At 41.8% G+C, this 144,179-nt stretch overlaps 2 protein-coding genes across 9 annotated transcripts in view; both read right to left on the bottom strand.

The window, feature by feature from the left end:
* LOC117401677 (6-phosphofructo-2-kinase/fructose-2,6-bisphosphatase-like) overlaps positions 1-44,335 on the bottom strand; it is a 52,933-nt gene extending 8,598 nt beyond the window's left edge. The window contains exons 1-13 of one of the 3 annotated variants that reach the window (XM_059017218.1): positions 43,848-44,335; positions 22,620-22,745; positions 20,499-20,595; positions 18,414-18,480; positions 17,364-17,438; positions 16,838-16,894; positions 11,415-11,536; positions 10,246-10,453; positions 8,870-9,016; positions 7,923-8,027; positions 5,789-5,918; positions 4,420-4,482; positions 3,343-3,407 (exon numbers count right to left, since the gene is read on the bottom strand). In XM_059017218.1, the coding sequence (XP_058873201.1) occupies positions 3,343-3,407; positions 4,420-4,482; positions 5,789-5,918; positions 7,923-8,027; positions 8,870-9,016; positions 10,246-10,453; positions 11,415-11,536; positions 16,838-16,894; positions 17,364-17,438; positions 18,414-18,480; positions 20,499-20,595; positions 22,620-22,745; positions 43,848-43,899 (1,314 nt within the window). In that variant the 5' untranslated portion in view covers positions 43,900-44,335. The other 2 variants (XM_034002471.3, XM_059017219.1) reach the window with 2 other exon arrangements.
* Positions 44,336-55,041: 10,706 nt separating this feature from the next.
* On the bottom strand, positions 55,042-127,731 carry atp2b3b (ATPase plasma membrane Ca2+ transporting 3b). 6 transcript variants are annotated; one of them, XM_059017107.1, is made up of 23 exons: positions 127,404-127,731; positions 113,129-114,646; positions 102,566-102,763; positions 101,672-101,929; positions 101,385-101,510; positions 97,029-97,163; positions 92,001-92,042; positions 90,504-90,668; positions 87,657-87,871; positions 87,076-87,318; positions 82,348-82,589; positions 78,945-79,179; positions 78,551-78,730; positions 78,378-78,465; positions 78,072-78,178; positions 71,608-71,799; positions 71,217-71,430; positions 70,672-70,883; positions 70,026-70,133; positions 67,630-67,812; positions 62,191-62,350; positions 58,570-58,587; positions 57,174-57,341 (listed from the first exon to the last, which is right to left on the bottom strand). In XM_059017107.1, the coding sequence occupies exons 2-23, from the start codon at positions 113,343-113,345 to the stop codon at positions 57,316-57,318; spliced, it is 3,564 nt and encodes a 1,187-aa protein (XP_058873090.1). In that variant the 5' UTR covers positions 113,346-114,646; positions 127,404-127,731; the 3' UTR covers positions 57,174-57,315. The 6 variants fall into 6 exon arrangements, with proteins under 6 accessions (XP_033858345.3, XP_033858341.3, XP_033858342.3 ...); XM_034002454.3 differs by lacking the exon at positions 58,570-58,587 and having other exon boundaries at positions 55,042-57,341; positions 62,264-62,350; XM_059017108.1 differs by lacking the exon at positions 92,001-92,042.
* Positions 127,732-144,179: the final 16,448 nt, after the last annotated feature.

The following is a 144,179-nucleotide window of genomic DNA, read 5'->3' as shown; positions in this document are numbered from 1 at the left end:
TACTGTAGCACACACCTCTGTGTTTACTCAGCGGGTAGCGGGAATGGCAGGATACTTTAACCTGAATTTTACATGCCTCTTTAGATTCCCTCCTGTCCTCTCCCGAGTTCCTACATGTTTTCTTAAGGGCGGCTTGCTACACAGGAATGTGGGGGTGTCTTTATTGGAGTGCACTCAGGTGAAAGGTTTGCACAGTAGGTCTATTTGAACTGGCAGAATTGTTCTAAAGAGTGCAGTAGTGTTACCTTCAGGGTTGGAGCCTGCCTTCCTAGGTCCTTTAGTTTGGGAGTTCTGGTTGGTGGAGGGCTGGCAAGGGGTACTGCTCGGGGGTGGCAGTACAGGGGGGCATCTCTGGGGAGAGGGATATGGATTTGACCAGACATGGGGGGGGGGGGGGGGGGCAGGATAGCATACAGGGAGATCAGAGAGGATGGTTGGGGGGAGGGAAGAGAGAGATGGAGGAGAAAGGGTAACATACAGGAAGATCAGAGAGGATGGGGAGATGGGGGAGAAGTATGTACAGAGAAAAAGGAAGTATGCAGTGAGCAGAGTGAAAGGGAGAAGAAACTGGCAAAAAAGAAAGTACAAGGAAAATAAAGATACAAGTGCAAGAGTGAGGCGAGAGATACAGTACAAGATGAAACAAGACATACGGGTATATGTGAGTGAGAAGAGTGCAACACAAAAGGGAAAGAGGAGAGAAAAGGCAGTGAAGCGAGAGGAGGATGGAACAGAGATTGAGACTGAAGGACAAATTCAGGGGGAGATGAAGGAAAGAAAGAAGAGGGAGAGAGAGAAATGCACAATGAATAAGGGCCCAAGGGAAACTGAAGCAGACACAGTCAGAAGACGACGCACAAAGAGGAAGTAGTTTCACAAGGCACTTGAAGTGCTTTTTTAATATAGTTTTTGTGATAGTTCCGAGTGGTTCTGGATTCAGCGAAAGTTTTTACCTGACGTTGAGCTTTTCAGGAGAACCTCAAGAGACAGAACAACCTTTCCCATTCCATTCCAATCACAAGACAATGGAACCTTTCAATCCTGCCAGCCCCGCCTACTCTCTCTGTCTAGATCAACAAAGAGATTCTGCTACAATATCTTCACTATAAATGCAGGTTAGGTGTGAAATGAAAGGTCATTGTGGTACGTGAAAGGAATGAGGTAGGCAGTTCATTACTGACAAGCTCAAGGCAGATTCAGAGAAATTGTAAAAATTCAATATTGGCACAACAAAACCCAGAATCACCATAAAATAGGAAGAGAGATTCAAATGGTGTGAAGGTACTTACTCTTAAAAGAGAATGGGGGCTGAAGCACTGGGCTGAACAATGAAATAAACAAAACAAAAACAGGCTCTGAACTTGATGGGCTGATCAGACTCACGAGCCTGTTCTCCTGGGCCACCAGCACCACCACCACTAATTATTTATTTTTATTTGTTTATTTAGCAGACGCCTTTATCCAAAGCGACTTACAGAGACTAGGGTGTGTGAACTATGCATCAGCTGCAGAGTCTCTTACAACTACGTCTCACCCGAAAGACGGAGCACAAGGAGGTGAAGTGACTTGCTCAGGGTCACACAGTGAGTCAGTGGCTGAGGTGGGATTTGAACCGGGGACCTCCTGGTTACATGCCCTTTTCTTTAACCACTGGACCACACAGCACCACTAACACAGGATGAAGTGCTGTCCATTCTCTAAGACTGATCCGTCTTCCAAGCACATACAATCGTATTTTCATACTAGCAAGGTGCAGTATAAAAACATGCCTAACAGTAGTTTTGGATAAAAAGAACATAAATAAATAAGAACATTTACAAACGAGAGGAGGCCATTCAGCCCAGCTACTCTCGTCCCGTTCCTAGCAGCTTATTGATCTCAAAACTTTGTCAAGCCGGGTTAAAAGAGCCCAGTGATTCAGCATCAACAATCACAACTAGGTAACCCATTCCATCCCACACACCACTGTGTGTGAAGACATGTCTCTACTTAATCTCCACTTAATTCCCTACTGTGTCCTCTGGTCATGGTTTCTGTGCTGCACTTAAAAGTATTGTTTAGGGTTAACTGTCAAGATTTTAAAGACTTCAGCTCATGAGTTTGTTTGCTGCAAGTACACAAGGTCTCAGAAAGCACAGCAACGACCAGGATCCTTCTTGAAGAAGTGAAGGCAAAGTTTCAAATTGCAATAATTATTATGAAACAGGACTTTCTGAAAATCAGTTAAGGACTTCTAAGAACCAAACCCTATTTGGAAAAGGCTGTTATACCTACAAAGGCTAAAACCGTTAGAACTTGAATTACTACCTTGTATGGAGAGTGCACCACAGACCCCTACCAGTAAAAGACTATATAAACCTAGCCAAAAACAGCACAGTGCTCTCAAACTTCAAAAGCACAACGGTGCTGCTCCTTGACTGAAGGAAACTACAAAGCAGGCCTCAGCTGCAGATGCTATACAGGGGAGGTGGTGACAGCCTGAGACCAGGACCATGGTGTTAGGGACAGAGAGACCGTGACAGGGGGAGACATATCCCTGCCGTGTATCATAAAAGGACTGCTTGGACAAACACGTAGAAAGCTACTGCTTACAAAGGAGCCAAAAGACTGTGTTGGACCACAGTTGCGTTTGAAGAATTAAAAACAAAGACTGCGTTGATTCATTGGGGATTGAAAATCATCACAGAGAGGACTTCATAGAACATTTCAATATGTAAAATCTATGTTACATTCTCCACATGACACATAACTAGAACCATTGAATTATAGTTACATAACCATTGAAGATTAACTTAATGAACCTTGATAAGAAACTGAAAAGTTAACCTCTGGGGTTATATGTACACAAAGAGCTTTTCAGTAAACGTGCCATCTATAGACAAGTATATTTAGATAGGTTAGATTGAAGGTTTGATACTATTGGTTAACTCAGATACATAGTATAAGCTTAAGATTTATTTATGACTAAGATTTCTGCTCTTTCATATTTCTGTATTCAGTAAACTGCTGCTATTAATTAAACTTTCCTTGTGTCTAGTGTGGGTGTTCATAGCAAGTCCTTGATCTCTCCAAACTTAAATAATACTTCAGACTGGAAACTATTTAACTTTTCCTACATGTGGTCCACCCGTGTATTATACAACCTCACTAGAACACAAGCATTGAGCACCACGAAACTGCGCTCTCTCTTACTATAACAGCCACACTCAGGGCATGGGACTCGTTTCTGCAGTATAGAGGCAGCACACTGAGTTCTTGTCTTAATGTTTAAAAAACACCCATATTCTTTCATTTTCTTAGTTCCAGGACCTGTGTTTTCTTTAAATCAAAGCTGTCGCTTACCACTGGTTTATCTCTATGGGTATTTACAGCTTCAATGTTGAGGAATATGGACTCCACCTTACAACCTGCAAGTGAGAGAGAGAGTGAGACGCATTACACCTTTATCAATCTCACCATTTACTGCACATGCTTCAACTAGCTATTAATTTAATTTTCCTTGTCAGGGTATGAATACTTTTGAATGAGCATTTCTGTAGTTTTGCAAAAAAATTGCTGAAATAAATAATTGTAGAAATCTATTTCTTGTAACTTTTTTTCCTCATCCACAAAAGCAAAACTTTTGCAATAAAATATTTGTCCTATAATTCTTTGTTTTCGAGAAATTTCTAGAAATTATAAATTTCCATTGTGGTATATAAACTTTTGACTACAACTGTATATATATATTAAAAATATAATTTCACCAAGGATATAAATAAAATATTGCAAGCTTCATTAAAATGACATTTCTCCATGACCTGTTACAGGCAGTGGAATAAAATTAACAAACGCTGATTCAGTTTCCAAAACAGAGAACTAGTTCCCAAGATGCAGCCTTAGAAGAAGAAGAATAACTTGTGTCACTTGTGTAACAAGCCGCAGTGAGTCAGGGCAGGGTAATCACCTATAGATAATGACTGCTGTGGAGTATATTCACACAATTATTAACAAGCAATAGTTTCTGTGCACAAATGGGTTTTTAGGTTACATCTGGATCGCTTCATTATTATTATTATTTATTTCTTAGCAGACGCCCTTATCCAGGGTGACTTACAATTGTTACAAGATATGACATTATTTTTACATACAGTTACCCATTTATACAGTTGGGTTTTTACTGGAGCAATCTAGGTAAAGTACCTTGCTCAAGGGTACAGCAGCAGTGTCCCCCACCTGGGATTGAACCCACAACCCTCCGGTCAAGAGTCCAGAGCCCTAACCACTACTCCACACTGCTTAAATCGTAGGTTGCCATTATGACACTTCATGAGGTTTATAATATGCAAAATAGGCATTTGAAACAAGTGTTTACCTGAGCGAGCATTTCTGAATACATAGTCAACAGGGCCTCTTATTAGGAACCAGGAGATCTCTTACCGTAAGCCACTGGGGTGAGTTTCAGCACACTGTGAAGTGGGCAATTAAGATAAGGAAGCTCTTCTGAAAAGAAAAAACAAATAGAATGAACACCTGGAGTAGACTGCAGGATAGACACATGACAATGCAGGGGGGCATTCGGATGAAGCTTTCCGAATGATATCTATGGAATCAGTAGCAGCCTCTGCTTCCGACGGGATGTTAGTAGACTTGTGCTGGGAGAGTTCCCAAGGTTACCAGGTGAGGCTGCTCCACTACCTCATTCATGCAGGGCTTTGGATATTTAAGAATACAATTCTATCTGAGTGATTTGGGACCAGCTGGTTCAATACAGTAATGCATTGTGTTCGAACTGAACTCTGACACATACATTGAGTCTAATGCAGACAGGCTAAAAGAATTGAATCTATTCCGTCTTGAACAAATAAGACTATGCGGTGATCTGATTCAAGCATTCAAAATCCTAAAAGGTATAGACAATGTCGACCCAGGGGACCTGAAAAAAGAAACAAGGACCAGGGGTCACAAATGGAGATTAGATAAAGGGGCATTCAGAACAGAAAATAGGAGGCACTTTTTTACACAGAGAATTGAGGGTCTGGAACCAACTCCCCAGTAATGTTGTTGAAGCTGACACCCTGGGATCCTTGAAGAAGCTGCTTGATGAGATTCTGGGATCAATAAGCTACTAACAACCAAACGAGCAGATGGGCCGAATGGCCTCCTCTCGTTTGAAAACTTGGGCAGGCTTGTTTACAAGCTTGTAATGAGTTTGGATTCGCAAGTGGTAGTTTGGATTTTAAAAACAACTTACAATTTTAGAAAAATATGGCTTTTTTTTGCCAGTTCTTTTCTGTTTTCTAAAACAATGATTTTTTTTAAAACATAGTATAACGTTAGATCAATATACATTAAACCAGACAACAAACACTAAACCCCTTTTGTACCGCATTTAATTTTTAAGCTTCCATAAATAAATATCTATTGATTGGCCCACCAAATAAGTATTGATTGGTAAGAAATAATAAAAAAGACCAAAAACAATGTAAGTTATTTTATACACAGTTTATTTTAGTTTACTATGTCATTGTAGTTATAACTTGTTGTAATCCTAATTTGTAGAATTGCACCGACTGTAAACTGAACTGCATTTACATATTAAGCTTGCATTGTAACACTGTGCTGCCCTGAACACCTGCAAGTCTCCTTGGATAAAGGCGTCTGCCAAATAAATGAATAATATTAACAGTATTAACAACATTGCTGTGACATGCTCCTCGGTAATAATCAAACTCCCTCACTCAAATAATGCACATTATTACCTTGTAACACAACCCAGCAATGCCAGTGTCCTCTCATGTTAAAATACCTGCAGTCTTGTCCAGGAAGTAGGCCAGCAGACACCTCATGACGGCCTGATGGCAGATCACCAGAACATTTTCCTGGCGCTCCAGCTCCATTATCACAGGCTCCAGCCTCTGCACCAAGTCCTCATACGACTGAAATACATAACCTCTGTCATTATGCTGCACTGCTGAGAACCACAGCCAAATACTGCATTACAGTGCTTTGGTTTGTAATCACTTTCACTGCTTTTCTTTGTATAGCATGGGTGCAGTAATTTACTATGGTGTTTTACACACACCGATGTACCGCGCATTGTTCATTTATAATGCCCTGATGTTAATAAAGCAACTACAATGGAGTATAAAGACTCCCTCTGAATTTTTTTTTTGATGGACCTTTGAAACCAATTCAATTGGATATGACAGGCTCTACTGTTGTTTATGTATTTGTCTTGTAGAAGTGCAGTAAATGTTTATTTATTTATTGTGTTCAATTGTAGTCTCTTACTGTCTGGAACATTTCACCTGGTTACAAAAGCAAATGCGAAAGGAGTAATTTCAGTCATGTTTCAAGATTTGCGACTTAATTATCTTAATTAACATTATACAGTAGGCTACATCATACAACAGTTCATAGCTCCTGAAGACTAACTTGCAAGAGAAAGCTATTTTACCCCATTAAAGTCTTCATGATAAGTAGTAAATTGAGTAATGTGTGTCTCAGTGATTTGTCTCAGTGATGCGCTCCCTGCCGCTTTGTTAATTAATTTTCTGCCTTCTGTTACAATCTGGTGGCAGGACTAATGAAGTGCAGCTGATTTAATGCTGGTCAGAAAAAACAGGATTGCATAGCGGTGACATTTGTGCTCTCGCTTCATGTGAACAGCTGGCTGTGGCAACCACTGCACCCTCACCACTCTCTGTGAAAAGAATCCTGCCCTTTGTCCCAAGGCTGTCTCCACTTATATTATCAACCATGTCCTCTGGACCTGGTTTCTGTGCTGAGCTTAGGGTGGGGTTCATTTTCTGAGTTTCCTCGACCGGCATCACTCCTTCCTCAAAGCCTGGTCTGCTCTTTGCTTTTTACTGTGTGTACCAGAACTGAACACGATCTCACTAGTGTGTAAACGCTCTGGGGTCCGCCCCATTTTAAAAATCCATCTGGCGACATGGCCCTTTAAACCTTTTTACTTAGGCACTGTAAGACACAGCCCTGTGGTGGGGCACCGTTCGAAAGAGGAGACTCTGGGCTTCAAAACAAGGTCCTATTCGTGTATTTCCAGCATTGGACTATGTCAGGAGAGAGACGTGAATGCAAGTGTTTTGCAATGTTACTGCTGCACTGACCTACCTCGGTGCAGTAAACAAACATTTTCAAACTAAATCTTTACAAAACAAGAGAAATGGCGACATCGAAGGCGCAAGGACCTATTTTCCGATACATATATATTTGTTTTTCGTGTTTGTGGATCAGACGCAAATCTTCTGTTAGTGTTAGGTTGCCATGGTTGCCACCTTGCAGGGCTTTGAAGCCACAATGAATAGCTCCATCTTGAACCACATGATCATGGTTCCTGGAATGAATAATTTGAATTTGTTTTTGTTTTGTTTTTATTTTGCACATTTTTCAGTGTTCAGTTTTTTTTTTTTTGGTTGCTTTTGGTCCTTTTGTATATATGGCCATAATTCCTTTATTTATTATCCAATTAGTTAAAAAAAAAATGTCCATGTTCCCTACATGTTGAAGTTTCATTGTACACTGTCAGATTTGAGCTGGCCATGCTATAATATATTTTATAATCAATAAATAATGTTGTTTTTTTTCTGTGGTTCTGTTATCTGCACTAAACAGGGTGAGTCTCAGACTATTTCACTTTCTTATGGAAGCCCAGTGTGTGTACATTCATTTCATGCATGACGTACCTGGAACCTTTATAGAAAAAAAACAAACAAGCGAAAATAGCTTGGACCCTGTAACCTATTCCAAGTACAACACCAGACAGCATTTCATTACAAATAAAAACCAGAACATGAGCTTCTTTCAAAAGTGGATGTGTGAGACTTCCATTCCCAGTAAGAATTCTGACCAGCAAGACGCATGGCTCTATAGCTGGACCCCAGTGCAGTTCAGTCTGCGTCTCATCCTGGCTCACGTACCTCTCCCTTCGGGTAGCGGTAACGGTACTTGTCCTGGTCTCTCAGAGCAAACTCTTCAGGGTAATGCTGCTGGATCTCCTCGTACATCATCTCTTCACACACACCCTGAGAGCCAGAGAGAGAGGCCATTAACAGCCCTGAAAATCACATGATATATTTAACGGAGGAATCTCACAACATCATAAGCTGTACATTAGACTTGTTACACCTCCACCTTCTGTTCTGAATTAAAAGAAGATATACAGGAGACTGGTGGTATACACAATTCTATCTAGATATAAATTTCCCACACAAACCTTACAGTTACAAAAACATAAGAACATTTCAGAACAAGAGGAGGCCTAGAATCTGATTGATCTTAAAACTGTCATGTTGGAGCTTGAAGGATCCCATTGATTGATTCAACTACATAACCCATTCCACACCCTGCCCTCCCTGAATAACACTGGGGATTATTAACCATCCTGTCCTGTTCTACACAAAACACAGACAAGCACTGAATGGTTTTCTTTGAAGGGCATATTGTCAGTCAACTGACATAAAAATGTATAATTTTATGTCACTCACTCACTCCTCACTGCATCAATCTCATTGAGAATGAGCTGAGCCCCGCACTCACTGCATCAATCTCATTGAGAATGAGCTGAGCCCCGCACTCACTGCATCAATCTCATTGAGAATGAGCTGAGCCCCGCACTCACTGCATCAATCTCATTGAGAATGAGCTGAGCCCCGCACTCACTGCATCAATCTCATTGAGAATGAGCTGAGCCCTGCACTCACTGCATCAATCTCATTGAGAATGAGCTGAGCCCCGCACTCACTGCATCAATCTCATTGAGAATGAGCTGAGCCCCGCACTCACTGCATCAATCTCATTGAGAATGAGCTGAGCCCCGCACTCACTGCATCAATCTCATTGAGATTGAGCTGAGCCCCGCACTCACTGCATCAATCTCATTGAGTGCTTTCCACTGCTCGTATGGGACCCCCAGGGCCTCCGCAGTCTGGATCGTCCTCTTCATGTGACTGGTCCACACCTTCAGCTCCTTGATGGACTGCTCCTGGATGAAACCAGCCAGTGCACTGGCAAACTGAGAGGAGAGACAGGGAGGGAGAACAAGGTTTAGAGGAGTTCAAAACAATGGACTAGATTTATCGTTTTAGGAGTGGTTTACCATACCAATTTAATTTTACACAGTCCTTTGTGTGCAAGCATCCCAGAGTAAAAAGCAAGCCAAAACAGCTCCAAAGTGCTCGCTAGTGAAAAGGCCAAATCAAAGAGATATGTTTCTAGCTTAGATTTAAAAATACTGACAGACTCAGCATTCCAGATAAAACCTGGAAGTGAGTTCCGGAGTGAAGGAGCTCGAACACTAAAAGCCCTCGCATGCAGGTTTGCAATGGAGTTCTTGGAATTACCAACAGACCATCACTGGCAGATCTCACAGTATGAGCCGGTTTGTAGGAAATAAGTAACTCACGCAGACAGGCAGGGCCAGAACCAAGACTAGCCTTGTAAGTGAGGAGCAGCATTTTACAATCAATACAATATTTCATGGGAAGCCAACTTTAAAACCTCAGGACATTTCAAGAACATACCTCTTTCAGACCCCTGCAAAGAGTAAATATTCAAATTCTAGAGTTAAATCACAGGAAAGACAATATTAAACTTCTAATAAATGGGATAAAAAAACAGCTCTGATCATTTTGAAACCATTTAATACTGTTTCAGCAAAACTGCACAACTGGGGCTAAGCATAAATGTATAAGAAACTCCACTAATGCATTCCAGTGCATCTCACCCTGTCTACAGATCTATGCACAGAACACTAAAGAACAATTAGAACACTAAAAGAACAATTAGAACACTAAAGAACAATTAGCCTTAGAGGTAGGTTCCTAAGACCAATTCTATAAGCAGAAAGGATTACACCTGTTCAGTTTTCAAGAAATCTACAACATTAACTGCAATCATTCTGTGTGACAATACGTTTTGAGTCCCATCCCCATTAATCAGATTTATAATAAGTTGGTTTTTGTTTTCCAGTTTTTTTATTATTTTGAATGACCTCTTAATTGAACAGTAAGGGTACAGGCTCTATTAGGATAACTCAACTCACACTTCATGAACAATTAAAAGCAAAGAGAGCCATCAGCAGCATGGAGAAGCAGATCACACACCCTACAGACAAGCACCTCTGCATCCTGAATCTGCTCTCTAGCGGGGACGATGTCTTTAATGAAGTGTGGGTTGGGCGTTTTTTGAGAAGAGGGCCTTCAAATGAGCTGGAGCTTTCACTGTCCCTGGTGTTTCACTCACCTTGCTCCCGTGCCTGGAGAGCCCAGAGTCGCCTCCAATGCGCCCCACCACATTGAGCTCGCTCTCTCCGTGCCGGCACAGGTAGATGGAGCGCGGGGTCACATGGATGTTCATCAGGTAGTACACGATGCGGCTCTGGATGTGGTCCAGCACGTGGTTCACCAGGTAGCGGCTGCCCACGTTGAAAATCTTAATGTAGGACAGGCTCCTGACGGGGGAGGGGGGTAAAGAAACAAAGCAGTGATGAGATATTTCCAGTGAAATTGTATTTTGAGTGAGCAAGACTCTGGTGCAAGACCCAACTGAGATCAATCAGCTACTAGGAACCGGAAGAACTCAGATGGGCTGGATGGCCTCTCATTCGTAAATGTTCTTATAAAATACATCATTCCATAGCTCTGTGCGTTAATCAGACTGCAGACTTTGGTTTTAGTCTTGGCTGCTAGGATGGGACCCCGTTGGCTGTCTGTTTTCACTAAATTGAGATTCATTGATTATTCGGGGGGGGGGGGGCATCAATGTTGACTTGAGATTTATTGATTACTCTGGGGTTGGGCAGAGTGTCAATGTTGATTGACATTCATTGATCATTCTGGGGGTGGGGGCAGCGTCAATGTTGATTGAGATTAACTGATAATTCTAGGGTGGGGGAGCATTAATGTTGAAGTGCTTTGATTTAAGTTTTTAAGCCGCTGGGTCTATCACTGAATAAAAACTTTTATTTATGTTCTAACATTTGTATATTAATGGTTGCCACTGCAACTGTACTTCCGCCCATATGGATTAATTATTATTATTATTATTATTATTTATTTCTTAGCAGACGCCCTTATCCAGGGTGACTTACAATCATAAGCAAATACATTTCAAGTATTACAGTACAAGTAATAATACAATTAAGAGCAATTCCCAATTACCCGATGTACGGTTATTCGACCAAAAGTTTCTGAGGTTAACTGTCACTTTACTGTTTGACTAGATGACTTCTCAGTGCTACGTCTTGTCTGAATCCTAGCTCTGAACTCCTATTGCCCTTGAAGTCAGTCACACAGTTCCACTTCTGCTATCATTGCTACGAATGTCCTCTTAGAGCTCAGTTATATCTCTGCTGTAACCACGGTTACCCGTCTCGCTCGGTGAGTTATATCTCTTATGTAACCCCCAGTTACCTGTCTCGCTCGTCGTCCAGCGGGAGGTAGTTGGTTTTATAACACTCGATTCTCTTGAGGAAGTCTTCCAGGGCTTCCTCCCTGTCACAGTCTTCATAGTCAGGGCTCGTCAGCTTCACTTGCTTTATAGAAACACAGTGCATTGAGAGAATACAATGACATTCAAATACTCTTAACGTTAGGTTATTATCATGACTCTGGTTCCCTGAAATAGAAATGTATCCATTACATAACGGGTTAACTTTGCTTACCTGAAAATTGTGAGACTTACCAACACTGTCGCGCAGTGACCAGCAACGTCATCACGCCAGTCTCCGCCCCTCCTGGAAGAGACTAAACTCCGTGAAGACGGTTGAACAGCGCCAGTCAATTTTTTTCTTCTTCAGCCTGCTGCGTGTAACGTGACCGAAGATTGTAATGGAGACATTTCTATTTCAGAGAACCAGAGTTATGATAAACCTAACGTTCCCTTTCAAGTACAAAATGCATCCTGTATCCATTACATAATGGGTAATTATACCCAAGCCATCGCAAAGTACATTACTTGCAGAACGACTTAGGCTGCCACAATATAGATTGTTTATTTATTTTTTTGGTTGAACCCCCCCACCAATTCCACCGGTTGGTTGACGTGGAAGGTAGAAATACATCTGGGCAAGAAAGCTTTCGAAAAGGCTTGCATCTCACTCACACGCTTGGCGGATGTGATGGCAAGCAAAAATGCTGTCTTAAAATACAGATGCTTCAGCTCAGCTGATGCAGGGGCTTAAAGAGCGGCTTTATGAGTGCATTAAGCACTACGATCAGCCACCACTGAGGAACACTATCCTTAACACTAGAACCGCCAGATTTTCAAACTACCTAGAACCGCCACGTGGGTCATTTTGACCCATACATTTTTAAACTGCTTCGTTATTAAAATGAAAGACATACTATCGGATACAACTCAAAAGTTTTATCATGTCTAACATTTGTATCGCAAAAACACTGTATTTAAATAGAAAATAAACATAAAAGGCTTTATTTTCAAAATGAGCACATATACGCACGACTAAAACAGTGAAAAAATATAATAAAATATACATTTCAAAAGAAACAGGTATGTACGTATGTACAAAAGTCCCCTGGGTCGCATGCTGTCTCTCAACTGAGCGACTCGTGAGAGCAGAGCAGAACTTGCAAAAAGAGCTCTCCTTCATAGCTTGAGATACATGCTCAATCCCCAGGCAGGACAAAGTGTATGCCGGTCCTCTGGAGGGATATGTTTGTATTGCACTGCGAGCACTGGTGCAGCCCCAGGAAAGATTAGCAGAAACTGGCTCAGTCGTAATGCAGTAATTGTTTTGTAATTATTATTATTTTTTTGATAGGGTACCCACACCTCGGTACCAGTGTAATGTACGGGCCGGTGCTGCTGGTGCAGCCACGGCTCGATGCGGTGCATGGGCTGGTGCGGTACCAGGGTAATGAGGCAGCTGCGACCCGGTGCGGCGCATGGGGTCGGTGCAGAGCTCGGGCTGGCAACTGCGGTGGTAGCAGCCGGGGCTAAAAGCAACCAAAAAGACCACTGGCAACAACAACAGGAGTGCCGCAGAACAGCCTATATGTGCCTTCTTGATAGCCAGAGCTAAACAGCCTTCAAAGCATGGTGTTAAAAAGCTGCCCACCACTGCGGCATGAACACAGAGACAAGCTCTCCGATTGGAAGGCTCCTGCCAACAAATCGGTTGGTGTAGCCGACCAGCTGAGCACCAGAGTGTTCGTACAGGAGCGTAAGACAGCAAACACAATCCGGTTCCAGAAAATGCTGCTAGCTGAAAAATCAGCAACTCATGTAGCATCTGGAAAAGAAATACAACGGAGAAAGCGACACACAATCAGTTCCTACCATGATACAAATAATCCAGTAAAAACAGACACTGCACAATAAAATAAAATATATACAGGTAGTGGACAAAAAAATGGAAACACCAATGTAAAGTAAAGGGGCGTTGGGCCACCATGGTATCCCGCTCTGTGGAGTTCTCGGTGGAGCGTTTTTGATGAAACTGGTTGAAATTTGCAGTCATTTGATCTGTAGTTGCTCGCCTGTTTTCCCTTGCACTTCGAATTAATGCACGGATATCACGATCCTGGAGTATGCGCTTCCGCTCACTGTTGCCTTCTGCTGATGATGTCTTTCCCTCGGAGTTCCATGTCGACACACCGTTGCTCGTGAAACATCAGCAAGTTGAGCTGTCTTGGTCACTGAAGCTCCTGCCAAACACGCCCCAACAATCACCCCTCTTTCAAAGTCACGGAGGTCTCCTCTTGCAGCCATGCTATCCATAATTAGAACATAAGAAAGTTTACAAATGAGATGAGGCTATTCGGCCCATCTTACTCATTTGGTTGTTAGTAGCTTATTGATCCCAGAATCTCATCAAGCAGCTTCGTGAAGGATCCCAGGGTGTCAGCTTCAACAACATTACTGGGGAGTTGGTTCCAGACCCTCACAATTCTCTGTGTAAAAAAATGCCTCCTATTTTTTGTTCTGAATGCCCCTTTATCTAATCTCCATTTGTGACCCCTGGTCCTTGTTTCTTTTTTCAGGTCGAAAAAGTCCCCTGGGTCAATATCTTTTAGAATTCTGAATGCCTGAATCAGATCACTTGCAGAGCGACTTAGGCTGCCACAATATAGCACCTTGTTGGCCTTTTTTTATAGCTTCCCCATATTGTCTAGATGAAGACATTTCTGAGTCAACATAAACTCCTAGGTCTTTTTCATAGATTCCTTCTTCAATTTCAGTATCTCCCATATGATATTTATAATGCACATTTTTATTGCCTGCATGCAGAAGCTTACACTTTTCTCTATTAAATGTCATTTGCCATGTGTCTGCCCAGTACTGAATGCTGTCTAGATCATTTGGAATGACCTTTGCTGCTGCAACAGTGTTTGCCACTCCTCCTATTTTTGTGTCGTCTGCAAATTTAACAAGTTTGCTTACTATACCAGAATCTAAATCATTAATGTATATTAGGAATAGCAGGTTATAGGCAATCAGGCCTGTCCAGCATTTTTATACATGACCCTAAGCATGCTGGGAAGTGAGGCCATGGCTGGCTTACTCAACGAGCAAAAAAGCAGAATTTTGCTTTTGCTGGAAAATCTTCCTGTCTAATACAGTCTAATAAAATTTACTCTTGCATCAGATGGTACACAAGATTGGAAAACTGTGCCTATAATTTAGACTAAATACCAACACGGCTATTGATGATGAAAACCAATGGATTATTAAAGCACAAATGTAGCACTGGCAAAATGTTTAGCTTCCCCACATTGTCTAGATGAAGACAATTCTAAGTCACCATAAACTCCTTTTATTGCCTGCGTGCAGTACCTTACACTTTTCTCTATTAAATGTCATTTGCCATGTGTCTGCCCAGTTCTGAATGCTGTCTAGATCATCTTGAATGACCTTTGTTGCTGCAATGGTGTTTTCCACTTTTTGTGTGGTCTGCAAATTTAACAAGTTTGCTTACTATACCAGAATCTAAGTCATTAATGTAGATTAGGAATAGCAGAGACCTAATACTGATCCCTGTGGTACCCCACTGGTTACCTCGCTCCATTTTGAGATTTCCCATCTAATCAGTACTTTCTGTTTTCTACATGTTAACCACTCCCTAATCCATGTGCATGCATTTCCTTGAATCCCTGCTGCGGTCTGTTTGAGAATTAATCTTTTATGCGGGACTTTGTTAAAAGCTTTCTGGAAATCTAAATAAACCTTGTTGTATGCTTTGCAATTATCCACTGTCAATGTTGCATCCTCAAAAAAATCAAGGAGGTTAGTTAGACATGATCTCACTTTTTCTAAAACCATTCTGACCAGGATACTGTTACCACATAAGTAATTTTCCATGTTATTATTATTATTTGTTTATTTAGCAGACGCCTTTATCCAAGGCAACTTACAGAGACTAGGGTGTGTGAACTATGCATCAGCAGCAGAGTCACTTTTAACTACATCTCACAAGGAGGTTAAGTGACTTGCTCAGGGTCACACAATGAGTCAGTGGCTGAGGTGAGATTTGAACTGGGGACCTTCTTGTTACAAGCCCTTTTCTTTAACCACTGGACCACCTATGGATCTAATTATATTTTCCACAAGTTTACATATAATAGAAGTCAGGCTTATTGGTCTGTAGTTAGTTGGTTTGGTTTTGTCTCCCTTTTTGTGGATCGGTATTATGTTTGCAATTCTCCAGTCTGTTGGTACAACCCCTGTGTCAAGAGACTGTTGCATGATCTTGGTTAGCAGTTTGTAAATAACTTCTTTCATTTCTTTGAGTACTATTGGGATGATCTCATCTGGCCCAGGGGAATTGTTTATTTTGAGAGCTCCTAGTCCCTTTAACACTTCTGCCATTGGCCTCTTGATAGCCTCTCTGATCAGTCTCCTTCTTGCTCGGTCATCCAGTTTGGAGGGACGGCCTGATCTAGGCAGGGTCTTGGTGGTGCCATACACCCTCCACTTATTAATAATCGTCCTGACCGTGCTCCAAGGGATATTCAAGTACTTTGATATTTTTTTATACCCATCCCCTGATCTGTGCCTTTGAACAACTTTTGTTGTTGAGCAGAAAAAACATACAGGAACTGCTGAATTTATCCTGAAATCATGTGGATCACTACAATTTAACACAGGTGGAGGCCACTTAACTTGGTGTGTGATTCTGAACAGTTCACGTGACTCTGCCAGCAATGGCAGCGCATGGAGTACATACAACACAGTGTACGAAAACATTGGTGGGATCTACAATCCCTGAACTAATCTTGTCTGTTTAATAATAAACTAATGTTGCTGAAGAGCTTGATCATGGTGGATAAACGGTTAGGACTGATATGTGACGGGCAGATACGCAATGGATTACTGTACTGTGCGTTTAGGAGTGTTTTGTTAGAAACTTTTCTTTGTTCCTGTGTTTTTTTTTAATGATTTATGAAAAGTGTGCAAAAGTGCTACACTGCAGTTCTTTTGTCTGGGTCATTTGGGCGCAAACCAGCCTTGACCTGGGAGGGGGGGCTTTAACACAATAAGTAAATAAATAAAACCATATCAGTGCCCCTTTGTACTTAATCAACAAGGTATGTCAGTTACACACATATCCACACCGAGTAAATACATTACACTTTACAGATGTTGATAAAACAGCTTCTTAGAAACACTATGCATAGTTTCATTAATTTACACACCCAAGATATAGCATTAAATAGCTCAACCGACCAGTTGTCAATACTAGAAAAGGACTACTTCTTATATCAGATGTGGAACAGATGTAAAATACTGATGCTTCAAGCACTTGCCTTGTTTAGTTTCACCACAAGGCACAGGAATAACATACATACAGAACCTTCTGGTGCAACGTGCTTACCGTTATATTTGCAGCAATAATGTCTGGATCGTCACAAATGGACTCCACGAAAAACACCTGAAATATGAAAGAATGAAAGAATAGTGAGGTCTCTAGTGAACAAGCTCATGTTAAAATAACTCGATTATTTTATGTGCTGATTTTAACAGTATTTATACCTTTGTAGACAGTGCAGAAGGACGAAAATGTAAATATCAGGGGTACAACGACTACTAATGTAAAACTGCTTGGGTTTTTAAAAACTATTTATTAATGTTCTAAAATGCCAACATTTGATCTACCGGCGGCTGATCTAAAGGCTGACAATATAAGACGCACACCTTTTCTAATGCAGACCCCTTTCCCATGTATTTTTACAGCACAGTATTTGAGGTCGTGAAAAAGAGACAATCTCTCGGTGGGATTAATACAGAGTTATGGTAACAGCTTTTTGAGCCACCAGTAAACTTTAAACGTTAACTATACAGAAACATTGAACAACTGTTCAACAATTGTACTGTTCCACCCCAGTGCTGTGCCCTTTTACCTTGTAGCCGTTTTCTTTGGCAAAGCTGAGGATCATCTCCCTGCGGTCTCTTGTAGTGTTGGTGGCATCAAAAACCTGTGGGATTCAAATTAGATAAAGAATTTAGAACATTCAAAGCAAATCTTGCAATGCTGTACAGAAGAACATTTAGGCTCATCTGGCTCCTAGCAGCTGATTGATCTCAAAATTCCCTTAAAAGACCCTGATTCTACCTCAACAACATGGCTAGGTAACCCATTTTATACTACAGGAATGCATCTATAGGTCTGGTTCTTACAACCCTATCCTGATGACTTGTATCATTTTGCTATGCAATTAATCCAGTTGCTAAAGAAACACATGCTTTAGCAAATATGCATTTTCATTTTAAAACACAATACCTGGTACTACACTAGGTTACAAAACTCTGTTGCAAGCCATAGTTTTAGACTGTCCTGCACTTCCTTGGTCACCTGGAAGGTGAAATTGTCCCCACCCCTTTTCCTGTCAATAACCACTCAGCTGCTTCCCTTTTTGACTGATGCTTCCAGCTAGTCATGCTTTGAGCCAGAAGACACTGCTGGGGTGAAATAGCCAAGAAAGTAAATCGGTAACACACTTCCTTGAAGGCAAAGCAAACAAACTGGGAACTTAGTGTAGTACCCGATGTCTTGTCTGCTACAACGTGTGCTTCTTTAAAAACTGGACATTTAGACCTATGTAGCTGGTAAGAATTATTTTGTAAATTGCAGTTTCTTTAACCAGACCTCAAATGACATAGCTTGAGTGTCTATGTGCTAATTGAACATGTGTGAATTGATTTGTATTTTCACTGTACTTCCTTCTATCAAAAACTAGCCCTTGTAGTCTTTTCAAACCCATCAAGAGCACTGAATGGGATACAGTCATACTGGGCAGCTGCTCATTGCACAGCTCTGCTCTACACTGTGTGACAGCAATGAGTCCTCAACAAGGTCATATTATAGAAATATTTGGGCAATAGGTTATTACAGGGCTCAGTCCCCCCTATTAAATAAAGTAAGGGTCCCGTATTTACTGCTGCACACTTACCGCAACTTGTCCTTGCTCCTGTGTGAGGTAGGCACTGACATCATGGAGTGCTGTGACAGCACACGCCCTGCAAATACGAAGTCAAATCATCTGGAGGACATTTTTAAAAGTAGTCATTCCAAGATAAAAAAAATCTGGTCACTTTTAATAAACACTGCACAAAAGCACTTGAAACTGTTTTTAAAATACTGTTGTTATTTCTAGGAATATGAGTGTGCAAATTTGAAAAATTCACATGTTATATATCAAGTACTACACTAGGTTAAAGAAATTAGAAGATTACCTGTAGTATGGTTTCTTCGTAGGATGATGAACTCCACACACAAAGTGAACTCCCGGTCTCCATGTTGCTTGTGTCAGGAGAACAAACCGATCTCTTACCCAGAGATCATTGATATAATCATTTTTTAGCGCCAAAGTCAGTGTCCCTCCTCCATAAAACCAGAGTTCATCGTGTGTGCAGTTCATCAGACGGAGTAAGAATCTCTGTTTGCAAGCCATGCTTTTACACTGTCTCGCACTTCCTAGGTCATTTCAGATGGAGAGTGAAATTGTAACCAGCTGTTTCACATAATGGCTGACATGCTTTCAGCCAGTAACATGCTTTGACCCCAAAGACACCACTGGGTGAAATGACCCAGGAAGAAAAGCAGTAACAGACTTCCTGGACTGAGCTATGAAGATAGGCTGAAAGAACCGATTCTGCCTCGAATATTGAAGAAGGAGGGGGGACTGAAGTCTTTAAACTCTTGAAGGAGTTGACAGAGTTAACCCTTAGTCAATACTTTATATAGGACAGCACAGAAACAAGGACCAGAGGGCAGAGGGAAGGAGACACTTGTTCACACAGAGTGGTGAGGGTATGGAATGGGTTACCTAGTCATGTTGTTCAGGCAGAATCACTGAGATTCTTTAGACCCAACTTGAGAGAGTTCTATGATCAATCAGCTACAAGGAACAGGGTGAGGGCTGATGGATGAATTGTCTGCCCTCGTTTGTAAATGTTCTCGTGTTTCTTATCCACATGCAGTCTTCATTAAACTCATGTAGTACCAGATGGCATGACAGGTAACATGTATGGAATTATTTTGGTAGGTATAACCACTTTCATAGTTCAAATCAGCCAGAAACTCTAAAAACGTACATTAAACACATTTGTTTTCCTAAAATATTTTCTATTTATAAATTAAACTTTATTTAGCACAGATCTGATGGCTGAAACTGGCTAAATAAGATACCTAACAGTGCAATTCTAAAATTCCAAGACTGGGTACAGTACTAGCTTCTACCCCTTACACCAACAACTCTAATTGTATAATCCACAGCCTGGTGTTGTTTCTAAGTATGTAATGTGGGCATCATATGAAATCCTCCCCTGACAAACAGAAGCAGAGATGTATGTGTGTGACAGGGGGAGTCCTGTCGCTGGTTCTTGAGTGCATGTGTGCCTTTATGGAAGCAGCTGAGATGCGTTTCTAAGCAACTAATTGAGCAGGTGGGCTCGCACGGTGCCGAGTTGATTGGGAGGTCCTGATTGGCTGGGGGTGTGCCAGGGGAGCCAGCATGCAGCTCAAAAAGGGTCTGCGTCATAGCTCGAGGCTACTGCACGGCCACAGCCCTACAGACGGGCGCTGAGCCAAAGCTTGCTGTGTTGACATCAAGGAGGAGCGCGTCTGCTCCATGGCGAAACTCTTCACTCCAAGACGGTGCTCGTGAAGGCACTGCCCAGCCGAGGCCGTTTGAAGAGGCTGGAGTCGCCGTAAGGATGCCGGGACTCCGGGAGCCCAGAAGTAGGTCAGTTTAGGAGATGATGATCCCAAACAGTGTAGAGAGGGTATGCGTAGTGCAGTAGGCTCCTGGAGCAGGACGTTCCTTTCAGTGGGACTAGCACTCGCCTTGTGTGTAAACTTTTATTTTTGGCTTTCTTTTCTTTATTAAAGCCGGTGCTAGGATTACCATTGTTGGTACCCTATTGTTGGTGCCTGTGTTGTTATTAAATCTGCGGGCCTGTGCTCTGTGTCTGCCTCAGTATTATTCAGCGACAACTCACGATGTAATGTCGCCCTGTTACAGTGTGGCACTCACTTGCGTATCTTCATAGCCTCCTCATTGTCAGGTCTGAAGAACTCAAAGTTCTTGTAGCTTTTCACAGCATCCCGCCGATACTGGCCCACATTAAACACTGGAACACACCACAACACAGAGCGCTATTAAACAACCACTTGAAGAGTTTAGTTATACTACAATACATGGGGAACCATCATTTTTCTATAAACTTCTGTTTTACAGTCTTATTAACCACCCAGCTGTTTATCCCACGATTTCCACGTGCAGGCTCTTATATGTGCATCTGCAAAGTTTAACACGTCTTTTTAACGTGCTTCAATGAAAAAAATAAGAAATCTGTATTGTAAAAGTGTATGCAGTTTTGTTTTTTACTGGCAGGTGGCAGCAGTCCCTAAGAAATGTGCTTGACAGACCGGGTCATCTGTATACACACAGCTGAGAGTGAAAAATGGATGCCTGTGTATCTACAGCGAATAAAACGAGGAGATTTCTTGTAAGGAAGCCTTGTGAGGTTTGGTACTGGTCAAAACGAACTATTTATTTATTGTACCTACACTTAAGATAATTCATATAACAGCGCCATACACCTGTGCCTGAAACTGGGGAAGATACTGTATAGGATGTGATTGAAAATTTGCGATGCAAGTTTTCTGATGTTTATGTGCTAGATAAAGACGTTAGCATTGATGAGGGTTTGAAGTGTGTCTGCTTTGAAATCTATCACACAAAAAATAGTTTCTAAAAAGGTCACATGCCTGCACAAGTATTATAATGTTATTATAATGCTGCCATTGTAAAAACATATGTTATTTATATTTATATAATGCTGCCACTGGAAAAAAAATGATGTTATGTTGTGATCTATAGTATAATGCTACAATTGTAAACACATTGTTGTTATTTTGTTAGTTAAGTTATATTGAAATACTGTATTTCCGTTTTTCATAATCACAATAAAAAAACGTGTATTTAAAAAATATAGCAAAAACTGTTTTGGAAACTGTCCAAATTGCTTATTTGAGGGCTAAGAATGAAAAATCTGCAATAAAAATAAATAAAATAAAAATTAACATGAAAATTGCCCAAATCAGTGGCCAGCTGGGTGGTTAAACACATAGTGGTGTGTCAGCCATGCATAATAAGATTAGGTGGTGGCATGATAGGTGTGTATAATTTATTTCTTAGCAGATGCCCTTATCCAGGGCGACTTACAATTGTTACAAGATATCACATTATACATATATCACATTATTTTATTTCTTTTACATACAATTACCCATTTATACAGTTGGGTTTTTACTGGAGCAATCTAGGTAAAGTACCTTGCTCAAGGGTACAGCAGCAGTGTCCCTCACCTGGGATTGAACCCACGACCCTCCGGTCAAGAGTCCAGAGTCCTAACCACTACTCCACACTGCTGCCCCTAATTATAATACTGCCTGTGTAAAATAAGGTTGATAATAAAACTGATAACCTCAATTTTTAAAAACAAACTCCACCAACAGCACATGAACACAACAAAACACAGTCAATACCAAAACAAAAAACAATGACCTGCAGATTTAAAAGTTTTATCCACAGAGGACAGGGAGACATTTGAGCAGAACGATGCAAAAACAATTGGGTCTCAATCAGCAACTAGAGGCAGGCAGAGATGGGCCGAATGGACTCCTCTCTTTCGTAAATGTTCTTATGTTCTAAAACAGGGGTTGGCCAGCCCCGGTCCTGGAGAGCCACAGGGTCTTCTGGTTTTTGTTCCACCCAAGTTCTCAACTGCTTAAATTCAACCAATTCTTTTCTTAATTGGTCAACACTAACATTTTGTCCTGGTCTTTAACCATTGTTGATTTAAAGATACCCAGAAAACTTGCAGGACTGTGGCTCTCCAGGACCAGGGTTGGCCAGCCCTCTTTTAAAATAATAAGTTTGGTCCCGTTTTGATAAGTTGAAATATCAGGTGATGTTTTGCAGGTTGCTCATCGTTAAAACCTTAAGAAAGACATCTGGTCACTGGCTCATTCAGAGACACAATGAAACAAAGAGGCAATGAAAGGGTTAAACTACACAGAAAGGGCAGGAAGATTCCAGGAGCAATGCTGACTGAAGATAGTTTTCATTAGAAGCTCATCTGAAGTGTACCTTTGGTGGGCACCCCAATCCAGTTGAGGTAACGGGTCAGTTTCTTGGAGATGTAGGTCTTTCCTCTCGCTGGTAGACCCACCATTACAATCACCGTCGGGGAGTTTGTAAACTGGGGCACCGAGGCTGCAATGGCAAAAACATTCATTCAGATTACACTCTGATTTCCAATCTGTTGTAGTGCCGCATGTATTTTTTTTTATAAATACTTTTCAAATCAGAAACAAAAGATACAATGGTAAAAACGTTTTTTTAGACTGTGTAAATTAAACTGAAGTGTAGCACCAATTATGGGATAAGAAAATGCACATAGGCACTCGCCCTCCTGCAACAGAACCAATGCCAGCAGATAACACTTTTTTACAATTGTTTCTACAGTGCAATCACTCGGAGTGCTGCTGCTCTCATTCTGGGTTTATGACCCATCTTATCAGATGCCCTGGGAAAGTGCTTCGAAAAGCTCACTTTTATAAAATAGCTTTCTTATCTTAGTGGGTTTTAATGTAACTTTAAAATTCTCGCCTTTGTATTATGTTTATACTGTTATTTGTTATGTTATTTAAATGGTCTGTCTGTGGCAGTTGTATGTGCGACATGCTATACAAATGTATTGTGGTTTGTTCTTTTTTTCTGCAATGTACTGTACAGTGCTGTGATACTTTTGTATAAAAAGCGCTCTATAAATGCAATAATAAACTTAATCAACTGAGCAAGACTTTCCATTTCCCAGAGTGGATCCCCAGGTATTGTTCAAATAATCCTGCAGTAAAGACTGGCACCACTCTGTTTAAAAAGAGCAACCAGGGGACCTGGAAGCCATCACCAAAATGAGGATACGCAACATAGGAGCGCCAGCGACTTAGATAGGAAAACAGTTCACAGAAGCGTCCCGGATCATATGAACACATCAACAGAGCTGAGAACTACTCCGAATGATCACAGAGCTCATACGAGGGAAGAGTGGCCATACGAACACATCAACAGAGCTGAGAACTACTCCGAATGATCACAGAGCTCATACGAGGGAAGAATGGCCATACAAACACATCAACCGAGCTGAGAACTACTCCGAATGATCACAGATCCCATACGAGGGAAGAGTGGCCATACGAACACATCAACAGAGCTGAGAACTACTCCGAATGATCACAGATCTCATACGAGGGAAGAGTGGCCATACAAACACATCAACAGAGCTGAGAACTACTCCGAATGATCACAGAGCTCATACGAGGGAAGAGTGGCCATACAAACACATCAACAGAGCTGAGAACTACTCCGAATGATCACAGAGCTCATACGAGGGAAGAGTGGCCATACAAACACATCAACAGAGCTGAGAACTACTCCGAATGATCACAGATCTCATACGAGGGAAGAGTGGCCATACAAACACATCAACAGAGCTGAGAACTACTCCGAATGATCACAGAGCTCATACGAGGGAAGAGTGGCCATACGAACACATCAACAGAGCTGAGAACTACTCCGAATGATCACAGAGCTCATACGAGGGAAGAGTGGCCATACAAACACATCAACAGAGCTGAGAACTACTCCGAATGATCACAGATCTCATACGAGGGAAGAGTGGCCATACAAACACATCAACAGAGCTGAGAACTACTCCGAATGATCACAGAGCTCATACGAGGGAAGAGTAAGCTAGTTAATGGGGATCTCACTCTCAAGATAAACCGGTACAAATGGAAAAGGACGTTCAAAGTCTTCACGCTGAGTGTACTTTGCTCTGTATTGCATTGCTTTCATTACATGTACACCCTGTATCTGCTTGTCTATCTTTGTGTTACTATAGGTCATTTTCAGATTTATAAAAATGTTTCTGTTTGATTGATACCAGGTTAATTACAGTACAGTTTATGACCCTATACAATTTGTATACTCTAAGATTTACAATGTTTCTAATAATATATCATTTGTAATAGACTGAAAGTGATCTCATGGAATGTAAAAGGATTTAATAACCCAATCAAACGCCATAACATTCTTACTTGAATAGGAAGTGGCAAATTAAAGAAAGGATGGGTGGGCACAGCACTGCATTCTTCATATACTTCATCATTTTTTAATTATTAAAAAACTGAATATTAAAATAATTGATAGAAAATTAGATAAAGAAGGTAGATTCTTGGACGTTCATGCTGCATTGAAGGGTGTTATAGCTAGTGTGTATGCTCCTAATACAGTACAATAATATTGGCATTAATTTATTAACTAATTGGATTAATCTTCTTTAACAGTAGGGATGACTAACTCCTCCATAGATAACTTCACTGATAAAACTACAGAAAACCACAGAATTTCAAAAACTCATCTCAAACCTAATCACTTTGTGGAACAATTTAATTTAGCATTCTCATCATCAAATATCTCATCATGTCACATTATCTATTCACTGCTTTAATATGTCAGTATTAAAACTCAGTAGATGGAGATTCCACAATCCCTAATTAATGATTCACAATTTATTGAGAATATTAATAATGATAGAAATAAATTCCTTGAAATAAATAATACTGGGTCATTCCATGCCAACTCAACCACTGCTGTTGCCTGTCCGTCTCAGATTTTCCTAGAAAAATTCACCTGGGGGTTTACATGCTGAGTTCAGAAAAGATAGCCACTATTTTTTTTTTTAATTTCTCCTTCGACCTGTGACCTTGCAAAGGTCAACTTTAGGGCTGGGACGATAGTGTTTTTTTTTTTACTATTGATGCATCGTTTTCATAAAGACCTGATGCATCGTTTTCATAAAGACCTGATGCATCGTTTTCATAAAGACCTGATGCATCGATGCATCATTTTTTCATAATGCAAAAGAAATATTCCTTGCTATTGATTCTTTACCTTCGAAGAAATCTCCAGGACAAATACGAATATTAAGTTATAATCACAAAGCACTGTTCAATATAAAATAATCCACAGTGCTTACTTCACTCCTTGTAAACTCTATACATGTAGCTTGATACAAAGTTATGATTTACACACCTAATCTGGTATCGTACTCAAGTTAATAGATTCTTGTCTGATGTTTTCTTTCACAGTGACCAAATATGTAGTATTAATATCCCTCTTCCCCCAATCTGTCAGCATTTAGGAGATATTAGTGATATTTCTCGTTCACGCTCAGAGATTAAACTACTTCTCACTCTTTTAGTATTAGCTGAAAAAGCAATCCTTTGTACTTGGAAAAATACCGACCCTACCCCACTTGCACACTTAAGTTGTAGCTTCTTTCCTTTGCTGTCTTCCACAACAAAATCCCTGTGGTCACGGGCACATTCTTCAGGGGGTTTTGTGTGTAGGCATTTTTGTACATTTCGCCACAATTCTCTTTTAAATCCACATCTTAAGTGTAAGCCTCCATTCCTGATTGTAATCTCATTTTAAATCTTGCAAGCTTAGTCTCCAATAGAAATGTAGGAATGTGCTGACTCAGTAGTAGTTCAGAACGAATCAATGACAGATACAAGTCAGGAAGGCAGGGCATTGCCCAGCAGCACTGGGAAATGTATTATTATTTTTGTAGTAGGTTTTATTTTTTAATGGGAAAAGGGTAAAGTCAACGTGGATTGATTAACCATTTCCAGTGTTTTCCGGTGTTTATTGGCTATCCACCGATTTCATTTTTTTTGTATCAGGGGTGTTTTATCAGGTTTTATCAGTTAAAACCGAAAATCAGAAGCCCTAGATATAATGTAACTATTTACTGCAATCTTTAGATGAGAGATCGCAATGTATTCTGGGTCATCAAGATTATTTAAGTATTTATTTATCTACTTATTTATTTTTATTCTTTGTGCATTGTGTATGATAGAATGGTTAATTTACTATACCGTTTTAAATATGTACTTTTGCAATAACCAGTGTTGTCTTTGGAGGGGACTGTTATGTGTCTTTGTTATTATACATTTCAGGCCTGCTTTTCATCACAGGTCGTGTAGGTTGTGTTAACAGAGTTATGTCTTGGGTCTAATTGAGATCATGAACTAACACTGGTCTCCACAGAGTGGCAATCAATACCCCCCATTGTAGACTAGCAATCTCGCAACAGGAAGGGAAACTGTTTCAATAAACAACTCTCACAAAGCTTCCCATTGATTGACTGTTGAAGTGGAAGAATCACATACAGTATAAGACTATTAAAACCTTAAGAAACTGAAAAGCCAAAGCACTTGTCACTTAATAGCTATAATAGAGGTGCATCATTGATTGTATGTGGAGATGACCAATAATCTTGACTTTGTGTTGCACACTCATCTTCTCCTGTGATCATGACTTTGAATGTATCCCTCACCAAGCACATGGCCAATGCAACGCACCCTGTTGTGTGACACCCTCAGGGCATGAAATAACCGACAGCACCGGCAGCAATTGCATCAGTGCCCAAGCTGCTTGCCGCAATGCCTCTCAAATTAAAAAAAAATACTTCAAAAAGGTGCCTGTAAGCCCGGTCATCATTGCTGTCAGTGTCCCTCAGCACCAGCACATCTGATCCACAACCCGTTCACAAACCTGCTCAGCGTGAGCTGACCCGTTCAATTGAATTCTGTCTAATGTCATCAGGGTTGTGAGATTTCTGACAGAAAAATAGCGACCTTGTTCTTCAAAACAAGCCCAAACAAGCCCAAAACAATCGCAACCCATGTTAGAGTATGGGCGACTCTCAAATTCCAACCCGCGACTCTCAAATTCCAAACTGTGACTCTCAAATTCCAACCCGCGACTCTCAAATTCCAACCCGCGACTCTCAAATTCCAAACTGTGAGACTCTCAACTTCCAACCTGCGACTCTCAAATTCAAACCCGCGACTCTCAAATTCCAACCTGCGACTCTCAAATTCCAAAACCGCGACTATAAGCTACTAACAACCAAACGAGCAAGCTGGGCTGAATGGCCTCCTCTCGTTTGTAAACTTTCTTATGTTCTTATGTTCTTAATACTTAAAAATGCAACGGTGCAATATACATTCTAATTCCTTTCATGTCTTCAGTGCATCAATTGCTAATTTATATCGACATTTGAATGACCGTTGCTGTTTTGTAATTCGGTGTTATTCCACCTAAAACACCAACACTAAAAATGAAAACACAGTAGGTAGATAATTATTAGTTTTGCTCAAATTCTTACAAAAAAAACTGGTTTAGACATGGTTCAAGTAGCAGCTCCCTGCGTTATGAAACGAGTAGGAGAGATAACATCATAGTGAACGAAATACAACCTTGAGAAGTACATTGATTTCTGTTTTCATTTATTTTTGTGTAATACATTCTCACTACCTTACGTAGTTCTGCTTTTTAACTAGTAAAACATGTGCTTTCATAAAAGGGGTTATATGTGTTTGCTTATTATTATTATTATTATTTATTTCTTAGCAGACGCCCTTATCCAGGGCGACTTACAATTGTTACAAGATATCACATTATACATTATTTCATATTATACAGATATCACATTATTTTTACATACAATTACCCATTTATACAGTTGGGTTTTTACTGGAGTAATCTAGGAAAAGTACCTTGCTCAAGGGTACAACAGCAGTGTCCCCCACTGGGGATTGAACCCACGACCCTCCAGTCAAGAGTCCAGAGCCCTAATCACTACTCCACACTGCTGCTTAAAAACAGCATACCTTTTTTTTTTCTTGAATCGAGTGTCCAGCAATGCACCATAACAAAACTGTAAATCCTTTGCAAATGTAAATTTCAAGAACTGTGAAACTATATGAAGTCTCTCAAAAGTAAACATCTAACATTATGTACATCCAGCTGTTTGATCATTTTTTTCCAAACCCACATTGTTTGCACAAGTTGTACAGGTTATAGCACTTAGAAAACTACAGTTGCAAAGAGGCTGCAGACCGAACAACTGACATCGCTTATTTGTGCTGTTGTATTCACTAAGGCTGTATTTTTTCACAGTGAGCATGGATTTCACTTTTTCCATAAATTAGAACCAGTGCCGTGTAATAATAATAATAATAATAATAATATCCAATCATCTGTGAAAAGAATACTATTTTAAACATTTAAAAATGCATTGATTAAACGTTCGCTTCACCAGCAGACAACCTGTTACATGAAAGCCAGTTGAACTTGCTTACCCTAAATTATGAAACACATGGCATAGAGGGTTTAAAAAAAGCTTTAATTACAGGACACAGGACACAGACAAGCACTATATTTAGCCCTTGGTGACTGGCGAACCGAGTTCAGTAAAAATACCATGAATATTTATTTTTTGCCAAATTACCCTTTGTATTTTTTCATTATAAAAGTTTGTTGTTTTTAAATTTGATTTTTTATACCACTTTATTTTTACATTGGAAAGTGATCTATATTTTATTTTTGTAATAATTAGTGTGTGAATCACTCAGAAAACATTGATTTATGTTTGTTTGAATTCAAATGTCATCAACATAATAGGCTCTCTGTTTTTCTTTTTTGTTGTTTTATGAGTGAGTATGAAATCGCCTTGGTGCCCTTGGGTTGGATTTATGTTTTGCCTTTTTGCCCCCTAGAACTGCCTTGGTGCCCCTGAATTTTCAGACCCAATGAAGGCAACACTGCCTTGCCCTTCATGACCTTAACTTCATGCCCTGCACCCTGCACACCACACAGCCATGCCTTTACCAGGAGAGACCCTCTGGGACCCCTGCACTCCCCAGACTGTGTGTCTCCCCCTGCACACCACACAGCCGTGCCTTTACCAGGAGAGACCCTCTGGGACCCCTGCACTCCCCAGACTGTGTGACACCCTGCACAGCACACGGCCGTGCCTTTACCAGGAGAGACCCTCTGGGACCCCTGCATTCCCCAGACTGTGTGACTCCCCCTGCACACCACACAGCCGTGCCTTTACCAGGAGAGACCCTCTGGGACCCCTGCACTCCCCAGACTGTGTGACACCCTGCACAGCACACGGCCGTGCCTTTACCAGGAGAGACCCTCTGGGACCCCTGCATTCCCCAGACTGTGTGACTCCCCCTGCACACCACACAGCCGTGCCTTTACCAGGAGAGACCCTCTGGGACCCCTGCGCTCCTCTGACTGTGTGTCTCCCCCTGCACACCACACAGCCGTGCCTTTACCAGGAGAGACCCTCTGGGACCCCTGCGCTCCTCTGACTGTGTGATTCCCCCTGCACACCACACAGCAGTGCCTTTACCAGGAGAGACCCTCTGGGACCCCTGCGCTCCTCTGACTCTGTGTCTCCCCCTGCACACCACACAGCCGTGTCTTTACCAGGAGAGACCCTCTGGGACCCCTGCACTCCCCAGACTGTGTGACTCCCCCTGCACACCACACAGCAGTGCCTTTACCAGGAGAGACCCTCTGGGACCCCTGCACTCCCCAGACTGTGTGACTCCCCCTGCACACCACACAGCAGTGCCTTTACCAGGAGAGACCCTCTGGGACCCCTGCACTCCCCAGACTGTGTGACTCCCCCTGCACACCACACAGCAGTGCCTTTACCAGGAGAGACCCTCTGGGACCCCTGCACTCCCCAGACTGTGTGACTCCCCCTGCACACCACACAGCAGTGCCTTTACCAGGAGAGACCCTCTGGGAAGCAGTATCTTAATCTGCTGCTGCATAAAGTTAAATAAAACGGAATACAAATAAACCCTTCATATATTTAGGCCACATCCAAACTATGGTTTGAACAACAACAATGATCAGGATATTATCGTGATTTTAATAGTGTGGCCTCCAAATTATCATTTAGTTTTTTTTACTAAAAAGCTAAGTTTTCACAAAACGTCATTATCTTCAAACCCAATACAGACCTCATGGAACATGGCTAATACATTATTATTCTTCCTTTGATCCAAGCCTGAACCACTTCAACATCAATAGTGCCTTGCAATCCTCAAGCAGCACAGCTTAACAGGGTGAATAACCTTCTGGCTATTTATACTGCAGTGCTTGCTTATCCAACAGAAACTGCAACTCTGTACTCTGATGAAAAGATAAGGTTTCCTAATCATTGCATATATATTATTCAAACCTAATGCTTCCTCTCCAACAGAATATCTATACTCAGGATGTTGGATTCAGTTTAATTTCCTACACTTTTAAACCTTAGGATTAACCATGTACCCACTAAATGCTGGGAAACCAATAAAAAAAGCCACCTGAGAATCCCTCCGCAGTCACTATTATACAATCTACTATAATGTGGATGACACTACACAGCAATGCATTTCTGTGTGCATGGAAAAGAAATATAAAATAATACCCTTACACTGCACACCCCCTACTGTATTAACACTGCACACCCCCTACTGTATTAACACTGCACACCCCCTACTGTATTAACAGTGCACCCCCTACTGTATTAACACTGCACACCCCCTACTGTATTAACACTGCACACCCCCTACTGTATTAACACTGCACACCCCCTACTGTATTAACACTGCACACCCCCTACTGTATTAACACTGCACACCCCCTACTGTATTAACACTGCACACCCCCTACTGTATTAACACTGCACCCCCTACTGTATTAACACTGCACACCCCCTACTGTATTAACACTGCACACCCCTACTGTATTAACACTGCACACCCCCTACTGTATTAACACTGCACACCCTACCGTATTAACACTGCACACCCCCTACCGTATTAACACTGCACACACCCTACTGTATTAACACTGCACACCCCCTACTGTATTAACACTGCACACCCCCTACTGTATTAACACTGCACACCCCCTACCGTATTAACACTGCACACCCCCTACTGTATTAACACTGCACACCCTACTGTATTAACACTGCACACCCCCTACTGTATTAACACTGCACACCCCCTACTGTATTAACACTGCACACCCCCTACTGTATTAACACTGCACACCCTACCGTATTAACACTGCACACCCCCTACCGTATTAACACTGCACACACCCTACTGTATTAACACTGCACACCCCCTACTGTATTAACACTGCACACCCCCTACTGTATTAACACTGCACACCCCCTACCGTATTAACACTGCACACCCCCTACTGTATTAACACTGCACACCCCCTACTGTATTAATACTGCACACCCCCTACTGTATTAATACTGCACACCACCTACTGTATTAACACTGCACACCCCCTACTGTATTAACACTGCACACCCCCTACTGTATTAACACTGCACACCCTACCGTATTAACACTGCACACCCCCTACTGTATTAACACTGCACACACCCTACTGTATTAACACTGCACACACCCTACTGTATTAACACTGCACACCCTACCGTATTAACACTGCACACCCCCTACTGTATTAACACTGCACACACCCTACTGTATTAACACTGCACACACCCTACTGTATTAACACTGCACACACCCTACTGTATTAACACTGCACACCCTCTACTGTATTAACACTGCACACCCTACTGTATTAACACTGCACACCCTACTGTATTAACACTGCACACCCTACTGTATTAACACTGCACACACCCTACTGTATTAACACTGCACACCCCCTACTGTATTAACACTGCACACCCCCTACTGTATTAACACTGCACACCCCCTACTGTATTAACACTGCACACCCCCTACTGTATTAACACTGCACACGCCCTACTGTATTAACACTGCACACCCCCTACTGTATTAACACTGCACACACCCTACTGTATTAACACTGCACACCCCCTACTGTATTAACACTGCACACCCCCTACTGTATTAACACTGCACACCCTACTGTATTAACACTGCACACCCCCTACTGTATTAACACTGCACACCCCCTACTGTATTAACACTGCACACACCCTACTGTATTAACACTGCACACCCTACTGTATTAACACTGCACACACCCTACTGTATTAACACTGCACACCCTACTGTATTAACACTGCACACCCTACTGTATTAACACAGCACACACCCTACTGACCACACTAGCTAATGCATGCAATGACCAATGTCACAAAAATTAAACAAGACACAATTGGGACTAACTTCAAACCCCATTTTTAAATCTGCTAGCTTAGCACATTTTATATCCCAAGGAGTTTCAAAGTGGGTTTTATGGTCACAAATCTTATGAATAACAATGCATATAATTTTCAATTGGTATTCATTTGGAGTTAATTAAAATGTGAAAATTCAATTAAATGTAACTTGAAAATATGAGATATAAAATCTATTGCAGTCATTATTTTAAAGTGGTACCCCAAACCATACTCTGGAATAAGTGCCACTACAACTCTGGCCAAAAGTTTTGCACCACCCTAAACTCATTTTGCTTCATAAAGTCGAATGTTGCGTTAACATATTGAGTTACATACCGCTTTGAAATACTGTACTGCTACTATGGCTTCTGGCAGACTTTTGCAATATAATTGTGTAGTTTCTTTGATTACATGAGGTTAAATAAAAGTTCTAAATTATGTTCACGTTTTTTTTTTTTTTTTAATTATGTCTTAATCCTAAAATTCCATAGCTCTAATATTGTAAAGATCCAATGTGCACTGGGGCTTATTGAGAACAGTTTTTACCTGGCCCATTTATTTTACATTTCATATCTTCTACGGCTGATCATTTAGAGACATCAGTAACATGAAACAGTACCATGTTATGTATCCATTGTAAGTACATGTAAAAATGTAAGTTTGACATACAGGAATATGCTTTCAATACCCCCAGATTATGATGCACTCAATAACTATGAGCTAAAGAAGGTTAGCAAGTTGCATCACAATTGGACAAGCGGTTCTAAATTAAAATATAAGTCTGACACAGAGACCGTCAGACAGACAGCCTCCATACCCCCCAGACTGTGACACTTGTGACACTTTGTGCAAAGTTCATAACAAACAGGCAAGTAGATCCGATATGCAAAACTCTAAATGAAATCTAGAATGACAAGCAGCTCCATACACCCTGAGATTCTGGTACATTCAGTTTAGGTTTGATACATTCATTACTGGTAAAGTAGCTCTTCAACACCCCTCAAGGACAGGCATCCTATCAGGGGAGAATAAGGACCCTGTGAAATGAATCCTTGAATGCCAGGGGTACTTCAGGATGAGGGAGCTACTCAATAGATCGCTGACTCTGCCATTCCGGTCATTAAAAGCTAATTGAAGTCCCAGGAGTTACTCACACCCCCTGCGTCTCAGCACCTGGGTGCTCATTCCAGGCACCCAGATCTTCTGTAGAGGCGTCTGGGTCAGCTCAGCCTTCTCTTGTGACATCGTGGCTTTGAACGTATCCATCAACAAACTTCAGAAATGCCTGACTGTCCCAGCAGCTGCCAAACTCCGTCTGTCTTTTATTACTCGACAGATCTGAAACTAGACTCCAGAAGCCACTGGTTGCAAATCTGACAAAACTCACAGGGCAGTTACTGACAGTGGTGCAGCATGAGTGAACCTTGCATCCCAATCACCAGACATGTGGAGTCCTCACTTGGCAGCCTTCACTTGCACGTGCTCGCAATACCTGCTCCCACATGCGCTGTGCAGGACATGAACTCAACAAACTTTCACAGATCGTGATTAGCATTAATCATTGAATACTTCAGTGTACTTAAGGTACAGTTGCTAATATGGGTCTGTTCTTTTCCCCCCTTGTGGGGACTTGTTTTACGTTTATGTGTCTGTTTTGTTTTTTAACCATATTTGGAGGTTCGTGATTCAAACATGTTGGTTTGTACCAGCTGAAACTACAGAAGCACCAGTGACACCTGAGTAACTCCTACCTAAACAATACATAATCTTAATAGAAATCGGCAATGTAACAGAAGATATTAACACAAGTCATTAACTTCATTTAAAGTTAAGCAGACCGCGAAGCATCCTCTGGAAATTCTAGGTCTGCCCCCCCATTCACATTTGCGGTTTAAGGCGCCTTTGTGTGTTCACATTTATGGAACGATAGCCTGCACTCAGAATGGAAGAGCTCCCAGGATATACAGTAATGCTTGATTTGTAGCAGATGTTTCTTATTAATATATATATTTTTTTCAATGCAGCACAGTATCAATTTTATCGTATATATATATATATATATATATATATATATATATATATATATTATTGAATATTTTGACATAATGTTATGTTGTGTAGCATTCACAGGTATAGATATTTATTTTCGTAATGGATACTTCACTCAGATTGAAAATGACTACAGATTGTACATACAATGACAGCAGTGTGGAGTAGTGGTTAGGGCTCTGGACTCTTGACCGGAGGGTTGTGGGTTCAATCCCCAGTGGGGGACACTGCTGTTGTGCCCTTGAGCAAGGTACTTTACCTAGATTGCTCCAGTAAAAACCCCACTGTATAAATGGGTAATTGTATGTAAAAATAATGTGATATCTGTATAATGTGAAATAATGTATAATGTGATATCTTGTAACAATTGTAAGTCGCCCTGGATAAGGGCGTCTGCTAAGAAATAAATAATAATAATAATGACTGACATTCACAAGACAAGCTCACGACTGACCACCAAACCCTACTGCTCCCTCCTGAGGGAAGGCATGGCATTACATAACCCCCAGCCACGCCTACTCTTAACAGGATTAATTATTCAATAACTGGTTACACCTGGAATCATTTTATATGAAAATAAACTATAATTTAACATTCATTTCATTTACAATAAGCATTCATATATTTTACATTACACATGTTTCTTCTCATTTATACGCATTTGTGTAACCTGCATGAATACCGTCTTTGTCTACAAACACGATTGTTAACTATTCTATTGCTTACTCATTATTACTGTCATTGTTATTCTCTAGTCCCCAACCATTCCAAGTAAAGACTGAATATTAGCATTACCCCTTCTCTTGGTAGATTACTGAACATAACAAAACCCTTGTCCCACATATATAGCTACGGCAACTTCATTGCCCTAATCTAAATACAGCAATACACTGTCATATATCAAATGCTCATAAACATGCACAATACATAATAAACCATGTCTCTAACACCAGTAGAACATTAACAATAATAATCACAATAACAAGCTTGTGCTACATGAAACGATTATTAATGTAATCTATCTGTCTATTGTTGCTTTGATTAATCAATTATTCAGATAAATACCACACATCACTCTAGCATGCTGAACCGTTTAACAGGTTTGTATGCACCCAGTGCAGTATATATCTCCAAATGATTGCACTTCCTTTGCGTTTCAATTTCAGCAACAAAAAATACTCTAAAAGAAAGTATTAAATAAAATAACAGAACTGTGCTGCATACAGAGCAAGTCACTGTGCAAGTGTTTCCATCTGGAGGAAGGGAAAAAATCCTGTCCCTTTGACTTTCTTTGCTTCGCTCCTTTTGGAGGAAAACCTGGTCCATTGGAACCTGGATTCTGAGACCTGGAGTCTGAGTCTTTCGTTTTCAGGTTTGAGGACAAACTAAGACCTCACGTCCACCATTTCATATCTATGGTTTACGATAATATATAATATAGATAGCAATTAAACCATATTTTGTGTTTTATTTTATTGACTGTAAAGGTTATGTATTTAATCACACGCTGCTCAATGTAATGTAAAGCATCCAGAGATGATCAATAACAAAAGCAAGAAAGGTATCAACATACCAATAAAAAACACACAAATATATTGTTGTTTTTATTCTGAATCGCAAAACGAAAATCGCCATGTGGCCTGGGGGGAAATCTGCCAAGACAGCGGCAGACTGGCTTACAAATTGAATGCAGGTGGCACACACAGCACAGGTTTTCTGATGCAGGTTTGAAGGGAGAGGGAGTGTGTGGGGAGAGGGAATAACCTGATGGAGGAGGAACAGATTTTGATCTTATTGTAGAAAACTGGAGAAGTGGGCACATGAAATATAAAAAAGAAAAAGAAAACTATATAAAGGAATACTAATCCCACCGTCTCTGCATTCACTATCTTTATATATTTTTTCTTTTTCTAGTTATTTTAGCTCTGGGAATATCTTGACACTTCAGCATTCAGCTTTTCCACATTTACTCTCTTTCTTAAAACTGTGTGTTTGTGTGTGTATTGGGGGAAGGGCTCACATCACCTCTTGCTTCTGCGTGCTCACTGTCTGTTAAAAAATCACCTGCACGTGGCTGTGTGAACAAGGCTGAAGCACGCTCTGTCTTTTAATTGATGAATCAATGATCTTACTATTTGTGGATGAGAAGAGTGTTTTATGTTATTTATTTCTTAGCTGATGCCCTTATCCAGGGCGACTTACAATTGTTACAAGATACCACATTATACATTACACAGATATCAGCAATCTAGGTAAAGTACCTTTCTCAAGGGTACAACAGCAGTGTCCCCCACCTGGGATTGAACCCACAACCCTCCGGTCAAGAGTCCAGAGCCCTAACCACTACTCCACACTGCTACCCTGTGTGTGTGTAAAAGCAAGCAGCTGAAAGAAATGATCGATATTTTAATGTAAAGACCCACACTTCTGTAGCTATGTATATTATTGCGTGCAAAATAACCAATGGTGGCTGAATATGCCAAGTCGTCAGCATTATTGATCATTACTGAGATCCACAATCCTGCAGTTTTTACATAAATCTCTTAGTTACTAAATAACAGGAAGAAAATGCAATTGTGACAAATTAAGCTTAATTATGAATGCACTGCAGCTCGTATATTATGTGAAAGAAACAACCTGAATGTTGACCCGCTGGATTTTCTTTTTTTAAATTTAATATTTTATAATTAAAAGTTGTCTGATGTAGAAATAATTACAATTCAATACTGATCCACTGCCATCTTGCCTAGCAGAGCATTCTCCTTTCTATTTACATTTAACTTTCGCACGCGTGGGAGTATGGGAGTGTCTTCTGAGCTATGTAACCAAATTGGTCACGTGATACAAAAAGGCAGCCCTAAGTCTGCTTTGCATTCATATATATATGTAAAGGCTGGCTCTTGTCCTGGATTCCTGCCTTTTCTATTTTGGAGCGTTCACATATAAGAAAAGATGGCCCTGGGAAAGAGTTACACTGGCAACACTTGTATACAGCAAGATGTTGTTGCTATGTGACTGACTAACCTAGCTACAACTCAGACTGGCAGACTTTCACAGCATACAGTATTGAAAAGAAAGTCTCTTGGATTGCCAAAATCCAACAGCAGTCTATAATACTAATAAATACCAAACTTGATTTCATAGTGGCTGGTTTTATAGACCCTGGTTAGTTTTCCTAAGGTAAAGTCCAAGCAAGATTAGTCCTAATCAGGGTCTGTGAACCTTTTAATACAGGTTACTGGATGGCAGACATTTGGGTAACTTTGTACCATCTGGATAAGAGAATAATCTTGTGACTTTTGCTAGCAGCCAAAGACGCATTTGTAAACGTACTGTAGTAACAAAAGCATTGTTTGTTGTTCTAAGACGTGAGGGCTTAATGGGTTAATCAGACTAGTTGTGTGAGGAGGCACAGACATTCTTGTAATCTCTCTTATCAGCACAGGGCAGTCAGGGAGTCTCTCTCAGTTCTCAACACAGCATGTAGCTTTTAACCCTGGACAGCAGGGAGTTTTCTGAGGCACCAACCCCCGTTCCTCCAGGAAAACCTCATGCTGCTCGGGATAAGAATCTACAGAGAGGGGCATTTTGCCTACAAGGTGTTTTGTTTTTTTTACTATGAAAGTTGTTTCACCTTTCATGGAACTACAATAGGGTACAGTTGTAGTATTTTCCCTCATTGAGTTTGATCCATGTGTACTGAATCTATGTAGATCTACTTGTGCAATTTTGCTATTTTTACTACTTTGGTTCCATTTTTGAATGTGCAGTCTTTAAACCGCTTCAGTCTTCAGTGTGTTATTTAGCATTATGAGATATGTTAAATATTAAAAGGTGATCATGCTTGAAGATGGTGCTCACGTTAAAAAAAAAAAACACTGTGAGGGTGCTCTTGAGTGTGCAACTATGGGGGATGAACAACTTATTTAACCAGTTTGGAGCAGGTTTGGCAGGATAGTTTAATGAAAAGTCAAGTATTCTTTGTCAGACAGTGATTAGAACAGTAAACAGGATCCTAATCTAGGTGAAGTACAATACGCTCTACTTCAGTTCTATGTTTACTGGCTTTTTGTATAAATAATTTTATCAATTGCTGATAAAGACAAAAAAGAATAGTTTTAGCAATTGCGGTTGAATAGTGCGATTGTTAGATTCCTAACCCTTTTGCAGCCTCCATGGGCTATGTTCGATTACCCTAGTGGTCTTTGGGTAGTGCCATCGGCCATGGTTAAGGATACGATTCACGGTGGTCACCCGTGAATTTTGCCATGTTTTCACTCAGCATGAAAACAGGAAGTGAGCAGTACACGTCTGTGAAAGTTAAAGCGGTTAGAAAACGTCAAATAAAAGATGAATACTTACACAGAACTACAAATAAAAGGTATTATATGCTAGAAACTAATAGCAGTGTGGAGTAGTGGTTAAGGCTCTGGACTTCTGACCAGAGGGTCGTGGGTTCAATCCCTTGTGGGGGACGCTGCTGTACCCTTGAGCAAGGTACTTTACCTAGATTGCTCCAGTAAAAACCCAACTGTATAAATGGGTAATTGTATGTAAAAATAATGTGATATCTTGTAACAATTGTAAGTCGCCCTGGATAAGGGCGTCTGCTAAGAAATAAATAATAATAATAGAGTGGCTTCAAAGTATTTTGATTAATTCAGGGGCAAACAGAATTTATGCGAATAAAATAAAATAAAAACTGTTGTAAAAAAAATCGCAAGGCTTAATAACATTATTTAATATGCAACTTTTTACACACAAAACAGATGGCACAAGACAGCTACCGTATTTCAGTTTGAGAATCAAAGCCCCTCATTGGCTGAACAGGTTAACCGGTAACAAGGAGGAACACCGATCTCCCTGATGTGGAAGGGGTGGGAACGGGCGGGGCGGATGGGATTGATTGACAGTTTGCAAGTGCATGCATCGAACAGATAAAAAGCACATCGAATGACAAAGTGCACACCGAATGGATAAAAGGCACACTGAATGGTTAAAACTCATATTTAATGTTTGATGCTAGTTTTTAACATTCGACTGTTGCATTTAACATTCAATACTTGCATTAAATATTCAATGTTGAATTTATTATTTGATGTTAATTTAACATTTCATACATGAATTTAATATGTAATGCTAGTATTTATTATTTGATGCTAAAATTCAATATTCTTAAATTTAACATTTAATGAGTTGTCATTCATTATTTACTTTCACCTCCCGTAAGTGCCTTACCTACCTGCCTTGCGCACTCTATAGTTCTCATTCTGCCTGCAGCTGGGTTCCCACCTTGTCTGCAAGTTGTGAAGAGGAAGAAAGCCTTTCAATAGGAGCCGTACTTGCAAACTGGCTGCAAACCACTGCACTATATGGAACTGCCAAGGCTATAATATTAATATTACTGAGTGACCCTCCCCCCCGTTCTGCAAAACATTAGAGAATGTGTGCTGATCGGCCAAGCTTGTGTCCTTTACCAAATGTCAGCTCAAATATTCCCAGGCAAAGCTCCTGGTCATCTGATCTGTTAAACGTTAACCTTTATGGACACTGGCTACATTATCACAATCTCCAGGGTTAGGGTTTATAGAGCCTTTTTGCCTTTGTAGCAGTGGATTACTTTGAAAAACAAGTATGCTGTATATGCTGTACACCACGACTGTATAGAAAATTTATTTTGTAAATCTCCATAATCTACATCTGCAATAAGAGCCATCAGTATCATAATGTAGATCTCCATAATCTACATCTGCAATAAATCTGAATGCATAAACAAATCCTGTGATTCTGATGCTCCCCTTGTAAAAGTTTATTACAGTAAATTGGCATGAATGTAATGTGCATTTAGCAATGCTTACCGTGGTTTGTCATGTTTCTAAAGATACTTTACCATACCTCACTGGGCTTTACAATGTTTGTAAATGATTTACCAGTTTCACTATGTTTTGGGGATGCAAGTCAGATCGGTTGTGTTTTTTTTTTTTTTTTTATGAGAGAGAGAGACATTAAACATTTTGTATTTATTATTTTCCTGGTACCACATTGTTGCCGTGGTAAGAGGCAAACCACATCTGAGTAGAACTGCAGCTCGTGAAAATGATTTCAATCAATATGCTGATAGAATGCAACAAAAAAAGCAAGCAGACAAATTAAACTATTTCAGTGCATACACAGAGAATCGTGGAGTCTGGAACCAACTCCCCAGTAATGCTGTTGAAGCCGACACCCTGGGATCCTTCAAGAAGCTGCTTGATGAGATTCTGGGATCAATCAGCTACTAACAACCAAACGAGCAAGACGGGCCGAATGGGGCCTCCTCTCGTTTGTAAACTTTCTTATGTTCTAAAATGAAGCAGTCTTAATAAAATAAACTGCTCTACTCTCATTTAAACAACTTCCAGATATTTGTCTGCATAATCCCTTTCGCTTCTTTTCCAGTTTGACAGTGTTTCAGGATCTCAACTAACATGTATTTCGCTGTTTTAGTCAGTTTACGATTGTTTCGTTTTTTATTAGATCTACACAGAGTAATAACAGAAGCAACACTCTACTTTTTTCTTTCTTTTTAACTCAAACTTCCACTTCAGCTTTTCACTTCTTAGTATGCGGTTTAGGTTCAGGTGTGCAGGCCCAGTGTTTGCCTATGTCTGCTAGTACTAGCACCAGCACCTTCCATCAACAAACCTCTACACCCAGATGAACTATAGCCCCTTTCACACTGTCATGCGGGTCCGCTACAGAATTTCACACTGCTTTTTGAAGAAGGCAGGTCAACCTGGGTGTCAGAAGCAACTACACAGTGTGCGTGTGCAATGCCTTGGCAGCAGCAACATCCACATGACCACCCTTTCATCTGTTCAGCTTCTCTGCATTGAATTGTCAACCCAAATGATGATTAGCGCAAATGTTTCTTCAACCTTGCTGCAAACTGGCTCATAATGTGTCTCAAGCAACAGAAATATGGCTAACAGAACAAACAGAAATGTTGCTTATGGAAATGAAACCTTCACGCAGACGTGGCTGTTTGTTATTTTGTCCGCTTACAAACACCCATCATGCATTTTGTCTCGCTCGACCCGGGTCAAAGCATGTCGACCCACATCCTAAGGTGGGTCGCTGCCGACCCGGCTAGACCCAGGTACGTCGTTTCAGGTACCCAGGTACGGGCAGGATTGTGACCCGGGTAGGAGCACCAGTGTGAAAGGCGTTATGAAGCAGGTGAGTCTTGTCATAACGTTTCATTTACGTTACTATATTAAAATTATTAAGGGATGTTAATATGAATAGTCTACAAGCAGAAAAAATGCGTGATGAGAGCTTGAGAATGCCGCAGGATTGGTGCTGAGAATGCAGACGCTTTTTCATTGCACAAAATCATTTTCGGTTTCGGTTCGGCATGGGATTGTATGCATGTTGGTTTCAGATCAGTTTCGGTTTGGGAAAATCATAAGCGTTATTACACTTTGCTATCCATTTACCAAGGTAAACTTATATAAGTGCAGCAGTGTGGAGTAGTGGTTAGGTCTCTGGACTCTTGACCCTCCGGTCGTGGGTTCAATCCCAGGTGGGGGATATTGCTGCTGTACCCTTCAGCAAGGTACTTTACCTAGATTGCTTCAGTAAAAACCAAACTGTATAAATGGGTAATTGTATGTAAAAATAATATGATATCTTGTAACAATTGTAAGTTGCCCTGGATAAGGGTGTCGGCTAAGAAATTAATAATAATAAGGGTACAATGCCCTTTCTAAGCAGTTGGTAGACAGTGCCTCCTTAAATACCCCCTACTGTTAATTCAATTTTTTGCTTAACAGGACTCAATTAAAAACCAGGTCTAGTCAATAGCTTTAATCAGTGGCTGATCTATATACAACATTAATTTAAATGATCAATATGAACTGCTCCTATGTCTACAGACAAAAACAGCACGGTGCCTGTGGAACAAAGCACTTACCCCAGTTATCTTTTTGGAAAGTGGAGAAACACGCGTTAATTAAAAAAATAATAATCATTGTACAACCTCAAGGTCTCTTTTTTTGTGACAGAAATGCGATTGTCTCCTTTAAAAAATAGGAGTTACTTTTATACTATCCCATACTGTAATAGTACAAGTATACTGTAGGGATCGATTCATTTAGGAATAAAATAACACAAGCTCTGTCTTTCTTTAAATCTGTCCCGGGCGGGAACTGTTTTTTTTTCAAAGACCATGACCAATGAAAGCACAGACACACACTGCCACGCACAGACACATACCGACACGCACGCAGCTGGTCTAGAGTAGTTCTCTCTTTATAAATGCAGCAGAATCTTAACCTAATAACAAATATGAAAAACAAATATGAACGCAAAAAATACATCGGCACAGTATTGTTGTAGAATCTTGTAACAACTGTAAGTCGCCCTGGATAAGGGCGTCTGCTAAGAAATAAATAATAATAATAATAATAATAATAATAATAATAATAATAATAATAATAATAATAATAATAATAAAATGTGTTTAGAATGTAAACGGTGTTTTTCAGAGAAAGCATATTATACTTTGTTTACCTCAATGTACCTGCTGAATACATACTGGGTTAGAGTCTATTTTAATATTCTAATCACTATTAACGATCGAAATTGACGTAGCCCTCATACTGCTGCAGCAACAACATTATAAATCAGCCTACTTCTTAAACACAAACTGGACCCCATATTTCCCCCAAATCGTGTTTTAAACACATACTGATTTTTTTTTCTTCATTATTGTATTATATGTTGTTGTTTTCTATACTTTACTAAATATTTTAAATAGGCGGTGTAACCCTTACATAACCCCCCCGCCCCGCATCATGTATGCGGACAGCACTTAAACAAGCGTGGCTGCTCAAATCTGACTTTACCGAGGAGTCTGTTGCAACCGGGTTCACCACTTGCACATATTCATCACAAGGTGACATTTTAACAACAGCGCAATGTGAAACACATGCAAACCAAGAAAAAATTAATGACGCAGCTGCTTCACTGCTACAATTTAGCTTCCCTTTTTTCTACTAACCCCGTTGGTTGAACAGTTAAATAATATTAGGTATTATAAATCGGGATTAATAATAATAATAATAATAATAATAATAATAATAATAATAATAATAATAATAATAATAGCCACTTACCTTGTGGTCGGTAACACAGTGGTGTTGTTATTGCGTTGCCTGGTACAGCCATTGTTTAAAGCTTATAACCCCGAGCTGACCGCGGAGAGATTTGAATTCATAGCCCGTGTAATGTGTGCCTATAAGACCCTTGGTACAGCTCGTGTTCCCTTCTTCGTGCGATAGAGACTGCGCGGTGAGGCTTCGGAAGCCACGCGTTTAATGTGCAGGCAGCAGCAGCAGCGTGTTCCCCTGCTTCAGAGACTTCCAGTTAACCTGGTCTCCTGTCTGGAAAACTTGTGCGAGAAGTCTCCACAGCCAAAGTACAAAAAGATAATGAGGTTTGCTTAGACTCGTGCAATACCCCATATGTTTCTCTTGATATGGTATTTGTATTCATTCATTTTATTTGTGCAACGACTACACCTCATTTCTTGAGACGACTACATGTCGTCACAATACAACGTCCCGCCTCTTCATTTCAAAGCAAGCAATAATAAAAGACAGAGGATCTCTGGTGCAGAGTCTCCAGTGACCCCCTCCCCTCTGCCCCCCTCCCCCCCCCGTTTACTGACACACCCGACCGCTCTCTCACAAACACACCCATCGATCAATACAGACCTGTCTGTACCAGCCGCCCCCCCCCCCCCCTCCGCTGTCTTGGCCGTGTTGTCGTCGTGCTGGGGGAGTAGAGAGGGGCGGTTAAAGCAAATCTCATTAAACACGTTTGCCTTCATAAATGTTTACAGAAAACAAACTTATAGGCAAACAAATGCCACAAAGGATCCATTAACAGCACCCGAGGCGTAACTCTGGTTTCAAAAGTCTGAGTGGGTGTGGGTGTGGAATAAGTAATATATTACTTTAGACTATATTTGAAATCCTTAGCGTCAGTAGCGTATTAAAAACAGAAACAGTAACCCACATTCAGGGCTTAAAATTAACCGGAGCTGTCCGGAGCTGAACTCCGGTAAATATGTCTGCACCTTGACTTCAGCCTGAGGCTTAAGTAGTGGAAACAATACAACATACAACTTTACTGTCAATTATGAACATGTATTTTCACGAGGACTGTAGCAATGTATTTTCATGGGCAATTATTACAAGTTAAAATATTTACGTACAGTATACGGAGAGCAGCATAACAGGAGCGCCACTTCTGTATCTAGGTTTACAAGTCTCACGAAAAAAAAAAAAAAAAAAAAAAAAAAAAAGTGGCACTGGCTTTCAAAAAAATCCATGAAGTGCTTTTATAAACGGCCCGCCAAAAGCCCGTCAGTCTTTAAAAATGTACAGCAAACATACTTAGAAATTCCTAAAAATGTACACAAGCTAAATTTTTGCTCAGCAGTTGCTCAAAATAGGAAGAGATTGAAGTATTAATTTATCTGTAGATTGTAACACCTGAACATCACATTTTATTCTGCGCTTGTTTATAACGTTTACCAGTAAAAATGTCACATTCGAAATTTAAGAGGATTTCGACGATGAAGCAAAAAAAAAGTTCCAACAACAGTGGACTGAAAATTATTTCTTTGTGGGATATCAGGGTAAAGCCGTGTGCTCGATTTGTCAGGAAGCGGTTGCTGTTTTCAACTGTAACCTGCAAAGGCATGTTTGTACATGAAAGTACCTACGAGTGGTACAGTGGCCAGAGCAGAACTGACAAAGTTAAGGAATTAAAAGCAAAACTCATTTTCAGAGGGCATACAATTCGAGAAAATGCAACACGTGCCAGCTATGCAGCCAAGCACTCAAAGTCGTTTTCTGAAGGAGAATTTGTCAGGAAATGTTTTGATGGTGTATGTCAGATAATCTGCCCAGGAAAAGCCAACGTATTTGATCAAAATCCTTTGTCGAGACACAATTCAGCGCAGAATTGAAGATCTGTCTAGTATCTACAGTACAGACCTACAGAGTAAATTTCGTGAAAAAGCTACCGCATTCTTAATTGCTTTATAGGAGAGTACAGATGCAGGACACGGTGCAACGCATGCTTTTTTGTCAGTGGCATATCGGAAGACTTTAAAATTACAAAGGAACTTGTAAATCTTGCCAGTATGCATGGCAGAGTTAAGGGGTTGGATATTTTTAAGGAACTAACTAAAACGTTTGAGGATTGTGGTTACAGTGCAATGGTAGGTTCACACAATGAGCTCGTTGCTCAGGAAAAAATTAAGTGACCAACATACTCTGATGCACAATCACTGGATCATACATCAAGAGGCACGATGTGCAAAAGTTGTTTTTTGGTTCTGGACATGTTTTTTTACTGCCAACAAGTTTAATTTAAATAGAGTTGTTTTTTTAATGTTTTTTCGATGTTGGATACACACACTTTTTATGGAGCTTCAGGAGAAATGGTACCTTGTAAAATCGACTATGAATGCTTTTGTATGCTATTAAAATAAATAACATTTTAGTGCTAACTTACAGTCCTCCTTTATGCTTTTATGTTTAACATTGTTTGTCTTTAAGTGGATCTATATGGTACGCGCTTTGAATAACAAACCGAGGTTAAAATATGACTTAAAATATTGGAAGTAAAATATATAAAAAATGATTAAATTTATGGCCGTTTATTTATTTATTTATAAATCTTTAGTCGTCGCCAATTATTTTTACCCCGGTTTTCACCCCAATTTAGCATGCCCAATTATTATCTGTATCCCCGGCTCACCGCTCGCAACCCCCCCGCCGACTCGGGAAACGGAGGCTGAAACGTGCTCCTTCCAAGCCGTCATTTTTCGCACTGCAGATCCACAGCAACGCCACCAGACCTATAGTGCCGGAGGACAACACAGATCTGGCGGCTCCGCTGCAGAGCCACAGGCGCCCTATCGGCCACAGGGGTCGCTGATGCGCGGTGAGCCGTGGATTCCCCTGCCGACCTAAGCCCTCCCTACCCGGGCAGCGCTCAGCCAATTGTGCGCCGCCCCCTAGGAACTCTCGGTCACGGTCAGCTGTGACATAGCCTGGATTCGAACCTGCGATCTCCAGGCTATAGGGCACATCCTGCGAGGAGCGCCTTTACTGGATGCGCCACTCGGGAGCCCCATTTATGGCCGTTTAAACGGTTAAACGACCGGATGAACAATGGGTTTAAACGTGTAGTCAAATGTAGATTTACAGCCCTAAATGTAATCAATCAACATTGCTTGATAACATTCAATCATGTGATCTATATGCAAGTTGTCAGAACTATGAATCAGAGTGTGAATCATCTGACACTGATCCTGGAGCTCACGATGAAGGTCTGATAAATTGGGCCGTTCAATTTGCCATTAATCTAGATGCACTGTCTGCATTGCTGTCTTATTTCACCCAACTCTGCCAAAGGATGCCAGGACCTTAATTAAAACAAAGACAGCAAGTGGGGTCCAAACAATAATCCTCTGGCAATACACCCCTGGTGTAAAGCTCGGCAGGAAAATAATAATAATGATTTGTAAACAAAACAAATAATAACATGTTATCCGCTCCCACAATACTACGAACACAAATCACCAGTCCGGGTGCGTGCAGTATTGCTCGAGGTGGGTGATAACAAATAACAGTGACTGTGGTGTTGTTGTTCCGGGTAGTGCTGGCCCAAGGCGACAGCTCCGGAGACGTGTTAGCCGTCTAGTAAATTTACAAAACAAAAGACAATTACTAACATTGCTACAAACAAACAAAACACTCACAAATACTTTTTACTTTTTGGGAACTCTCCCGGTCCTTCCAGTTCTGTGTGTCTCTGAACCCAAGCGAAGGAACCGATTACAAGTCTCTGTCCCCTTTTATGCTGTCACGCATGACCCCTTGGTAAACTAATGCAGGTGCCTTTACAATCAGCGGCTGCTACATTGTTTACCTTCCGGGTCAATATGGGCAGCAGTGTGGAGTAGTGGTTAGGGCTCTGGACTCTTGACCGGAGGGTCGTGGGTTCAATCCCATGTTCTGGGTTCTGCTGTACCCTTGAGCAAGGTACTTTACCTAGATTGCTCCAGTAAAAACCCAACTGTATAAATGGGTAATTGTATGTAAAAAATAAAGTAATATCTTGTAACAATTGTAAGTCACCCTGGATAAGGGTGTCTGCTAACAAATAAATAATAATACGTTCTTGCAACAGAGACTCGCCTTCTTCCAGACTGGCCAACTCCCCGACCCGGGAAAGAACTGTCAGTCCAGCCCTTCAAAAGAACTCTGTCCTTGCTGCTTAGCGCCCTCACAGGCCAGGAGGGAGATTTACAATCAGAACTCATTATATTTCCATCACAGAGGCGTTTATTGTTTTTTTGGGTCAAAGGATCACTAAATACAGACTTCCAGCATTTGTTGTACAGACACTATCCACCAGATTAATTAGCCTGAGAAATTGCATTCCAATGGAATTTTCAAGACGACCAAGGGGGCTGAATGAGCTGGATGGGTGGAAAGCCACAGAGTTGAGTCAGTTTCTTCTTTATACAGGACCTGTAGTTCTCTCAGAAATACTAAGTCCAGCTTTGCACCACAATTATTTGCTTTTCTTTGTCAGAATTCATGTACTTGCGAGTCCAAACTTATATATGAATTACTGCAGCTATGCACACCAATTGCTTGTATGCTCTATATGGAAATGAATTTCTTGTTTACATTGTTCACAGCCTCACCCATTTAGCAGCAGGTGTTAGAAATCATGGACCTTAAGATTTATTTTCGGCCTTTCCATATGAAAATTTTCTTGGCAGACTTAAGAAACTAGTGAGGAAACCACACATCCCATTGCCACAGGTTGTACGTCGCTTGTCTGAAGGAAACCTTGGTTGCAATATGCCAAAAAGCAGTCCTAGAGGATGTAGAAAGGAACATTCAAATGGGCCTGTGTCAAATGAGTATTCAAACTGCACACAAAGAAATAATACTGGACACCTGTTGCCTGAGGGTGACTCAGCCAGACAGTTGCATTTGTACTGGCAACAATGTCTGATTAATACAAAACATCACTGTTTGCGATTCAGCTGAATTCATTGTAATAGAGAGGTTTCTGCCCAAAACATCCCTGCTTGATTACCCACTGGATTCTAAGGTGTTGAACGTTTACACAGTAGCCGACCCTTGTGGTGAACTGGAGTGTGTGTTTGTTTTGCTGCCATTCCAGTACTTCATTGTGATTCTTGACTGATACTGTCTTCATGTATAGCCTGCAAACAAATAAGTATTGTAAGTGCAATATCGTAATTAACAGTAATAGAAACAAACATTTACACAAATATTTAACAATAATATAAATAATAGCACAGCACACATTTATACATATTTACACCCCGTCACAATGCCATAATAGAAAAACACTCTTCATGCTGTTTTAAAAATCACTACAGTTTAAAGACAATTATATAAATAGAAAAAAAAAATTGAGCCTGGTTTGCGTTCTAACTATAAGTGTACTTTAAGCATGTGTGGCAATGTGCCCCGCCCCTGTGTGCAATTGTGTGTTATGTGTTATATGTTGTATGTTGCGTGCGTGTGTTAATGTTGGTGTATAGTCATTGGTACACGGGATATAAACGGGTCTGTGTTTCACGTAATTTAAAAAGTGTAGATTTGTATTTAGGCACGAGGAGGGCACAAATCACTTCACGTGCTGGTTAAATGTAATATGTGAGCACGGGGTTGCACAGAATTAATTCACGTGCTGGGATTCAAGTGAATAATTAGTAATTGAATCCCAGCACAACAGTATAAATAGGCACATTTTTAGTCACTCGTGGTTAGGTGTTCGGTGAGTGGAGAACGGGAGAAGGAGAAGGAGAAGGAGAAGGAGAAGGAGAAGGAGAAGGAGAAGGAGAAGGAGAAAGTAGAAGAAAGCGTAAAGATAAGTGTTTTCACTCACCGTGTTTGTTCGTCCCTGTTTGTTAGTGTCTGTCCGTTTTGTTTGTCTTTTTATTTTGGCGTGTAGTGCCGTGTCCCGTGTTTTTGTGTTTAAAACCTTTTATTTTCTGTTTATTAAATGCTGAGCGCGATCACGCGCCCAGCTTATACCAAACCACATCTCTCTGTTTATTTATTTCCTGCATCTGGTCTGACGCCACCCACTCTGGCCGTCTTTGTGACAGCATGTTATATTTGTACTTAATATAAATTGCAAAACTGCTATGTTGTAGTGTAGATGCATAGGATATTTACATAATGAAACCAGTAAAATACCACAACTTATATCATTGTAATAAAGATGTCTGTTTATTAACAGTAAAGTGCAGTATTCTCACTTCAAAACATAAACTTACGGTTTACACCAAGATGTACAAGTATTAAACCGACATACAATGAAATTAAAAACATCTTGCATGTATATTAAGGTGCCTGAAGATATGTTTGTCTTTTTTTAATATAAATGGTTTTTTTTGTTTTTTTTTAGATTTTGATCAAAAAAAAAATCTTTAGTACAAGTTACAACTAACTGAATCTTGAAATGTTACATTTTTAGAGTCCTACAGCAAAGCTTTGAGAAAACTGCCTTATGCAGAACAGTCTGACCTACAAACAGATGGTGAAAATGATGAGCCACCCACAAGCGCAAGAGACAGTAAGTACTTTGTCAGTTTAGTTTTCATAATAGTGCAGGCATTAAACTATACACAGATCCCATTTTAATGTTAATAGGTAGAATACCAGTACTTAAAAAATACAATGACTGTTATCACAGTAAATGAAAACAAAACGGTCATGGATTTTAATGAAATGTATTATCAGGACTATACTGATACTTGACATAGACACCTCCTGAGATTCAAATGCTAGTCACATGTTAATCACATGATTGCTGGTTATGCAACCCACTGGACAGTCATAACTAGTGGTCTGGGAAGGAAATGTAACTTCTGCCCAATACATCAACATTCTCCAAGAAGATGAATTATTGATAACTAGAAAGTGGACAGACTTTTAACATGTTAATGTTATCTTTTAGATAAAAATTATTATTATATAATAGTTTTTTTTCTTAAACAAAATGATTTATTTATTTTTATATAAATGAATAAAATACACACACACCCCTGCACTTCAATAATGCAGGGGTAGACAAAACCAACAAAAACACAAAGGGATTTTTATTTTTTTTAATTGTTTCCAAAACAAAATGTATTTATTTATTTTAAATAAAATACACACACACACCCCTGCACACCCCGGCAGACAAACAAACAAAGGTTTTTTGTTTTTTTTCCCCCTTAAAAGAGGAAGTCAAAATAAATCAAAGTTTAAAACAAAATAGTTTTAAACTTTAAAAAATAAAAATGAAACAAACGGGCAAACAAAGGAGCACATGGCCTGTGCTCCCTGCCTGCCCTTCCCCCACTCTGCACACAGCAGAGATGGGGGATTTTAAACACAAAACGATTTTTAACTAAAAACCAAAAACAGTTGTTCACATAAAAATAATTTTCCTAAGTACAGAAAAATAAAAGCTTTAAAGTAAAATTAACAAATTAATATAATAAGTGTTTTAAAAATAAAAATAAAATGAAAAATCTCTCCTGCACTTGCTTATAAACACAAGTGCAGGGAGAGAAAGGAAAAACTAAAAAAGTGTTTGATTTAAAAGATAAAAGAACCAAATCAAAATGTTTTTAACAAAAAAGGTGCACTACTACTTTAGATAAATGAAAATGTAAAAAGATTTAGAAAATAAAAAGTTTAAATATCTGTTTTTTATAGTTTTAAGTGTTCACTGAGGAGCTCCACAAAAGTGCGACCTCTCAGTAGCAGTCGTAGTAGTTGTAGTATTGTTTTAATAGTGATCAGTTGTGCTGGGTTACCAATTTGTACAAGTACAAGAATTGATGTGAATGAGAATACATTTACACGACTGTTAAATATTTTCTTTAATTAATAGGCATCATTTTTAAGTACCACGGGTGGGCTAGGAGGATTTTAAAGAGGACACTAGACACAGATTTAGCAAAACTATTGAACTAAAAGGGAAAGGGTCAAAAGAGTGCCTTCAGCAAACTTGAATTCAAAAATGTGTTCCGTAAGTATCTACATTTAAGTTTACATTTGTAGTACAATAGATTTAATTTTTTTTAAGAAACATAACTGTTTAAAGGATGGTCTAGTGTATTTACCATAAATTTCAGAGGGCTGGGTTTGCAAAGTTTGGAAAAGGTTCTAAACTCAGATACATTTTTTGACCCACAAATACCTATATATAAAAACATATGTTATGTCTATTTTTTGTTGTTGTTGTTATTAGAAAAACCTATAAATTTTATGTTTTTTTAAACAATTCATATGCATATTTCTAATTTCTGTAGGATCAGTGAGGAAAAATGCACTAGCAGCTAATGCAACTGATGCTGCAATTGAAGAGAACATCAAATCTTTGCTGAAATATGCTGCTGATAGAGATGGAGGGAGAAAACAAAGGCAGAGGCAGTAAGGTCAAGACTTAAAACTCAAATATCTTGTCTTTCACTCTGGCTATTGTTATTTCAATACGTAGTAGTTTGTCAATTAAAAAAACAGAAGTATAAACCTACACAGCTATATCCTAAAAAAATGTAGCTTTATATGTTTACATTAAAACCAAACTAATCGTCTAAAACATATGACTCTTGTTCGTATAACTGTATATACTATAACCTCCTCAGTTGAGTATCCTCCCGTTCGATTTGTGGTCTGAGGCAGTTAAGTCAAAGGTCAGTTTCGATATTCTGAAGTTACCCATCCAGTCCTTCTCAGTAAAAACTTTTTGTGCAATATTCTCCCACCATTCTGGTGAACGCTCAAAAACTAGGGAATTATAAGGACAACTTTCCAATATATATACTGGCTATTGGGTGTAAAATACGGTTGCTTCTGAGTGTAAATGTGTATTGTTATATGGTGATGGGTGTGATTGTTATTTGTGTTGTATAGTGTACGTTTGTATTGGTATTGTTTGTTTGAACAAGCTGCAAATGCGCAATCACACATTTTAGGACACCACAAACAAGTACATTACAATAATCAATTCTACATGAAACAAAGGCATGCATGGTCTCTAGGCATCGGATACAGAATCAGACCTTTATATTCCTTGTGCTTCTTCCTCTCCTCTGACCTCTATTTCATCCCTTTCTATCACTCTTTCGCCACTCCTTTCTGCTAAAAACCTAGGTACGACCCTTGACCCCCTGTCTACCATAACACGCACTTGCCACTTTTTTTCTCAACATGTACCGAATTCGTCTTTTTATCACAATCCCACCTGTAATTATCTCTACATAGATCACTGCTTCTCTCTATGTACTTGGACGAGGCGGGGGAAATGGATCTGGAAGTTCTTGAGCCCCTCACTCTTACTAATCTCTGTTCATACCATCGAACTGCACTTTCCCTGTCATCTACATATTATTCTCTATACCCCTCCCCCCACCCCGGTTCCAGTGCTTACTTTCATGACTTTTCTTCCTCTCTTCTATCACAACCGCTAATCCTAACTTTATTTTAGGCATTTTATCATTCAGCTCGACTGATTCTGATGGCTTCCTCGATTCTTATGTCTCTACCCTCTCGCCCCAACAAGCTGGCTGCCGACTGGACCTAATTATCTCCGGAAACTGCTTTCTTCCTTCCCTACTGGCATCACCGCCTCCCCCGTTCACTTTTTCATCTCCTACGTTCTCACCCATCCTTTCTGCTGGGTCTGAATCCCTCTCCTCCATTCTAATTCTCCTTCTTTTGACTGCTCTGGCTTTCTTCCTTTCAGGTTTTGTGGCGTGGCTCTCTCTTATCGTCACCCCCTCAAGGATCTGACCTGGAATACCTTCTCTACACCCATTCGCTATAGACTCTTATCTCCTCTTTTGGCTTCTGCTATCACCTCTACGCTGATTATGTCCAGATCTTCATCTCCTTTCCCTCTTTTGAGCAAATCTCCTTCCCGCATCTCAGAACGCCTCTCTCCACTATCTCCTTGGAAGCATTGGAATGGAATGGAAGCATTCTTGGAATGGAAGCACCTTGGAATGGAAGCATTCTCAACACTCAAACTCCTAAATCTGACTTTACATTCCTTCTGCTTCTTCCCTCCTCTAACCTCTATTGCAGTATCCTCTTGCTCCATCCCCTTCTGTGAACCTAAGGTGCTTGCTTGCTGGTCTCCCCGCTTTAGCTCATTCAAAATTCTGCTCATCATTTTTTCTCCCAGCCTCTCTGCTCTGTTAGCAGTCAACTGTTTTTGCATACCACTCTCTCTACCAAACCGCCCCCCTCCTACCTTCAATCCCTTGTTCTCCTTACATCCGGGCTCGCTCTTTCTCTCCAGCCTCTCTGGTGGTTACCAATATTTGTGCTAATATTTCCTTTTTGTCCTGTAACACCTATATGTTGCCATGGATAAGTCTGCTAAATGATCATTAATAATGTGTTTCGCTCTGTATGTGAGTTACATGTTTAGAACTTTTGTATTCTTTTGTCACTTTATAGTGTAAGGGTATTAAGTAATAATAGTGCATCTAAATACATTTAGTTATTCTACATATCTAATATTTGTTTACTTTTATAAATACAACATAGTTTTCAAATGGATCTATTTGTACTGTGTATGTCCGAATCTGAAAAAGCGTTTTTTTCAGATCTAAAAGTGATTAAAAATTAAGTTTATAAAGCCATTCTTTACCTGCAATTGTGAGAGTTTAAAATCCCCTTCTCACTGCCACCCCAACACTGTGTAAAGGTTTGAGTATCCATTTCCTCCTCATACTCTCAACTAGGCTCCTCATAATGTTCTCACTGTGGTCCCATCTATCTACCTCATACCATTGCCCTGCATTATAATACAGATCCACTGTCTCTCTCTGACTGCCATTGGAGATAATTTAGTATGTTGTGGTCCCATTCTACCAGCCTCACCCCATTGAACGCCCTATGCGCCTCAGTATATTATTATCATTTGTTTATTTAGCAGACGCCTTTATACAAGGCGACTTACAGAGACTAGGGTGTGTGAACTATGCATCAGCTGCAGAGTCACTTACAACTACGTCTCACCCGAAAGACGGAGCACAAGGAGGTTAAGTGACTTGCTCAGGGTCACACAGTGAGTCAATGGCTGAGGTGGGATTTGAACCGGGGACCTCCTGGTTACAAGCCCTTTTCTTTAAGCACTGGACCACACAGCCTAACACAAAAACCGTTGTAAAAGTTAGATTTTTTCATGCAAGCAGTTGCAGAAAGAAACACAACACAAGCGACACCATACCTTTTCAAAGTTGTTATTGTAGCATACTTTGATTTTTTTTTTTTATACAGACAAAAAGCATATAGTAAGTTTGAGAATTCCCCTCTAGATCTATGGGTAAGAGTTACATCGTTCATATATATAGATACAGTTATTCTTAGTCAACAGGCAAGTAAATTTAATATTTAATAATTTGAACATTTTTATACATTTCTAATACTTTATTGTTTTTATTCTTTATAGCGTTTAATACAGTGAAATATCAGTGGTGCGTTTTTCAATCGCCACGCACCTCTCAGAAAAAAGAAAATGTACAAGCCTTAAAGATTCTTACAAAAAGAAAACAGAGGATGCGACATTGAAAAGGAATATATTCTACTTTTTATAAAATACATGAAAACAATGCCCATGGCGTATGTGCAATGCCAAGGCCATTCTTTATACTGAGATTCTCTAAATACATGATATATTTTCACATTGTGTTTATCGTTCATCCCCTTTGGTGACGTTATCTACATTACTGGATGATAAGAAGCTTGAAATGGAGTATTACACAAGTGTAGTACTAAATACATATTTTTTGTCTTATTTAAAATATGTTTGTGGGGGATCTTTATTTTTTAAAATATTTTTTTCAGACAGAAAAACACATGAAACCTTTTTGAAAAGCTAACAAACAAGGAGGCCTTTTGCCGTACTCTTCTTAGTATGTTTTTATACTGGAAATATTCTTCTACGGGTGAAACGACGCAGAGAGTTATTTACACGCTTCTATTACTATACAGACACACGAGGACAACAGGGAACACAGCGGCTGGGCTGACATGAAACAGCCGATAGATTTCCTTCTCATTGGATTGATTGCTTTTTCCAAACGTGCTCGTCCACAAGATCTAAGTTGTGTTTCAATGCTAGTTTTTAAATGTTAAAAAACTGAATCTAACAGCCCTGGAACACAAGCAGAGAGCCCTGGCTTGGCAATACGAATAGGCAGATTGATATGCGAGAGGTATTGCTCACAGTCCGCTCTGTGATTGTTTTTATAGCTGTTTCTAAATCTGCCACATGAAATATCCCACAGGTTTGTGGCTCGGTTATTAATTAATACATAAAAAAAGCAACGTTAGACAATTTAAAACAGATCCAATCAAAATGAGAATTGTTTTTCGTGACAAACACACAGAGACGCACCAAAATAAATAAATAAATAAATAAAATCGCATTAAGAGTCATAATAGAAATAATAATACCGTAATACTACATAAACATTAACAAGAAAATGCCCCCATCATCCTGTTCAAATATCACACTCTCCTGTCAAACATCTTAAGGTTTTCAACATGTTTCCGTGGACTGGAATTACTTTGGCAAAGCTCGGCTACTCTTGTGAAACATGAGCGGGAGCCCGATAGAGGCATTCGGGAACATAAAATGATCTCCTCAGACCCAGCTCTACCGTGCAGTCCTGCTAGTGCTTCCACTTGACTGCCATTAGGAATTTCTTGCCATTTAAAAAAAAATCTTTATGACATATATATTTCAGCACAATTAACTTTGTCAGTCCTTATATGACTGGTGAAACCAATAAAAAGGCCTGAATTTGATAGCCAGAGAAAGAGAGGGGAGAAGGGAGAGTTAGATGACCAATGACCGATTACATGAGACACATTAAGCATCAAGTATACCACCCTCATCGATGCCCTGGCTCGATCATGTCCAGCTCCTCCCTATTAGTCCATTAGAACCTATAAGTCTCTGTTTGGTGAGTCTCTGTTATAGTTTTGTGTCTCATTCTTTGGTGGATGTTGTCAATCTTTCCCTTTGCTTGATATAGAGGCATTGTCTGTTTGCTGGGTGATGCAGAGACACAGGAGAGTGAGAGACTGCCCGGGTGATGCACAGACAGGGAGCATAAGAGTGTCTGGGGGATGCAGAGACACGGGGAGAGTGCTAGAGGGAGCCAGTATGTTTTGTTCTGGCTGTTATAGTGAAGTCTCCACACTATGAAGGGGGCTGGCGGGGCTGGAGGCCCCAGTGTGTGTAGAAGGCGTGAGATAGATGCCGCTGTCGATGGCGTTGTTGTTCTTGTTGGGTGAGGAGGGGGTGAGGGGTGGCAGGGGGGGCCGGTGCTGGTTGTGCTTGACTGACAGCTCCGACTCTTCCTCCAGGTCCGTGTCGTCAATCAGGGGGATGTTGTGGATGAAATCGTTCAGAAGGAACTCCTGGGGGTGCGACATGAAGTTGTGGATGGAGTTCCGTGGGTCTGGCTTCTTCTCGACCTCGTACGCGGAGCTACGGAACGCTCTCACCACCCGGATCTGGGAGGGGAGAGGGGAAGGCGTGATGGGGGAGAGAGGAGTGGGATGGGGAGAGAGGAGTGGGATGGTTGGATAAAGGGAGACGAGTGGTGGAAAAGTAGGGTTAAGAAGAGAGGAGAGCGACAAAGGGTATGGGAGAGGACGAGAGGGAGAGAGAGGGAGATATTTAGCACGCTTGTGAGTTTCTTGTGTTCCCAGTAAACACGTATAAACAGGACTCAGGAGAACTGCAATAAACAAAGCAAAAAACTAAGCGGAGTCCCAGCGGGGTCTATGAACTCGAGTCACGTGAACATTGTCACATAGAGGACACAGTGAGGCTGACGCTACTATGAAGGCGTGAGCCCCACAATGCTCAACTTCACTTTATTAGTCTTTGAATTTCTGGATAGAATGTGTATTCACAGAGTGACGGGATTCACAATGCGTAGTCACACGTTTGCGTACGCGGCTGAATTTCAAATTCAAATTTCATTTCATTTCCTACACTTTTTCTTATAGAAGAGCTTCACAGGACAATATACGTTGCATCTCAAAACATCAAGCTAACAATCGAATTCGTAGTCAAATTATATTTGGAAGATACACTAAGGTTATTGCAGCTTTATCCTTCAGGTCCTTTTAAGAAAGGAATACAAGTAAAAAAAAAAAAACAAAAAAAACCATTAGACTGATATCAGTTAAAAAAAGAGACACACAAACAGACACCACAATTCAATGATTAATATACCAAAAACAATAGCTATGTATATTGAGAAAGAGGGCATATATACATACATAAAAGAATCGTGTGAGTTGGAATCTGCAACAAAAAAGTACTAAAAAGAGCAAAAGCACAGAGCACAGGCAAAGGACTGAAAACAGTACGAGGAAGAAAAAGAAAGAGCTATCTTAATTCCAGGCGTTGAATCGGCATGCCGAAAAACAAATAAAAAAATACATTCATGGAAAAAAATAATGATTGCGAAATAGAAGCTTCAAAGCACACGGGTCTGTAAGATGGGACATGAAATATGAAATATTTGTTCTTCTAATGGAACTATAGAGGAGGTAAATTTGCAGTTGTCTAATGTCTCTCTTTCCCCAGGTGGCTTGAATCCTGCAGGCCCACTCATGCAATTTCATTTTCAGGTGCATCCATTTAGTTTTCATGTGAGCGCCATGTTTAATACCCGTCTCAATGATGAACAGCATATTGACACCGAGGTTATTTAAAGATGGCACTTACATAACAGTTCAGTTGAACCTAAAAAAAAAAAAAAAAATCACTTTTGAAAAAAATGGTTTTAAGAATTCCACATGCGTTTGAGAGATGGAGAAAGCGTGAGAGAAGAGGAGTTTTTTTGCTAACTTCTCATTTTGTCATATGTACATGCTGTAAAGAAAAGGCATTCCTTCACACTGCTGTTTCACAAGCAAAAAAAGAAAATCAGAGAAATAACCAAGCGCCTCCACTTATTTGTTTTTCCACTCAGCTCTCCAAAGAAAGCGTTGTGCGTTTTCAAAGTTCTGTATTTTTTAAAATGTAACTGTTGTAAACATTCGAGTATATTGCCCATTGCTTTGGTAATGAGGGGTTTGGGGGTTTGGGGTGTTGTTGCCAAATTGCTTCACGCCTCCTTCCATGCCTTTTTTAACAGCTTGATGGAAAAACAAAAGCTTTTTATATAATGACACAGAAGTAAGCGAGGAGAGAGAGGACAAGGGAGGAGGTAAATGAAGAGAGTTTTGTGATGATGGTAGGAACAAAGCATGTTAGGCCACCTGGGGAAGAGGAATTCGTCATGTTAGCATGTTAGGACTCTCACAGGGAGAGTGTCCTAGGCTGTGAGGAGGTCTGGAACATCACAATAGTTTGAAACGCAGCACTGCTATCGATTATTACAAAACAGCTTCAAATGGCATGCTCTTCGCTGAGACGGGTTCCTATTGCAATTCCTCAAATCCACTAATCGCTTGAGTTTCCTGAGTAGGAAGACCACCTCATAACCAATTTTCACAGACTCGATTTGTTTCTATTCACAAAACCATGAAGCCAACTTCATTATTAAGACAACCCCTGCATTCAGCAGTAAGGCCTCCATCATCAATACACTCAAGTAAAGAGATTTTAGCTGATTTAGCCTGTAGCTCCTGAACTCGTCAAAGAACCTGAACACAGAAAAAACAGACACATCATATGAAGAGAAAGATGGTAGTAACGAAACACTAGGACGTGTCATTTGAAGCTGTCAGTTTTTCCCAGTGCCAATTCACGCCAAGCCAGCCCGATGCAGGCAGCTGTGTTAATCATTGAAACTCACCAGAGCAGACAGGTGTGTTAATCAATGCAAGCTCAACAGAGCAGACAGGTGTGTTAATCAATGCAAGCTCAACAGAGCAGACAGGTGTGTTAATCATTGAAACTCACCAGAGCAGACAGGTGTGTTAATCAATGCAAGCTCAACAGAGCAGACAGGTGTGTTAATCATTGAAACTCACAAGAGCAGACAGGTGTGTTAATCAATGCAAGCTCAACAGAGCAGACATGTGTGTTAATCAATGCAAGCTCAACAGAGCAGACAGGTGTGTTAATCAACGCAAGCTCAACAGAGCAGACAGGTGTGTTAATCAACGCAAGCTCAACAGAGCAGACAGGTGTGTTAATCAATGCAAGCTCAACAGAGCAGACAGGTGTGTTAATCAATGCAAGCTCAACAGAGCAGACAGGTGTGTTAATCAATGCAAGCTCAACAGAGCAGACAGGTGTGTTAATCAATGCAAGCTCAACAGAGCAGACAGGTGTGTTAATCAATGCAAGCTCAACAGAGCAGACAGGTGTGTTAATCAATGCAAGCTCAACAGAGCAGACAGGTGTGTTAATCAACGCAAGCTCAACAGAGCAGACAGGTGTGTTAATCAATGCAAGCTCAACAGAGTGTGGAGCGATAACAATGCAAGTGAACCGACAGCCCTAACCAAATCATGTATGTATGTATGTATATATATATATATATATATATATATATATATATGAATATAACACTATTAAATGCAATGTAATATAATTAAAATAAAAACAAATAATAATAATAATAATACCCTACTATTATTATAATGACAAACAAACAAACAAACAAACAAAAACAAAACAGACAGAGGGCAAGTTTAAAGTTCAGCAGAATCGGATTGTAAAAGAGCCCTACTCTCCTCCCCCTGCTTCCCTCCCACCACCTCCCCGACACAATAACACGCTTCACAAAAACAAAGGGAACATTCTCTGCACAGTAAAGAACACCATGCAACACCTCTGAGAGGACCTCCTAGAATAGAGAGAGAGTGAAGAAAGAACTATACAACTAAGAGAAATAAAAGAAATATTATGAACTGCTGTGACGGAAGGAAACCCACGTGGTTAACTCCCCCACACTGCTCCCTCCTGGTTAGTCTGTGCAGGTGGACCTGGAGGGAGAAAGGCAGTGGTGAACACAGATCAGTACACCAGGACATGGAGACCTTGCTGTCCCACACAGGGCTTTAATACTCGAAGGTTTACACTGCCAGGGGGAGCGCACCATTCCCACAACACTTTCTTTGTTTTGCTTTGTGTTTTTAAACAAAACACGACAACAGACATGACCTGCCAAGTCTTCCGCTGTTTGCCTGCCTGTCTGCCTGCCTCTCATTCTGTCTCTATGCATCAGCAACACAAATTCAATCTTGAAATCTGCATTCTGTTGGATTCGGAGCTCTAGGCACTACAAGGGGATAACTTCATTGACTATCAATTCGTAATATGTATCATTTTAAACTCAATTAATGTGATTTAACCATGATCAGTGTTTCAACTTTGTAATATTAATCTATAATATTTCCATCCTCAAGAACTCTGTGAAATCAATTCATATAAATCAACCTCTGTAATATCAATAAATATTTATCATCCTGAATTCCAGAAGGTCTGCTATATAAATTATTATTGGTTACCATACTTTTAACAATAATAATAAAAAAATAAAAAAATAATAATAATAATAATAATAATAATAATAATAATAATAATAATAATAATAATAACACATTAATAGCAATGACAAGGACAACACTTATTACTACTACTAATAATGCTATTAATTATATTGATACCTAGCTGTACATGTTAACGCCTATACATATAATTTCCTTCCAATGCTGATTCCAAATCAATACTCCTCAATACGTTGTAAACAGAACTCTTAACAGGACCAGTTATAAGTGGAGTGCACCTGTATACTGTATTCTACATACTATATGCTGTACATTATATACTGCACCCATATCTCATAATATATCCTATATAACACCCCGTTATACTGTATCCTATATGCTCTATAGTGTATTGTATCCTATGCACTGTACCCTGTATACAGGAGAGTGCAGCCACTTGTATTCTTGACATTGAAGATGAGAGTGTGACTGTTTAAAATCCAACACAATGAAGAGTAGTGTGAGTGAGAGGAGCAGAGCAGACAGAGAGTAGACAGACCGGCCTTCCTCGTCAAACACAACACGGAGCAGAGCAGAGCAGAGCAGAAAATCAGAGAGGACACGACTGCTCAGGAAAGAAACACTGAACACTACAACACGACCTCAACACACTGAAAAAAAAAAAAAAAAACAAGACCAAACCAATGGGAGAGGAGGGGGAGCGAGAGAGAGAGAGAGAGAGAGAGAGAGAAAGAGAGAGAGAGAGAGAGAGAGAGAGAGAGAGAGAGAGAGAAGGGGATGAAAGAGAGAAAAAATAAGGAAGAAACAGGAGAAACAGGAGAGGGAGCGCAGGCGCAGCTGGGTGTTTCTGTGGTGCAGTAAAAAGGAAAGCGAATGAACTCACTCCCAGCGGCCGGCGTGCCCGTGGCATTGCCCGCAGACACAACTACGTGAGTGGGGGTAGAAATATTGGTTACTTCATGGAGCTGACTGAGGACTGAGGAGCGGCGCCTCACAGCACCCTGGAAAGAACCGCTCCGCTTGAACGTACTCACTACCTCCATCTGCAGGGGGAAGAGAGAACAGCACACACCCATGGGTTAGAGAGGCTACAGGGAGGGAGGGAGGGAGGGAGGGGAGAGAAAACAGCACACACCCAGGGGGAGGAGATAAACAACCAGGAGAGGAGAGGGGAAAGGAGACACACACAAGAAAGGAGAGGGGGAGACCAGACAGAGACAAACCTTGATAATTAGAAACAACAATCCCTACTGGGCTCCACCTTCATTGACACCTATACTGCCCCTCTGTTCAACAGTGTGTGCTTTTCAACAGTGGGGAGGGCTGCAGCTTCTGAAAAGACTCCTAAATAAACATCAAGCTTCCTCGCCTCACTTCAGAGACCCTGTCCTTTCAGAAGCAGTTTTACTGGAATAGTTAGAAAGCCTGGCAAGTAATGCTAGTGGCACGAGCAACATTACCACTGCCCCTCGTTCAGGGCCCCAGTTCTGTTGCTTGCTGGTGCGTTATGGTTCAGTGTGTGGTGTGTAGATCCCAAGGGAGGTGCTACACAGGAAGCCTTGGCCAGCGCTCTGAGCCAATCAGAAAGCAGCTCTGAGAGACACCAGAGTGGCAATCCCTGAGGAACGACATGTCATCCAGAGACCGCACGGTTCAATTTCTTATTTGAACTTTTATACATCGCAAACCACAGAAAAAAATGTATACTTGATGGCTTTACAGTAATCTAATCTCCGTTAGTGGGGGACTAAAGATAGCCACCTATTTTAAATTATTTTCTACTGTCATGCATAAATTGTTTGTAATGTTCAAGTTTTTATAAAAAGGTGTAGTTTGGAATTTTGCCCTGTATTCAATAATGTAAAAAACCAAACATTTGCTTATTTTTACTGTAACGTTAATGAAATATCACCACCAGGAAAGTGAAACCATTTCTACTGATATGATCCTGCAGCTAAGCTATGCCTGGCTGGTGCTTACTGTACAGCCTCACAGCCTTACCAACTTCTTCAAGCCTCACCATACAACTGCAGCAGCGCACTGTGTGATTGCAGAGAGTGTGTTGGGCTCTGAACTTAATTTAGAACAGGCTAATATATATAGTGGAGTAGTGGTTAGAGCTCTGGACTCTTGACCAGAGGGTCGTGGGTTCAATCCCAGGTGGGGGACACTGCTGCTGTACCCTTGAGCAAGGTACTTTAACTAGATTGCTCCAGTAAAAATCCAACTGTATAAATGGGTAATTATATGTAATAATGTGATATCTTGTAACAATTGTAAGTCGCTCTGGATAAGGGTGTCTGCTAAGAAATAAATTATATTATATATATATATATATATATATATATATATATATATATATATATATATATATATATATATATATATAGTTAAAACAGTGTTTGTTATCACATCCAAATATATTTTATCCAAATATAAGTTTATTTTGATGCTCAAATATAAAAGTGATAAGTTTATTTTGATGCTCAGTATGTATATATACAGTACTGTGCAAAAGTTTTAGGCAGGTGTGAAAAAATGCTGTAAAGTAAGAATGCTTTCAAAAATAGACATGTTAATAGTTTATATTTATCAATTAACAAAATGCAAAGTGAGTGAACAGAAGATAAATCTACATCAAATCAATATTTGGTGTGATCACCCTTTGCCTTCAAAACAGCATCAATTCTTCTAGGTACACTTGCACACAGTTTTTGAAGGAACTCGGCAGGTAGGTTGGCCCAAACATCTTGGAGAACTAACCACAGTTCTTCTGTGGATTTAGGCAGCCTCAGTTGCTTCTCTCTCTTCATGTAATCCCAGACAGACTCGATGATGTTGAGATCAGGGCTCTGTGGGGGCCATACCATCACTTCCAGGACTCCTTGTTCTTCTTTACGCTGAAGATAGTTCTTAATGACTTTCGCTGTATGTTTGGGGTCGTTGTCATGCTGCAGAATAAATTTGGGGCCAATCAGATGCCTCCCTGATGGTATTGCATGATGGCTAAGTATCTGCCTGCACTTCTCAGCATTGAGGAGACCATTAATTCTGACCAAATCCCCAACTCCATTTGCAGAAATGCAGCCCCAAACTTGCAAGGAACCTCCACCATGCTTCACTGTTGCCTGCAGACACTCATTCATGTACCGCTCTCCAGCCCTTCGGCGAACAAACTGCCTTCTGCTACAGCCAAATATTTCAAATTTTGACTCATCAGTCCAGAGCACCTGCTGCCATTTTTCTGCACCCCAGTTCCTGTGTTTTCGTGCATAGTTGAGTAGCTTGGCCTTGTTTCCACGTCGAAGGTATGGCTTTTTGGCCGCAAGTCTTCCATGAAGGCCACTTCTAACCAGACTTCTCCGGACAGTAGATGGGTGTAACAGGGTCCCACTGTTTTCTGCCAATTCTGAGCTGATGGCACTGCTGGACATCTTCCGATTGCGAAGGGAAGTAAGCATGATGTGTCTTTCATCTGCTGCAGTAAGTTTCCTTGGCCGACCACTGCGTCTACGGTCCTCAACGTTGCCCGTTTCTTTGTGCTTCTTCAAAAGAGCTTGGACAGCACATCTGGAAACCCCTGTCTGCCTTGAAATTTCTGCCTGGGAGAGACCTTGCTGATGCAGTATAAATACCTTGTGTCTTGTTGCTGTGCTCAGTCTTGCCATGGTGTATGACTTTTGACAGTAAACTGTCTTCAGCAACCTCACCTTGTTAGCTGAGTTTGGCTGTTCCTCACCCAGTTTTATTCCTCCTACACAGCTGTTTCTGTTTCAGTTAATGATTGTGTTTCAACCTACATATTGAATTGATAATCATTAGCACCTGTTTGGTATAATTGTTTAATCATACACCTGACTATATGCCTACAAAATCGCTGACTTTGTGCAAGTGTACCTAGAAGAATTGATGCTGTTTTGAAGGCAAAGGGTGGTCACACCAAATATGGATTTGATTTAGATTTTTCTTCTGTTCACTCACTTTGCATTTAGTTAATTGATAAATATAATCTATTAACATGTCTATTTTTGAAAGCATTCTTACTTTACAGCATTTTTTCACACCTGCCTAAAACTTTTGCACAGTATTGTATAGTCAAGAACAATCTGACGTGATCAAACTGACTAAAACTCATTTCGATTTATAAGTGATTATGATTTTTTTTTTCTTAGTTTCCTTAGAATTGCATCCTCTCTGCAGCGAGTCCTGGCACTCACAGAAATACATATCCCAGAACTAGGGTTTAACGAAAGATCACGTTTATGCGACAAATCAGTTGCTAGTTTTGCATCATGTATGAGGAGCTCCTGTCTGTTCATGATGGTTGGGAGGTTTTGCAAAACGTTGTCATTGTCAGTTCACAGCCTCAGCAGTACGGCAGTAAAAATATTAGTGCCCGGACAAGAGGAATATTCCCTTCAATCAGCTTTACAATTGATTGGTACTCAATTGTAAATGCCTGCCGACAAAGAAGGCAATTACCAGTATCAATACACTCCTACCTGTAATTCTAAAATAATTACTAAGCTCTTCCATTTAATTACACAGAAGTTCTGAATATATTACTTAGTAATTACAATGAAACTGGCATCCTGTAACTAAACACACATTGGCGTACAGAAATTGCTGCAGACAAAAGCTGGCACCATTGTGGCTCAGACATGGACTTGGCCTTGTGTGTAAATGATAGGGAGGCGAGAGCCAATATGGCCATCACAGGGAGCCAGTTTCCACAGCGTCTCTGGGGAAATGCTTCATACACACAGCTCAGAATTATCCCCTTTAAGATTTAAGTTTGTTTTGTTTTTTGCTCAGGAGGAAGTTTAATCCTCCCCCAACGCCCAACGTTTAAGAAAAAGAAACACATTAAAATGACAGACAACAGGATTTGGCATCCATTTGATCCTGCTGGCTCAGTGTGTCTCAGTGTATAAAGCACTGCTGGTGATAATGTGAAGAGAGAGGACCCGTTAGTCAATGAAATAAGAAAAAAAAAGATAACAAAGACACAGAGCAGAGTGACCTGCACAGTGCCACCACTTAATATTATGATTTTTTAATTGCGTGCTAACCACTGTTTAGAAATCCGATTCCCTATCTCTTATTAGCAATAGCAACATTATCACTGTCATCTTAAATTAATACAAACCAGTGTTAAAATCAACGTTCTTCCCTCTTAATAGTAATAGCAACATTATCACTGTGCCCCTTTTTCTGTTTAAGATCTGTTGGTTCTTACTTTGTATTTTATACTTCAGTTTGGAATATTTCAGAATGCTATAGATGAAGTGCTGCTGCCTGAACTAATGCATTCTTCCAGTTCAGATTCACCCTGTGTCATTTTCTGTTATAGTCACAGCATCCTGGAGAAAAAAAGTTTAAACCACCCCTGTGGTCTTTATAGAGCGCTCAGACATGTGATCTTTCTGAGTGCAGCTGTAACACCAGAGTGGAACCACTAACCTGCCCCCTACAACACACTGCCCCCTAGTGGATGCAAGAAACACCACACCACACCAGATATGTGTTTTTCTTACTGATGTATATCTTACTTCCACCAGGGGGCAATGTGTTGAAGACACGTAGCTGATGGGAAGTTAGACACAGTTCTGAGAGCTCTAATGAGGCTACGGGGTGCTTTAAACATATGAGTTTCAGCAGATCTTACACAGGCTTGTCTGCATTAGTCAGAGGTATTAAACACAGGATTGTGCACGTTAGTCAGAGATATTAAACACAGGGTTGTGCGCGTTAGTCATAGGTATTCAGTCTTGATTCTGAGACGGTCTGGCTCTCAGTGTGTGTCTCTCTCAGTGTGTGTCTCTCAAAGTGTATCTCTGTGTGTGTCTCTCACTCAGCGTGCCTCTCTCAGTGTGTGTCTCTCGTGTAAGTCTGCATCTCTCAGTGTCTGTTAATGAGTGTGTCTCTCAGTGCATGTGTCTCTCTGTGTGTATCTCTGCGTGTCTCAGTGTGCATGTTTCAGTGTGTGTCTCTCAGTTTGTCTCTGTGTGCCTCTCCCTCAGTGTGTGTCTCTACATCCTTGTGCTCCGTCTTTCGGGTGAGACGTAGTTGTAAGTGACTTTGCAGCTGATGCATAGTTCACACCCCCTAGTCTCTGTAAGTCGCCTTGGATAAAGGCGTCTGCTAAATAAACAAATAATAATATATGTCTCAGTGTGTGTGTGTGTCTGTCTCTCTGTGTGTGTCTCTCTCTCACTCTGTGTGTATCTCTGCGTGTCTCTCAGTGTGTGCCTCATTCAGTGCGTGTCTCTCAGTGTGTGTCTCATTCAGTGCGTGTCTCTCAGTGTGTGTCTCTCAGTACCTGTGTCTGGATGCGGTTCATTCCTCTGAACCACAGGATCTGTCCTCTCCTCAGCTCCCTCTCCGCATGGTCGATCTCATCCTCGTCGTCGGCCAGCTCGTCGTCGCTGATCTCGTCCTGGCCTGGCCCGTGCCCCGCCTCCTTCAAGCACTTCAGGTGACTGGTGGGGATGGAGGAGATGAGCTGCAGAGAGAGCACAGTACACACTCACACTCTCCAAACCACTGCCTTTAGAGCTTTTCAGAAATCCTGTATTAATGACATGGAATAAAACTGGTTCATTACTCAACACAAAACTTTACCTCTTTTGTCCGACAGAGTTATCGAGTTCCAATCATCAGCAACCTGACAGTGTGATTTAATATAGAACCTGTTGTGATCCAACCAATCTCGTATTTTATCTGTGATTCTTACCTTTATCCTTTTCATATCAAACTATTTGGATTTCATTTGCTTAGAAATATCATCTCTGAGTGAGTTGTCGTTTTATAGTCCTGGGCAAGATGTAACTCTGATAAAACTTGGCAAACAAAACACATCTCCCAGTATGCTCAGCGGTAACTCTTAAGTTTAAAAGGGAAGGTCACGTGTAGGTGATGAATCAGTGTCGCAAATGAATACGTGGTGTGTCGGGCGTCTCTTATTAAGAAATCATAGAGTTTGAGCAGCAACCCCCCACACAACACATACACAGACAGCATACTGCAACAATGACTGTGAGACAGGAAGATAACTGAAATGAGTTCAATCTAGACAATATACATAAGGAGAGAATGGTTTGCAATTCTGATTTGTAGACAGCTATACAGGAACACAGACATGAAGTACATGGATGGCTTTTTTTTATATACAGTATATTTAGGGTTCTGCGGTTCCGACTTATTCAGAATTTTAATGAAAGATTACAGATTTTTTTTTAAACTGGACGTCAGTTTTTACTGATTTATACCTGATTTTTGTCTATTATACAATATTTTCCCAGTACTATTTTCTAGGAAATACACAATATTTTGATTAAAATGCTGTTTTATTTTGATTCTGACATTGTAATAAGCAGCCCTACACTGTATCCTAGGATACAGCAGACGTTCAGACGTCAGAGGATCAAACAACGTTTAAATGTGGCTCTGTCACGTCACAAACACATTATCACCTGATTATTATTATTATTATTATTATTATTATTATTTATTTCTTAGCAGACGCCCTGATCCAGGGCGACTTACAATTGTTACAACATATCACATTATTTCACATTATTTTTACATACAGTTACTAATTTATACAGTTGGGTTTTTACTGGAGCAATCTAGGTAAAGTACCTTGCTCAAGGGTACAACAGCAGTGTCCCCCACCTGGGATTGAACCCACAACCCTCCGGTCAAGAGTCCAGAGCCCTAACCACTACTCTACACTGCTGCCCCATTATGTTGGCCAATCAAAGTCTGATTATTGTGACAATTGCTGGCATAGTAACTACTAGCTTGATCAAAAATTAAATTGAAATACTTACACGAAAATATAATATTTTTAGTGGATGAGGAATGGGGAGAAAACGTAAATCAGTTTGTGAACATTCAAAAGAAAACAAATGCTTCGAAGCACACAAATAGCAGAAGTGGTCAGTGCTGCATTGAGGTAGATGTTCACGCTGACAATAAAAGAACATACTGAAAAATAAGCGGCACATTAAACTAAAACAATAACGTGAACAGACAAGCAATCCATTTATGTGGCTTTACACACGCTTTAATAAAGAGAGCACGCAGAATGACTGTGTTAATGAGTTTGTTAAATCTCTGCTTTGCAAGACAGCCGCTGTTTATTGCAGAGGTATGTATGCGACAGTACTGTCTGTCCATCAGTTAAACACTGCCTAAGCCGACAATCTGAATCGTAAATATTTGACAGAAAACGGTGATGCTTTAGTTGGTAAACTTATATGCATTGATGTAAATGTCCAGTGTGATATTTTTACCGATTTTAATATATGTTAATATATGTAAAATAAACTCTGGAATTTTTTTTGAAGATAAAAACCAAAAAAGCAGACACCAAGAATATTTCAGAATAGAATTAAATTACAAAATGGAATGCCTACATTCCTGTTCATGTTTCTTACGTATCTTGTGATTTTATCTTGCATGAAAGTTATTATTATTATTATTATTATTATTATTATAAGATATTTAATTTGATAGATTTTTCCTTTTGGAATTAGTACTGATATATTCCTTCTGTATAAAAAAAAAAAAAAAAAGGTTTTTGAATAAAAAGGTTAACTTACAAACATACTGTGGTCCCATTCTACCAGCCTCATACCGTTGTAGCTGCCCTATGTTTGTGCTTGAGTTTTGCAGGGTACAGTGTTTTTGGGGATCCCCCTCGGTACTAACCTGCCCCCACAGCAGCTCCCCGACTCCCACAAACAGGCACCAGAGCCACTGCTCCACATTGAGGGGTGCACAGCTGAAGGGCTTCCCCCCCCACTGCACGATCACGATCTGAGGAGAGAGGGGACAGTTATGCTGTGGTCCACAATCAGAGACGTACGGCAGTGTCTTTGGGTTCACTCACACGTGCAGCTGTAGTCTTTGTACCAGTAAATGCTTCATCAGCTTTCTAAGGGTTCAGGGCAAACCGTGACACACCCCGATATCGGTGACAGATCTCGACATCAATGACAGACCTTGATATCAATGACCCGGATATCAGTGGTCACTCAGCAATGCCTTTTCTGGAACCTGCAGGGATGGGGTTCCATAATATCCTGTAGTGTCCTGTCTCTTTCATTGTCTCTCTCTCTCTGTATCTCTCCCTCAGTGTGTCTCTCACTGTAATGCTCCATCAGTGTGTGTCTCTCAGTGTGTGTGTCTCTTAGTGTGTATCTCTCTCGCTTAGTGTGTGTCTCTGTGTGTCTCTCTCCCTTTGTCTCTTTTTCTCGTGTGTCTGTGTTTTTCAGTGTCTCTTGCAGTATGCGTCTCTCTCTCTCTCTGTGTGCGTCTCTCTTTATGAATGGAGGGTACAGAGTAGTTGGGGTACCTGCATCACGAAGGTGCCCAGCACGATGCTGCAGAAGATGGGGTTCCTGAAGATGGAGTCGAAGACGTTCCTCTCGCCATGGATCTTGCGCGCGTTGATCTCGTTGAAGAGCTGCATCAGTACGAAGGTGTTGAAGATGATGGTGTAGTGCTCAGAGGGGGGGGAGTGCAGGGGGGCGTTCCGACCGCTGTCGATATCGAAGAACAGCTCACCTGGGGGGTTGAGAGGATATTTTGATCCATAACTTCGAAACACTTCAAATCTAAGAGAAAACTTTGAAGAATCCGAGAAGCTCAACAGGTTCTTCACCCCCTCCTCTTCTACACTTCTGTGTAAGAGTCCCACTCTCTCTCCCCCTGTCTTTCAGTCTCTCTCCCATCCTCTCCCCCTCTCTGTGTCTCAGTGTCACCCCCCCCTCTATCTCTCTCTCTCTCACCCATGAACAGCAGTGTGAAGGTTTTCGGATAGCTGGTACCTTCTTCCCTCGCCTCACCCTGTCCCCGTCTCCCCTCTCCCTCTCCTCCTACCTCCCCCATCTCTCTTACCCACAAACAGCAGTGTGAAGATGATGGTGAGCTGGTAGACGGCATGCCCCAGTATGTTCTTCATCATGGTCCTGGAGATGAGCGGCTTGTTCCTCCCGTACGGTCTGCGCAGCAGCAGGGACTCGGTGGGGGGCTCGGTGGCGAGAGCGAGGGAGGCGAACGTGTCCATGATAAGATTCACCCAGAGCATCTGCACTGCCTTTAGGGGGGAGTCCTGAGAGAGAGGGGTGAGAGGGAAGAGAGGGTGCGAGGAGAGTGAGGAGAGAGATGAGAAGGGGTGAGAGGAGAGTGGTGGGTGGAGCGAGAGAGGGGAGTCATAGAGGGAGGAGAGAGGAAGGTAGAAGGGAGAGAGTGAGGAGGGGAGGGGAGTGGAAGAGATGGAGGGTTGTACCTGTGTGATGCAGGCCCCAGTGAAAGCCACGATGACAGCCACCACGTTGACGGTGAGCTGGAACTGCAGGAACTTGGAGATGCTGTCGTAGACGTTGCGGCCCCACATCACCGCCTTCACGATGCTGCTGAAGTTATCATCCGTCAGGATGATGTCAGAGGCCTCCTTCGCCACGTCTGTGCCAGCGATACCCTGGGGGGAAGGTGTGTGCATTATATACAGCTCCAGCTGTTTGTTTTCTAATCATTATGTATTTAGATCATTGTGATTTGTCATTGAAAAGAGGGTGCACGTTGATGAAGAGAGTACAGTGAAGTGTCTGAGGAAGGTGTCTGATTGTAATTGAACTTAATTGCTCCAGGGTTTATGATTTCACTAGAACCCCTTGATGTATTATAACTTTAGAATTCACTGCATATTTATATATATATATATATATATATATATATATATATATATATATATATATATATATATATATATATATTGTGACAAAGCACAACTCACTCGGGTTCGTTGCCCCTTTAAAAATACGACCCAGAACAATGAAATGGATTTTTAAGCGCTAGTGCGCTATTTTTAATAAACACAAAAGTAAACAAAACACACAAAATACAAAAGCAAAATAAACACCTAGCTCCTCTTGGAGCACTAACTCAACTTCCAGGAACACCCTTCCTAACACGGGACAGCTAAGCTGTTTTCCCGTCCTTACAAAAACACACTGGTGTCACACCGCACTTACTTCTTCTCTGGCTACTCGGAGACAGAGCACCTCTCCTGCCTCCTTCTACTCAGCAGCCTAGAGCAGACTGACTGCTCTCCTTATAAACCCTGCACCTGGCTCTAATTTACAATCATAGCCAGGTGCAGGTGATAATTAACAATAAAACAATTAACAGAAAACATTCCGCACATGTTTTTACTGCAGAGAGGTTTTAACCCCCTCCCTGCTGTCTCACACATCCCCCCCCATGTCTTTTCAAGACACCGGCCATGCCACGGCCACCTCCCTCCACCCTTAAAAGACCACCCAGCCTCAAGTCCAGCAATGTCCATTGCCGCCCTCTTCCACGGGCGGGCTTGAGGATGGGTCGGTCCTTCCGGCGCTGCCAGGAAGGGACCGCAAACCGGCGACACGGGACCCCACCGGGCTAACAGGGCCGACCGAAGCGTAGGCCGGGGCACTGGAGGATGCCGCAGTGGACACAGGTCTTCCCCTGGGAACTGGCGCAGTGATGTCCGATCACCCAGGGGGAGCGAAGCAGCTAACAGGGGGAGCATCAGCGACGTCTGGCAGCAGCCCAGCGACGTCTGGGTGCTCGGGGAGAGCGGAGCAGGTAACCAGGGGCAGAGCTGTGGCCAGTGCTGCAGACTCCTGGGCTCCAGGTCCAGCACAGGGAGGTCCAGGAAGACCGGCAGGGTGTCCAGGAGCAAGGGGTGAGGGACTGGACGCAGCGGCGCCGAACTGGACTGTAGGGGTGGTGGTCGGGGCTGTGGTGGAGGTATGCTTTTCACCTCCTCCCCTCTGGGCTCCTCCCCTCTGGGCTCCGGAAGCGGCGGCTCCTCCCCTCTGGGCTCCGGAAGCGGCACCTCCTCCCCTCTGGGCTCCGGAAGAGGCGGCTCCTCCCCTCTGGGCTCCGGAAGCGGCGGCTCCTCCCCTCTGGGCTCCGGAAGCGGCGGCTCCTCCCCTCTGGGCTCCGGAAGCGGCGGCTCCTCCTCTCTGGGCTCTGGAAGCGGCGGCTCCTCCCCTCTGGGCTCCGGAAGCGGCGGCTCCTCCCCTCTGGGCTCTGGAAGCGGCAGCTCCTCCTCTCTGGGCTCTGGAGCTGGAGTCAGCAGGGTACCTCTTGCTTGCTCCCACTTTTGGAGTAGCAGGTCTAGCTCTGTCGGCTCCGGATCCGGTAGCCCCCACTCCTGTCTCCACTTCTTTGTCTGCTCTTTCTGAGCAGCGGTGTTACAATTGATCATTACGATCAATTCTTTAAAATCCATTTTCTGGGTCGTAGGGGTGCCCACACACTCTGCTCGCATTCTCCACCATATGTGACAAAGCACAACTCACTCGGGTTCGTTGCCCCTTTAAAAATACGACCCAGAACAATGAAATGGATTTTTAAGCGCTAGTGCGCTATTTTTAATAAACACAAAAGTAAACAAAACACACAAAATACAAAAGCAAAATAAACACCTAGCTCCTCTTGGAGCACTAACTCAACTTCCAGGAACACCCTTTCCTAACACGGGACAGCTAAGCTGTTTTCCCGTCCTTACAAAAACACACTGGTGTCACACCGCACTTACTTCTTCTCTGGCTACTCGGAGACAGAGCACCTCTCCTGCCTCCTTCTACTCAGCAGCCTAGAGCAGACTGACTGCTCTCCTTATAAACCCTGCACCTGGCTCTAATTTACAATCATAGCCAGGTGCAGGTGATAATTAACAATAAAACAATTAACAGAAAACATTCCGCACATGTTTTTACTGCAGAGAGGTTTTAACCCCCTCCCTGCTGTCTCACAATATATATATAATGCATGAATGAAGGTTACATTTGCATCCTGAGCTATTCTAAAAAAAAAAAAAAAGGTATAATGCCAAAGCAGTGATGTCAAAAAGTGATAATTCCTCTAGAGGAAAATATACTTGAGCTTTGACCCATTTGACTCATCGAGACCACCGCTTTCAATTCAACACCCACAGTACAGAAATGTTCACTAATGATCAACAAAATGAGAATACGGTAACAAAAAAAAAAAATTGTAAAGCTGGTACATTCGTATCTCCGAGAAACGAATAACGGACACAGAACGTCTGTACAGCACTGAAACACGACGTTTAAAAAAACCCAACTGTCCTGCTGAACCTCGTCTTCTTTAATATCAGCATCACAGGGGTATCCATGGATTATAAAAAAATAATAGATGGGCCTCTTCAGTGAGGTACAGGAAAACAATTCCATCTCAGGTTTCCATCTTCGGTCTCATAATTGTCGTTGTCCATCAAATCAACAGTATGAAGGTCACTCTTGAAATCAGGACTTAAAGGATGTGTTGAAGAAAGAAATACCTCTGTTAAGAAAGGGGAACAAGACTAAAAGACTAAATATATGCACAAGAACACAGAAATTGGACTATGAAACAATGGTGAAAGGTGCTTTGGACTGTTGATGGATGGACAACAACACCTGTGCCTTCTGCCAGTTCTGTTGTCAATTCAACGCTTGTCGTCTCTATTTCTTAAGATGTTATTGCTCATCCTTGTTAGACAGCTTTTTGGGTCTTCCAGTCCTGGGTTTGTCAATACAGATGATGTTTCTCTGTACTTGTTATGCCTTGGATACTACACCTTGAAAATCGAGTGATGCGAGCTATTTCACTCAATATTTTCCCTTCTTTATGCGAGTGAAGGTTGTTATATAGTAGAAAACACTAGATTCAATAGATTCAATTCTTTTAGCTTGTCTGCATACGACATGCTTTTTAAACCCGGGTTAATTCTGTTTGCTCTTCTTTGCACTCTTTCTAGAGGTGACCAGAACTGAACACAATATTCTAGATGAGGTCTTACTAATGCATTGTAAAGTTTTAACATTTCTTACCTTGATTTAAATTCAACACTTCCCACAATATATCCGAGCATCTTGTTGGCCTTTTTTATAGCTTCCCCACATTGTCTAGATGAAGACATTTCTGAGTCAACATAAACTCCTAGGTCTTTTTCATAGATTCCTTCTTCAATTTCAGTATCTCCCATATGATATTTATAATGCACATTTTTATTGCCCGCATGCAATACTTTACACTTTTCTCTATTAAATTTCATTTGCCATGTGTCTGCCCAATTCTGAATGCTGTCTAAATCATTTTGAATGACCTTTGCTGCTGCAACAGTGTTTGCCACTCCTCCTATTTTTGTGTCGTCTGCAAATTTAACAAGTTTGCTTACTATACCAGAATCTAAATCATTAATGTAGATTAGGAATAGCTCATAGTCCCTTTAAAACTTCTGTCTCTGTTATGCTAAAGTTATTTAAAACTGGATAGGAACAGGTCGACATGTTGTCCGTATCCTCCTTTGTAAAAACTTGTGAAAAGTAATTTAATATATTTGCTATTTTTTTTTCTTCGTCTATGATTTTGCCATTTGTGTCTCTTAGACATTTAACCTCCTCTTTGAATGTTCTCTTGCTGTTATAATATTGGAAAAAACATTTTGGAATTGGTTTTAGCCCCCTAGCAATGTTCATTTCTATCTCTTCCTTTTTGACTTGTGTTTGCAGTTCCAAGTACTCTTTCTCTGTACTTTGTTTTTGGTCCCTTTTAAATGCTCTGTAAAGTGCCTTTTTTCACTGGAAATTTTTTTAATTGATCTATTAAACCATTTTGGCCATTTTGTTTTATATTTAGGTTCGTTCTGTTTTTGGGATGTAATTGTTTTGCGCCTCTAGTACTACATTTTTAAAAAACAGCCATCCTTTTCCTCTGGATGTTTTCTCTATTTTACTCCAATCTACTTCTCTCTGTTTCATACTTAAAATTGTAAACCTTAGCTTTAGTCATTACTTTTTGGGTTTTAAAAATCACTTCAAATGTGACCATGTTGTGGTCTGAGTTTGCCAATGACTCTCTGACCTCTGTTTTAGTTATTCTGTCTTCGTTATTTAAAAAGACTAAATCAAGGCATGCCTCTCCTCTAGTCGGTGCCTTGACAAATTGCGTTAGGAAGCAGTCATTTGTCAATTCCACCATTTCAATTTCGTCCGTCATGCTCCCCATTGGGTTCTCCCATTTTATACGGGGGAAGTTGAAATCCCCCATTAGTATGGCTTCTCCTTTGCTACACGCATTTCTAATGTCATTGTATAACAGATTATTTTGCTTGGCATCTGAATTTGTCTATAGCATGCTCCTATTATTATGCCCTAAAAAAAAATTCTGATCCTGTGGGCACAAAAGTCACCCTCATGCCAGCAAGCCAGTAGCCACACAGGACAGTTCCTACAATTAATGAACAGAGGCAGGTTTTGCAAAAAAAAAAAACCTACATTTTCTGAAGAAATAAATACTGTATTACTTTGAATTAACCCCCTGCGCTTATTTTAAATTGCTAAAAACAGCAGCGGTGTTGTTTCAGGGGCGACGGTAATTCGAAGTGCTATGGTTTTCGAAAGGCACAGTTTTTTACTGTGGTACTTGAGGGAGGCATATATTGAAGTTTATTTCTGCGGATACAACTTGATCAGGATGGCGAAGAAGTCCTACAACTTTAAACTGAAAGCTGTTGAGTTCGCAGATCAGATCAGTGTCTAACTAGGTGAAGACACATACAGTGTAGCGTGGAGAGGGAAATAACAAGAGAGAAATGTCAATTCAACACAGAGGAGGTCGGTTTATTTTCCCTTTCTTTTCTTATAGCAGTTTCTAAGAGTGGCAGGGCTGAACTCTTTAATACACAGTGCGTTTCTTTCTCTTCAACCAGCAAGACAACTACACACTCACAGTCTCCTGATCCAGGCAGGGCTTCGGTGAGGAAGAGGAGTTGATCCCGCGGCTATCCCCTAAACAGCAACGCTACAGCGAGAGCTACACTAGCTTGTGCTTGACACTCCAAAACACACTCTCCGAACTTCCTGTGTGGATCAGGATTCTGCAGCGTCTCTTATTAGCCAAAATACAGTGCATACAACCAAAACAGAAATGTATTTAAGAAACTGAAATAATAAATCATACAGCTCCTGCATTACAACTAATAAGTATTACTTTTCTTGCCAATTCAGTAATCTGTCGCATATCCGACTGCGGTGGGACCGGAGTCCGGGCGGATATGTAAAAAGTCGGATGAATGAATCCTGTTTTCACACAATTATTTTGAGATTCAGCTTTTATTACATCCTACAATTTGGCCTTGACTTAAGTTTCATGGCCTTGGTGACAGCTTTATTGAACTGAAGGCCATCTTGCCGATTTAGAGCCCTAAACACCATCACGTGACACATTACAGTTTGCACTATAGCCCCTAAACTTCTCAGTCTATATTCATAACAACAGTACATATAGTTGAATTCTTCCATAGCAACAGTACATATTCACATAGCAACCGCTCTGACCGTCTATCCTTCAACAGAGTCTCCACAAACACAGACATGGAGCATGAGAAGAGGCCCGACCTGCCTTTCAGTGTTTATTTAAAACACAGGGACTGGATATTTGGGGTTTTGTGGAAGACTCTGGTCCCCTTGGGAACAATACGGCCCTCAAGCTTCAAGCAACCTCTGGTCAGGAACTATACAGCAGTTTCCCAGATTTCAATATTAATGAAATGGTAGCCATATTAGTCCAGAGATTATAGACAAAGAGATAAATTTCAAGACCGCAAAGGTTTCTTGCGATTAATTATTGTTTATTTAGTCCAATAAAAGGCATCACATCTCCGTCCCTGTCTTAATATTAACCCTGGAAACTCACCATGGCAAAGCCCACGTCAGCCTTCTTCAGAGCCGGCCCGTCATTGGTGCCATCTCCCGTTACCGCGACAACCTGCCGCTGCTCCAGCACGGTACTGTCAATGATACCTGAGAGAAAGAGAGAGAGAGAGCGAGAAACACAAATCACACCCTAACCCAACCACACCACAACCCAACCACAACCTAACTTGTCTTCTCCACCACTGTGCTGTCAATGATGCCTGAGAGAGACAAACACACATTAACACATACTACTACACACCACCACACACCCACACAGACACCCTCACACTGTTCAATATCCTACCTTTCACCAGGGTGTGTTTGTCAGTGGGTGAGGAGCGTGCCAAAACTCGCAGCTTTGGCCAAATCTTATCAATGCGCTCCTGTTCGATCTGCAGAGAGAATACAACACTATCACACTCCCCTCTCTCATCCCTCTCCTCTTTCGCTCCTCTCCCCCTGTCTCTCCTCTCTCACCTCTCCCTTCTCGTTCCTGATTCTCCTGTTGAACTCCTTGCCATCGATACACAGGAACTCCTCCCCTGCCTGTATGATTCCACACTTTGCTGCGATGGCCCTCGCTGTGTTGATGTTGTCTCCGGTCACCATCCTCACTGTGATCCCCGCGCGCTGGCACTTCCTGATCGCTTCCGGGACCTGGGAGAGAGGGGAGAAAGGAGAGACAGTGAGAGACCAGGAGAAGAGTAGAGAGCAGGAGAAGGGAATAACAAGAATCAGCAAATGGAATAGTACTATATTTTTGGTGTAGCGTAGTGTAGTGTACTGTATTGTATTGCATTATATTGCATTTCTCTCTCTCTCTCTCTCTCTCTCTCTCTCTCTCTCTCTCTCTCTCTCTCTCTCTCCTTACCTCTGGCCTCACAGGGTCCTCTATCCCCACCACACAGATGCAGGTCAGCTCTCCCACGATGTCGCTCTCGCTGTCCCAGTCTGGCTCCGGTGTTCCCGTGAAGTCTCGGTAAGCGATGCAGATCGTACGCAGACCCTCACACGCCATCGGCTCGATCACCTTCTTCACCATCTCGTCACGATCGCGAGGGCGGAATAAACGGGGCTCCCCGGAGGCAGTGAGGATACTGGAGCACCTGGGAGAGAGGAGAGAGATACAGACATCACACTGAGGAGAGGAAACAGAGTGTCAGAGAGGCCGAGAGACTGAGAGCCAGTGCGGCCTAGAGAGACAGAGGCAGAGAGCCAGAGACAGAGCAACATAGAAAGAGAACCAGAGACAGATGGACAGACGAGAGAGAGAGATAGGTAGATGGACAGAGGCAGAGAGAGAGAGAGAGAGAGAGAGAGAGAGAGAGAGAGAGAGAGAGAGAGAGAGAGAGAGAGAGAGAGAGAGAGAGAGAGAGAGAGAGAGAGAGACACGCAGACTGACAGACAGACACCCAAAATCATTCCAGTCTATAGCTGTCAATAGCCAGGAGCAATCCAACACAGCGAGTCAAATTGTGAAAAAGCTTTTAAAGCAGAGCAGGACGGACATAACAAACTGGAGCAGCAAAAACAGAAACTCCCAAAAGAGGCTGATCAAGAGTAATGGTTAGGGCTCTGGACTCTTGACCAGAGGGTTGTGGGTTCAATCCCTAGTGGGGGACACTGCTGCAGTACCCTTGAGCAAGGTACTTTACCTAGATTGCTTCAGTAAAAACCCAACTGTATAAATGGGTAATTGTATGTAAAAATAATGTGATATCTTGTAACACTTGTAAGTCGCCCTGGATAAGGGCGTCTGCTAAGAAATAAATAATAATAATAATAATAATAAATCAGCAAGGAATCTAAAAATAGATTCATGGCACACTGGACTACACAGAACAACAAACACAAAAAATGTAAGTGCTAGACATTATGCTAGACTATTTAGGAAAGGTCAAAAGCCAAACACACAGACAAACAAATAACCAAATACAGAGTCAGTGACCACAACCTGGAAATAGAAGCAGTCCGACACCAACAAACATGGAAACCGTTGGAGAAGATGACCAGAATCGAAGACGAGGAACACTTCCTTTCCCACTGCTCAAAATATACCAATATAACATACCAGTACTTTCCAAGGATTTCCCAAAAGATCTCTAATGTTAGGACACTAAAGGACGAGGATAAGATGGCAATTATTCTGGGCGAGAACAGCGACACTGCACTCCCAGCTGCTGAATATATCAGACAGTGTCCTGAGCTGAGACAGGACCAGTAAAACCAGTGTTTAAACGACTCCAATAGGGGTGATCTGCTCCCATTACACTGACACAAACTCACTTCCATCACACATGTATGTACAAATCTTTTGATGTGTCTGCTTTACTTAAATATTTGTTGTATCTTCATATATATATATTTATTTCCTGTAATCAATTGGTATGATGTTTTTATTGTTTTTTTTATTATTTATTTTGTAATTGCCTTGGCAATACTTCTGCTGCAGTCATGCCAATAAAGTATCTTTGAATTGAATTTAATTGAAATTGACAGACAGAGACAGAGGCAGACACTAGTGCCTTGAATATCAAAGCTTTTCTTCGTGGTGGGTGATAACAATTTATACAGTGACTGTGGTGTAGTGTTGTTCCGGGTAGCCCTGGCCCAAGGCGACAGCTCCGGAGACGTGTTAGCCGTCTAGTGATTCACAAACAAAGACAATTACTAACAACGACAAACAAACAAAAAAAAAACACTCATGAATACTTTTGTACTTTCTCTGGGTTTCTCCCGGTCCTTCCAGTTTCAATCTCTCAAACCAAGACAAGGAGTAGATTGCGGTTCTCCGTTCCCTTTTATGCTATCACGCATGACCCCTTGGTAAACGAGTGCAGCTGTCTCCAGTCTGTAGCTGCTACGTCGTTTCCCTTCAGGGTCAATACGTTCCTGCAACGGAGTCTTGCCTTCTTCCAGACTGACCGACTTCCCAACCCTGGGAAAGAACTGTCAGGCCAGCCCGTCCAAAGAACTCTACTTTCGCTGCTTAGCACCCTCACAGGCCAGGAGGGAGATTTACAATCAAGATTCTTTATATTTCTGTCACAGTACCTAATTAACACACCCCCCATACAAAAATCAAAAGGGTTGATGTGGTCAGATTTAGTATTTTCCATCTAAAATGGTTCCGCCTGTTTCAAAAAGTCCTAATGGAGATGAGAACCCATTTCAAACAGGCTGTCTAGAAAAGGCTCTGATGTGGGTGCAGTGACTCCGACTACTGTGGCGATGGAGCCCAATGTGCTGCTAGAGATTGGTGCGATTTTAGAGGATGAAAGGGATAATGTAAATGTAGCTGCTATGCCAAAATGAAATAAATAAATACATAAATGAATACATAAATAAAGTCTATATATTTCTATATTTTATCATTTATTTATGTATCTTTCATTGGCATAAAATATCCGCCATAACCAAAACTATAATTTAGGGCAGCAGTGTGGAGTAGTGGTTAGGGCTCTGGACTCTTGACCGGACGGTCGTGGGTTCAATCCCAGGTGGGGGACACTGCTGCTGTACCCTTGAGCAAGGTACTTTACCTTGATTGCTCCAGTAAAAACCCAACTGTATAAATGGGTAATTGTATGTAAAAATAATGTGTAAAAAAATAATGTAATTGTATGTAAAAATAATGTGATATCTTGTAACAATTGTAAGTCGCCCTGGATAAGGGCGTCTGCTAAGAAATAAATAATAATACAGTATACATTAAAAAAACAGGCTCTCTAACTTTACTTTCTCTCTGTCCTGATGTACTTGCTTCATCAGTATGTTCTATTAAATGTGTCTTCTGTTCTTTCTCTGTATGTCCTGAAACATGTCTGTTTTGTTTTCTCCGCCTCTACTACCTTTCAATCCCACCTGAATCCTGAAATGACGTAAAAACTCTCATTTGCGCCATTAACATATATGTTTTTCATTTAAATACCGAATAGTTATTCTGCTACCTTTATGTAAATTGCACCCATTCCACCTGTCAGAAAACAGCACAGGAGTGTTACATTTTATGATGGAAACAATAAGAATTGAGTTAAAACAGACAGAGCCAGCGAGTTTCGGACTGTTGGAAGGCACTTTTGATATTCAGGGCCAGAGAAACAGAGATACAGAGAACCAGAAAGCCTGAGAGGGAGACAGACACACACACAGAGACAGAGAGAGAGAGAGAGAGAGAGAGAGAGAGAGAGAGAGAGAGAGAGAGGACACACAGAGATATGCGGAGAGGATGGAGGACAGTGGGAGAGGGGGGAGGTGTTGGGTGGGGTACGTACTTCTTCAGGATGATCTCAGAGGCCCCCTTGCTGTACAGCCTGAACCCCCCCTCGGGTAGGCACACCACGGTGCTCATGCTCTTGCGCACAGAGTTGAAGGTGTAGACCTTGTAGAGCTTCTCCTCAGGGATCTGAACCCTCACAGCCTGGTAGTCTCTGTGCAGGTCCTGCACGAAGCCCAGCAGAGCGCACTCCGTCTTATTGCCCACCTGCTTCGGGAGACCCCCCTCCTGGTCTGGGGGCTGGGGGAGACACAAACACTGTCAGTTACACCCACACCCTCGCAATATCTACTGCCACCAGGAAGCATCACACTGTAACTGCAGCTATTGGTGCAAAGTGCATACAGAGGCCTCAGTGTGTGCATATGGTATTCAAAAAACTGCTTGTGTGGGGTTGCTCCCGAGTGGCGCATCCAGTAAAGGCGCTCCACGTGGAGTGCAGGATGCGGCCTATAGCCTTGAGATCGTAGGTTTGAATCCAGGCTATGTCACTGCGGACCATGACCGGGGGTTCCTAGGGCGGCACACAATTGGCCGAGCGCCGCCCGGGTAGGGAGGGCTTAGGTCGGCAGGGGAATCCTCGGTTCACAGCGCACCAGCGACCCCTGTGGCTGATAGGGCGCCTGCGGTTCTGCAGTGGAGCCATTCAGATCTGTGTTGTAAAATATATGAAAGTAGTCGAAGTAAGCAGAGGATTTCAAAGAACATTTCTCTTGATGATGTTTGTTGTTGCTAAGCCTTATTGTACAGCCCGTCAACCAATTCATGCAGTGACATCACATTCACACATGTGCACCTTACACACGGGCAGACTCGAGTTTTGAATTGTGTAAAACGTAGGCCATGACTGGAGAGGAGACCAACTAATTCGATTTCAGTTTCACTTGTTGTGTGTCACATGAAGGTTGTTTCAAAGAAATAATTGTAAAAATAACTGAAATTACTGTAACTCCATACTTATGTACAAAATATCTGGCAAATAGAAAAAATTCACACTAGTAATATTAGCACTTTGTCGTTCTGATAAGCTATTTTAGCTGTTATACAGCCTGATTTTCAAAAGGGGCAGAGGGAAAAAGTGTTGGCAAAACGCCTCTGCGACAGATAAGTTGCTAAATGTATTTTCAAAAGTGGTGCAATGGAATTTTAGGCTTTGCACTTTTTTGAAAATACACTTGCATTACAGCTTGTTAAACTGAAATTATTATTATTATTATTTATGTCCCATTTCTGCTCTGCCGAAAGTGCAGATTTATGCCCAACGTCCACGCAGAAAAGCAAACAGTGCACCGTGTGCAACAAAATTGTCTCCGTTATCTAAATAAGGTATAATCTTCAATACTTTACAAAAAATAACTTTCTTCTCATTTTTCTATTCAGATAAAATACCCCTGCCTTCCACCACTCTAAAAAGGGCTCTAAAGCAAATACGGAGCCTTCGGCTATTTCCGGTCTGTGACATTACCATTGCTGTTCTGGCAAACGTAAACATTTGAAACATTGTTAAACAGAGATTTCACGAAAGAAAATGATTTGTTGGAAAATAGTATTTAATTTTGTATAATTCAGTTTTTGTTCGTGGGGTGAAATTCTCAAAATTTGAAAAATAATTACCTTGAGCAGACCTAACCTTTCTAGCACAGCTGGATATTTTGGCAAATAGGCCTAACGTTTTCTTGTGCATCACAGATTATACAGAAACAAACACTTCATAGCAAATAAGGTGAATGTACTATTTATTTCTTTAACAGTGTTGTAATATTAATTTAACTATAATGTTATAGCTTCCACCATGAATGTACAAAATATGTATCAGGATTGCTGTACTGCTATGGTGTGGATGTAATTACTAGCTACTAATTTACAGACAAAACAGACATCGCCCCGATGTTGAACGTAGCCTATATACTGTATATTGACAGATTTTAAATAGCGTTAGTGACCACATATTTAAGACAGCTTTTTATTATTAAAATCAGGCCTTGAATTTCAGCACGGGATTGCGGGAATCTCGCATTTTTCAAGTTGCTCCCATATCTGCAACTTTCAGTGCGGGAAAAACCAGCAGAGATATTTTAAGACACCAAGCTACTGTATTTCACACCCAATTTAGAATGCCTGAAACGCTACACCAATCTATAAGGAAGTGCGTGTCAGTGATGAAAGCACTATGAGCAGCATTCTGAGTAGTTCTGGTTAAAATAAATAAATAAAGTACTGTTAGATATGAGAGACGCGGGAACGAATTTAAAACTGGGGGTGCTGAAAATGGGGGATGATGTATATTTATATAGCCTATAGAAAATAGTATTTTGTGTATTTTATAATCATACGCAGACCAACTCAAGTTTTATAAGGAATAAGACTAAAAGACGCGGGTACATTTTGTTTTTACTGTTTATGTTATATTGAATAACCACTCATTAACTACGTTCCAAAAAAGATGCTACACAAATAAAATGCAACGACCTCTGGACCTTAGATTTTTTGAAATACTAACATACAAATACAATACATTAATCTTCGGCACTAATGATTTAATTATGTTCGACATGTTAATTTATGTCCATTAATTCACAGACTGGCGTATAGGTTACTATTTCCAATGTAGCCTAACCAAAAACGACACCCATGCTATGTTTGCAACAGCTATAGAAACAATACCCCAAACGCTTACATTTTGATTTCAAACAAAACCTTTTAAAAACAGTAACAGAATAAACCGCGGTTTACTTTAGTAGGCTACGGAAGCCTTGGAACGCAGATGTGAAAAAATAAATAAATCAGAAACGATAGTTTCTTCACTTAAGAACATAAGAAAGTTTACAAACGAGAGGAGGCCAGTTGGCCCATCTTGTTCGTTTGGTTGTTAGTAGCTTATTGATCCCAGAATCTCATCAAGCAGCTTCTTGAAGGATCCCAGGGTGTCAGCTTCAACAACATTACTGGGGAGCTGGTTCCAGACCCTCACAATCCTCTATGTAAAAAGCCGAGGGGACGCTTTTCACATCCCCATGTGTTGCTGCAACTGTTTAAATGAACGTACCTGTAATTCATCTTTTCATTGTTAACATCCTGACAACTTTTTACACTTATAACTTTAAAGTCTGTTTCAAAGCTTTTTTCAAAATGTCCGCTCTAGTGCACTGATAGTTTAAGGATTATTGCCCACACTGTCAAACAGGTAACACAGCAAGAACGATCCATGATGTGGTACGGAACAGAAAAGCCAGAGCACTTCTTGTTATAATTAAAAAAATAATAATAATTATCGCTCTTCCTGCAGTGATTTAGAGGACAGATGTCAAACCCTGTGCACTAGAGCGGACATTTTGAAAAGAGCTTTGAAACAGACTTCAAAGTTATACATGTAAAAGTTGTCAGGATGTTAATGAAAAGACAAATCACAGGTACATTCATTTAAACAGTTGTAGAAACACATGGGGACGGGTAATGTATATTTTTCAGAACCCCGCTACTTACTCTTTAAGTTGACTGGAAATGTCTCTCCCATTCTTGCAAGCAGAACAAGACAGATATAGAGCATCTCTCCAGAAGTAATGGATTTTATAGAGGATGAACAACATTAAAAGACTGCAAGCTGCCTCTTAAATTTCACATTTTATACATCTGGAACACGGCTTTGATAGGTTTGTCCATATTTTTGAGCGGTCATGTTTTTTTTTCCTCGTCTCTTGATTTGTACAAACCAGCAGAGACCAACACACTGATGTAAATCCATTGATGGAGTTTTTTTTTCTGTGGTATTTCTCTGGCTAGTTTAGCATTTTTCTAAAATGTATTTTTTTTCTTTGAAGAAACAATAATTTTACTCTACAAAATTCCAAAACGAAACTTACCTTATTCTAAATATAAAGAAGTTTCTGAGCAATTTAAATTTGTGACCTTATGGAAGGAGAAATGTTGTTTGATTTTCTCTTTTGTTCATCTCATTTTTATAATCACAATAAACAGCAATGTTTGTGGCTTGATCTAAACTTTCTTAATAAACTACTGTTTTAAGTTTTAATGGAAAAGTCTTTGTTTTCCTGTATTGTCAACTCTGTCATACTGATATTAAGCAGATTTTTAGACAAAATAGTTTAACACTTTTAATAAATTCAGATGAACTGTTAAATGGTTCTTATTTTATAAGTTTAAAATATAATGCATTTTTATTTTTCTGATTTGATAAAAAAATGTTTTTTAAATATGAATTGCACATATGTACAGTAGCTCATATTACAGGTGCTCTTTCACAGCAAGGAACAGCACTGGTATTTGAGATCCATCTATAGCTATCTTCTTGATCAATAAATCACACAAATTAGTTTTGACAATTGGTATTTTGATATTTATTCTGTCCTGTATATCAATCAAGAGGACTTGACGGGTCCCTAAATACTTTCATTTCTCTGCCATATCGACAACCAGCTAGTAGTATGAGTGCCATAGTATGCATTAAAACAGGATCTGTGATGACAATTGCTACTGCATGGCTGTCGCAAGTTTCAGTGAAAATCGGAGATGTCGCAACCCATAGTTTGATGAAAGCCACATTTCAATCTGCGAGGTGCCTGCGAATGCGCAAATCGCTTTTATGAAACGGGCCCCAGGTTTGTACTGGTTTGCGGACTGCTTCAGTCACTCACCAGTATATTGGTCGTCTACTAGTTTTTACACTGGTTTCTAGTAGACGCTGTGGTGTACTGGTTTGTGCACTCACCAGTATCTTGGTGGTGTAGGCGCTGTTGACGGCGATGGCGCTGACAAGCACGTCCAGTATTGCAGGGCTCAGCACCCCGGGGCCCGGTACCTCCCGGTAAGTGACCTCGCCCACGTGGGACTGCACTACGGTCATGCGGTTAGTGGTCAGTGTGCCCGTCTTGTCAGAGCAGATTGCCGTGGCATTGCCCATCGTCTCACACGCATCCAGGTGACGCACCAGGTTGTTGTCCTTCATCATTTTCTACAGGGAGAGTGAGGCATACTGTTATGTGCAGCATATTAAAACATACTCAATATACCTGTACATTTACTACATTAACTGGTAATACATGTGTGACTTGTCATGCCAGTGATGACCATTTTAATTGGATTTGTACCGACACAGAGACACACAGACAAAAAGACACTGAAAAACAAAGGAGGGGTTGTGACTTGAGGTGTAATTTTGGGTGTGTGATGTTGGAGGTTTAGGGTGTGTGATTTTGGGAAGGCGTGTGATTTTAGGGGTGTAATTTCGGGTGATGTTGGAGGTTTAGGGTTTGTGATTTTGGGAAGGGGTTGTGATTTTGGGGGTTCTACCTTGACGGAGTATGCCAGCGAGATGGTGACAGCCAGGGGAAGCCCCTCAGGCACGGCCACGACCAGCACAGTCACCCCGATAATGAAGAACTTGACAAAGTACTGGACATAAACCGGGGTGCACTCCGTCAACCACACCCTGCCCTCAATCACGAAGGTCTCAATCACAAAGTACAGCACCAGGATTATCACTGTGATCGCAGACATGACCAGACCTGGAGACACAGGAGAGATAGGGTTATACAGTGCAGGCCACCAAAACTGCCCTGTGTACAGCACAGCACAGCACAGCACAGCAAGGCTCAGCCCAGCACACTGCAGGCAATATCACATATAACACGTCAGGCATCAATCCTCCTCGAGTTAGTCGTCAGGCTTAAGGGGAGAGTGAGGGGTTGGGCGGAGTCATCTAAATCACCCAATCAAACAAGAGCAAAAAACTTTCAATGCTTCCATTGGATGACACAGATTTCAATCAATCGTTCGACAAGTAGATGGCATTAAGTTATTGTGGTGGGTGAGTGTGACAGACAGCGAATGAATCCGAGTACGCAATCTCCCTCCTGACCTGTGAGGGCGTGGTATAACAGGAACAGTGTGCCCCGGACTGGATGGTTTGACAGTTCATTCCAGGGTCAGTCGGAAGTCGGCCATCCAAAAAGGGGGCGAAGCCACAATACTAGAAGTCAGCACCTTAGTGCAGTAGGCGATGTGTCAGTCATGGATTGGAGGAGACGTGATTGCACTCGCTACCAAAGGGGGCGTGACTGAAGGTATATCAGGGTGTGTGGCCGAGCAATCTGTTTCTTTGTTATAGTTATGGAAAGACCTGTAAAGGACGAGCGAAACTGAAAGTAACCGTGAGTGTTTTGTATTTGTGTTTGTTATTAACTGTTTATTTGTAATTATTAGACGGCTAAGCAAACCGGGAGCTGTCGCTGTTAAGCCAGCATCCACCCAGATTACCAGTCACACTTAACTGTGTACGGGAGCACCGCGAAAGGACGCAGAGCCATGCCTGTACATTGCCTTTGTGTATTACTATTATTATTATTTCAGAACTAAAACCCTGTATTGTTTGGCTGTGCAATTACACATTGCTGTGCAGTTGTCAACATTATTATTTAATGGAGCCAAACCATGAAAACAAATGAAAGAAACATTTGGACCATGAACACTGTTTGTTGTCATTGTTTGAGCACTGCATCACCTCTTCACCTGCACACTGCAAACCACTTTGCCACAGTGAGTAAGAAGTTAAAGAAAAGATGATTGTACAATTGAAAAAAATTATTAAAATGTAAACTAATTGCTAACAATGCAGTGTAGCTGCTGATTAGTCGATGCATTTTTTTAAAATTTCTTTATTCATTTTAATAATTGTTTTATTTCTATTTTGTTCACCCTAAAAGTGTAAAAAAACGAGCATGGATCAAGTAAATGAACAGCACGACGAGCTTGGGAGAGGATTGCAGGGAGGTACATTACTGTATCTCTAGAACACGTTTATTTTAATTGTGGGATCATTTGTGTGTAAAGTTCAAGGTTTCATATTTGTTGTATATTTGATAAATGACGGGGGTTATGTCTGATGTCAAATTCAAATAATTAAATTTGCACATCGTAACAATGCATTTTTAAAATGCTTAAAATATACCTAATAAATGCAACTAAAGAACGGAAAAAATGCATCGACTAAGCAGCAGCTACACTGTATTGTTAGCAATTGGTTTACATTTTCATTTTTTTTTTTTTTAATTATACAATAATCTTTTCGCCCGGGAAGGCCCATGCGCTATTGCCCGGGGATTCCTGCCCTGGAGGTCGTTTGCTGCTGACCTCCAGGGATTTGCTGGGACTGGAGGAGTCAGCTTGGGAGCTGTCAGCCTTTGGTACTGGCAACATTGCTGCCCATGGGCCCCTTGATGCCTCCCCTTCTTGGGCCAGTACCCCAGAAACTTTGGTGATTTTAAGGGTGGAGGTGGCCTTTAAAGCCATGTGTGCGGCACGTAAAGCCATGTGTGCGGCACACAAGGGGGGAGATGTCAGGGTGCCCTGCCCCTGTGCATATTTTTGTGTTTTATGTTGTCTGTAATATGTATTATTGTAGTGGTGCACGGAGTGTGGTTTATATAGCACAGATGACGTAAAATGTATATTTGTATTTAGGCACAGGGAAATACACAACCACTTCACGTGCAGATTAAAATGGGTATACAGGCATGGGAAGTGCACAATTAGTCCATGAGCAGACTGTGCCGAGATTCAATTGAATGACTGATTAGCAATCGAATCTCGGCACAGCTGTATAAAAGAATGAATGTTTCACACACCCAGGGTTGGATGTACAGTGAGGAGATACGGGAGTGAGAGAGAGAGAGAGAGAGAGAGAGAGAGAGGTGAAATGAGTTATGAAAGAAAACAATTGCTACTCGTGCTGGAACGGTACTTGTTGTTTGTTAATGTTTTGTTTGTGTATTTGTTTTGGCCACTGCGCCATTTTGTTTGTTCTGTGTTGCTGTTTTGTTAAACCTTTTTATTTGTTAATTTACAATAAAGCGGCGCAACAGCGCGTTTACTAAACTGACAGTCCATTCAGTCACCACCAGCCATCAGATTCACACGTCCAATGGAAGCATTAAAAGTTTTTTTGCTCTTGTTTGATTGGGTGATTTAGACGACTCCGCCCAACCTCAAGGAAGACGGATGCCTGATGACTGACTCGAGCAGGACTGATGCTCAGCAAGGAGAGTGATACCTGAGAATGTCCTAAAATGGACACCGTATTGCTGGGTTTTACAGTGTTAAACAGTTTGGTCCCAGCCCCGCCCTCGCTCCCCCTCTCACCTGCTTTTCCGATCTGCACTGCCAGCTTGGTGAGTTTGCCCTGTAGGACGGATTTCTCTTTCTTGTTCACGTTGCTCTTCTTCTTCTCTTTCTCCTCCACCTCCCCTCCCTCCGCACTCTTCAGGGGCTGCATCTCCATAGCGACTGCACCGTCTTGCTTCTTAGCTGAGAGGGAGAGGGTTAGAGAGGGTTAGTAAGACGACTTCCAGTGAAGTCAATCAGCCACTCAACCTTGACTCAAACTAGAGAACACATCATCTCCTGTACACTGTACAGCACACCATCTGCCATCCCACAGTATTCAAACTCCCTGCCCAATACCCTATAGGGAGTGGGAGTGCTCTCTCATATTTACACAATGATAATGACCTGCTAATGCACCACCGCGGATTACACTGAAATGAGACTGTTTGACCACCAGGGGGCGTGCAGCTCCAATTTTGGTCCCCTCTGAAACGAATGCCTCTTTTCCACTGTACAACCAGGCCGCTTCAGGGCCGTACGGAGCCCTCACGGTGCGGTTAAGGGGAGCCTGGGTTGTTTTTCCACTGCAGAGCTGAGCCGTGCTACTGACGTCACACACAACAAGACAGTTGTTATTAACGAACTCAGTTTGCCAAAAGATGCGCAAACAAATGGTGTTCAAAAATGAATAGACCAACGGTACAGCTGTATCTTGTATCACTATATTTTGTAAATATATTTAGGAATGTCTTTATAATCCACACATTTTGCTGATTATATTGACTTACTAAAGGTCATTTAGTTCTATTGAAGGGGAAAAAAGAAGGTTTTAAAAAAGATACTAAAGATATCCCGTTTAAGAATAGTTGTTTTTTCTAGTTGTTTTTTGTCTGGGTGCTTAAAAAAAAAAAAGATGCACGAGCGCAACGAGAGCCGTAGCTGTATGCATGGTACAGCTGTTCAGTATTTTGTTTGACTATTTTTGTAAATAAGTTTTGAATTGTTTTATTTTTGCAGTTTTTTTCTTTATATTAATATAATAAAGGTCAAGGATGAAAAATTTGGTAAAATGTTGCGTCTGACTGTGTGAGTTAAGTGTACCGTACCCACTGTTTATGTCCATTGCTTTAAATCATCAGAAATTCAGGCATAAACGTTCTCATTTCTGATGCACGACTCCAGAGCTTCCTGAACACTTCTATCTGCCCACAGAGAAACTAGAACCTGCACTTCCTCAGCATCCCAAGGCTGTACTTTTCTCTCATCACACTCGCTGCCCACCATGTTTGTTGTTTTTCTTTCTGGAGTGTACTGGCTGATGCAACGGTTTGGCTCGCAGCTGGATTCTGATGTCTTGTGAGGTTGGAGATTCACAGTTTGGTTCTTGCTCGGTTCGACAAACAGCCAGTGAAAAACCACACGTACCCGTACCAAACCGAGCCCTCACGGTCGGATGTGCCAGTGGAGAAGGAGTAGAAATTCCTATTTACTAACACTCAGTTGCACCACCAAGTGGAGTGAGTGCATTATTACCTTTGTTGAGATTGTTTTCCATCACTCCATCCTGTGGCTTTCCTGAATGAAAGAAGGATGAGAAACACAGAAACAGATGAGTAGAGAAACAGAGCGCAGAGGGAGGAGAGACAAAGTGGCAGCAGGACTCATGAATACAAAACACACAGCCTGTGAGACTGTGTGGATAGTGAGCTTCCACACAGCTCCCTGAGCACAGACCCCTGACGCAGACCCTTGAGCACAGACCCAAGCCAATGTTAATTTCGTTAACGAAAATAGTGACGAAAACATTAATCAACAACGATTTTTATTTAGTCAATGACAATGAGGACTAAAAACACCAGGTATGACGAAGACAAAGATGAAAAACAATTAACTGAACTTGAAGAAAAGCAACAAAGAGTAATTAGCCAATCTTTTCTGTGACACTGACGAGACTAACACGGAAGTCCCTTGATGAAGACCAGCTGGATCATGGTCACGGAAAATATCTTGCCCTATAACATTTGACATTGACTTCAGGTGAACGACAGTTATTTTATAAAATGCTTTCGGTTGATAGAAAGAAGACAACTGGCTTTCTGAAGCATTTTTCCTACGACTAACCACAAACAAAACAAAATGTCAAATTATTAAAGACTGGTGAAGAATGTGGATAGCTACACGTTGACTGGAAAAAACACAACAGATTTGAAGCGCCATTTATCCCAGCGGCATACGGCTACAGCAGCAAACAGTAAAATTTAATTTTATTTACATGTTAATATTTCAAAAGCATTCGCTAAAAAGGTTTGCAACTTTAAATTAGCTGGATTATTAAATACCTTAATTTTTTTGCATATATATATATATAATGGTCAAAAAATTACTACATTTATCCAAATGAATTCTGTGTGTGCAGAAACTCAAAGTCAGATTAAACTGACACACGTGATAGTTGTAAATCTCCTTGGATAAAGACATCAGTAAATGAATTATTATTAGGGGGCCAAGCAACGAAGTTGCTGGAACCCTATTGTAATTGTTAGGATTATTATTTATTTTTTTATAAAAAATCTTCAAATGTCTGTAAAATCAACACCGTTGCTTGAAAAGTCACGAAACTTGGTAGGGTGGTAGAGGCCTATGGGAAGTTGTGTGAGAGTGAAAACGAAGGTCAAAGATCGGCGGCCATACTGAATTTGTCAAAAATATTAAAACGTCTTCTGTGAAACCGTTATGCTGATTGAAGTGAAACTTTGCATACATAGCCTTGGCAAGGTTGTCTATCAAGTTTGTTCAAAGCAAGTCGCTACATAAAAAAATATGGCTGCCGCGACCCAATCAAATTTCAGCTATGGTCAATTTGGTATGGTAGAATGTGGTAGAGTGATGAAACTTCATAAGAGCAGTAGAGGCCTATGAGAATTAATGTCAACGAAACAATGAAGTTGATTGGTCACATGGTTTGGCAGCCATATTAGATTTTTCAAGAACTCTGGACAATTAAAAAAAAAATTATCCGAAACCACTTATGGTAGAGATGTGAAACTTGTAGCACAGGCTACCCTTATACCCTAGATTTAGATATTTTGAAGAGAAGTTGATTGGCCACATGGTTCGGTGGCCATACTGGATTTGTCACCAATATTCAAACGACTTCTCTGAAACGGTTATGCTGATTGAAGCAAAACTTGGCATACATAGCCTTGGCAAGGTTGTCTACCTAGTTTGTTCAAAGCAAGTTGCTACATAAAGATCAAATGCAAAACTTTCTTATAACTCCCTAGAGAGTGCAGGTAGAGTAATTGTTACTACAGAACACATGGAAAACCATATAAGCTTTATCCAAAAGCGACCTTGACTTTGCCACCAGTTCCCAAAGCTCACCATCACCAAAAAGACCCAGTTTCCAATTGCTAAAGCCATCAGCGAGGAAGGCTGCTTCAGCAGCTGAGTAACAGTCAAACATGAAATAAAGAAATATAAGCAAACTCGGTCAGAGATCTGCAGTGCTCAGAATGGAATTGGATTTTGGAAGGCACAAAACCCCGCTGTATTTCCAATCCTAACCATTTTGCATTGTCCTCTCCATGCCAGCTTCCCAAGCATTTGCTCAAAGCGTTTGTAGTGTGACAGGTGAACTCACACTGGGAAAGAGAAAAAGAGGCAGAGTACACTTTTTATTTTTACATATTATTAATTAAAGTCCTTTTTAAAATATCTAAATACAAAGTTAGCTATTGTTATATAGTGGTCTAAATGAAGATTATAGAAGGTCTCATTTACATTTGTTTAATATAAAATAGTGACTGGAAACAATGTGCCATTTTTTGTTATTTAGAATTCTATTACATGGATTAATAATAATAATAATATTTTTTTAAATAACCTTTTTTTAAATTAACAGTCCGTATCTTTAACACACTGTATAAAGATTTTAGTATGTTAATTAATTTTTTTTATAAACATGAAGCTGAAGGTGGTTGTTTATGCAATATGCAGAAATGCAAATATACCATATTTTGTTCTTATTCTTCTGCTGCATTTCAAAGTTCTGATTTGGATACACCAACAAAAAATTATATGAGACTACGTTTCTGTTGACAAGACTGACTCCAACAACATCCATTGACTAAAACATCTGACTATTTCAGTCAACTGGACTAAGAGAACAACTTAGACTGACAGACTAAGACTAGACTAACATTACATTTCATTTTTGTCAAATGACTAAGACTATGACTAAAATAAAAAAAATGCAGACTAGAGCACAGACCCCTGACCACAGACCCCCCTGAGAACAGACACCTGAGCACAGACCCCCTGATCACAACTCCCTGAGCACAGACCCCCTGATCACAACTCCCTGAGCACAGACCTCCCTGAGCACAGACCTCCCTGAGCACAAATCCCTGAGCACAGACCTCCCTGAGCACAGACCCCCTGATCACCACTCCCTGAGAACAGACCCCCTGAGCACAGACACCCCTGAGCACAGACCTCTGAGCACAGACCCCCCTGAGCACAGACCCCCTGAGCACAACTCCCTGAGAACAGACCCACGGAGCACAACTCCCTGAGAACAGACACCCTGAGAACAGACCCCCCTGAGAACAGACCCCCCTGAGAACAGACCCCCCTGAGCGCAGACCCCCCTGAGCGCAGACCTCCCTGAGAACAGACCCCCTGAGCGCAGACCCCCTGAGCACAGACCCCCCTGAGCACAGACCCCCTGAGCACAGACCCCCCTGAACAGACCCCCCTGAGCGCAGACCTCCCTGAGCGCAGACCTCCCTGAGCACAGACCCACCTGAGCACAACCCCGAGCACAGACCCCCCTGAGCACAGACCCACCTGAGCACAACCCCGAGCACAGACCCCCCTGAGTACAGACCCCACTGAGCGCAGAGCTCCCTGAGCGCAGACCCCCCTGAACACAGACCTCCTGAGCACACAGCCCTGAGCACAACCCCGAGTACAACCCCCTGAGCACAGACCCCCCTGAACACAGACCTCCTGAGCACAAACCCCCTGAGCACACAGCCCTGAGCACAACCCCGAGTACAACCCCCTGAGCACAGACCTCCCTGAGCACAGACACCCCTTAGCACGGACCTCCCTGAGCACAGACCCCCCTGAACACAGACCTCCTGAGCACACAGCCCTGAGCACAACCCCGAGTACAACCCCCTGAGCACAGACCCCCCTGAACACAGACCTCCTGAGCACAAACCCCCTGAGCACACAGCCCTGAGCACAACCCCGAGTACAACCCCCTGAGCACAGACCTCCCTGAGCACAGACCCCTGAGCACAGACACCCCTTAGCACGGACCTCCCTGAGCACAGACCCCCCTGAGCACAGACCTTTGAGCACAGAACCCCGAGCACAGTGGAGGGTGTGTCTGTGTGAGGGGGGGAGGGGTGTGTGAGGGGGGGGTGATGTACCGTTTGTGAGGCCAGTGTGTTGGTTGGGGGCACTGGTGGGAGCAGCAGCAGCAGCAGCAGGTGTGGAATTTGCAACCGCAGAGTCAGCTGAGGGGCCAGGGGGGTTAGAAAGTAGCAGGTCAGGATTTTGGGCAAGGGGTTGTCATGGTGGGTCATATTTCAGGGCTAGGGGAGAGAGTAGAGAGTAGGGGAGAGGGGTAAGCAACATAGGGGTAGAGGCGAAGGGTGCAGGTAATAGGGGAGTAGGGAAGAGGTATAGGGGAGAAGGGGTAGGGAGTAAGGGAGAATTTCCGGGGGGAGGGGGTTTTGGGGGGTGGTTACGGGAGGTGAAAGCAAAACAGGGATGAGACAAAAAGAAAAGAAAATGAATGAATCAATAGGAGGAAGGGCAGAGGCGCAGGCTGGCTCCCTAGCTGTCTGTCCGGAGCACACAGGGGACGCTGTCTCAGGGGAGTCTGCCGACACATTTCTGAGTGTTTCACACATCTCTGTAATAATCATCTCCAAATGAGCCAATGCAGTGTTTTAAACCTCCATTAAAACCGACTGGCTACAACATCTCCTGAGATTTCAATTTCCCAAATCAAAACGGAACCCCAGGTGAACCACAAAACGGGATGAAGCACAAAACACTGCTGAGGGGACCTAGGAAACGCAAGTGTAACAGATTACCTGGAATAAGGCATGGAAACCAAGAATTAGAATGAATCCAATGTTACATGTTTTCTACACACACACACACACACACACACACATACACATACATACATAGGATTGTTGGCTCGGATTCCTGCTGTGTTTCTCCCCAGACCCCCTGGCAGCCTCTCTCTCTCTGTATTCTTGAGATTATTTCATGCGATGCCATTCAACAATTCAGAACAGAGTCACTCTCAAACTCAACAGACTGGAGAGAGGAGACATCTCAAACACAGAGAGTGAGTGTCAGTGTGTGTATTTGTGTGTCTGTTTTTCTATGTGTTTGTGTGTGTTTCTGTGCCTGTGTTTCTGTGTTTGTGTGTGTTTCTGTGCCTGTGTTTCTATGTGTTTGTGTGTGTTTCTGTGCCTGTGTTTCCATGCCTGTGTTTCTATGTGTTTGCATGTGTTTCTGTGTTCGTACCTTTCTTCTCCTTTTTCTCCTCCTCCTCCTCCTCTCCTTCCCCCGCTCCCAGTAAGGTGAAGATGATCCCACTCTGAGAGTTCACTCCCACAGCTGTGACTACCATCCTCCCAGAACCCTCCATCACGTGGGTCCCTGAAACCAGTACAAGAAACCAGTCAGACCAGTAACACCATCCAACACCACAAGAGAGAGGGGAGGGAAGAGAGAAGGGAACAAGGAGAGACAGGAGAGATGAGAGAGAGGAGAGCAGGGGCATCATTTCAGAAAAATTCTGGGGGGGGGGAGGGATGGGAGTTAGTCAACATTGAACATTCTCTGTCCCAAATAGCATCATGAATGAGAAAAAAATATAGCGTGCCAAAATGCGCAATGCAAGTATTTTTAAAAGCACGACACTGGTTTATAACAAACTCGAAAATGTTGTTGCACTACGTCTCAATTTATAGTAATAATTATAGTAACATTTCAGTTACATACTGTAACGACAGCTATATTAAACAAACACTACCGCATCATTAAAAAATGTTTTACAGTAGCAGCTAGGGACATTAGACTACTCTTATTGCAGATCATTGAAATTGAGCATTCCAGGAGAAAAAAATCCCACAGAGTTGCCATGCTCCTGGTGGAATGGGCAGTGAACTTTTCTGGAGGGGGCTCATTGGGCAGTCCTAAACGTGTCTGCAATCCACTTGGACACCCGCTGCTTAGACAGGGCTTGACAAAAGGACTTCGCCCCATAGCAGACAAAAAATTGTTCGGACAGCCTCCAACTTTTCGTCCTGTCAACTAGTACGCCAGGGCCCGCACTGGGCAGAGTGTATGGAGCTGTAACACTCTGTCAGACTGGAAAAGAGATGGATGAAAAGAAAAGGTTGATGTGGAATGCCAAGATCGTCTTCAATCAAAAAGGCAGAATTCGTACGGAGTGTGACCTTTGTACTGGCCTCTGTAAAAATTAAGCAGGCTTTTGCTATCAAGAATGCCTGCATCTCACTCACCAGCTTTGCGGAGGTGATCGCGAGCAAGAAAGCTGCTTTAAATTATATAAATTTCAGTTCAGCCAAATGCAGGGGCTCAAATGGAGGCTTCATGAGTGAGTTAGCATCCAGCGAGGAGCAATGTCCTCCATAGCCGCCGAAGCCGCCGAGCCCATTTTTTAAAAATTGCCCCACCAGGAAGTGAGCTGAGCCAAAATGGGACTACCAAGAGCACCTTGTCCCTGTCCTGCCTGATTTTCTCCAAACAGAGGGAGGGGGGGAAAGGGAGGGGGACCGTGCTTGAACTGCAGAGAATAGCCGATCTGAACGGTAGTAAGCAGCCAGAAATCTGTGGTGCACTGATGCCAATAGTCCAGATGGCTCCCTGAGAAAGGGCCCTGGGCCTGTGGCAGCAAATTCCTATGGTTGCTGTTTGCCTGTGGCTTGGTATGCGGCTTCAGTCTCTGCGCAGGGTGGCAAAACCTATTACAGCCTCCGTGGCAAGCCTCGGCAGGCCAGTCCAGAACATCACCTCTGGCAGCGGGCGCAGCTGGTTGTGCCGGTCTTTGAGGCTGCAGGGGCTGCTGGTTTTCACTTGGGAAGCAGGCAAACCAAACGTATGCCCTGGAGTGATCTGGGCATCCAACAGCGGTGCTTTGTCCCCGTCAGGCAAGAGTGCTTGGGAAAGCCAAAACTGCCTGTGTGCGGCTACCAAAACAGCCAGGTTTCTACCTACAGCTTGTCCATTGAATTTGGACACATGGAGCAGGTTTTTGTTAACCAAGTGAAGCTCAGGGGACTGGTAGGCTATCAGGATGCTGTTGCAATTCCCTAGCTGTGCACTGCATGAATAGGTTCTCTTGAGGATCCCCTCAGAAACACAGCACTGCTTGTTAGGGACTGCTTGGATAGGACCAAGGCAGCAATAGAACATAAGAAAAGTTACAAACGAGAGGAGGCCATTCAGCCCATCTTGCTCGTTTGGTTGTTAGTAGCTTATTGATCCCAGAATCTCATCCAGCAGCTTCTTGAAGGATCCCAGGGTGTCAGCTTCAACAACATTACTGGGGAGTTGTTTCCAGACCCACAATTCTCTGTGTAAAAAAGTGCCTCCTATTTTCTGTTCTGAATGCCCCTTTATCTAATCTCCATTTGTAACCCCTGGTCCTTTTTTCTTTTTTGAGGTTGAAAAAGTCCCTTGGGTTGACATTGTCAATACCTTTTTGAATTTTGAATGTTTGAATCAGATCGCCGCGTAGTCTTCTTTGTTCAAGACTGAATAGATTCAATTATTTTAGCCTGTCTGTATATAACATGCCTTTTAAAACTGGAATAATTCTGGTTGCTCTTCTTTGCACTCTTTCTAGAGCAGCAATATCCTTTTTGTAACGAGGTTACCAGAACTGAACACAATATTCTAGATGAGGTCTTACTAATGCTTTGTAAAGTTTTAACATTACTTCCCTTGATTTAAATTCAGCACTTTTCACTATATATATATATATATATATATATATATATATATATATATATATATATATATATATATATATAAAGGCCAACAAGGTGCTCGGATATATTGTGAAAAGTGTTGAATTTAAATCAAGTGAAGTAATGTTAAAACTCTACAATGCATTAGTAAGACCTCACCTAGAATATTGTGATCAGTTCTGGTCACCTCGTTACAAAAAGGATATTGCTGCTCTAGAAAGAGTGCAAAGAAGAGCAACCAGAATTATCCCGGGTTTAAAAGGCATGTCGTATGCAGACAGGCTAAAATAATTGAAAGTATTCAGTCTTGAACAAAGAAGACTACGCGGAGATCTGATTCAAACATTCAAAATCCTAAAAAGTATAGACAATGTCAACCCAGGGGACTTCTTTGACCTGAAAAAAGAAACAAGGACCAGGGGTCACAAATGGAGATTAGATAAAGGGGCATTCAGAACAGAAAATAGGAGGCACTTTTTTACACAGAGAATTGTGAGGGTCTGGAACCAACTCCCCAGTAATGTTGTTGAAGCTGACACCCTGGGATCCTTCAAGAAGCTGCTTGATGAGATTCTGGGATCAATAAGCTACAAACAACCAAACGAGCAAGATGGGCTGAATGGCCTCCTCTCGTTTGTAAACTTTCTTATGTTCTTATGAGAAAGAATTAAAATGGAAAAGCAAACAATCATTACGTGTGCTGGAGCACCAGTACGGTACTTGTTTGTTCTGTGTCCATTTGTTTTGTTTGTCTGTTTTGGCTACTGTGCCGTTTTATTTTACAAAGTGTGTTTGTTTTGTTAAATCTTTTTATTTATTAAAACGCGCAAGCAAGCGCATTCACATTTCACTCACAGTGCTGTGTGTGTTTCTTCAGGGTCTGATGCCACCACTCAAGCCAGCTTGCCACAGGGATGCAGAGTGCTCCTTAGAGCTGCGCGATAACCTCTTAAGCGTATTGGAAAAAGAGGCACACAACTTGCAGAAGCTGCAATTAGCTAGTGCCTCCTGAAGAAGAGTACCTGCCATGCTTGTCCTCAATAGGCAGACTGTGTAGGTATACAGTTGTACAATTGCTTATAGATGTCGACCAGGCAGGTCAAGACCCAAGCGGGACTGGTTTGGTACTGGACCGGTGACCTTGGCACCGGTCAGTAGCGGGCTGGAACCGGGTCGGTTCCTGGAAGGTACGGGGTCTGTTCGGTACGGGTTTGGTGTATTTAACACTGGGTCGGTAGTGGTTCAGGACCGATTTAGTTACTGGTTCGGAACCTGGTCAACACCAGGCCGGTTCAGTACTGGTTCGGTGACTTTAGCACTGGGTCAGTACATGTACGGTACCAGGTCGCAACCAGGTTGGTACTGGGTCGGTTCGATAAGGGTTAGGTGACTTTAGCACTGGGACGGCGCCGGGTTGGGACCAGGGGCGGTACTGGTAACAGTATGGTAACCTCGGTCCCAGTTCGGTACCAATACGGTAGAGCGGGTCGGTGTCCTATGTACTGGTTCGGTTCCGGGTCGCTGGTTCACAGTCACCGCGGGTGGCAATGTATAGGGATGCCCACCTGTAAAAGCCACTGGCAAAACCACTCAGTACCCACGAGACTGAGGGAAGCCTGCTTGTTAGAATGGACGAACAGCCTCTTAGCAATGGTGATGCTAAAAGCTGTGGTTGAAATTGCAAGCAACAACAACCGAAGCAAGTATCTCGGTCCTGCGCAGTACTGCGGAGCACCACGTTGAAGACAAGCCTGCGTGCAGTATCTGTAAAAAACAGAAATCACACAAAGAGAAAAGGGTGTGGGGATGGGGAGGGGTGTAGGGGAGGGGGAGTGGGTGTAGGAGAGGGGGGGTGTGGAGGAGAGGGGCAGGGGTTCCTCACCAGACAGCAGCATGGGATCTTTCTCCACAGATTTCCTCACGTGGTCGGACTCTCCGGTCAGGGAGCTCTCGTCAATCTTCAGGTCGTTGCTCTGGATCACAACCCCATCCGCAGGGAGCAGGTCACCTGACAGGAGTAAAGGGCGGGCAACCACACAATGAGCATGGTTCACATGTCTCAAACACGAAGTCCCTGCCTCAAACATGAAGCCACCACCTCAAACATGCCCCCCCCCTCTCTCCTCCCTCTCCCATCTCGCCCCTCTCTCTTCTCCCCTCTCTCCTCACCGTATTTGACTTGTGCGATGTCTCCCACTACAATCTCAGCGACGTGGATTTGGATAAGGTTTGCGTTTCTGATGACGGTGAATTTCTGCTCCAGCTCGATGCGGCTCTGCAGCCCCCGAAACTGCTTCTCTTTGCTCCAGTCGTTGAACGCTGTGACCAGAACCACACAGACCACAGAGAGCAGGATCGCTGCCCCCTCGATCCACCCTGCCTCCGCCTCACCCTCATCCTCTGCACCTCCAGAGACATCCCCACAGACTGAGGGGGAGGAGAGAGGGGAGAGGAGAGAGAGGAGAGGAGAGAGAGGAGAGACGGGAGATGGGAGAGAGGAGAAAGGAGAGACAGGGTAGAGAGGAGCGAGGAGAGGGGAGAAGAGAGAGGAGAGGTGAGAGAGGAGAAAGGATAGAGAGGAGAGGGGAGAGAGGAGAAATGAGAGACAGGGTAGAGAGGAGTGAGGAGAGGGGAGAAGAGAGAGGAGGGACAAGGGCGAGAGGAGAGGAGAGGTGAGAGGGGAGAAAAAGGTAAAGAGAGAGGGAGAGGGTGGTATTTAATGGCATGACAAGTCATACAAGTATTGCCAATGATAATATAGTAAGTGCACAGATAGAGGTTTTTCATATAAAACAATATAACAGTGTTACTACTGAAAGACCTCTACTCTGCACCTCCAATGTGGAGGCTGCAAATACACTGTGCAGAGATTCCTGCTGCTTCTTTCTTTTCCCCAAAAAATATTTTTCTTCATCAAGAAACCTCATTCTTTTGCTACCTGTTTGAGAATATATTTCTCTCACCTCCAGTCTCTTCTCCCCCTCTCTCCCCCCAGACTCCTCTCCCTCTCCTCCCTGCTCTCCCCCTCCTCTCCTCTCTTCTCTCTCCCCTCCCCTTCCTCACCCTCAGTCTCCCCCCCTGGGGGCTGGTAGAAGGACAGTCCCAGGGAGATGATGGCTGCGATCTCCAGGATGATCAAGGTCACATCCTGCAGGGCCTCCCACACCAGGGCCAGGAAACTCTTTGCTTTCTTGGGAGGGATGAAGTTCTGACCAAACACCTGCCTTCTCTTCTCAAGATCTGAGGGGTTATCAGAGAGACCTGGGGAGAGAGGAGAGAGGAATGAGAAGGGACAGCAGACAGGTGAGAGGAGAGGAGTAGACAGAGGTGAGAGGAGAGGATAGGAGAGGGGGGTGAAGGGGAGAGAGGAGAAAGGGAGGATAGAGGTGAAAGAGCAGAGGAGAGACGAGGGGTGGGGTGAAGGGGAGAGGTTGGAAGGGATAAAAGTAATTAATGGTATTGAATTCCCCATCAGTAAGAGTTGATTCTGGGGTTTTTAGGTCCTACAAGTCTATTAAATAGGGCGTGGGCCACTATGGTATCCCGCTCTATGGAGTTCTCGGCAGACCGTTTTTGATGAAACTGGCTGCTCACGGCCCAGGTTGAAATTTGCAGTCAATTGATCTGTAGTTGCTCGCCTGTTTTGCCTTGCACTTCAAATTAATGCACGGTTATCACAATCCTGGAGTATGCGCTTCCGCCCACTGTTGCCCTTTGCTGATGATGTCTTTCGCTCGGAGTTCCATGTCGACATCACCTTAGACACCGTTGCTCGTGAAACATCAGCAAGTTGAGCTGTCTTGGTCACTGAAGCTCCTGCCAAACGCGCCCCAACAATCACCCCTCTTTTAAAGTCACTGAGGTCTCCTCTTGCAGCCATGCTAGCCAGAATTATAGGCAACCAGGCCTGTCCAGCATGTTTATACATGACCCTAAGCATGCTGGGATGTTATTTGCTTAATGCATGAGTCACACCTGTGTGGAAGCCATTGCTTTCAATATACTTGGTGTCCCTCATTTACCCAGGTGTTTCCATTTTTTTGTGTTACCTATATATATATATAACATTTATTTTCGGAAAAAAAGGTATATAAATGATGGACATTGACAAAAATGTTTTTGGTTTCTTTTTAATCACTCGATCATTCATCCTTGACCATGACAGGCTTGATTAGTGAGACTGTTGAACTGCAAGCTTGAATAAAAGCAATAAAGAAAATCACAGAAAAAAAACCAATCTGCCACGTCTGTCGAGAGAGCAGCGCCTTCGTGCGATCGGCATGTTGGAGGCTGGACTAGGGCAGCGTGCTGCGGCAATTTCAAACCTGGCGAGACGGTAGAGACGGTATAACCAGACACACTCATTTTTTGTTTGTCATTTTTCATTTGTCATTTTTCGATCACATCTAGTGCATTTTATCCAAATATTAGTGAAGTTTCTTTTCAAAGCAACGGGGACTGAATGGCATGCAATCAGACTACAAACACCCTGCTGGGATTTCATCAGACTGCAACCATACTGGAAAAACCTGCTGGGATTTCATCAGACTGCAACCATACTGGAAAAACCTGCTGGGATTTCATCAGACTGCAACCATACTGGAAAAACCTGCTGGGATTTCATCAGACTGCAACCATACTGGAAAAACCTGCTGGGATTTCATCAGACTGCAACCATACTGGAAAAACCTGCTGGGATTTCATCAGACTGCAACCATACTGGAAAAACCTGCTGGGATTTCATCACACTGATCGGCACAATCTTATTTGTTTGATTTTGTGAGGACTTCCATTGATTGCCATTACGGATCGGATGAGATCAAACTATTTGCTCCTGTTTATTTATTTATTTAGGACAGTTTATTATGGGACATTACTTACTTTTGGATACAAATAGTCCCTCAAAACAGGTTTCTAGTTGTTGGAAACATCAACATCATTTTATTGTAAATATTAATTAATCAAAATCAACGAAGTCTCTGTGCTAGCCTCAATCACTCAGAAATGACATTGGACTACTCTGTGATAGAAAGTGGCAATCATGTATTTTTTATTGATAATAAAATTACAGAAAAGAAGGCAAAGAAAAGTTCACTGTCCACGCATCTCTACAGCTGACCTCATTACGAAAACATTATTGGCATTTTTTTAATTATTGGTGACTAAAACGTACAGTACTGACGCTAATTAAAAAATAATAATAAAACGCTTACCTAGTATCAGTGTGATGGATGTCCCTGCTTGTTACCACACAAATCACTGATGATGGCAGGGAAATTGGAGAGAGCTTCAGTCGCAAGACATTTTTGGCGTTTTTAATCTGACGGTATTTCGTCTTGATCGCCCTTTGCTAGTAATGTACTAGTATTGAGCCAACAATCCATATTTTTTCACTGGATTGAAAGCTAAAAACTCTTACTCTCACACCAGACTTAACGGCTTTTCAAACTAGACCGCATTTGGGGGCTGATTCGTGAAAGTGATTTACAGTATAATCGTAAATCTCGAAAAACTACTCACTTCTAAATCTTTTGTAGTCATTTTTGTATTACTTTAGTATAAATACATGTTAATTTGGATTCATATGTTGTTTTTTTCTGACTTTAGGTGAACGAAAAGACACAAATTCGCCCGTTTTCTCATTGGAAATAGGTAAATTTCAAAATATCACTCCTGGTCACAAAAGCAAAGTTTGTGGGGAATAATAGCCATTTTCTATACTTTTGAGGCATAAGCAATTAGGAAATAACACTTACTACCCAGGAACAAAAATTGTGTTACATGTAGTTTAATAGTAGTAGTATTTTAATGCCATTGTCCTGACTGGTAAATTCTTACCTTCCAGTTGCCCCTTTATTTTGACAATTTCCATATCAAAAATCGCATTTTTTTTTTTTTGTTGACATTTTTCATTCTTAGCCCCCCCTGCTTCAGGTACTGGATTTAATTTTTTTCAAGGTTAAACGATGGCATTTTGGTCATAGAAAAGACAAATTTCACATATTTTATAACGTTACCGTAGCCTACTTTTCTTATTTATTTATTTATTTATTTTAGTCAATGATGCGGTTTTCATTTCGTAAATCTACTGCTCACAGTATTTTTAAGCACAAATATAATAGCCTACATTTCAACAGTCACTGCCGAAGCTGATTACATATTCTTCCAGAAGTAATGGTCGGGGGTAACAGGGATACAAAGTTATATTTGCGCTAAGCCATGTTGTGTTAACAAGCCTGATGTTGTCGTCCAGGCTTTACTGTGAAACTGACTAACCAGGGAAGGCGTGAGCGCATTCTACTACTGGACTGGAGAATAATTATGAAAACACAAGTGTAAACAAACAAGTAAAAAAGATTAGCCTGTCGTCACACATGTCATGGTAATACAAAATGCATTAATTTAGTGCGTATTGGTATTGCGTCTGGTCTGGGAAGCGGGACACACGGGCGCGTTAAGAGAATTTCAGCGGGACATTTTTTATTTCAGGGGGGCATTGGCGCAATGGCGCAGCCTAGCGCGAACACTGCCTCTATAAATTGGTAAACTTCTGCCTCCAATGCATTTGTTCTTATGTCTTACAAAAAGTTCACTCACAATTTTTTTTTTGTATTTTAGCTGTCACCGATTGACACGCTTGTTCGCTCAGCTATCTCATTCACTGACCTACACAGCTACACGAAACAACCAAACAATGTACAGATACTCGCAGGTTTGTATTTTCAGTGCATGACACACTGCATTTCAGAAGGAAATAAAGGAAGCGCCTAATCAAAAGTGTTTTTACATCCATTTCCAAGATTTCACTGACTTTTTTCAAATGTACGATTTTTACAATTCCTGTGACATCCGTGACAAAACCGTAGCCTTACTGGTGAGTGCTGGAAATCATACCAGTCGAATCCTACTAACGTTTCGTGTTGAATTTCGTCGGTTTTATTTTTGTGTACTAGTTTTATGACATAAAAATGGAAAGAGCATCACAAACTAGTTATATAGTTCAGTTTTCGGCCTGCCAAGCAATCTAAGACTGCCAGAGGCACAATTCCTTTTTTTTTTTTTTTTTTAATTTAGTCGTCGCCAATTATTTTTACCCCGGTTTTCACCCCAATTTAGCATGCCCAATTATTATCTGTATCCCCGGCTCCCCGCTCGCAACCCCCCCGCCGACTCAGGAAACGGAGGCTGAAACACGCGTCCTCCGAAACGTGCTCCTTCCAAGCCGTCATTTTTCGCACTGCAGATCCACAGCAATGCTACCAGACCTATAGTGCCGGAGGACAACACAGATCTGGCGGCTCCACTGCAGAGCCACAGGCGCCCTATCGGCCACAGAGGTCGCTGATGCGCGGTGAGCCGTGGATTCCCCTGCCGACCTAATCCCTCCCTACCCGGGCAGCGCTCAGCCAATTGTGCGCCGCCCCCTAGGAACTCTCGGTCACGGTCAGCTGTGACATAGCCTGGATTCGAACCAGCGATCTCCAGGCTATAGGGCACATCCTGCGAGGAGCGCCTTCACTGGATGCGCCACTCGGGAGCCCATCAGAGGCACAATTCCAACAGTTTGGACACAAAAACATCAGACCTACAAAGAAGTTGGCTCCAAGCCCGAACTAAATCAGCAAACTACTCATCAGCCAGGATCTTCAATATCTGGACAAGAGCAAATAAACACCCTGCAAGTATTCCTGTTGATTACCCTGATTGTTGGAGTAAACAACAATATCTGGAATACAAAGAAAAATATAAATAGCTGTTTTTTCGCTGTTTTTGTAGATTTAAAAAAATACATAATCCGTAGCTCTAGCTGAATGTGGTAAAACACACCTGTATTTACACCTACACAGAGACTGACACAATAGACACCCCTGTATACAAGCATGATGCTATCAAACCATGTGCTAAATATAATGTCTTAACGAGTTTCATCACAATCAGACACGCTTTCTGTCTGTGCTACCTAGGCCCTCCGGGAACTATAGGCTAGTGAATTAGCCCGCTGTTGTCTGTCTTCTCTGCGTCTCCTGGAATAATCAAATTTCTGTCCATTGTTTCCGTCTCTGTCTGTGGCAGTCAGTATTGCACTCTGTGCTGCAGACAGTAATTTAATTAAGATGATGTCATTGCCGCTCCAGTCCATTCGTTGATGCATGTGAACCACAGTGCTTGGGAGTGCTGTGCGTTGACACTCCAGTTTGAATGTCACCTCACTCTGCTGTGACCTAGAGCAGGGGTTCCCAAATGCGGGAGCAATGGCATTCTCTGTATTTTTTTTCTATCAATAGCGAAAACTGTAGAAAAATAAAGTGTAGGAAGGTATTGGTGGACTGTCAATCAAAGCAGAAATGCACAAATCAAAGCTAAGAGATTGCCTACCTGGAGGCAGGATGTAGAGCGAGAGCTCTGACAATAGTGCGGTGTTAAGGTCATGTGATCGCTCTGCTGGCAGATGTAAAAAGTGTGTTGAGTATTAATACAATTACAATATGTGGAATCTGCTACCAAATAATACGTTTTGCTAAGTGTAAAGAACATAAAAGGCAGCTGCAGGAGTTTGAATGCATTTGTACCGCGGGCTCAGTTTTGAGGTACTGGAATGTTTTTTCTTTTCTTTGTATAAACGTTTTCATACTTTTGTACTTCATAGCATTCATTTAAAAATTCAATTGATGCCTATGATTAACACGTTTTTGTGACTAGCTAATAACATTTAAAATATTTACTTTGACGCATGTTTCAATATTAGCTAAATCAAGTTATTAATCAAACTGATAAATACTGGGGGCAGCAGTGTTGAGTAGTGGTGAGGGCTCTGGGCTCTTGACCGGAGGGTCGTGGGTTCAATCCCAGGTGGGGGACACTGCTGTTGTACCCTTGAGCAAGGTACTTTACCTAGATTGCTCCAGTAAAAACCCAACTGTATAAATAGGCAATTGTATGTAAAAATAATGTGATATCTTGTAACAATTGTAAGTCGCCCTGGATAAGGGTGTTGGCTAAGAAATAAATAATAATACATCTTCTTACATACCGGTAACTGATTTATTAAAATGTTTGGATACACTGCTATTTTATTGCTTACTGGCTCGTTCACAGAAGTCTTAAAATAACAATATGTTTTGTTGGAAAATAATAATACAAAATAACGTTTTTTGACTGATTCAAATTAAGCTGCAGATGGATTTATTTTCCTAAGTTTTCTTTTGGTTAAGTGGCGCAGCGGGATGTTGCAAGCTAACTGAATGTGATTTTGCAAGTTGTATTTGGTTGTACAGTGTAGTGGTGAAAAGACTGATGCACTCGCGTTTCCTTCTGTATTGTGCGAGTTCGTCTTTTTTGTGAGAGATAACGGCTGGACGTTCTAGTTAGTGTTCAGAAATTAGGATTTAAGAGTTATGTTTTTGTGCACGTTGTACTGGTTTTACTCAAAGTGATTCCTGTTCAGGTATTTATGAATGGGAATAATAAGAGACATGCACTTCTTTCTTGTTTAATGACCAAGAAAAATAACCGCATTTCTAAAATTTTTAATTATACAAAGATACCTAATTTAAAGGTTTGATAAAAATGTCTGTTTAGTTTTTGCAATTTAAAATTAACGTGTTTCATTTTTTTCACTCTGTGCATATTCTATGTGATTTCCATCTTTCACAATATTTATTAAAATGAATAAAGGACAGTTTAGATTAGGTTTATTTGTAATGTTACAGGTTTAAACATATACAATGTTTTTAATCTGACATTTTCCCCAGTTCTAATAGTGGGCCGCAGTGCCTAATGCAGCTGAACAGATGGGCCTCAGGTAAAAAAAAGTTTGGGAACCCCTGCATTAGAGTGCTCTGGCCTAGCCGAGGTTGTGCATGTTTTTATAGATGTAAGAGACATCTAGTGATCTGCTACTTTGGATCACATTTGTTCTGGATGAATGAGATATAATACAACATTGATGAATACACTCCACAAAAAAGAAAAAAAAACTAAAGACAGGGAGAGAAAGAAGGAGAGAAAGAGAGACGGGGGATGGTAAACTCTGCATTGCAGCAAGTCTGTTGGGAAAGAGTTTGAAATCTGCAGTCCTCTCTCTCTCTCTCTCTCTCTCTCTCTCTCTCTCTCTCTCTCTCTCTCTCTCTCTCTCCCTCCTTCATTACAATTTATCATTTATGAGAAAAAAACAGCAACCAAGAGACAGACACACACTGAGACAAACTGAGGCGCACACACACACACTGAGACCCTGAGTCCATTATTATTAAACAGACTAGCCTTATTTAGCAGATTGACTGCACATGTATTTAAGCACTGATGCAGCTATGCCGACAAGTGCCTGTTAAAAAAAAACTACAGCCCCCACAATGCACCTGACTAGAATGCTGCAGCTTTTACTGCCAAATGAATGCTTGTGTGTGGAATATGAATATGCAGATGGTCTTGATTGTTTTTCATGATACATTTCAAAGGAGTTTTTATTTCCCTGTCAGTTTGGAACAGGAGATCCTACAGGAAGAGGGGGTGCTGGATGTAGAGCTGCTGCTTCAGGTATGTGTTGTATTAACACTGTGTTTTAAAGCTGGTTGGCCAGGTTATTATTGTTGAACTCCTGAGAAACTCAACTCTGCCTATTGTCGGCATTACTGCTCCATCCTTTTGAAGTGATATTAAAGGGGTGGGACTGACACACACACAATCACTTGTGCTGAAGAGGGTCCTTTGCAAGTTTCATTGCAATCTGACAAGTCGCTTTATAGATATATGTTAAATATAAGTGTGACAGACAGACACACACACACACACACACACACAGACAGATGGATGGACGGACAGCCCCAGATTTTGTAAGAAAGCCATTGGTTAGTTTCAGCCCAATGGGATGAGAGGTTCTCTAGATATATAGTGCTCTGTTGCATTTCCTCATTCATCTCGGTTCCCTCGTACAGCTGTTCCTAATACACAGAGAGAGCTGATACTGAGGTCGATCAGGGGGAATAAACTACACAGTATCATTGAGCAACCTGCTACAGAACAACAAGGGAGGAGAGGAAAGGGAAGGACTGAGGGAGGGAGAGAGGAGTGGAGGGAGGGAGGGGAGTCCCCTGCTTTGAGACCTTGGCTCAGCCTGGTTGTCTGCTCTGCTGCCTGTGTCTCTCCTTCATGTGTCCTTGAACATGCGGCAGAGAGGGAGGGAGGGAGGGAGAGAGAGTGTGTGGAGGAGAGTGGAGCGAGGAAAATAGAGAGATAGATCCAACAGTATTGATCACATCCTGTCTCCCATCCCATTCATCTCTACCCACCATAACATAATGCAGCGGGATCAGCCAAAATGTAATATAATAGTGCCATCTAGTGCACAGCTGTAGTATTGCAAGCAATACAAATGGAAATGTACATTATGTAAGTGATTGCACAAAGAAGCACTCAGAATGACTGCAAACATCAAAAAAAACAATGCAACAAACAACATTCAAATTAAGGGGACTGTCATATCAGAGTGAACGGTTTGTAAACAAAGTGAAATGGAACTGTGAGACATCATAGAATACAGCTGTGTACCAACATGCGGACTGTACCATTGACATGGCCAGAGATAAAGAGGGTCGTTTTAGTGGACAACACTGTTCATGAAACCTAAGTTAGAAAACGACGGCAACAAGAGGAACACGTTTGTTGCCTGCGTGTTGCCTTGCAGTTTGCAGTGGTCACACGAGAGACAAGCATGCAGTCCACAAGCTGGCAACACACAGGCAACAATATAATGCAAACCAATCATAATACACGTTTTTGTGACGAGATGTAAACATGCTGTGAAGGAACGCTGCTGCTGCTTATAATAGCAATGTTAGACGAGGAAGAGGAGGAGAGTAGAAAAAAAAGAACGTTTTGGGTTTGGCCCTGGGTTATGAGACGTGGAGAGATATTATTGTATCACTTGCTTTTAAACTTGCCCAAAAAACAAATCTTATGACTTTTTTTTCTAAAATGTGGTGAACAAGTAGTACGCAACCATTACAACCTTTTCATTTTTTATCTCGTGAGCAAAAAAAAAATCATTTTTTTATTGTCTTTTGTTTTCATTTATTGTAAAATAACCAAATACATGCATTTCAAACAAAGGAAACACAAAGTAACAGATGGCTCCACGGGAACCTTTTATTTTCTTATCTATAATTATTTCTCAAACCACTAAAAAAACCAAACCATGCGTCCACATCGCCATTTTACTATCATGTGACACTGCTATCAAATATGATTGGCTGGTATTGAAAATGTTGCCCTCGTGTCGCCTGAAAAATAGAACCTCGTCCTAAATGGGAGACCCGTCGCGGGTGTGGTGCCAGGGTGTCGCGGGTGTGACGCTGGGGTATTCACCAGGGAGGTCACACGAGCCGACAAGCAGGCAACAGCTGTCGTCCCCTTGTTGCTGTCGACAAAAGTCGCTCGTGTGACCAGGCCTTTAGGTCAGAGATCATGGTCAGCAGCACATTTGCCAGGAAGGGTTCGTATAGCACTGTGAATATGAAGTCCCTGTATACGTTACTCCGTGGTGTGGCAGACTCGAATATCAACTTCCTGTATACGTGTGACAGAAATACAATGATTCTTGGTTGTAAATCTCCCTCCTGACCTGTGAGGGCGCTAAGCAGCGAGAACAGAGTTCCCTGGACGGGCTGGCCTGACAGTTCTTTCCCAGAGTTCAAGGGAAGTCGGCCAGCTAGAAAGGGGGCGTGACTCCATTGCAATAACGCATTGACCCGGAAGGGAAACGACGTGGCAGCCACAGATTGGAGAGACGGTTGCACTCGTTTACCAAGGGGTCATGTGTGACGGTATAAAAGGGGACGGAGAATCGCAATCTGTTCCTTCGCTTGGTTTGTGTTTTGAACCTAGAAGGACTGTGAGAGATCCCGTATAGAGACCAGTATTGTGAGTGTTTTGTTTGTTTGTCTGTGTGTAATTTGTCTTGTTTGTAAATTAGTAGACGGCTAGACGGAGCTGTTGCCAAGGGCCAGCACTAAACCAGAACAGCACTGCACTACTGTCACAAAAATAAACTGTATCACCCACCACGAGCACTACTGCACGCACCCAGGACTGGTGACCGTGTTGGTATTATTGTGGGGTGGATACTTATTGTATATTCTTTGGGTCTGCAAGCCCGTTATGGTCTACCGCGTGCAGTACACATTGTTGTGTATTGTCTGGGAATTATTGTTTCTGGTCACCAGACCTGGATAAAAATAAAAGCCTTTCCAAACAGGATTACAAATCTCTCTGTTTCATTACCACACTGCATCACCCCTGCAACTGTTTCCACTCAGCCACTTTGCCACAATACGTTACTCCGTGGTGTGGCAGACTGGAATATGAAGTCCCTGTATACGTTACTCTGGTGTGGCAGTGTCCTTGTTGTATAAGAGATGTCATCTCGTGTCGTTTAGGAGAGAGGACAGTGAAGGGAAGCTGAGCTGCTCTAACTGTGTGAAATGACCTCTCTTGTGACACAGTGGCAATCAAAAGGTTAATTTTTCTTGCACAACACCCACGATCACATTTGTCAATGACTATAATAATACTAATATGATAATACAAATGAACAAGACTATTACTACTACTAATAACAAGCCAGCTTACCGTCCGTGGGCGAGCTGTTGAGTCGACGGCAGAGTTCGTACACGTCCCCGTAGCTCTCCTCCACTTTCTGCAGTGCCTCCGGCCCCCGCAGCTCCATGAGCTCCCGCAGCTCCTCCAGACTGCACCCGAAACCCCCGGCATGACTAGCCTCGGCCTCTCCGCCCCCCCGCTGCGCTTTCGGGTAGAACCCCACCGCGCTGTTCGCTAAATCACCCATCCTTCCTGCAGAGCAGCTGTGAACCACGGCTCCAATCAAGTGCTTCTTGACGTTTCCTTTGTAGTAGTTTGGGAGTTTTGGGAGTTTGTGCGTTTTGTAATAATTCAATATATGAAATAACTTTGTGCTTTATTCCAGATTTTCTTTCTATTATTATTATTATTATTATTATTATTATTATTATTATTATTATTATTATTATTATTATTATTACTAGTTTGTCTGTAATTTCTTACTTTTTTCAATTTCTTCCTTTTATTGAAATTCCGTTCCCTTTCTCTCCCTGTGTTTCTCCCCTCCCAGGTAGACGGCTGTGTGTCTCAGCTCTAGCAGTGAGTGATACTGTGTCTCAGCTCTAGCAGTGAGTGATGCTGTCGTGTCTCAGCTCTAGCAGTGAGTGATGCTGTGTGTCTCAGCTCTAGCAGTGAGTGATGCTGTGTGTCTCAGCTCTAGTAGTAAGTGATGCTGTGTCTCAGCTCTAGCAGTGAGTGATGCTGTGTGTCTCAGCTCTAGTAGTGAGTGATGCTGTGTGTCTCAGCTCTAGCAGTGAGTGATGCTGTGTGTCTCAGCTCTAGTAGTGAGTGATGCTTTGTGTCTCAGCTCTAGCAGTGAGTGATGCTGTGTCTCAGCTCTAGCAGTGAGTGATGCTGTGTGTCTCAGCTCTAGCAGTGAGTGATGCTGTGTCTCAGCTCTAGTAGTGAGTGATGCTGTGTCTCAGCTCTAGTAGTGAGTGATGCTGTCGTGTCTCAGCTCTAGTAGTAAGTGATGCTGTGTGTCTCAGCTCTAGCAGTGAGTGATGCTGTGTCTCAGCTCTAGCAGTGAGTGATGCTGTGTGTCTCAGCTCTAGTAGTGAGTGATGCTGTGTCTCAGCTCTAGTAGTGAGTGATGCTGTCGTGTCTCAGCTCTAGTAGTAAGTGATGCTGTGTGTCTCAGCTCTAGCAGTGAGTGATGCTGTGTCTCAGCTCTAGCAGTGAGTGATGCTGTGTGTCTCAGCTCTAGTAGTAAGTGATGCTGTGTGTCTCAGCTCTAGCAGTGAGTGATGCTGTGTCTCAGCTCTAGCAGTGAGTGATGCTGTCGTGTCTCAGCTCTAGTAGTAAGTGATGCTGTCGTGTACTGTCTTGATAAGAAGGGTTCTGTTGTGTTCCTGGCTGTTGCTAGATCGGTCCCAATCCATGGGGAGTGTTGTTCTAGTCCAGGGGTGACCTTGAATGCCAGTCTTCAGTTTGTTGGGGGTAAGGGTCAGTGCTGGGGTCAAAGGTCAGGGGTTAGCACACCTGGAATCTCTGCAGCTCTCCTCAACCCTGAAAACAGGAATAAGAATCAGTCAGCTTTCATCAGGAAATTCTGAAACAAATACACCCGGAGAAATCAGAGGCTGATTAAACTACAGCTGCATTTTATACACCTGTAAAAATTCAAAGCCAGGGGGCTCCCGAGTGGCGCATCCGGTAAAGGCACTCCGTGTGGAGTGCAGGATGCGCCCTATAGCCTGGGGGTCGGGAGTTCCCAGGGGGTGGTGCACAATTGGCAGAGCGCCGCCCGGGTGGGGAGAGTCTAGATCGTCCTTGGCTCACAGTGCACCAGCGACCCCTGTAGACTGGCCGGGCACCTGCAGGCCTGCCTGTAAGCTACCTGGAGATGCGTGGTCCTCTGATGCTGTAGCTCCAAGGTGGTTGCTGTGTCATTTTTAATTTTAAAATTTCAAGTTTAAGACAGAAGTTAGCTACCGGTATATGTGAATTAATATTACAGCAAACATGTGTTTTTAATATATAACATAAATGGACCTTACAAATACATTTACACAATCTTTCTGGCAATGTGGAGAAATATAGGACTCCTAGCTGTAAGTATTTGTTTTATTAATAACAGCATAGTGTCATTAAGAAGATAAGAAAGTTTACAAATGAGAGGAGGCCATTCAGCCCATCTTTCTCATTTGGTTGTTAGTAGCTTATTGATCCCAGAATCTCATCAAGCAGCTTCTTGAATGATCCCAGGGTTTCAGCTTCAACAACATTACTGGGGAGTTGGCTCCAGATCCTCACAATTCTCTGTGTAAAAAAGTCTCTCCTATTTTCTGTTCTGAATGCCCCTTTATCTAATCTCCATTTGTGACCCCTGGTCCTTGTTTCTTTTTTCAGGTTGAAAAAGTCCCCTGGGTCGACATTGTCAATACCTTTTAGGATTTTGAATGTTTGAATCAGATCACCGCGTAGTCTTCTTTGTTCAAGACTGAATAGATTCAATTATTTTAGCCTGTCTGCATACGACATGCCTTTTAAACATTGATGCTTTTAAAAAAACAACTAAAAACGCATCTACGTACAGGCATTTTATCATGGTTAGGATTTATGTGATTGTGACAGGGTGCTCGTGTCACGTGTGTGGGTAATCGCTGCTTAAGCAATACAGAGAGACATGGGAGGTGGAGTTGAAACGCCAGCACAGGCTTGCAGGATTTCGTAATACAAACACAGTACAAAAACTACAAATAAAAAGTGCCACACAGGGAACCGGCTACACTATGTAACCCTCGCTGTACATTACATGGGATCACTATCCCCTAAACCAGGGGTCTCCAATCCTGATCTTTGAGGGCCGATGTCCCTCCTGGTTTTTGTACCCTAAATTACCTAATAAGCACTTAATTGGTCCAATTTAGGGTACAGTTGGAACAAAAACCAGAAAGGACACTGGCCCTCCAGGACCAGGATTGGAGACCCCTGCCCTAAACAGCTACCCCTGCTTAGCTGTCGTTCCTGCAGAGCGAACTCTCTCCTCTTGAATAAACTGACGGACACTCGGTCAAGACCCGCCCACCTGCTGATTGAGGTCCAGCACAGCCAATCGCTTGCTGCCGTTCCCCTCAACCAAGCCTAGCAGGCAGAAAGTCTCAATCGAGCGCCTGTCTGTAAACAATAATTTAATCACACAAATCAACTCCAAAAAGACACACAATAAACCCATTTCCCCATATAAAATTACACCAACACTAATTTCCACATGTGCAGGGCAATCACCCTGCTATAGTGATCTACGCAACTTCTAGTGTATATATGCTTGTGTAATTGCTACCTGTTTTATGTTTGTTGTGTTTTGGTGCTGTTGTTTTAAACTGTACAGCGCATCTTTCATATTAATTTATATAATGCTATAGGCTATTGGTTCGCACAGTGCCTTCCCTAAAATGGCAATGCTTTCAGTTTTGTATATTTCCTAATTTAGATTATGTATCCCTCTATACCTGTGTTCTCAAATCTGTGTGTAGCCATCTAAATTTAGACAAATGCATCATTTACTGTTCATTTGCATACATTACAATAAACTGCCTAGACGGCGAACATACTAAAGTCTAAAACTCTGAAAATCACATTGATTGCTCATCGTCTAAATCCAATGTAACCTTATGGAGGGTTTTGGTCATCTGTGTGCTCAAACAGCACCACTGGTCGTTTAGAAACATCAACTTACAACAGTCACGCTGGAAAATCACGGCTCTAACAAGCTTGTCTAAGATAAGGTGTAACTTTAGACGTATGACTAAAATTTAGTCACCTTTGAAAATCTACCCCACAGTCTCCCTCACCCCAGATTCTGATCCACTATATTACATGTGCTAAAAAGGGAACCCTTATCCTCTACTAGAGAAATGCTGAGCTTGAAAAGAGAGAGAATGAGAAAGACAGAGGGGGAGAAATGGGAAGACAGTAAGAGGGAGGGGTTAGATAGATAGATCGATAGATAGATAGTCTCAATAGTATTTCAGAAGCAGCATCACTGCAGTGGGCTATCAGGCAGAGAACACCCAGGGTACCCCCCTCTCCACCTCCCTTTCACCCCCCTCCTAAGCCCCTCTCTACTTCCCCTTCACCCCCTCCTAACCTTCACCCCCCCTCTCCACCTCCCCTTCACTCCCGCCTACACCCCACTTCACGTCCCCTTCACCCCCCGCCTACACCCCTCTCCACCTCCTCTTCCTTCCCACCCCTCTCCTACCCCCTCCACCCACTGCCCCCTACACCTCAGCTTCACCCCCCTGCCCCCCCTGATGAGGGGGGATGGTTTGAATTGTGACCCTCTCTTCTCCTGGGGGTAGTGGGTAGGAGGTAGGGGGTGGAGATGATGGTGTAGAGAGTAGGCTGTGGAGTCTGCATAGAGACACAGCCCCCTCCTCTGTTGTCTATGTTGCTATGGTGTTCCCGCCTCTGTTTGCCTTCCTGTGTGTCTTTCTGGTTTCCGTGGAAACTAGCTCATGCTTCGTTTAGGCTGCACTTCAACTCTGTGGATTGTTCAGTTTGTGTTCAGCATTCAGCCCACATCACCACCCTCCATTCCTGCACACAATCAGAGGACCTGGGGATTCAGCTCCCTGTTTCAGGACTCTTAATCACAAGCCCCATTTGCAAAGTAAAGAAACCTTCAACGGTAAAACCACCATCTGTTTTAATGTATCAAACCTTTGGGGGAAATATTTAATTAACTCTCTGTCTCTCTGCACCACCCAGCCCCCCAGACTGGAACCCAGGCCTCCAGAGAAAGGTGAGAGGCTGTTTGCTGGTGCACTGGCTCGGGGGAGTGCTGAACTCACACAGATGTTAAAGAAATCCCATTTTCTTCTTATGTAATATGTGTGTGGGATTACAGACAGCTCTGCTGCATTCTTGTTGACTTACGTCCTGTTTCCTTTGACAGAAGAAATGGTTGTTTTTTAATTGCAAATCACATGTATGAGAAGTCAACCAATTACCGCTTAGAATTTGTCAATGTTCCAGTCTCTCTTATGACCCTGTGTATAGATGGTATTGTTCTTAAGTTAAGAAATCAACAGCACTTCTTAATAGCCATTGCTGAGCACAATGTGAGTTTCTGTGGTTTATAGTAAGGTAGGACTTAAGAACATAAGAACATAAGAAAGCTTACAAACGAGAGGAGGCCATTCAGCCCATCTTGCTCGTTTGGTTGTTAGTAGCTTATTGATCCCAGAATCTCATCCCAGGGTGTCAGCTTCAACAACATTACTAGAGAGTTGGTTCCAGACTCCCACAATTCTCTGTGTAAAAAAGTGCCTCCTATTTTCTGTTCTAAATGCCCCTTTATCTAATCTCTGGTCTCTTGTTTCTTTTTTAAGGTCGAAAAAGTCTTAATATTGTCAATACCTTTTAGAATTTGGAATGCTTGAATCAGATCGCCACGTAGTCTTCTTTTTCAAGACTGAATAGATTCAATTCTTTTAGCCTGTCTGCATATGACATGCCTTTTAAACCCGGGATAATTCTGGTCGCTCTTCTTTGCACTCTTTCTAGAGCAGCAATATCCTTTTTGTAACGAGGTGACCAGAACTGAATTGAAGGCCTAGTGTGAACACTGCAGACACTTTCTCGTTTTTTTTTTTTTTTTTAAATAGATAGGACAGTGAGGAAGCAGAATATTTTACATTGTCAGACAACATTCAGAGGGTGTGTGTACTACAAGAACGGAGACTTTCTTTCAACAAGCAGGCATACTTGAATACTGTACTTTTGTGTGTTTGGGCAGATTGATTTGGAACATTCAAGGTCCTTTATCAGAGATTTAAGCCCTTGTATTGACCAATCAGGTTAAAGGAAATCTCTGATCCATTTTCTAATTCGTTATAATGTGTCAAACTAGTTAAGCTCGTACATTATCAGGCAACCAACCCGATATCTTGTTTCAGGTCTGCCTATAATAGTCTTATTTCAATCACGGAAACAAAGCAAATACATTATGTCAAGTTTACACAGCAGTTAACTCGTTTACAGTTGCATACGATACACACACAGCGTTCCTGTTATGCTGCTCTCTAATACTGTACTTAAATATTTTCACTTGTAATAATTGCCATGAAAATAAATTGCTACAGTCCTCATGAAAATAAATGTAGTACTCCATTGTATCTGCAAAAGATTTTTTAAAATTCACATATTTTCTTTATTATTAATTTACAAACAATATTGCTAGTTTCTTGTATTTTTTCGTCTTAGTTTCTTTTTCTTTTCTTTTACTTTTCTTTCTTTGATTTCCTCTTTCTGTGTCAGTCCAAACACACGCAGTTGCTACATAGGACTACTTTGCTTTTTATAGTGTGTTCAATTGTTAAAGTTCCTGATTGCACCACTAAATAAACCTGGTTTCAGCGGGTTTGAACACAGAGCTCCGTTGTCTATTTGGGACCCCACTGCACTGTCATCAGAATCGTTTTGGCGAATATGTTAATGATACCACGTCCCGAAATGTATGCCTACCCATGGTGATGGGGCAGACGCTCTATAACGGTGTGTGACCAGGCTGGTTGGTGGTGACGTCAGGCCAGGAAGCAAGTAGAGAACAGAGTGGTGTAGTGAATTGCACTGTTGCACCGGTTTATTATAAATGAACAAAATAAAAGGTTTAACCCTTAGCGGTCCATTTATTTAAAAGTATTTTTTTCACAGTAAAACAAGTTTAAAAGGCACTGCATATCAACAGGACACTCAGTACTGCATCTCCAGCACCGCTCCACCCCTTGTTCGCTGTATTTTTCACATACCTCTTCATAGTTGTGCATACTGATAAATCATCTCCTGATCACTTGTTTTATCACCAAACTCCTCAATAATGAGATCCAAGTCATTATTTTATTGCTATAACATCTCCAAAAGCTCTGTAAATGTCTGTGATATTCTTTGAGCTCTGGATGCAGAAGCAGCTTTGTTTATGGCCATGTTGTCTCTGTGGTGCCGGGGCTATGTGTATTGCTCAGATACGCCCTTTTTTTTCGGCTTCTCTTGGCTCCTATCGGTCTCACTCGGCCATTGAATGGGTTTCTTGGCTTTTTCCGGAGAAAAAACGACTAGAGACCTGTGCTTTACGTCTTTTTGATGATGTTGGACCGGAAAGGGAAAATCGTAATGTCGGACCTGGTCCGACATAGGACCGCAAGGGGTTAAACACAAAACACTTGAACACAAAACAGAATGGCAAGTTGGCCAAACGAACAGACAAACAAACAGTGGACAAAACAAACAAGTATCAGCACATGTAGCAATTGTTATTATTGTTGTTTTTACTCTTAACTCTCTCCTGTTCTCTCCTCACCGAACACCCAACCCCGAGTGAGTGAAACACTGCGTCTTTAGTACAGGATCGGGGGAGGTGGCGTCGTGCTTAGACTCGGATTCACGCTGTGATCAGAATACAGCCCTATGTATTAACTTAGAGCAGGTCATTCACACAGCTCGAATTGTTTACCGTTTTACTGCTGGAAATATTTCATTGTTCTAGTAAAACCCTTTGCTGATGTTTGCAATGATTCTGAGGGATTACTAGGACTTCTTTATTGTGTCTGTGTTGAGGTGCTTTAACTATATGAGTTCAGGGGCTGCTCTTCAGTTCTAGTCGCCTGCTATAGAAGTATGTGAGCTAGATCAGCCAGTGTCTTTATATTAGTGTCAGCGCCATCTAGTGCACAACAGTGTACTGCCAGCAAAACAAAAGGAAACTTAATCCAAAGGCAGACCACTACTTGGTGCTGGCTCTGACTTTTATAAAGACATTTTGGCAGGCAACTAGAATTTAAGAGTAGGTCCTGAACTCACCCTAATATAATAAAATATTATTCAGGGATATTATTGAAACTAGAAGTAACTGAGTCCAGCAGACCAGCGTTTTGACAAGTGCTTTCATCAGTGTGATTGAAATGGGAAGAAACTGAGTCAAGCAGACACCCTTTTCTAGGTCACCTCAGCAGTGTCTTCTGGTTCATGTTGCTGTCTGTAAGCATGTCAGTCAAGAGGGGAAGCAGCTGATTGGTTAACAAAAGGAATGAAGCTACTGAGGGGTGGTGACCAGGGGACCTTGGAAGTGCAACACTATCTAAAAACATTGTTCGCAAATTTCTTTAACTTACTGTAGATGCAGATATCATGCTATAACATGTGTTTCAAAGCTGCACATTTCAGAATTGTTTCACTAATGGAAGTGCAAAACAGGCTAGATTTAGGCAATTATTTTATCAGCTACAACTACTTTGAGAGCTCTGAATATAGGAGAGTATTTTGTGCGGAAGAATTGCAGTCTTATTTCTTTCTCTTCTACACTCCCCTTTTCACAAAACATTCCTGTCATTATAGAGCGCATAGGAAACTCAGGGTGTTAATTAGGTCTGAGCTAAAAATACCTCCTCTGAGAAAATCTCACTCAATACCCACTGAAGATCAAGTTACTGTAACGCAGTGATGCGAACTATACCCCACATGATCCTTAATGGCAGCCAGACAGACAATGCCATGGCAAAAACACAGGGCACTACAATGGCGCTGTGTTACAAGTCAGGGCAGTTACAATGGGGTGAGGCTGGTAGAATGGGACCACAGTATGCTAACATCATGACAAGTTTAGGTTCTTGGTTGGTAGCTGCTACTAAATGCTGAATAGGGTGTGTGTACAGCAGCTGTAATTTCACCCTTTCTGCAGGAGTAGCACCTAAGTGTGTAAGTGGAAAAATCTCAAGACAAAATCACATTTGCAGAGGGGTATTTCAAAAACTTCACAGTCTAGCTTTTGGGAGTCTTGTAGAAATTGCAGTTTCCCCTAGTGGTTGAAAAAGGCTGTTAGTTTAGTGCGGCTGATCAGTAATGGGGAGCAGAAACAGCCGCAGAGAATGAAGGAGAACACACACTATAGGGTTTTAAACAGGGGAGAGGCAAAATATGATGGAATGTTCCTTATGAATCTGGTGAACTAAATCAATGATGTAATGAAGAAAAAACTGAATTTTAAAGTAATGACCACTAGGGGGTGTAATTGTCAGCGATCCACAAACTGCACAATCTTACAGGAGAGCAATCCAGTACAAACTGCACAATCTTACAGGAGAGAAATCCAGTACAAACTGCACAATCTTACAGGAGAGCAATCCAGTACAAACTGCACAATCTTACAGGAGAGCAATCCAGTACAAACTGCACAATCTTACAGGTGAGCAATCCAGTACAAACTGCACAATCTTACAGGAGAGCAATCCAGTACAAACTGCACAATCTTACAGGAGAGCAATCCAGTACAAACTGCACAATCTTACAGGAGTAGAATCTTATAGACCCCCTGCCACGGCAGCACATTCATAATCAGAGCTATTAGTCAGATGAAAAAGTGATGTCAACAGTATTACAGAATAATATAGAATAAAAATTAGCAGTGAAACGTTTCATCACAATTTGCAAGTGATTCTCCTGATTTTTGCTAAATGAAATTCTGATGGAAGTAAAGACTTATGGACGTATATACGGACAGACAGACACCTCCATACATTTGAGTACCAATCACTGCTCTTCTTGTGACTGACGTGTTTTCAATGTTAGTTCCTCTCGAAGTTGAAGTGTAGCACTGAAGTATCTGCAGGAGCATTTAATACATATTCTTCACTAAGCTTATTAACAAATGTGCGTTTTTCATATTGGAAAATCAGAGAGCTCTGACATGATGGTAAGACACCGTCAGTCACAAGGATGGTTCATATGGGTGCCCTTCTCTCCCACTCAGATTTTAATGATCAAGCCATCAGTCCAGTGGTACTTCATAATGAATTTCTAGTAGTGATGAGCACCAATATCGATATGATTATCGATATTGATAATAATTTTCATATTGCGATATTGTGGGATTTAAACATTTGCGCTTCATCAATAACTTGCGAGCTTTTGGTGAAATACACGTGGTGTATCTAACTACTAAGCTAGTCTTAACAATAATATCAATTTGCTATGCTTTAATGGATTTATTTTTAAATAGAAGAATGGACACAATTTTCAGAAATATCACACACCACATACAATACAAAGAGATGTACGGACAGCTCGCAGAGACATGCTTTTTATTGCTAATACTGCTACAATACTAACACAGTATCATCACATTTATTTTATATTGATACAATAACCCTGTACATAAAAAGAATTGTCAACCTTGTAGGCACAGAAACCCTGCACACTAAGGTATTATTGAAACATTTTACTTCATTGATTGGCATTTAGGTACCAAATGCTATTGCATTCTGCATCAAGTTTGGCACTATTGGCCATCTGTAGGGTGCTACTCCATGGACATTATGAAGCAAAGGATCAGTAAGTTAAAGTAAGTTATTGCTTTTCATATGTAAATAGCTGTTAACGTCTGTTATGTCAATGTATATATATATATATATATATATATATATATATATATATATATATATATATATATATCTGTTGTGTTTCTGTGTGTTGGAAGAATATATAAGAGTATTATTGATATCGATGTTGCATGTTCTTTTCTTTTTTCTTTTTTAAATTTAGAATCTTCAATTATTTTACCCCCAATTTTCCTTGCTCACTAAATATTGGTCTCTCTGATTAGGGAGTCTCATCTTTAAATATCAGCTGAAGACAAATCCCACCCACTAATATTATCAATTTACTCCCAATGCTGAATCACTGTGTGGGACAATTGTTCTTCATTTTACCCCAAAAACATGTTTCTGTAATGGTGACTGCCAAGAATGACAGCACCTTGAACTCTCTAGCAGTCTTAAAAAGGTTTACCATTTACAATGCCATGAAATAACATTTAGATCCTACTGGGACACTATTTGAAATCAGACTTGTGCATTTCCATCAGAAGCTCATTGAGATCAAATCCAATTCAAAAGGACTGCTGCCAGCCTGCCAGTCTGTCTGTCTGCCTGCCTGCCTGCCTGCCTGCCTGCCTGCCTGCCTGTCTGTCTGTCTGCTTGCTTGCTTGCCTGTCTGTCTGCCTGCCTGTCTGTCTGTCTGTCTGCTTGCCTGCCTGTCTGTCTATCTGTCTGTCTGTCTCTGTCTGCCTGCCTGTTTGTCTGCCTGGCCCAGGTAGGATTGTGGGCTGGCTGAACTCGATCTCTCCACACTGATGGTGGACGTTTCCTACGTCCAATGCACTGGAAATAGGCTGTAAGGTACTGTACATGAAGGCTGTGAATATATTATACTGTCATATTGAAAGTTACTGAATTTATGTATAAACAGCAGTTCTGTCAAATGCAGCTGATCTTTGACGTGCTGTAATGTCTGGCTGCAGATTGGATTGTAGACTGCAAGTGGAGTCTGAACCAGTTTGAAACTGGGAACAAGATGAGGTTTACTGACTGGCTTCATAGTGCAGATGGAAATGCAGCAGTAGTCTACTTTCATCTGTCATTCTTTAAAAACTTTTACTGGGTCACCTCTCTTTCTCCTCACTGTATTCCTAAACTGGGTTACTGTGGCTCCTAACTAGGACAGCAGCGAATACCCTGCAGACCACAAACAGGAGCATTCCAACGCAAATCTATTATTAACACTCTGCAGCATACTGTCTGCTTACAGGAGTCCCACCCAAACCCACTTCCTTCCCTCTTATTAGTGTTATTAAAATGATTACTGCACCCTTTAAAGGAGTGCTAATCATCTTCAAAATCCATTCTCTGTTAATTTGGAAGATGCAAATATTTCAAACACAGCGCTGTAGACAAAGTGCTGCATCCTGGTATTTGTTGCTGTAGGTCACATCATTGCAGAGAGTTTGAACTACAACACAGTATGAAGTGATTGGAAGAGAATGGATTTCAAAGCTTTGATTAGCACTCCTTTAAAGGAGGACCAGCAATAATGTTGCCAGTGATAAGAGGGAAGGAAAGGCAAGTCAACACCTTCTTGTCTGTCAAAGACTTCCTGAAAGTAAATCAGCCAGATTTAGCAGATATTTTAAAATGAACTGCCTATTTGAGACCTGCATAGTGAATGGAAGAATGTGCATGACCCACTGAAAACACACAAAAAGAAACGTCCAATAGCCCTCACGCACACCACACTGATGAAGGCAGTAGTTTGCCTGGCTGACCTACCTATACAGCATCACAAGATCCACTCAATAAGAGAAGAAATAGATATTGCAAACGGGAAAATATCTCTACATTAAAAACTTCTGAATACAGTATATCATGCCAAACTATTAAACATCATGCCAAACGTTTGGACTAGTTGTCTTTCCCAATGTCACTGAATTTATTAAGCTTCCTTTAGTATGAATAGAGAATGTAGAAATCAGGTCAGAAATGTGGCTTGTTACAGGTTCACACTGCTGAAGTAGGCAGCTGTCTCGGGTTTGTCTTTCTGTTTTTAGTTCAGTTCTGCCCGGTTCTGATTTCAGCACCATGGACAAGGCATTCATAACACTAATTTCAGAACCATGGACAGGGCATTCATAACACTGATTTCAGCACCATGGACAGGGCCTGATTTCAGCACCATGGACAGGGCATTCATAACACTGATTTCTGCACCATGGACAGGGCATTCAGAACACTGATTTCAGCACCATGGACAGGGCATTCAGAACACTGCACAGAGAAACACAGTGCTGGCATGGGGCAGGGGGATTGACTGCACAGACAGGCATACACACGGACTGCACAGACAGACAGGCTTACGCACAGACAGACAAAAAGGCATACACACAGACTGACGGACAGATACTACAGTTTTAAATCTACATAGACAGACAGATAGACACAGATAGAGACTGGTCGACGATAGATGACATACAAACAGATAGATAGATAGATAGATAGATAGATAGATAGATAGATAGATAGATAGATAGATAGATAACGTTTAAACTATAAAAAGGGCAGATTCGCTGTATGTTACCTAGTATTAGCAATCAAATAACCTATTTCAGAACCCACAGACCTCGATATACTCTGCGCACACACACACACACACACACACAGGCAGTCTTTCTCTAGCTGGACAGGATGCCCTTACAATGCCCCTGACTCGGTTAGCGGGGTCTGCTGCAATACACCTCCCTTCCCCCCTCCCGAGAAATAATGGGAAAAAATGTCATTGGCGACTTCAGAACATCCTTGACACGGCAACCGAGCATGGAATCCCGCCTACCAGCGCCACCGACCAACCGCGGCAAAGGTCTACCTCTTACGTCACGGAGAAGGACCAATGGGTGGTTTGGGGGAGAGAGCTAGCGGGTTAGACCGTCTCTATTGCTGTAGGAACCTCCCCCTACCCTGCAGTCGAGAACATTTAGAAAGAAAAATAATCTTTCTCCGGTATATAGCAATGCAGCAATATATTATAATCAGCGAAATCATTCGGGGAGAGAGGAATGCAGAGAGAGTGATACTTTAGCACAGATGTATAACCTTACCGACTATTTTCTTGTATTATTTTGACTCAATAATGTGTCCTTATAAACAACCTTCAAATATGCCCCCCCCCCACCTCCCCAACACACACAGACCCCACCTCCCCTAGCTCTCTTTCCCCATTCACTCAAGACCGATCATTTGAATTTGAAGAATCAGCGCCCCGTCAAAGCCCAGTGCACGCATTGTTGCATTCATCCCACTGTAGCACAACGACTTTTTTACATAATGGATTTTTTCTTGACTGTACAATAACATTATTAAGCATATATATATATATATATATATATATATATATATATATATATATATATATATATATATATATATATATATATATATATATATAAACACTAAAAAGAATCACACTTCTAAATAAATAAATAGAAATGTCAAATCTGAGAAAATAAATCAGAACTTATGGGAACCAAACACGCTGTACAAACCCGAGCCCGTCCCGGATGCTCTTGAATGATCAATTCACACGTACTAGTGTGCGCCCATGCAACCGAGTTTACAGCCTGATTGAATATTGTATTTGACCGGAGCCGAGGAGCGAAGCGAAGCTCTGCGATCATAATGGAGATTTTTTTTTTCCCGCAGCATCATCGCACAGCAGCAGCATTTCAAACACTGTCCAGGCAACCGACACTTGCATTGAAATGATTCAATTAACAAAAAATACACATGAAATCCTAACCGCGAATCTGTAGGCAACGCGCTGAATTCGGTCAATACACTTAAAATATACCTACCTAGAGAAAACATGCCAGAGGTTACTGTTCTAAACTCTTGTTAAAAACACAGGAAATGAATAAATAAATGCATAATGTTGTACTTACCAGGCCATGATTTGTTGAAGACGTTGTTTAGACTGACACACGAATTAAATTTTGTGTCCAATAAAAATATATCTAAAAAAAATGACAGTTGTGTCTTTAAAGAAAAAAAAAACAAAAAGGTCCCTATTTATATATTTATATACATACACAAACAAACATAGATATACATATAGGTATATATCATTTGGAATATCTATGTATATATAATACAATCTATGTGCTTTTCCTCTTTCAAAAACAAATGGTTAATGCACGGAACTGCAGGCGATGCGAGGGTCTACATGCTGCTCCCGAACAGAACGCCAGTCTCTTCTCGGTGTTCCATCTGCAGAACGCAACATCCGAGAGAGATGCGCGGGGGGGATGCGCATCGACACCGCCTTCCAAAAACACACTGACAGCACCCCAGTCCCACTCCGGCACCGCTCCGCGTCACAGGACAGCTACCTAGACGGGTATATTTAGAAATGCATGGGTGGGGGAATAGTTGGCTGGTCAGGTATTTGGGTGTCGTCCCCTGTAAAGCGAGTTGGTCCGTTCCCGGTATGAACCTTATGTGTCTGTGCTGTGGGTACCACACACAGTTCCAATCATTGAAATAACTGCAGTCCCCAAAGCTGTGCAAAGAGCACACGGTCTCCTCTGTGTCACTCACACGCTGTACAGAGGGCCCTGAAAAGTCACCGAGGCCCCGTGCCCCGCCTATAAAGTTTTTAGAACGGAAGGAAAAAGATACGAGGACATTATTTTATGTTGTTTATTTAAATAATATTTGCAGGACCTGTGTGGTTTTGTACTGGGCAAATAAACAGCTTGTTCTTTGTGACATTCAAATTCAATATAAAAAACAATAAGAAATGCAGCGATGACAGAATATTTGTTGTAGACACGATACTTAGTTTAAAATTGTAATCCATCAAACGTGAATTTGAACAGTAATGTCGTTATTGAAATACTGAGAAGACTAAAGAGTGCTTGCATGCATCAACTTTTGTGTGACATTAATTATAAAATGCCATTCAGCCATAAAATAAGCTTAAACACATCATAACTAATGAGGGTTGCAGCTCCAGCTTTTCGGTTGACCAGTCGATTTGATTGGCTGTTTGGCTGTGTTCTGATTTATACTCATGAATATGCATTTTACTTTTGTTAATGTCAGCTTTGAGGCTCCTTGCAAACCACAGCCCTATGAACTCGACACAACCCTACTACCAGTGTCAATCACACAATGTTTGAAATAAACCCTCAAGTATCCCACTTCAAATGCAAAAGTCAACTACTTCTACAAGTACACCAGAATGAATATTTATACCTTGCATGGTATTGTAGAGTGCTGTATACTCTGCATGGTATTGTAGAGTACTGTATACCCTGCATGGTATTGTAGAGTGCTGTATACCCTGCATGGTATTGTAGAGTGCTGTATACTCTGCATGGTATTGTAGAGTGCTGTATACCCTGCATGGTATTGTAGAATGCTGTATACCCTGCATGGTATTGTAGAGTGCTGTATACCCTGCATGGTATTGTAGAGTGCTGTATACCCTGCATGGTATTGTAGAGTGCTGTATATTCTGCATGGTATTGTAGAGTGCTGTATACCTTGCATGGTATTGTAGAGTGCTGTATACCCTGCATGGTATTGTAGAGTGCTGTATACTCTGCATGGTATTGTAGAGTGCTGTATACCCTGCATGGTATTGTAGAGTGATGTATACCCTGCAGCTTTTTGGGGCTATCATATCAAATTCTACTGCCAGTGGGCAACCCCTAAAGATTGCTGCCGGTAGTTTAACATAAAGACAGAAGAAAAAGAAACATTGCTATTTTATTGCTGGTAGAGAAAGGTAATTATTAATTGGTTTTGTGGAGCTACAGGCAGCAGTGAACTCAGCAGCCTTAGAGCCAGTAATAATATCTTACAGGCAATAAAACCAGTAATATTATCATACAGACAGTAACACTCTTACAGAACATCAGTAATATTATCATACAGACAGCAACAGAGTTGTATTGATGTGATGAAGTTAGACTTTAAAGAAGATTTGGCTCATGCATTGTCAGTATCACTCACTGCCGTGTCATTCTTTACCACAGGTTGTTTCTATGATATTCTATTACACACTCACATGGTATTAATGTTCACAAAGTGCAACCAGGTTCATGAAACTATAATGTAATTAATACAGAACATATATTTACAAAATGACATTCAAATAAGCTCTCTAATTTTACTTTTTTCTTTTTCTCTTTGTCCTGTCGTACTTGCTTTATTATTATGTTCTATTAAACATATATTCCCTTGTTTCTTCATATCTTCTGAAACACACGTCTGTTCTGTTTTCTCTACCTTTACTACCTTTCGATCCCACTTGACCCTTGTCTGAAATCCTGAAATGATGTAAAAACGGTCATTTGCATCATTAACATATACGTTTCTCAATTAAATAATGGATTCAGCCACCTTTGTGCAAATTGCACCCATTCCACCTGTCAGAAAACAGCAGAAAAGTGTTTAAATTTATGATGAACAGTAGGAGTCTGGTTTAAACAGACAGAGCCAGCGAGTTTCGGAGTGTCAGAAAACACTTTTGATATGCAGGGCCTAAGAGTCACTCCACCCACAGCAGACCCTTTTTATTGTAGCAGGGTCAGGACACACTCAAGGTCTGCCGGCGTTTTACTTACCGTTGTCCCAAGGTTAGCGGTCCAGCATCCGGGTCTGGAGATACTTACCGGTCAGTGCGAAGAGTCGAGGTCCCGTGCCGGTCTCCAGCGTGCCACATTGGGGTTCCAGAAATGGAGGCGAGAGAGAAAGGAGACACACAGGTTCATCGAAGGTGTTGGCTGGTTGGCGGTTGGAGGTCCGGGCGGTGGGCATGGTGAGGTCCGTGGCGGGTTTGGACTGGGAAGCAGACGTCGGGGAGAGGGGTCTCTTGGGATTCCCCGGAGCTATCAGAGACTGATTCCTCCTTTTTTGGTTTATCTGCCATTTTGGACAGTAACCTTCACTTTTTTAGAGAACTCCCAACAGAAGGGGACTGCCTGGTGTGGTTTTTATTTTTGTGGCTTTCCTTATCTTTTGTTTTTTAAAACTTGTTGCTGTGTGGTTTTTAGTATTCCATTTTAACCCTGTTGAGAAACAATAACAATTGTCTTTATCTATCCAAGCATCCAGTGGATCCAAACCAGGTGGCATAGTCATTATATATTCTAAAAATAGGTTTACTATGGTTACCCCTGGTCACCCCACCCATGACATTAGACACAAAAATGTATTTCATAGGCATCAATTTAATTTTTAAATGAATGTTATAAAGTACAAAAATTAGTATGAAAAGGTTTCTACAAAACAAAAAAACCCATTCCAGCACCTCAAAACTGAGCCCATGGTACAAATGCATTCAAACTCCTGTAGCTGCCTTTTTTATTCTTTACACTTAGCAAAACGTATTCTTTGGTAGCAGATTCCACATATTGTAATTGTATTAATACTCAACACACTTTTTACATCTGCCAGCAGAGCGATCACATGACCTTAACACCGCCCTATTGTCAGAGCTCTCGCTCTACATCCCGCCCACAGGAAAGCAATCTCTTAGCTTTGATTTGTGCATTTCTGCTTTGATTGACAGTCCGCCAATACTGTCCTGCTACACCATTTGTCTACAGTTACAGATATCTCTGGCACTTGCTTTTCGCTATTAATAGAAAAAAATACATAGAATGTTATTGCTCCCGTGACCCACCGCAGTTTGGGAACCCCTGTACTACACAGTGCATTTTTGACCCAGATGGCCTTCCATACCAATTAAAATTGGTACACGTAGTCATTTCTGTGCTCTGATTGGTCCAAATGAGTATTTGTAGCGAATATTTGAAATATGTACTACACAATACATTTTTGAGATGGCCTTCCATATCAGCATGTCATAAGCATGCACAGAAATGAATGCATTCTTAGATTACGTATGGTGTAATAGAGTGAACAGAGGAAAAATCATTAAAAACACACAATTAATACCAGATATGGATATGTTTTTAATTTGACCATCAGCATCAAAACAACAAACCCACAGAATGATGATCCAGAACTTCCTTCAATAAGTTCAACTGTAAGGGCTGAAGAACAGCAAGGAGGTGGTGTTGTGAGTAAAAAAACATAAAGCTGTTATTAACCCTGCAAAATGAAGGAAATACAAAGACAGCTACTTGAATTTTATTTGTACTCGAAGCGGAGACATACAGAACATAAGAACATTACAAACGAGAGGAGGGCATTCGGCCCATCTTGCTCGTTTGGTTGTTAATAGCTTATTGATCCCAGAATCTCATCAAGTAGCTTCTTGAAGCTTGTCAGCTTCAACAACATTACAAAAAAGTGCCTCCTATTTTCTGTTCTGAATGCCCCTTTATCTAATCTCTGCTCCTTTATCTAAGACATTTAATTACCAAGCATGAAATATATAAAAACAAGCAACATTCATTTTTTTGAGCAAAAGGATAAGGAACTGCTTGGTGCTAAAGCCATAATGAAATCCACAACTACTGCGGATAAAAAGCTTGTAGTGTCATTGTACATAGTGGTGCAGAAAATTGCTGAAGCAAAACAATCACATACGATTGCTGAGGAGTTGATAATGCCGCGTGCCATTGAAATTGTAAAGGAAATGTTTGGAGAGCAGAAGGCCAAGGAACATACCAATGGGTCGCCTTTATGTCAGAAGACATAGTCAATCAATCAATCAATCTTTATTTTATATAGTGCCTTTCATCGTGGACCACCATCACAAAGCGCTGCACAAGTTGCAGTAACAACAAGAACATCCACAATACTTTAGATACAGAGAAATGCATAATACATGAAATACAGTAAAATAAATAAATAAATAAATAAAGCATAATACATTAAATACAGTGGAAAGTGCATAATACATGATGTGAACGTAATGCTGAGCAAAATAATCTGTTATACAATGACATTAGAAATGCGTGTAGAAAAGGAGAAGCCATACTAATGGGGGATTTCAACTTCCCCCATATAAAATGGGAAAACCCGGTGGGGAGCACGACGGACGAAAATGAAATGGTGGAAATGACAAATGACTGCTTCCTAACGCAATTTATCAACTCACCGATTAGAGGGGAGGCATGCCTTGATTTAGTCTTTTCAAATAACGAAGACAGAATAACTAAAACAGAGGTCAGAGAGCCATTGGCAAACTCAGACCACAATATGGTCTCATTTGAAGTGATTTTTAAAACCCCAAAAGTAATGATTAAAGCTAAAACAAAATGGCCAAAATGGTTTAATAGATCAATTAAAAAAAATATTCAGCGAAAAAAGGCACTTAACAGAGTGTTTAAAAGGGACCAAAAACAAAGTACACAGAAAGAGTACTTGGAACTGCAAACACAAGTCAAAAAGGAAGTTAGAAAGGCCAAGAAACCAATTCCAAAATGTTTTTCCAATATTATAACAGCAAGGTTAAATGTCTAAGAGATACAAATGCCAAAATCGAAAAAAATAGCAAATATATTAAATGATTACTTTTCACAGGTTTTTACAAAGGAGGATACAGACAACATGCCGCACATGTCGACCTGTTTCTATCCAGTTTTAAATAAGTTTAGCATAACAGAGGCAGAAGTGTTAAAGGGACTAGGAGCTCTTAAAATAAACAAATCCCCTGGGCCGGAAGAGATCCTCCCAATAGTTCTAAAAAGAAATGAAAGAAGTTATTTACAAACCGCTAACCAAGATCATGCAACAGTCTCTTGACACAGGGGTTGTACCGACAGACTGGAAAATAGCAAATGTAATACCGATCCACAAAAAGGGAGACAAAACTGAACCAGGTAATTACAGACCAATAAACCTGACTTATATTATATGTAAACTATAATAAGATCCAAAATGGAAAATTACCTATATGGTAACAGTATCCTGGGAGACAGTCAGCATGGTTTTAGGAAAGGGAGATCGTGTCTGACTAACCTGCTTGATTCTTTTGAGGATGAAACATCGAAAATGGATAACTGCAAAGCATATGACATGGTTTATTTAGATTTCCAGAAAGCTTTTGACAAAGTCCTGCATAAAAGATTAATTCTCAAACTGAACGCAGTAGGGATTCAAGGAAATGCATGCACATAGATTAGGGAGTGGTTAACATGTAGAAAACAGAAAGTACTGATTAGAGGAGAAACCTCAAAATGGAGCGAGGTAACCAGTGGTGTACCACAGGGATCAGTATTAGGTCCTCTGCTATTCCTAATCTACATTAATTATTTAGATTCTGGTATAGTAAGCAAACTTGTTATATTTGCTGACCACACAAAAATAGGAGGAGTGGCAAACACTGTTGCAGTAGCAAAAGCCATTCAAAATGATCTAGACAGCATTCAGAACTGGGCAGACACATGACAAATGGAGATTAGATAAAGGGGCATTCAGAACAGAAAATAGGAGGCACTTTTTTTACACAGAGCATTGTGAGGGTCTGGAACCAACTCCCCAGTAATGTTGTTGAAGCCGACACCCTGGGATCCAGAGACAGCTGCCCTCGTTTACCAAAGGGTCGTGCGTGATAACATAAAGGGGACGGAGGATCATAAATCTTTTCCTTCGCTTGGTTCAGAAAAGACAAGGAAGTGGAAGGACCGGGAGAGTTCCCCATTTGTATTGCATTGAGAGAAAAGAGTTTGTGAGTGTTTTGCTTGTTTATATCACTGTCAGTAATCACTGCTAGTAACTGGGAGTTTACAAATAAAAGAAACCCCTTTTTCCAAACTGGATTACAGTTTTTGTTTTGTGATTATTTCTTCACTGCATCACCTCTGCACCTGTTTCTAATCAGCAGCCACTTTGCCACACCTCTAGACACCATTTTACAGTGCAAACAATGTGCCATAGACAAGCAATATATACACACACAAATCTGATATTGCAAGTACACAGCAATGCAATTGGACATAAGGTAGATGTTTTATCAGATATTGGGTTTACTGAAAATGTTACATGTTGTTGTTTAAAAACGAGGCTTTTAAAGAGAGTATTTTTATATTTTTTCTCCTAACCCCAAGTATAGAGGAATCTGCCCCCGGACCCCTGGGCACCACCGGTACGTATTGAGTCCAGTGCACTCAGAGTAAACAATGCAGTGATACAATACAAAGATATAGCACTAGACCTGAATGTGTTTAACATGTAGATATGCGTCTCATACTAAAACATTCACATGCCGTTTATGCACCATGGACTGAGCTAATAACCCCAAGCACTGCAAACTGAAGACAGACAGACAGCGGGCTAATTCCCTAGCCTCTCATTCCTGTCGTTCACCTTCCTCTGGAGACCTGGGTTCCAGTCTTGGGGGCTAGATGTCACAGACCAAAAGCTGGTTAATTCACTAGCCTCTCATTCCAGAGAACATTAAAAGGCAGGAATGTGAAGTTAGTGAATTAGCATGCTGTCTGTTTCTGTACCCCCCCCCCTCCAGATTCAATTAATTCTATTTGTTTTAATGCGATGCAGTCATCCTAAGAAGTTTACATTACCGTTCCTTTAGTGCAGGAGTGCATTTAGTGCTGTACTGTATGGATGTCATTTTGCAATTGTGGCTGCTTTAAAAAGGAAAACAGAGTATGAATTATTGAAGCGTTTTTCCGGATTGCTGCATATCATGTGCATTATGATCTGCACAGGAGACAGGTGTTCAGTCCAGCCTGCATATTATTTTCTATTTTTTGTTAATGTCCCTTAATGCAAGCTTCTTTTATATTCTCTGTATTTTATAGGGCTGTGCAGATACTCTCATTTCCCAGGTGATGCCCTTTAACATGTTTTATGTCAGCAGGTGTTAATTAAAACAGAAGGAATAGGAACCCTGCAAATATGAAGTCACTAGCTCAGGGTTTGTGAGATACTAGGCTTTGACCCTGTTGCAGGGCAGCTTTGCAAAACAAAGAACCGGCTTCAAAGGGTTCCTTTTTTCTTGCACGACACCCATGATGGAACTTGACTCAGAGAACCACAGAACACAGCTGTGTGCTGAGCATGAAGGCAATATCTCAAAGGGCTATCATCCAGAAACCAAAATATCACATGACCTCAATATGGCAGCCATCTAGGTCAAAGATCAAGGTGAAGATTTCTGTTCTGCAGCGTTTCAGCTGAAATGGTTCATGAGATATTAGCAGTAATAGGTGCAGGATGAGAATCTCATACACACTCTGCTTATACTGTAGTGATGCCCCAAAAAAATCAGTATTTGAGTCCGTGCACTCTCACACACACTCTCACATACACTCACTCACACACACGCACACATACAGTTGCACACTCTCTCTCACACACACACACACACACAGACTCTCACACAGCTCTCCTCTCCTCTCTTGATTGAGATGCTCCTGTACTTGATGCGTTTCTTCATAAATTATACATAATGGAGAGGGGGGTCAACCATCAATAACACATCAGAGAGAGAGGGAGAGGAGAGAGGAGAGAAGAGAGAGTGAGGGAATGACAACCATCAAGCGAGGAGAGGATAGAGAGGGAGGGGAGAAGAGAGGAGAGTGAGGAAAGAGGCAGGGAATAGGAGAGGAGTGAGGAATGGGACCCATCAATAAAACATGACAGAGGTCGAGGAGGAGAGAGGTGATTGGTAAAAAGAGTGTATGAGAGAACTAGGAGAGTTGAGAGGGGGAGAGAGAAGAGGAGAAAAGGAGAGGTGAAAGTGGTGTGGGGAGAGGAGAGGGAAGAAAGAGGGGAGAGGAGATACAGGTGCTGGGAAAAAACAGAGAGAAGGGAGGGGAGAGAGAACAGGAACTATCAATAGAACATTGGATTTGATTTTCCTCATGCTGAGCCTCTTTAGAAATAGAGAGGGGGAGGGGAACTACACTGCTGTGTCTGGGTTCTGCTTCAGATGTGTTAACAGCCATTTACCTGCTGAATGAATGACCTGTGTGCTCCTGACACCTACAAAGGGTTTCTCAATCAATAAGAAGTATCACCTTACTCTAATCTCCTGCATTATACAGACTAGGACAGAGCAGAATGGCACTGGAATCTCATTACAGAGAGAGGAGAGAGAGAGTGGAATGGAACAGGAGAGAGAGAGAGTGGAATGGAAGGGGAGAGAGAGTGGAATGGAACAGGAGAGAGAGAGACTGGAATGGAAGGGGAGAGAGAGTAGAATGGAAGGGGAGAGAGAGTGGAATGGAACAGGAGAGAGAGTGGAATGGAACAGGAGAGAGAGAGACTGGAATGGAAGGGGAGAGAGAGTAGAATGGAAGGGGAGAGAGAGTGGAATGGAACAGGAGAGAGAGTGGAATGGAAGGGGAGAGAGAGTGGAATGGAACAGGAGAGAGAGTGGAATGGAACAGGAGAGAGAGTGGAATGGAACAGGAGAGAGAGAGACTGGAATGGAAGGGGAGAGAGAGTAGAATGGAAGGGGAGAGAGAGTGGAATGGAACAGGAGAGAGAGTGGAATGGAACAGGAGAGAGAGTGGAATGGAACAGGAGAGAGAGTGGAATGGAACAGGAGAGAGAGTGGAGTGGAATGGAAGGGGAGAGAGAGTAGAATGGAAGGGGAGAGAGAGTGGAATGGAACAGGAGAGAGAGTGGAATGGAACAGGAGAGAAAGTGGAATGGAACAGGAGAGAGAGTGGAATGGAACAGGAGAGAGAGTGGAATGGAACAGGAGAGAGAGAGACTGGAATGGAAGGGGAGAGAGAGTAGAATGGAAGGGGAGAGAGAGTGGAATGGAACAGGAGAGAGAGTGGAATGGAACAGGAGAGAGAGTGGAATGGAACAGGAGAGAGAGTGGAATGGAACAGGAGAGAGAGAGTGGAATGGAACAGGAGAGAGAGAGTGGAATGGAAGGGAGAGAGAGAGTGGAATGGAACAGGAGAGAGAGTGGAATAGAAGGGGGAGAGAGAGTGGAATGGAACATGAGAGAGAGTGGAATAGAAGGGGGAGAGAGAGTGGAATGGAACAGGAGAGAGAGTGGAATGGAAGAGGAGAGAGAGTGGAATGGAAGAGGAGAGAGAGTGGAATGGAAGGGGAGAGAGTGGAATGGAAGGGAGAGAGAGAGTGGAATGGAACAGGAGAGAGAGAGTGGAATGGAAGGGGAGAGAGAGTGGAATGGAACAGGAGAGAGAGTGGAATGGAAGGGGAGAGAGTGGAATGGAAGGGAGAGAGAGAGAGTGGAATGGAACAGGAGAGAGAGTGGAATGGAAGGGAGAGAGAGAGTGGAATGGAACAGGAGAGAGAGTGGAATGGAAGGGAGAGAGAGAGTGGAATGGAAGGGGAGAGAGAGTGGAATGGAACAGGAGAGAGAGTGGAATGGAAGGGGAGAGAGTGGAATGGAAGGGGAGAGAGCAGCTGTATTATATTAGGGATATTAGGAGATTGAGGCTGGGTGTAAAGAGTGGAGGAGTGAACCACATTACTATATTATATTATATTTGATATTACCATGGCTGAAAATTAGAGCCATCGGTAACATGACAAATCAGACCACCATGATGCACATGGGAGAATGTGAAACAGACAGACAGACAGATAGACATTCCATACACCTCCAGATTCTCATATTGTAAATACCTTTTACTAAAGAGTGTCCTTAGCAAGTTTTATCATAATCGGATAAGCAGTTATCAAAATACATATTTATACATGTAAGCGTGACATGGACAGACTCCATGTAAGTTTGACAAACAGGGTGCTTCCATATACCAGGTTCTAATACTTGATAAAGAAAATCCTTAACAAGTTTCAATCACAATTGTACCAGCGATTCTCCAGATATATGACAGTGTGATTTGAGAAAGGTACTGTGGTCCCATTCTACCAACCTCATCCAATTGTACTGCCACTCTCTGTCTGCCATTGAATATCATTTAGGGTATAGTTAGCACACTGTGGTCCCTTTGTACCAATGGCAGCCTCACCTCATTGTAGCTGCCCTATACTTGTGATACTATTGCCCTCAGAAAAATACAGAACCTTTGCAGTGCCACTGTCTGTCATTGAAGATCATTAAGGGAGGTCATGTGATACAGTCAGCGAGTCTTTTTTTCATTTTCTCAACTAGAAATCATTACACTTCTGCCAAAAACCAGCAATAACTATCATGTCGGCAAAACACACAAATAAATGACCCAAGACCTACGCTCCGCCGCAAGCGAGTCACAGATGTTGGCAATGTGAAATTTAACTGCATCTTGGCTGAACTGCGAGAAATGAAGGAAATGGTAAAGTCTAAAAATGACTCTCAGAAGGTACTTGCCGAACACATTATGAAAGTTGAAAGCAGACTTCTGGAAACAGAACAAAGAATAAGTAAGTTTAGAGGACACACTCAACATGAAGGCAAGAGAATTGAATGACTCAAGAACAGAACTTCTAAACTGGAAACAGAAAATAGATGACTTGGAGAACAGATCTAGAAGGAGCAACATTCCAGTTTTTGGACTTCTGGAAAACATTGAAGGGTCAAAACCAACTGAGTTTGTGAGAAATATACGTTTAAAACATCTTTAAATCTAATTTTCCTGTCACCACAGTCTGAGAATCAAACACACTAGTCCCTAAACCGGGAATGAATGGCTGCCCTCGTGCATGACTGCTCAGGATCCAAATCCGAGAGAAGTTGCTTGAACACCAGAACAAGCCGTTACATTCATTATATGTGTAACAATCTGAGCATCTGTCCTGACTTTTCACTGGTGCAGCGGAAAAGGAGAGTGTTCACCCCAATCACCAGCTCCTTAAAAGCAAAGGCATCGGCTATGGTTTGCTGTTTCTAGCATGACTAAGAATCACTTTCCAAGATTGCACTCTCCTTTTTAATACAACAGAGGATGCTAAACATTTCATCTGGGACATTTTTAAACACTGTGTTACCCTGGATCCACTAAAAATAGGACTTTACAGTATTGAAATAAATATTAGTTGTCTGTGCGAGATGCAATACACTATGACAAAAGCCAAGGCAAAACTTTCCACCAAAAGCCGTTTACCTTAGTGGTTAAAGAAAAGGGCTTGTAACCAGGAGTTCCCCGGTTCAAATCCCACCTCGGCCACTGACTCATTGTGTGACCCTGAGCAAGTCACTTCACCTCCTTGTGCTCCGTCTTTCGGGTGAGACGTAATTGTAAGTGACTCTGCAGCTGATGCATAGTTCACACACCCTAGTCTCTGTAAGTCGCCTTGGATAAAGGTGTCTGCTAAATAAACAAATAATAAAATAATCATTGGACTAGCAATTTAATTTTGACCAACAGGAGGACGTTGAACTTTCAGTACAACTACTAGCAAGCTGGAAACTACAGGACTTGTTTGAATTCCATGTTTCACAACACAGGACACTGAGCCCAAGTAACACCACTGCGAGCAAAATCCTTTGATTTTTACAAACAAATAGACAGCTTCCAGAAAAAAACTGATACAGATTTGAGACTCTAATTTGTCTCACCATAGAGGAGACGCTGTGCTTCAAATGATAAAATACATTTCTACTTTTATGCAGATGATACTCAGTTGTATTTGTCTTTAAAACCAGCTGATACTTCTGCAGGGCTTATTAATATAGTTTCTTGTCTTGCCAACATCAAGTGTTGGATGTCTCTGAAATTTTTAATGTTGAACCGTATTGACAGGGCTGGCTCCAGTAGCACAGACCACTCAGACTCCGAGCCCATTAGTTTAATCTGTAACCTGGGAGATGCACCCCTCTTGATACATGGTGCAAACAGATCAATACAAGGGGCAGGACCTGTGGTGGAGGAAGAGAAAGAGACCCTGGTGCAGGACCTTATTGTGGGCCCTAGCTCCCAAACTTGAATGTAACTTTTGTTTATCAACATATAACAACATGCTAAGTCAAGTGTTCTGTATTTAACCATACTGAATTCTCAGCATGTTAGCATGCATGACACAGTATAGGACTACATGTAGTAAGAAAGGGTTCATCACTTGCATTTCAGTTTGCCTGCATCTTTACACCCACACTACACTATGTTTAATCACAAGCTAGCACGTTTAATCCCCAGTCCTTTCAAGGAAACTCATTTCAATTAAATTAAGCAATAGAACCCGAAGAAGAGGGCGTTATCTGAGGCCCGCCTCGTGTCGTTAAATGTCCCGAGCCGAAGACGAGGGCAGTCATTTGACATAACCAGACGATAAAGCTGTTTGTTCAGTAAGTTGTTCACAGTGTGGGTTCATAAAGTCAAAGCCTCCTTCTCCTGGCTTCAGAGAAGAGATGTGATGTGCCTGTGTTGTTAAGGGGCGTTCACACCGAACGCGACGCACAAGCCCCGCGCGGCAAAAAAAGGAAAAGCAATTGTTTTCAATGAAGTCATTCACACTGAAGGCGGCGCGCAAGAGGGACGCTTCGGTAAGTTAATATTTAATTACATATAACGTTGTAGTTTAATTTCAGATATTCCGTGTGGTTTCTATGTATATCGGTACAGTTTTTATTTTCTAAACGACACCCTTCACTTTTGTGTTTAAAAGGAAAGCCAGACAATTATGTAAATAATTACCGTAAAACTTGAATTAATCGGATTTATTTACAATATTTGCCAGCAGACCCGGTGCGTATTGGAGACCAGGGATTATTTGAGACCGGCGTTTATATTATAGATCCCTAGCTTCACATGCTTCATGCGGTCTTTGAGAAGCTGTTAACACACAACCTTGTAGCAACATCGTAACTCAATTTAAACACTCCAGCAACTTTGTTCAAAGGTTGTGTGTCAGTGGGAACTAAGTAACAGTTTTGTTTTATAAAATTACATTGTATTGTATAAACTAAAGGGAAAGAATTATATGCCTGTTTATATGCCTTGTTAACCAGTGCATATATAAAAAGACGAGCCGTAGCTGGGTCCTCAATCTACAGGACATCCCCAAAATACATATGGCTTGTGATGCATGTTCTGTTCATAATAGAGCTTTTTTTAAAATTTGGAATCGCCAATTTTACCCCATTTTCTCCCCAATTTCAAATGCCAAATTCGTAAGCCTGGCTCACCGCTGCAACCCCTGCGCTAACTCGGGAGAGATGGAAACGAACACATGTGTCCTCCGAAACGTGTGCCGTCAGCCGTCTGCTTCTTTTCACTCTGCAGCTCTGCAGTCCCACCATGCAGATACCTTCAGAGTTACAGCGTTGGAGGACCACACAGGCAGGCCTGCAGGGGTCGCTGATGCACGGTGAGCCGAGGGCACCCTGGCTGATCTAAGCCCTCCCCACTCTGGACGGCGCTCGGCCAATTGTGCGCCGTCCAGGACCGGCAGTGAAATAGCCTGGACTCGAACCGGCGACCTCCAGGCTATAGGGTGCATCCGGCAGTCCACGCGGAGTGCCTTTACCGAATGTGCTACTCGGGGGAGCCCCCATAATAGAGCTTTTGATTTGCCCTAGCTATGTCACTTTTTCATTCACTATTTGAAAAGACGAGTGTAGCTTTCTCATCAGTGTTGCAGCATACTCTCCTGGAGTGCCTTTTGTAGCCTTTGGTGATGAAAAGGCACCGTCTAGGAACACATTTGCTGGCAATCTTGCTTTTCGTCCGTGAACCAGGAAGAATGGGGTGTGCTTAGTAATCGAGTGCATAGTGATGTTGTAAGTAAGTTCCACTTGACTGATGTATTGATCTCATTCTCCACCTTTATCGTACAGGACTTTTGCCAATTGATCCTTGATAGACCTGCTTGCACGTTCCACAATCCCATCAGACATAGGGTGGTAAGGTGATGTCCTAGTTTTCTTTATCCCAAGCTGGTAACATAAATCCTTGACCAGGTCCGATTCAAACTGTCTGCCTTGATCAGTGTGTAGTGATTCGAGTACTCCATGCTGTCTTACAAAATCTTTAAAAATAATAGATATTTTAGGTATTTGCTAAATTAGTCCATAACTACCAGCAAGTGTCCATGACCTTATTGTGTCACTGGCAGTTCTGTAAGATCAGCAGGCCTGGTTGCTACTACAGGCTGCAGTGGGGAACGTTATTGTGGCACAGGGGTTCTCTGTGCTTCACACGCAGAGCACTGTTGGCACCATGCTTTAATATCGTGTGTCATATAAGGCCAATAACAAAGTCAATTAGCACGGTAGAGAATTGTATCTGCTCCAGGGTGACCTACAGATTGATGTCCCTGCAGTAGCGTTAGTACATCAGGGAACAAAGTATCTGGTACTATAACTTGCCATACTCTCCTGGTGGAGACCGTATCGTTCTACACAAAAGGCCATTCTTAATGCACAACTTGTTGATCTCCTTCCGGAACGTATGCAATTGTGAGGCTTTACCTTTCATAGAGTGAAACGGTGGTTGTCCAGATCCTTGTTCTAGCCAGCGTATTGTAATGAGGGATCATTCTGCTGTGCTTGTCTGAGATCATAGCCTTCATGTGACAATAAAAAAGTCAGAGACAGGCTCCTCGCCCATCCGGCTCTCTGCTGAAGTTGCTCTAATGCCAGCTGTTTTGCTACCTCAGAGACAGTAGCTGGGAGGCAGGTGCCACCATTGCTAGGAGGTGTGTGACATCAGGTTTAACACTGGGTCGTCGAGACATAGCATCTGCATTGACATGCTTAACACCCCCTCTAGTTATGGAAGCTGACACCCTGGGATCCTTCAAGAAGCTGCTTGATGAGATTCTGGGGTCAATAAGCTACTAACAACCAAACGAGCAAGATGGGCCGTATGGCCTCCTCTCGTTTGTAAACTTTCTTATGTTCTTATGTTCTATGTTCTACAGTCCAATCATATAGATCAAGTTCGAGTGCCCACCTAGCTCTTCTCCCTGTGGGATCATTTTGAACCAGCATTTTACGAAGTCCCTGAAGAGGTTTGTGGTCTGTTATGATTGTGACCAGTTAGATATTGATGAAAGTGCCTGATTGACCAAACAATAGCCCACAGTTCATGGTCCTATGAAGATCATCGTCTTTCTGTAGCTGTAAGAACATGACTTCCATAGGCTATTACCAGTTCTTTGCTGTCACTGCTGAATTGGGCCAGCACACATCCGATAATTGTGTTGGAAGCATCTGTGTATAGCAAAAATTGTCTTTTAAAGGCAACAACTGGAGCTCCGGTTAAAGCACGGTGGAGAAAGTCAAAAGCTGTCTGACCGTCAGATGTCCATACTAAAGATTGTCCTTTTTGAGTCAGTGAAGGGGCTCAGCTTTCTTCTCAAACTGATGCACGTAATGTCGGTAGTATGAGCAAAGACCGAGAAATGCTCATACCTCTGCTGGAGTATTGGGAATTAACTTTCTAGATGTTTTGAGGATCAGGCTTCAATTCATCTTTAGACACCACATGACCTAGAAAGACAATGTGGTTTTGTGCAAACTGGCATTTTGACAGTTTTAGCGCCATTTTCAGTAGTTTGGAAGACTTCTCTGAGATGCTGCAAGTGTTCAGAAAAGCTGTTACTGTACACAATAATGTCGTCTAAATAGACTAAACACATACGCCAAGAAAGTCCCTTCAAAACTAGTTGCATGAGGTTGGCGGAGTGTTTACCAATCTCATAGGCTTGACACAAAATTGGTAAAGCCCATGACCAGTTGTAAAAGCAGTTTTTTCACGATCTGCCTTGTCCATGTGAACCTGTCAATAGCCTGATGAAAGGTCCATTGTGCTAAAAAGATCCGGCCAGAGCATTTAGTGTGTCATCGGCTCGTGGAATTGGGTGTGTGTCACGAATTGTTACAGAGTTTAGGGCTATGTAGT

The sequence above is a fragment of the Acipenser ruthenus genome, chromosome 55 (genome assembly GCF_902713425.1).
Source record: "Acipenser ruthenus chromosome 55, fAciRut3.2 maternal haplotype, whole genome shotgun sequence".
In the NCBI taxonomy this organism is placed as follows: Eukaryota; Metazoa; Chordata; class Actinopteri; order Acipenseriformes; family Acipenseridae; genus Acipenser; species Acipenser ruthenus.
The sequence above is the reverse complement of the archived record's forward strand: the minus strand, read 5'-3'. Positions and strand labels throughout refer to the sequence as shown.

Coding starts and splice junctions, on each gene's coding strand:
- atp2b3b (XM_034002454.3), bottom strand. CDS start 113,345: ATGGGTGATTTAGCGAACAGCGCGGTGGGGTTCTACCCGAAAGCGCAG. Junction 90,669..92,000: donor GGAAAACAATCTCAACAAAG/GTAATAATGCAC, acceptor TCTCCCTCTCAG/CTAAGAAGCAAGACGGTGCA. Junction 82,590..87,075: donor CCTACACCACCAAGATACTG/GTGAGTGCACAA, acceptor TGTCTCCCCCAG/CCCCCAGACCAGGAGGGGGG.